We start from the raw sequence: 144179 nt of genomic DNA, 5'->3' as shown, positions 1-144179 counted from the left end.
CAGAGGCACTGAAATCTTTGTTTGTTTACTTTCTATGGAGAGCAGAATCTTATCCTACTAGTCCTCTAATGCAGTGGATCTAAACTGCAGTGCTCAAGTACCCCCAACAGGCCAGGTTTTCCTTTATCTTGCACAGATGTTTAAATTTAGAGTCCATGGCTTTGTATTTTGGACAGCTATTTTATCGAAGAGAAATTCCCTAAACATGGCGTGTTGGGGGTACTTGACTGAGGTTGAGTACCACTCCTCTAATATAAGCACCTGGTATGTGCTTACATAAAGAGGAACTGATTGGAACCTGACTTTACAGTAGAGTCTGGTTTTGATCTTTGGTGGTCTGTATACAGCTAGAGAAGTTGGTGATGATCACTTTTACTGCTCATTAAATACAGTGATATCTGTAGTCTGGATCCAGGAGCGTTTTTAAATTTCTGCTCATGGTTCATAACTGAACCATTCTGCGTTTGCGTTCAAATGTTATTGGTGATGTGTAGTTGATTTCTGCATGTAAAACAGTTTGGGTTTACTTTTCACTGGGTACAGTAATGGGCACCTTCTAATTACACTTTGAACATAATTAGGCTTTTATCTGTAGTTTGGTACTGTAAAGGAGGCTTAACGCGAAGTTCCGGCCACAATTTCACTTTTTAAATATAAATACCCCTGTAATACACAAGCTTAATGTATTCTAGTAAAGTTAGTCTGTAAACTAAGGTCCGTTTTGCTAGGTTGTTACAGCATTTAGACACTTTATAAAATAGAAATTGACTGGGGCCATCTTGAGTGTGGGCATCATGAAGCCAGACTGTATGACTTCCTGGATTTCAGCCTTGCAGATCTCGCACATGCTCAGTGCTGCACAAGCAGTGTCAGATCAGGTTTCAGCACCTGTGCTGTCCAAGTCACATGTTTCTTTGAGACTGGGGAGTGCACAGACTCCTGGAAAGTTACACCCACTACATTCCCAGGAGTCTGTGCGGTGTAGGTTAGGAAGCATTAAGCACCTAGGTGCAGGTAGTGGGAAGATTAACTATTCTGCCTAGCAACAACACTTTGAAGGCATCTAAAAAAAAAAAAAAAAATTCGTAAAGGACTAATGACATTTTTTTAAAACTACTGATGTAATGTTATATTTATGGGTGGAACTCCACTTTAACTAAGATGTCATAAAACAGGGATAGGCTTGGCTCTACATTATTAAATATGTTAGGCCAGCTAACCCTCTAAGGTTTTTATAGCCTAACATAATCAACAAAGGGCAAATATATTGCGCTAAGGAAATTGAAGTGTAAAAAGTAATAAATAAATGAAATCAATAAATAAAGCTGCACCTAAAAAACATGTGATATACATGTGAAAAATTAGAAAACAAAAGAAAAATAGGTGGTGCTAAAAAAATCGACACAACCTGACCATTGTGTATGTAGATAAATAAATGCAAAAATTGTCCTTCCAGATGTTGGACTAGTATCAAAAAAGCAAATGCAGACATCAAGTAGATGAAAAAAAGTGTCCAATTTCGAAATTAATCCAAAAAATGAATGAAACAAAAAAGAATCCACCACCGATTCAGATACAAATTGATTGAAAGAAGGAATTCCTCAAAATCACACCAGAAGACAAGTAAGTAGTTGCTCTTACCAGATTAGTGCTCTTACCAGATTAGTTGGACCCCCTGTTAGAGGGGGTCAAAAAGGCATATAATCCACCCGATCCAATGATGGAAAGTCGTGGGGACTATAAGCTGTTCCACTTCCAGCCGATCCTCACCAAATTCCCACAGGTGGCTATCTCTTCAGAGCAATCCGTTCTCGGTCTCCGCATCCCACATAGAATCAAAACCCAGATGCTCCAGATAGAGAAGTACCATAAAAACTCAGATTTATAATAAAAAAAAACTGTAACATATACACAGGTATGATATAAAATAGCCGGCAACATTTTTAAACTAAAAACAAACGTACACCTGTGCTTCCGGGGTCACGTTTAACGCGGTGACGTCAGTGCGTGGCTCCGCCCTGACATGTTTTGTCATATATGACGTTATCAAAGGGAAATAGCTGAATTGTACAAAAGAATATAAATGTGCATTTTGTTCTGACCTTACACCTTGTACATATGAGATTTAAATGGCAGAACACTTGGCATAAATGCCTTGTACCAGCCTGGAGTTGGAGGCACAGAATACAAGTCCTAAGTGTATTCTCCTTGATTTTGTGTTACTGACTAGTCATGGCAGGCAGGGTTCAGACTAAAATGATACGCTTTGCCCACTGAATTATAAGTCCCATAGAAGGGTGGTTTGTTTTTACAGGCAGTGTTCTGTTTTGTGGAATCCAAAGGGCAACACCAGGGGTAGGCAACCTGGGGTCCTCCACCTGTTGGGGGAACAACACTTCCCATGAGGCATTTCAAGGCTGGCAGTTACAATTACTCCCAGAGGCATGATGGGAATTTTAGCTCTGCAACAGCTTGAGGGCCCCCAGGTTGCCTACCCCTGGGCTACATGCTTGAAAATTGCATCCATTTTATTGACTTTTAAATGCCATATAAAGGGAAAAAATTTACACAGTGGGAGTGTGAAAACAGTCAACATGTTTTGTGCTGTTAGCACTTATTCATGAAGTCATAAATTTTCACTAACCGTGTGAAACATGGTGACTGGTTTTTCTTGCGCCCACTGTGTTTTTGCTATTGTTTCTGTATATGGTGCTTAGTGGTTACAGTTCAAGTATGCAGCCCATTGGATCCTATCGCAGTTGTTCCACATGGCTGGATGAATGGTGCTTGCACCTAAAAACACTGAAGGAAAGCAGATCCACCTGGAGCAGCATACACAATAATTGGATGGAGCCAAGCTAGACAAGTGAAAAACGTGATATGCAATTAGTCCATATAACACAGATAATTGTGCATAAAGCTTGAAATGTCTTTCAACACAAAAAAAAAATGTGATATGCAAATAGTCTAAATAACACAGGTGAATGTGCATGAATCTTGAAATAACGTTCAACACATAAAGTGCGTGCTTATGAAAGGCAAGCTACCGTAAGCTTGCGGCTATTACCCCCAGCCAGGGCTTTTATCCAGGAGGTATTGGGATAGAAACTTGGACTTAGAAACGTGGTATTATGGGGGGCAGGAACACACAGCAAATGACCAGAGAGACTCAACAATTCAATAGTCATGGATGTGGACCAGGCATTACCCAACATAGAAAGGAGCTCACCATAGTGTAAATCGTATCGTACAACTTTATTAACCTCCCTGGCGGTATGATGCTTTCTGGTTTTAGGTGGTGAAAGCGGTACAATTATTTTGCATGAAAATTTGGCGTTTTTACATTGTAGGCCTGTAATTCTGTCCAAACAAGAGTCTAGTAGACATCTCGGGTATGATAAAGTTTGAAAAACAAAATCATAAATTATAATATAATAAATAACTATAAATAATTAAATCAAATCAAAAACACTGAAATTTGTTAAGTTGCAGAATTGTCGCTGTCATTACTTTTATTTTTTTTATGACGAATTTCCCCACCATTCGCTATCGCTCAATTCTACAAGTGATTATAATTTATTATCGCTGTTTTCTAGCTGCTCTAAAATCACTTTTGACATAAAGGGACACTTTTGGTTGCTATGGACAATCTACAGTTTGCAGGCAGAAAGAACAGTTTTTATTTTATAAAAGTGCATGCAGAACACTGGGCAGACCACTAGGGACAAAGGGGTGTGTATTTATTCCATACAGTACTGTAATCTATAAGATTACAGTATACTGTATGTAATGTGTTTATTTGCTTTTTTGAATTTGGCACTGTTCTCTGCCCCCGTGCGTCATAATGTCACAGGGAACGGAGATTGGCGGCATACGGGCACTGTGTGAATCGAGCGAGGATGCATCGCAGGATTCAGGGACAAGGTAAGTAACTTGTGCCTGTGGATGCTACGAGGCGAGCCCGAGTCTGGCTCAGGGATACCGCTTTTGGTATTGAAATCTTACCCCGAGCCAGACTCGGGCATACCGCCAGGGGGGTTAAAACTAAAAGGTTGCATTTACAAGAAGTGAATGATAAAACATCAAGGTTTAAAAGCCGGTTGACTTGCGAACACCCGTCCACTCGGGATCACAACGCGATGACGTCAGCATGCCGCTCCTCCCGTTGTGCGTTTTGCCACACTGACTTCGTCCTGGGGCACAGGCAACACACTGACTCATTGCGTTTTGTAGTGTACAAAGAGAACCACACCTCAATTTGAGTCTCAGGTGGCGGAACCTAATCCTAATATTAGGACACTTACCTGTCCTGGAGTCCAGCGCCGTCCGCAGCAGAGGACGAGTGATAGCTCGTCACTCTGCTGCTCCCCCCCGCCATCCTCGGTGAGGGAACCAGGAAGTGAAGCGCTCCGGCTTCACTGCCCAGTTCCCTATGGCGCATGCGCGAGTCGCGCTACGCCTGCCGATTGGCTCCCACTGTGTACTGGGAGCCGAGTGTTCCCAGAACACAACTGTTATGTACCACGTACCTGGTAGCCAGAGCCCGGTTGTAGGAGGAGGCCTCTCTTACAGCTCCGGCTCGGGAGCTGCTGGATTGGGAACAGCAGACCAGCAGACTCAGGAGCCTGGCGGGGTAGGAGTGCCGGCGTGCTGAATAGATGAAGTTGGTGTAGATCCCTGCTGGAAGGTTAAGCCGGAACCGATGAAGCTGGAAGCGGGGGTCAGCGACCCTAACGGAAGGTTCGCGGCAGCAAGCTGAGAAGGTAAGCCGGTTTATAGACAGCAGACGAAAGCAGGGTCAGACAAGCCGGGTCACATCAGATAGTTCAGGTAATCAGGTAGGATAAGCAAGAGAGTGGTCGTGGTTCAGGCAGGAAGGTCTGGCAGCGGTGGATCAATCAAAGGATAAGTCAATGGTAGCCGAGGTCAGGATCGGAGAGGTGTGGAAGGTCAAACAAGCCGGGTCAGAAGGTTTCAACAGGTAATCAGGTTTACGAACGCTCAGAGACTGTAGATCAGACAGCAATGTGCTGGAGCTGTCAGTGTCCATTTAAAGCCGTTTTGGCGCCAAGGAATCAATGTGCACGTGCGCGCTCCCGCCGCGTGCGATCTTGACGTGCACGCGCGCCATTGACGCACGCGCACCGTAGGCGCGTGATGGCGCGCAAATGCGCGCCGTTGTGTTAACCCTCTGGAAGGGCCATCTTGTCAAGATGAGCAAGAGAAAATGTACGTACCAATCTTCTGGCATGGATATTGCCTTCGGGTTCCCAGGAATTATCTTCTGGTCCGTAACCTTTCCATTTAATCAGAAATTGGTTTTGTCCTTGCCGCTTTCTACAATCTAGGATGGCTTCTACCACAAATTCCTCGCAGCCGTCAACATGAACTGGTTCAGGAGTTCTGGTTCCTCTATTAGGAAAGGGATCAGGAGCTGCAGGCTTTAATAAAGAGACATGGAATACAGGGTGCACTTTAAGAGAATCAGGTAAGGATAGTTCATATGAAACTGCATTGATCTTCCTTTTGACCGGAAAAGGTCCCATAAATTTAGGTCCCAATTTCTTAGAAGGACAAGCTAACCTGAGATTGTTGGTAGAAAGCCATACCTGGTCTCCTGTTTTCAGATCCAGCTCTCCTCTCCTTTTCCTGTCAAAGAACCTCTTACTGTCACCCTGGGCCTTGGTCACAGCTTCCCATAATAATTGGTTGTTGTGGTTGAGGAACTCCACGGTACTCTGTACTGCCGGAACTGAAGACTCTGAAAGGAAATCTGGTAAAAAGGTTGAAACCATAATTGGCAAAAAAGGGAGATTGCCCCGTAGCAGAATGACTGGCGTTGTTGTACGCAAATTCTGCTAAGGGTAACAGAGAGACCCAATCATTTTGAGAAAAAGTTGTGAAGCACCTGATGTATTGTTCCAGAGTCTGATTAGTTCTTTCAGTTTGCCCATTGGTCTGGGGATGATAGGCCGAAGATAGAGCAAGTTCAATCTGTAACATTTCACAGAGGGCTCTCCAGAATCGAGAGGTAAATTGAACTCCCCTATCTGACACTATGTTGGAGGGTACACCATGCAGCCTGACGACTTCTTTAATAAAGACACGAGCAGTCTCAACGGCAATGGTAATGGTTCTTTAGAAGAAGAAAATGGGCCATTTTGGTCAAACGGTCCACGATCACAAAAATTGCAGTACAGCCTCCAGAGCAAGGAAGCTCTACAATAAAGTCCATGGCCACCATTTTCCACGGTCTATCGGGCACGGGTAGTGGTTTCAGTAAATCCCAGGCTTGGTTTCGAGGTGTTTTATTCCGATTACAGATAGGGCATGTATTGATATAAGACCTGCAGAAATTCTCCAGACCAGGCCACCAGAAGGTGCGACGCACCAATTCTAGTGTCTTACGAACCCCAAAATGTCCGGCCAATGGGTGGTCGTGGAGGTGTTTCAGAACTTCTACTCAAATGTCTTCTGGGCCAAAAATCTGGCTTCCTCTCCAAAATAATCCATCTCTGGATTCTAAGGAAATATTGGAAGGTTTGGAAGAATCCGAAGATGCTCCCCGGAGAAGAGAAAGCAGGTCAGTATGCAGTAGTAGAAAACTGTTTTCTGGTAGAATGGTGTCAGGAGTGGAGGTATCTTTCGTGTTGTCATACATTCTGGACAGAGCATCCGGCTTGACATTCTTTGATCCTGGACGGTAGGTGATATGGAAGCAAAAACGGGAGAAGAAGAGAGCCCAACGAGCCTGTCGGGGTTTCAATCGCTTGGCAGATTTTAAATATTCCAAGTTTTTATGGTCCGTATAAATTAACGCGGGATGTGCAGCACCTTCCAATAAATATCTCCACTCTTCTAAGGCGGTCTTGATGGCCAACAGCTCACGATCACCTACGTCATAGTTTTTCTCTGCAGGGGAGAGTTTTCGGGAAAAGAATCCCACCGGGTGTATTAAGTCCTTGTCTCCCATGCGTTGGGAGATAACAGCCCCCACTGCGACTTCGGAAGCGTCCACCTCAAGGAGGAAAGGTAGAGCCGGGTTTGGGTGACTGAGAATTGGGGCAGACGTGAACAGTCCCTTCAGGGTGTCGAAGGCTTTCTGAGCCTCAGGATTCCAACGGAAACGGAAGTTTTGTTTAGTGAGCTGTGTAATGGGGGCAACAATTGTAGAGAATCCTTTGATAAAACGTCTATAGAAATTTGCAAAGCCTATAAAACGTTGGACCCCCTTTTTATCCAGGGGTACTGGCCAGTCCAGAATAGAAGACACTTTCTTTGGGTCCATCTCAATTCCCGTCGGGGAGATCACTAGGCCCAGGAACTGGATGGTTTGCAACTCAAATTCACATTTCTCTGCTTTTGCGTATAGGCCATGTAAGCGAAGGCGGTTCAGAACTTTCCGGACATGCTCCCGATGTTTGTCTAATGAGCCAGAGAAGACCAGGATATCATCCAGGTAGACGATGACAAAGATATCTAAAAAGTCTCTAAACACATCATTAACAAAATGCTGAAAGGTAGCGGGAGCATTGCATAATCCGAATGGCATGACTAGATACTCGTAGTGGCCATACCGAGTACGAAACAACCAGTTTTCCACTCGTCGCCGTCCCTGATGCGAATTAGATTATAAGCCCCCCTCAGGTCCAGTTTTGTAAAAACAGTGGCGGATCTTAGTTTTTGGAACAGTTCGGGTATCAGCGGCAGCGGGTAATGATTTTTAATCGTGATGTTGTTGAGCTCTCGGTAGTCTATGCATGGGCGAAGGGTCTGATCCTTTTTGGCGCCAAAAAATATCCCAGCACCTGCTGGTGAGGTGGATGGACGAATGAACCCCTTATTTAGTAAAGTTCCAGAGGACCAATCAATCTGGGGGTTATGGACCCGGAGCCAGGGAATGCCGAGAATCACTGGAAACAAGGGTGAGGAGATCACGTCCAAAATTAATAATTCTCTATGGTTGGCGGAAGTAGAAGCAGGCAGAGGAAGGGTTTCTTGGGTTACTTGACCCGATTTAATGTGAGATCCATCGGCCAGGAAAACGGAGAGTCTGAAGTCCTTCTTTCGGAGAGGGATGTTGTGCAGATTGGCGAAGGTGGCATCAATAAAACAACTGCAGGCGCCAGAGTCAATAATTGCGTTGACCGGAATCGTTCTTTCTTGGAGCTGAAAAGACAGAGAAAGAGCAAGGTGTGTTGTATTGGCTAAGAGAGCAGAAGCGTTGACAGGAACAGAAAAACGACACTTACACATCTTGATGGGGCAGTTGGCGACGTAATGACCAGGCTCACCGCAGTAGAGGCACAGATTTAACTGACGACGACGTGCTCGTTCTTCAGGAGGTAAAGTAGGTCGCATGACCCCGAGTTGCATGGGCTCGGAAGTATCTGGAGGAGAGCTGGCAGAACTTGGACAGATAGGTGGTTGATAGCGAGAAGAAGGCATGGGTGCTTTAGTAGTGACCCATACTGGGCAGCTTAGATGAGAAGATCGCTCTGCTCGTCGCTCCCGTAGACGCCGATCAATCTGAATAGCCTTGTCGATCAAATCCTCCAGGGTGTCAGGGACCCCAATGCGAGCCAACTCATCTTTCAGGGCTTCTGAAAGTCCTAAGCGGAACTGATGTCGCAGAGCTGCGCTGTTCCACTGGGTGTCCGCACTCCAGCAGCGAAAGTCCGTAACATACTCCTCAACTGCTCGACGGCCTTGTTGAAGTGCAAGCAGGGCGGCCTCAGCAGTGGTAGTCCTCTGAGGGTCATCATATAGTTGTGCCATGGTCTGAAAGAAAGCAAGTAAAGTCTCTGTGTTGGTGCCATTTTCCTCCAATAATCGGTGTGCCCAGGTTAGGGGTTCCCCTTGAAGAAGAGAAACCACAAATCCCACTTTTGTGGCCTCTAAGGAAAAAGTCCTAGGTTGAAGGGCAAAATATAATTGACAGGCACTACGGAAATCCCGGAACTTGGAACGGTCCCCGGTGAACCGCTCTGGCATCGGAACCCTGGGTTCGAGTGGTAGCATCACTACGGCTGGAGCAGCGGCCGATGAAGATGGTCTGGCGGAAGGTCCAGGAGCTGCGTCTCCGGACAGATTCTGTACTTGACCTTCCAGTCGCAAGTAGCCGTCCTGTAGGTTTTTTACAGCTTGGGTGAGGGATGCGAAGTGTTTACAAATCTCCTCCATGGCTGGGGCCACTCCTGAAGGCTCTGTCATGGCTGTCTGATACTGTTATGTACCACGTACCTGGTAGCCAGAGCCCGGTTGTAGGAGGAGGCCTCTCTTACAGCTCCGGCTCGGGAGCTGCTGGATTGGGAACAGCAGACTCAGGAGCCTGGCGGGGTAGGAGTGCCGGCGTGCTGAATAGATAAAGTTGGTGTAGATCCCTGCTGGAAGGTTAAGCCGGAACCGATGAAGCTGGAAGCGGGGGTCAGCGACCCTAACGGAAGGTTTGCGGCAGCAAGCTGAGAAGGTAAGCCGGTTAATAGACAGCAGACGGAAGCAGGGTCAGACAAGCCGGGTCACATCAGATAGTTCAGGTAATCAGGTAGGATAAGCAAGAGAGTGGTCGTGGTTCAGGCAGGAAGGTCTGGCAGCGGTGGATCAATCAAAGGATAAGTCAATGGTAGCCGAGGTCAGGATCGGAGAGGTGCGGAAGGTCAAACAAGCCGGGTCAGAAGGTTTCAACAGGTAATCAGGTTTTTCAGGTTTACGAACGCTCAGAGACTGTAGATCAGACAGCAATGTGCTGGAGCTGTCAGTGTCCATTTAAAGCCGTTTTGGCGCCAAGGAATCAATGTGCACGTGCGCGCTCCCGCCGCGTGCCATCTTGACGTGCACGCGCGCGCCGTTGACGCACGCGCGCGCACCGTAGGCGCGCAAATGCGCGCCGTTGTGTTAACCCTCTGGAAGGCTGACGAGGCTGAGAGGTGAGTCCCTGACAACAACGGAGGGGCGACTGGAGGTGACGTCCTGCCCGCAGTCTGCCTGAGACTGTGTGGCCGGAAGTGGGTGCAAATACCTGTCTTTAGACAGGTATCTGCACCCCCCTCCCCACTGAAAGGTGTCAAATGTGACACCGGAGGGGGGGAGGGTTCCGATCAGCTGGAGTTCCACTTTAGGGTGGAGCTCCGCTTTAAAGGAGTTGTAAAGGAAAAAAAAAATTTGACTAAAATTAATGTCTGCAAGGTAGACAGACAGAATAGTGTAATGATTCTGTTAAAAAACGAGTAAATACCTATTAAATTCCTTCATCTATATCACCTCCGGCGTTCTGGTTTCTGTTCTCTCATTCACTTCCTGGTTTGCGGTGCTCGTTCATGTAAGAACTACATTTCCCAGTATGAACTGCGGCACGCCCAGTAATTCACACCTCCTTGAAATCTCTAACACGTAGAGAGCGTCCTGCCGCACAGATGTAGTTCCCAGGAAGGGGCGAGCACGTCACTGACCACCGCAGTAAAGCCTCCCTTCACGGTGGTCAGTAAAATCAGACAAGCAGGAAGTGAACAGAACAGAGAAGAAATAGAGCAACATCTGAGCAAAAACGAACAATGAGGAAGTGAAAAGAGGAATGTCTGCAGGTAAAGGATGCTTATTATGAAAAAAAAAAATGTTCCTTTACAACCCCTTTAAGCCTCGTACACACAAACTGATTTTCCGATGGGAATTGTGTGATGACAGGCTGTTGGCAGAAAATCTGACCATTTGTATGCTCCATCGGACAACTGTTGTCGGATTTTCCGCAGACAAATGTTGGCAGAGGCGTATCTAGTGAAAATAGCGCCTATGACAAGCACTATAACTGCGCCCTCTGTCGAAACATTTGAGACCCATCTTTCAGATAACCTTAACAAAAAAACAGCTAACAAAACTAGTGATATTTGTCATCCCTTGTAATACCTTGGGTAGTGACATATCCTCTTTATGGAGAAATCTGGGGTTTATTAGACCCCTGATCCCTCCACTGCCCTCCAAGGCCAGGTAAATGCAGAACCAATACTGGAAGTGATAACCTTCATCACTTAAGGCCTCAGTTTTCACAGAGGAGAGGGAGAAACTGATGTTTCTCTGTCTTCTTTGTGCGCTGCCAATCCAACCAGATGGAATGGGAGAGCCTGGGAGAACAGGGGAGGGCTGTGGATGAACACAGCAGGGATAGCGCTGTCATTGTCCATTACTAGCAAAAGTGCTGAAAAGGAGATCCTGCCTATGCTCGGGAGGAGGGAAGAAGAGACCCTCGGACCCTGGTAAGCGCCTTGCTGCCCAGCCACTCATCAGCGCCCCCTTCATATGGCGCCCATGGCACTTGCCATGGCTGCCATACCCTAGATACGCCACTGAATGTTGGATAGCATGCTTTCAAATTTTCCGCCAACAATTGTGTGTTGTCGGATTTTCCGATCATGTGTACACAAGTCATTCGGACAAAAGTACAAAGTACAAACATGCATTGTCGGAAGCAATGCTAACCATAACACAGCATTAGCAGAAGGTGCCCAAATGGTGGCGTTAAAGAGCTGAAAAAACAGGTAGTTTTGTGTTTGTTGGCTGTCAATTCTTTTCCGTTAGTACGCAAGACAAATTCCTGGCCAACGCCCTTCGGACAAAAGTCCTACACTTTGTGGAAAATACGTTCATGTGTACCAGGCTTTAGGCTGTCCATACATTTATAGAATTGTCTTGTTCAATTTCCTTTATATTTACCTTTAACTATGTAGTACAAGGTCCTGCCTGATTACATACAAATTGAAAGTGTTTAGATATAACCTCCATATTACAGAGGAACCTCGGATTACAAGCATAATCGGTTCTAGGAGAATGCTCGTAATCCAAAGTACTCGCATATCAAAGCGAGTTTCCCCATTGAAGTCAATGGAAACTAAAATAATTTGTTCCGCATTGACTTCAATGGCATGCAATACCACATGTGACCAGAGGTGGGGGGGCACCGGAGAGCCTCAGAAACAGCCGGAAAGGCCAGAGAACAGCTCGGCTGACCTCGGGAACTGAGTCTTTCTGAGCATTTCCAAACGGCACAGATCGGCTCCGGCGCCCCCCCACCTCAGGGTAGACGCCGTACTGCACACCACTTTGGCCTGAATCCTGCTCGTTTTGCGAGACAGCACTCACAAACCGAGTTAGGATTTTTAAAAATACTGTTTGGCCAGCCTAAAGATCTTGGGGTCTTCTCTAGAAAACTTTTTTTTTTCTGGTAAGTAAAACATTGTCTCTTGTTTTTGTCCTGATGAAAATGTTCAGAAATTTTATTAAAAAAATTCTATGTGGGAAGGTGTGGAATTTTGTTCTCTTCTATAGTCCTCTGTAGCTAAGTAAATATTTTACCGGTTCCGGTGTGATTTGCACAGGAGCCCTGTGCGTCTTTTGGTCCTTTTTAGGGAATCTAGCCCAAAATTTGGGCTGAAATCCGACCTGAAACGGTGAACAAGGACTCCTGCTGTGAGCCGCTGCGTTCTCCTTGAGGCTGTGAACCCAGCCTTAAACATCTCTCTGAGCTTAATGCCGCGTACACAAGAACGGTTTGCCTGATAAAAACGGTCTGATGGACCGTTTTCATCAGACGAACCGATCGTGTGTGGGCCCCATGGGTTTTTTATCCATCGGTGAAAAAACTAGGAACTTGTTTAACCACTTGGGATCCGCGCTATGGACGAAAGACGTCCACAGCGCGGCTCTCAAGTGCCGAGTGGACGTCTTTAGACGTCCTATTGTTGTCATTCCCTGTACGCGCCGCTGTGGGCGCGCAGCGGGGAAACAACGTGCCCAGCGCATCGCTCGGGAGCCGATGCGAGTGCCTGGTGGCTGTGATGTCCGCCAGACACCCGCGATCGTCGGTGACAGCAGGGACGTGGAACTCTGTGTGTAAACACAGAGCTCCACGTGCTGTCAGGGAGAGAGGAGACCGATCTGTGTCCCTTTACATAGGGACACAGATCGGTCACCTCCCCCAGTCAGTCCCCTCCCCCCACACAGTAAGAACACAATGAGGGAATACATTTAACCCCTTCCTCACCCCCTAGTGTTAACCCCTTCACTGCCAGTCACATTTATACAGTAATTAGTGCATTTGTGCACTGATCGCTGTAAAAATGTGAATGGTCCCAACATTGTGTCAAAAGTGTCCGATACGTCCGCCGCAATATCGCAGGCCTGACAAAAAAATCGCAGCCATTACTAAAAAAAAAAAAAATCATAAATCTATCCCCTATTTTGTAGGCGCTATAACTTTTGCGCAAACCAATCAATATACGCTTATTTCGATTTTTTTAACAAAAATATGTAGAAGAATACGTATCGGCCTAAACCAAGGGAAATTTTTATTTCAAAAAAAAAATTGGGATATTATTATAACAAAAAGTTAAAAATATTGTGTTTTTTTTCAAAATTTTCAGTTTTTTTATGTTTATAGCGCAAAAAAAAAAATCGCAGAAAAATAAAAAGAAAGCTCTATTTGTGGGAAAAAAAATTATAAAAATATAATTTGGGTACAGTGTTGTATGACCGCGCAATTGTCATTCAAAATGCGTCAGGGCTGAAAGCTGAAAATTGGTCTGGGCACGAAGGGGGTTTAAGTGCCCAGTAATGAAGTGGTTAAAATTATCTGATGGTTAAAAAACCGATGGAAAAAAACGATCGTCTGTGGGTACGTCAATCGGTTAAAAATCAACGCATGCTCAGAATCAAGTCGACGCATGCTCGGAAGCATTGAACTTCATTTTTCTCAGCACGTCGTTGTGTTTTACGTCACCGCGTTCTGAAACAATGTTTTTTTTTAACCGATGGTGTGTAGGCACGACTAATGAAAGTCAGCTTCATCGGATATCTGATGAAAAAATCCATCAGACTGTTGAACCAATCGAGTGTACAGGGCATAAGGAACCAAGTTAAACTATTTACAAAGCCTATTAGATGTACCCTATGAAATAATATTTGGTAGAGAAGTAGTGCTGCCTTTATCTATTGTCAAATAAGAACACCTGTGTGAAATGTGACTCATAGAAGCAGGTTTATGGACCACATCCAAGTTCCAATGTCTCGGCAAATATTTTCAGTTCACCCCACCAGTTAAGAGTGATGTAGCTTGAAAAGTAGTCGGGACAGCTGTGAGCAGTTGCCAGCCTTGTGGTGGTGAATGAGTCATAGACAGCTAGGAAATGCGTGCCAAATTTACTAAACAGGCTTTGGCTTTGGCGGAGTCCTCTGAGAAGTAGTGGCATTAAACAGTATACAGGTGAAACTCGAAAAATGTGAATATCGTGCAAAAGTTTATTTATTTCACTAATGCAACTTAAAAGGTGAAACTAATATATGAGAGAGACTTATTACATGCAAAGCAAGATAGTCCAAGCCGCGATTTGTCATAATTGTGATGATTATGGCTTACAGCTCGTGAAAACCCCAAATCCACAATCTCAGAAAATTTGAATATTGTGAAAACGTGCAATATTCTAGGCTCAAAGCGTCCCACTCTAATCAGCTATCCTAAGGAGATGCCGTCTTGGGTAGATGGCGTCCTGAGGAGATGGCGTCCTGAGGAGATGCCATCCTGAGGAGATGCCATCCTGAGGAAATTCCGTCCTGAGGAAATTCCATCCTAAGGAGATGCCGTGCTGAGGAGCTGCCGTCATGAGGAGCTGCCGTCCTGAAGAGATGCCTTCCTGAGGAGATACTATCGTGAAGCGATGCGGTCGTGAGGAAATGCTATCCAGAGGAGATGCTATCCTGAGGAGATGCCACATCCTGAGGAGATGCTATCATGAGGAAATTCTGTCCTGAGGAGATGCCATCCTGAGGAAATTGCGTCCTGAGGAAATTCCGTCCTGAGGAGATGCCGTGCTGAGGTGATGCTATCCTGAGGAGATGTGGTCGTGAGGAGATGCTATCCTGAGGAGATGCCATCCTGAGGAGATGCTATCCTGAGGAAATTCTGTCCTGAGCAGATGGCGTCCTGAGGAGATGCAATCCTGAGGAAATGCCGTCCTGAGGAGATGCTATCCTGAGGAGATCCCAGGAACGTAAAATAATGTTAAGTGTCTGATTACAATTTTCCATATGCCTGATTCTCCTCATGACAGCATACCTTAGGATGTAAGTAGCAATGCACAATTACAGTAAGCGGGGGGGGGGGGGGAATAATACAACATAGACCAAAATGCTGCCTAATAGTTTACTTTGGGAACTTTGAGAGGCTGACAACACATCAAGCTTGTAATGCTTAATAAATGTATTTGTTGATCTCCAGCTGACTTCCTTGCATATAACTTCCATCGACACCTCAAAGAGGAAGTAAACTTCCTCTGCAAACTTGTACCTATACAGTGCCTTGAAAAAATATCCCCCCCCCCCCCTGAAAATTTCCCCATGTTTGTCATGTTACAACTAAAAAGGTAAATGTATTTTATGTGATAGAACAACACAAAGTGGCACATAATTGTGAAGTGGAAGGAAAATTATAAATGTTTTTCAATTTTTTTTTTTTTAAATAAATATGTGAAAAGTGTGGCGTGCATTTGTATTTAGCCCCCTTTTCTCTGATACCTCTAACTAAAATCTAGTGGAACCAATTACCTTCACAAGTCACGTAATTAGTAAATAGAGTCCACCTGTGTGTAATTTTAATGTCGGTATAAATACAGCTGTTCTGTGAAGCCCTCAGAGGTTTGTTAGAGAACCTTCGTGAACAAACAGCATCATGAAGGCCAAAGAACACGTCAAAGACAGGTCAGGGATAAAGTTGTGGAGAAGTTTGAAGCAGGGTTAGGTTATAAATAAAATATATCAAACTTTGAACATCTCACGGAGCTCTGTTCAATCCATCACCCGAAAGTGGAAAAAGTATGGCATAACTGCAAACCTACCAAGAGAGCATTAATCAGAGAAGCAGCCAAGAAGCCCATGGTAACTCTGGAGGAGCTGAAGAGATCCACAGCTCAGGTGGGAGAATTTGTCCACCGGACAACTAACTATTAGTCGTTGTAACGGAACCCCAAATGGGACAGGGGTTAACGCCGTTTAAGATATTCCATTCTGAACCCAAGACAGCTATCGACACTCCACAATCCGACTAACACGACCCATACGAATTCCCCCAGTAACGGGACACAGCTCTGTTTGAGGTTCAAAACGAATAGACTGTTTATTAGGAAAATCAGGCTCTTATATACAGTTAGTAACCAAAATGAACAATGACTCAACTCCACCCACATCATCACACAATGAGCCCAATACACATCTTTTTTGGTAGACATTCTGGCACCATCTCTGACATAATTTACATGAGCTAATTAACTGATCATTTACCCAGACAAGGTGACTCAGAGATATGACCTTTTAAGGTAGACATCCGACTCCTCTCACCTGCTATACAATACACATTCTTTTAGTAGACATTCTGGCCTTTAGACTGTCTGTTAACTTGCAATACACACATTATCATCAATAGACCTTCACACAATACAGGGTCAATTAGCACAACACAATGGAAGACCCTTAGAAACCATACAGATGACATTAACACCTAACAGTATGTGTTCCCACATTGAATGAGTCACTCTTTCAATTAACCTGTTGAGTTCAGAATCAACAACCAGTAATAGTTCAAGATATCCTGGAATATATTGTGAATTACCGACCCATGTTAAAGCAATCCAAGATATGTCCATTATTTCCAGGCTCATACTTTGTAAGAGCTTCTGGATTCTACGGGCCCTCCCGTTACAGTCGTGCTCTCCACAAATCTGCCCTTTATGGGAGAGTGGCAAGAAGAAAGCTATTGTTGAAAAAAAGCCATAAGAAGTCCTGTTTTCAGTTTGGGAGAAGACATGTGGAAGAATGTACTCTGATCAGATAAGACCAAAATTGAACTTTTTGGCCTAAAAGCAAAACGCTATGTGTGGTGGAAAACTAACACTGCACATCACCCTGAACACACCATCCCCACTGTGAAACATGGTGGTGGCAGAATCATGTTGTGGGATGCTTTTCTTCAGTAGGGGCAGGGAAGCTGGTCAGAGTTGCTACCCCCCATGTTGAATGAGCTCTAATCTCTTGTGGTGGCAGCAAGATCTGAAAAATAGTCATCCTTCCCTTTTTTGCAGTATTGTAACGTAACGACCTGAACTTCAGGTGGCTCAACATACCTTTCTCCAGTCTTCAATGCCTCCTAACTGTGAGATGTTGGGACATGCAAATATTAACTTTTTTGGAGCAAGTCTAGCATTGGCTCACCACATTCTGTAGACTGTACAAGTAACGGATAACCTCATTGTCTGATAGGAAGCTGCAGCAAGAGATGGGCCAGTGTTTGATTTTCTCAGCAATGGTGAAGATAAGCTTATCAGGCTGTCCTGGGTTTAGGGGTTCCCAAGACACCGGGAAGGGATATGTGCAGGCACCTGCCTCATAAGGTGTTCAATATTGAGTTGGCCCGCCCTTTGCAGCTATAACAGTTTCAACTCTTCTGGGAAGGCTGCCCACAAGGTTTAGGAGTGTGTCTATGGGAATGTTTGACCATTCTTCCAGAAGCACATTTGTGAGGTCAGGCACTGATGTTGGACAAGAAGGCCTGGCTCAAAGTCTGCGCTCTAATTCATCCCAAAGGTGTTCTGTCGGGTTGAGGTCAGGACTCTGCGCAAGCCAATCAAGTTCCTCCACCCCAAACTCGCTCATCCTTATCTTTATAGACCTTGATTTGGTGGAGGGGGGATTATGGTGTGTTGTTTTTCAGTGTTTAGGCTTGGCCCCTTAGTTTTTAAGGTGTCCGCATACCAAGACATTTTGGACAATTTCATACTCCCAAGTTTGTGGGAACCGTTTGGGGATGACCCCTTCCTGTTCCAACATGACTGCACACAAAGCAAGGTCCATAAAGACATGGATGAGTGAGTTTGGGGTGAAGGAACTTTAATGGTCTTCACAGAGTCCTGACTTAAAGCAGAGTTCTGGCAAATGTTTTTTTTTTTAAAGTCAGCAGCTACAAATACTGCAGCTGCTGACTTTTAAAATAAGGACACTTACCTGTCCAGGGTGCCCGCGATGTCGGCACCCGAAGCCGATCTGTCTCTCGGGTGGAGGCGCCGACATCTTCGGTAAGGGAATCAGGAAGTGAAGCCATGCTGCTTCACAGCCTGGTTCCCTACTGCGCATGCGCGATTCGTGCTGCGCGATCCCACTGGTCCTTGTTGTCTTCTGGGACCTGTGCGTTTCCCAGAAGACAGCAGAGGAGGCATCGGACGTGGCGTAGATAGCCGTGGATGGCTCGGCTATCTATGCCCAGAAGTGGGAGCAAAATACCTGTATTACACAGGTATCTGCTCCCCCCCCCCTGAAAGGTGCCACATGTGAAAAGCGAAAAGTGGAAGTTCCATTTTTGGGTGTAACTCCAATTTAACCCGATAGAACACCTTGGAGATTAATTAGAGCGGAGACTGCAAGCCAGGCCTTCTCGTCCAACATCAGTGCCTGACCTCACAAATGCACTTCTGGAAGAATGGTCAAACATTCCCATAGACACACTCCTAAACCTTGTGGACAGCCTTCCCAGAAGAGTTGAAGCTGTTATAGTTGCAAAGAGTGGGCCAACTCATAATTGAACCCTACAGACTAAGACTGGGATGCCATTAAAGTTAAAGTGGAGTTCCACCCATAAATATAACATTACATCAGTAGTTTTAAAAAAATTACGATTTTTTTTTATTTTTTTAGATGCCTTCAAAGTGTTGTTGCTAGGTAGAATAGTTAATCTTCCCACTTCCTGCACCTAGGTGCTTAATGCTTCCTAACCTACACCGCACAGACTCCTGGGAATGTAGTGGGTGTAACTTTCCAGGAGTCTGTGCACTCCCCAGTCTCAAAGAATCATGTGACTTGGACAGCACAGGTGCTGAAACCTGATCTGACACTGCTTGTGCAGCACTGAGCATGTGCTAGATCTGCAAGGCTGAAATCCAGGAAGTCATACAGTCTGGCTTCATGACGCCCACACTTAAGATGGCCCCAGTCAATTTCTATTTTATAAAGTGTCTAAATGCTGTAACAACCTAACAAAACAGACCTTAGTTTACAGGCTAACTTTACTAGAATACATTAAGCTTGTGTATTACAGGGGAATTTATATTTAAAAAGTGAAATTGTGGCCGGAACTCCGCTTTAAGGTGACCAGATTTTTTAAATGAAATCTGGGGACATTTTTTTTTTTTTACTAGTAATGGCGGCAATCACCGACTCTCTGACCGTCGTCGCCGCCGCCCGCCTTACAGCCTGTCAAGTCTTACTCTCCGGGCCCAAAATACTACTGGGTGGGGAGCGGTGGAAGATCACTCCGCCAGGGAAGGCAAGGAGATAAGCAGGCGGGCGGCTGGCCGGGACTGAGCCAAGGCAGAAGAACATGCGAGCAGTGCGAAATGGGCATGCATCCGAAACTGAAGAAATATTCCCTCCGCTCCGACCAACACATGATCATCAGAAAGGGGGACAGATAATGGAAAAAAATACACCCCCCTAAGCTAGTAGGAGCACTGACAGTCTAAGAAATTGCCCCAGTCCCTGTTCAAATCCAATCCGGGGACAAAAACGGGGACAGACTTTGTCTGGGAACAGTGTCCTCAATCAGGGGACTGTCCCCTGAAATCGGGGATGTCTGGTCACCCTAATTAAAGTTAATGTGTGTGTAAAGGCAGGCGTCCCAATACTTTTGATAATATAGTGTAGATCCATATATATGAATCCTAAAATAAAAAGAGAAAATTACAGACAAAAAAGGGACAGTTATTTTAGAATAGCGCTTAACAGAGTTAGTCCTCCCATGGCTCACAATCAGGGCTTTTTTTCAGGGGGACCTTGGGGGAACTCGGTTCCACCACCTCTGGCTCAGACCCTTTGGTGCCTGATCACCACAATCACTTGTAAACACAAAAGTCTGGTTTCTGTGTTTACAAGCAACAGCTCTGCACTCTGTGTGTAACCCCCTGAACTCTGCACTCTGTATGTAATGCAATCCTGGTATTTAATGCCCCTTTAAAACCCTTCTACTGTTTATGAAATCTGAACGGGGTCGTGGTTGAGTTCCTGCACCTATTTTCTGAGAAAAAAAGCTCTGCTCACAATACTTACTATTCATTCTATTATATCGATAGTGTGTGAATTTATGACTGCGGCCCATGCTGCGGACATATTTGCCCTTTCCTGGGCTGCTGTGACAGGACATTCCTGAAGAGCTTGAGTCACCCAGACCGGCTGTGAACATTCCCAGAGAGAGACAGCTGCAAGCCGGGAACCCAAGTGAAGGGCCAACATCGGATCACAGCATAACTCAGAGGATGCAACGCGGAATTATAGGATGCCGCCATCCTCAGGAAACCTCCTAATGGTGAAATACAAAGCTAACATTGGTTGTGAACCTGTCAATAGAGACTTTTATTACTGTCATCTATTCTGAAAGTCCGACATGCAGTATTACACAGCAATCTAAATTGAAGTGTATGTATACCTGTGTAAGGGTGGGGTGCCATGTGTTGGCTTCCAAGATCAACACATGTATTTTTGAAGCCTTACTTCAACAGACTTGGATTCTCCCTTTTAGCGGTGATCTATCCACACTGCAAGAATGAACTGTTGCTTTAGGTCTAGGGAGCATTGGAAAGTAGATTTACTTACCCAATCTTGTGTGCTCCTAGACTAGGGTGACCAGACATCCCCGGTTTCAGGGGACAGTCTCCTGATTGAGGACACTGTCCCCAGTTTTGTCCCCAGATTGGATTTGAATAGGGGCTGTGGCAATTTCAAGAACAGTGGCCCAGATTCACGTAGATGGGCGCAAAATTGTGCGGGCGTGACGTATCTCATTTACGTTACGCCGCCGCAAGTTTTTCAGGCAAGTGCTTTATTCACAAAGCACTTGCCTGTAAAGTTGCGGCGGCGTAGCGTAAATCACCCAGGGGAATTCAAATTGGGCGGGTAGGGGGCGTGTTTCATTTAAATGAAGCGCGTCCCCGCGCTGAACGAACGGCGCATGCGCCGTCCCTAAAATATCCCAGTGTGCATTGCTCCAAATGACGTCGCAAGGACGTCATTGGTTTCGACGTGAACGTAAATGACGTCCAGCCCCATTCACGGACGACTTACGCAAACTACGTAAATTTTTACATTTTCGACGCAGGAACGAAGGCCATACTTAACATTGGCTGTGCCTCATAGACCCAGGGGCAACTTTACGATGGGAAAAGCCTAACGTAAACGTCGTAACTTTACTGCGTCGGCCGCGCGTACATTCGAGAATTCGCGTATCTAGCTAATTTGCATACTCAACGGGGAAATCGACGGAAGCGCCACCTAGCGGGCAAAAAAAAATTGCACTTAAGATCTGACGGCGTAAGAGACTTATGTCTGTCGGATCTAATGGATATCTATGCGTAACTGATTCTAAGAATCAGTCGCATAGATACAGCCGCTCCTACTAGCTTAGGGGGGTGTATTATCTGTGCCCCCTTCTGATGATCATGTGCTAGTCAGAATGGAGGGAATAATTCTTCAGTTTCGGGTGCATTCCCATTCAGCTCCGCTCGCATGTTCTTCTGCCTTGGCTCAAGTCCTGTCCAGCCCCCTGCCTGCTTATCTCCTTGCCCACCCAGTAGTAGCCGGGGCCCGGAGAGCGAGACTTGACAGGCTGTGAGGCGGGCGGCGGCCATGGGCAGAGATTTGCTGATTGCCGCCATTATTAGTAAAAAAAAAAAAAAAAAGTCCCCGGATTTAATTTTAAAAATCTGGTCACCTTATCCTAGACTGGTCCTCACAGCATCTTCTCCCCCATGTGCAGTAGAGGTGCGCATCCTCACTGGTCCCAAGATTCGATTTGATTATGATTATCTGGTCAACAATTCGATACGATTCCGCGGTGCATCACGATTACTTTTGAGCTTCCACTTGGGCCGGCTAGGCGGCCCTTCCTCCCTGCAATCTTCTGGGACACATCACAGGTCCCAGCAGAGTGCCCGGCTATGCAGGACAGCCCAGTGAAACATACACACCCGGCTGTGAAGCTGCAATCTGTCACAGCCGGATGCCCACAGTAGTATTGCCAGCGCCGTGGACAGGCGGGGGAGAGAATGGAGGGTTTTGATGGCCACGTCGCTGGATTGTGGGACAGGTGATTGTCTTTTTGCGCACACTCGTGGAATGGCGACAAAGTACGGTACCTTAAAATCTCAGACGGCGTTTTAATTTTTTTTTTATGGTTACCAGGTTAGAGTTACAGAGGAAGTCTAAGGCTAGAATTATTTCTCTCGCTCTGACGATCGCGGCGATACCTCACATGTGTGATTTGAACACCGTTTACATATGCGGGCGCGACTTGCGTATGCGTTTTCTTTGCTGCGTGAGCTCGCGGGGGCGATTTAAAAAAAAATCTATTTTATTTTTTATTTTTTTTACATTGTGTTTTTAAGAAAAAAAATAAAACAAGGAATGTAAACATCCATGGGGACAGTAATAGGTGGTGACAGGTACTCTTTATGGAGGGATCGGGGGTCTAAAAGACCCCAAATCCCTCCTTTGCACTTCAAAGTATTCCGATCGGCAAAAACGGTGATTCTGAATACTGGCATTTAAAAAAATAACTGGTGCCATTGGCAGCCGAGTAAACCGGAAGTGACGTTGTGACGTCGCTTCCATGTTTACATACAGACTGGAACGAAGCCGACGGTTCGTTCCAGTCTGTCTCTAGCCGCCAAAAAAAGCGGCTCGCGGATCGACATTACATTAAAGCCGCAAGCAGTCTTAAATTACTTTTTTCTTACAGTAATCTCATGTTGTGCAGGGACAGTTCTAAACACGTGCCACTACTATAGGCACCCAGCAGGTACCATATTAAAAGGAATTTTTCTTTTTTTTTTTTTCACTTTAAGCATCATTAAAATCACTGCTCCAGAAAAAAATACATTTTTTAAAACTTTTTTTTTTCTATTGATACATGTTCCCTGGGGCAAAACCCGGGTTCTCAAAGACGTTTTCCGACAATAACTTGCATATTGGGCTTTATAATGAACACTTTTGAATTCGTACGCTCGAGTCCCATTGACGTCAATGGGGTTCTAAATGTTCGCGCGAACGTTCGGTCCGTTCGAAGGTTCTGGTGCAAACCGAACGGGGGGGGGTGTTCGGCTCATCCCTAGTACTGTGACATACTGAAGCAGAGCATGATCCCCTTTCTTCAGAGACTGGGCCGCAGGGCGGTATTCCAACATGATAATGACCCCACCACTGCCTCGCTGAAGAAGCTAAGGGTAAAGGTGATGGACTGGCCAAGCATGTCTCCAGACCTAAACCCTATTAGCATCTGTGGGGCATCCTCAAATGGAGGGTGGAGGAGCGCAAAGTCTCTAACATTCACCAACTCTGTGATGTCATCTTGGAGGAGTGGAAGAGGACTCCAGTGGTAACCTGTGAAGCTCTGGTGAATTCCATGCCCAAGAGGGTTAAGGCAGTGCTGGAATATAATGGTGGCCACACAAAATCTTGACACTTTGTGCCCAATATGGACATTTTCACTTAGGGGTGTACTCACTTTTGTTGCCAGCGGTTTAGACATTTACAATGGTGGGGAATTGGGCACCTGCTGACAGATCTCATGCCCAGCCACCTCTGTCTCATCAGGTATGGCCTCTTAGGATTGTCCAGGGTGCGGATCGGTAAGTTTATATTCCCTGGATGTCAGTGAGTCCAGGGGATTGTGGGAAAAAGAATTCAAGGAGTCTGCTGCCGCCACTGAAAAAAATGGGTAAATGGGGAACTTTATTACACCAGCTGTCAGGGAAGTTAGTAGACCAGACTGTGTGACTGCACAGAGGAGACCAAAAACGCATGTAGGTGAAAATATAATAATTTATTAAGATAAATGAACAAACACACAACCACCTCCAACAAGACGCAGTGCAATACATCAACCAATAAACAGTGACCCAAAGATAACTATAGACAATATTTACAATAATGGGAGATACCAGAAACGTAGTAAAAGCCAGGCCGAGGTCATACACAAGGGAATATCAGCAGATGGGTAAGGACGGAAGACCAACAGGAAGAGGGCGGATGGATAGGCTACAGAGCAGGGATCCAAAGCAATCAGGTAACAGGCAGGGCCGGATTTGCTCTCCCTGCCGCCCCAAGGCCAGGTTCCGCAATTAGCCCCCCCCCCCCCCAATCAACAGGGAATGGTAACCGGATGGCAGGGGCAGGACGGTTAGTTCAAATATTTTTCGTTTCTTTTTTTTTTTTACTTTTTTATTACTTTTTTTTTTATTTGTAGCTTGTCGTTTACTTTTTTTTGTATACTTTTCTTTTTTATATATATATATATATATATATATATATATATATATATATATATATATATATATATATTATTTTTCTTATTCTTTACTTTTTAATTACTTTTTTATTTTATTAATTGAATTATTATTTCTTATTTTTTTTTTCCACCTAACTTTATTGCTATCACACAGGAGAAATCAATTCCCTGTGATAGCAATTGGAGGTGACAGGTTCTCTTTATTGACCCTGTCATCTCCAAAACAGGAGTCCTAGCACTGTGCTAGAACACCTGACACAGCTGAGATGGGAAGAGCACAGCTCACCCCTCTCACTGTGTACATCGGGGGAGGGACAGGAGACGGACTCAGCGGCTAGGGGGAGAACGGAGTCCCGAAGACAGAGCCAGCAGAGAGAGGTATGTGGGGGGGGGGGGAAGGGGAGGACGGACGGCAGCACACATTTTACAAGTGATTTTGGCGACATCGCCACAATGACTTGTTAACGAGCGAGCGGATTTGCCCACACTACATTTAGCCCTGCTAGAAAGCAACTTACCGCCCTTAACTGTATGTTCTGGCCGTCGGGGGACTCCATGCCACTGTCGCCCCTCTGTGCCCTGCCGCCCCCCGAGGCCTGGCCTCGATGGCCTTGTGGGAAATCTGGGTCAGGTACAGGATGGGCTCAGGATAGGGATCAGGTTGGGTCAGATGCAGGGTCAGGATAGCAGGCTCAAGGTCAGATGAGAGATGCCAAGGCGAGCATGTGAGGGCTCGCCAAGTATTTATAGGACTGCAGTGATTGTCCTCATGTGACAGCTGAGCGGAGGAAGTGCTGCCTGCCCCACACTGCCGTAATACACACGCTGGTGGACGCTGGTACTACGGCTCATGGATCAGGCATTACCATCAGCAGGTGAGATCCTCTATCAAAGATACTAGCTGTAAGGGGACACCTGCTGGTGGACACTAGTACTGCAATCCATAGGACGAACAGCGCCACCAGCGGGTGAAGCCTCTCCTGACACCAGCACTGGTTCAGATCCTGCTTCAGGTGTAGGGGGAGACTATTTTAATTCTTTCTTAGCTGTCCATTAGAGACTAGAAGGCTGACAAGCTGCCAAATCACTGCTGGAAGGGGCCGCAAGGAGAGCTGAGATATAGAAATGAAGTGAAAGTAAAACTGAGAAGATTGTGTGACAAACTTTGATAATTAATTACTCCAGAGTGCCTACATATTCAGAGGTCGGCGACGGCCTGTTTGGCAAATCATTTGTAAGAATATGTAAATATGTAATTGTACATAGCCTGGCCACATTTCTACTTGTAGCACTACCCCCGGAGGAGCTGCTGGTTATATTTTGGGTGGCACGTTACCTCTATGTTCTCGCTGTCCAGGGTAAAAGGAGAGTCTGAAGAATTTTAATGTCCACACAATGCACTTCTTTTTCTTGGATTTATTTTGCAGAACTTTAAAAAAGAAGGGTGAAGGGTGGAAGGGTAGGTAGGTTCCGGTGCGTAATCAAAAGTAGAGAACACTCCTGTTTCCAGCAAACAGTTTTTGTCGCCACTCTAGCCAGAGTGGGTATTGCTCAACCGGACAGGTCCCTCTGACTGGCCTAGCAGCCGGGATGGCCCACAAAGTAAAGTTTCCTTTCTTGATGAGACGCTTTGGTCCGGAATCCTCTGCCACAGGATTCAGCACCCGGATCTCTTTAGCTTTGTTTCTTTAGAGCTTTTAGATCCGACAGGCGACACTGTCAGGCCTCTCGGTGTAAGGTGCATCCTTCAATGAAGTTTCCAGGCCTTCTTCCAAGGTACCAGCCTCTTGCATGGCCCCCTCCAGCATAGGTCCTCCCCTGGCTTCCTTCATCAAGTGGCTTCTTCCCGCAGGATGGACAGCACAGGATCACCTTTCCAGTGCAGGCCCCAGCCAGACAACCGGGCCCATCAGATGAAGCCGCAGCCCCGGGCCAACGTGGTCCCAGGACCAGGATTCAGAGCACGCACCTCAGGCCAGGCGGGCCACGAGGTGCGAACAGACGGACTCCGCACTAATGGCATCTGTCACTTAAGAACCCCTCCCCAGCATGCACAGCGGGGCGACTACTCCCACTGATTCGTTGCTGAGGGGGACACTCAATACACCTTGACCTTGCTGCTGCCACCCTTGGTCTGGGGTGGTAATGACACCGCCAGGTGAGCAATGGTGGCTACTCTCAGCATAGCCATGGCTGGAACAGAGGCTAAATTGCCCTTAATCACTATGGTCTGAGCCAAATAACAGCTCATACCCCCACTAAATTTAGTATACAACATTTTATATACAACTACTGTATTTTCCAGCGTATAAGACGACCTTTTACACCGGAATTACACAGCCAAAAACCGGGGGTCGTCTTATACGCCGGGTGAAGCAGCTGCTCAATCGATATCAGCCCGCCGGGTGCTCTGTAAGGCTGTATGTGATCTGTATTCTGTATTCTGCGCCGCTCAGCCAATCCCGATGCACTCTGTTGATGACAGAGCATGCTAAGCCTGCTCGGATTGGAGTAATAACCTCTGCCAATCCGAGCAGGCTTAGCATGCTCTGTCATCAACACAGTGCATCGGGATTGGCTGAGCAGTGCATATACAGACTACATACAGCCTTACAAAGCACTCGGAGGTGGCGGTCTCTTTGTTTTAAAAGGCATTACTACCGCACAAGGGGGTCGTCTAATACGGTGAGCAGACCACAAAACCACCGTTTTCAGCAGAATATTAGGGGGTCGTCTTATATGCCGAGTCGTCCTATACGCCGGCAAATACGGTATATAGATCAAACATAAATGAGGGACAAATGAGGAGGAAAGAGGGACAGAGGGACATTGTTCCAAATCAGGGACAGTCCCTCCAAATCAGGGACAGTTGGGAGCTATGACCTACCATCCAATGTGAGGAAGGAGCAATTGGACCTCTTAGAAAACCTTGTTTGATTGCTAAGTCAGTTCTTCCCGCCGTCACCTTTCTCCATGGGCTAAGCACAAGCAGTCACACAATACCACCATTTGTGTTTAGGGACCTGACTGCAAGCATAGATGCCTGAGGGTAATCAGAGTAACCAATTATATATTTGTAGCGCTCACCCCCGAAGGAGCCGCTGGTTATTGAATGGGATGGCAGATTTACCTCATGGCTCTTTCCGAGTGTCTAGGGGTGAATGGTGCACACAGCAGCAGTAAAGGAATGTCCACGAAAAAATTTATTTTTATGTGCTCTTTATTACCGGGTAAAAACAGTAAACAGGTGATGGAAGGTATAGAGATGAGAAGGAGAACAGCAGATTCAGGCGTAGTATCTGGAACAGACCAGTTCCTATGCTTAGCGACTTTCCTTACACCACTCCTGCCTGAGTGGGCCTAGCGTGTCCGGATAGGCCTCTCTCACTGACCTAGCAGCCGGAACCCCACTTGAATCTCTTTAGAACAAAGCCTCTGCCACAGGCCCCTTTAGATAAATGTCAGAATGGAACCTCTGCCACAGGCCCTTTTAGATGAATGTCAGAATGGAGCCTCTGCCACAGGCCCCTTTAGATAAATGTCAGAATGGAACCTCTGCCACAGGCCCTTTTAGATGAATGTCAGAATGGAACCTCTGCCACAGGCCCTTTTAGATGAATGTCAGAATGGAACTTCTGCCACAGGCCCCTTTAGATGAATGTCAGATGGAACCTCTGCCACAGGCCCTTTTAGATGAATGTCAGAATGGAACCTCTGCCACAGGCCCTTTTAGATGAATGTCAGAATGGAACCTCTGCCACAGGCCCTTTTAGATGAATGTCAGAATGGAACCTCTGCCACAGGCCCTTTTAGATGAATGTCAGAATGGAACCTCTTTTCTTAACGTCGCCACAGGTACCGACTGAAAGAGGAGTCAATCCTTCAGTGTCCGATCACCTCGATCCCCCGTGGTTCGTCAGAATCCTGTTGGACCGCTAGTCTCTCATTGGCGCTCCTCAGATGGACCCCCCACCGAACAGCTAAACTGGCTTGGGATCTTCGAAGTGGGAACCCAGTCGACCACTGGGTCCCCGTCCTGCTCAAATGCTCCGGGCCAACATAAGCCCGAAACCAGGAACACTGCATAGTACGAACACTCCGGCCAGGTAGCCCATAACGCCGGAGCGCCGTGATGTGGCCACCCTAAAGGTGGGTGCCACACCGGATGAAGACCACACAAAATGGCGTCTGTTCCATAAGTACCCTCTCCCAGCATGCCCAGTGAGGCCCAAAACCTCCTGATTGGTCGCTGGGAGAGAACACCCATACCTCAGCTCCACTGCTGCCACCTACCGCACCGGGGTGGGAAACACCCCGGCACAACAGAATAAGCGCACAGCACAGCCAAGCTGAAACAGAGACCCAAATTTGAACCAACCAGCAATGGTCAGAGTCACTTAACTCTCTGACCCCCTCTAAATTTCAATAACACTGGTTCTGAAAATTAACCAGGCGCTACATATTGATGCCAGCAACTTTGGCTGCCCAATGCCTCTGCCTATATAGCCTTTGATTACATATAAAGGACAGATAGGATAAGATCAGTCTTTGTTGCTTTTCACAGAGGAAGAAGGAAGCTAAGACGATCTTGAGCTTATGCCTATTGAGAAATCGAGGGAGGAGCCCTATGTCCCACATCTAGTATGTACTCTCCGTTATAATATAAGTAGACCCTTTAGAACTATGCTGCAGGAAGACTCTCCTCAGAAGGGTGATTACCTTTCATGCATATATTTTATGAGGTATAACATGCACCTTTTCAGTCAGTGCTATGCGTAGGTCGGTACAGTTTTTAAGTATTCACAATTTTAATGTTGTGCCTCATAAGTTAACTTCCTCTCGAAAAACCACACAGGAAACCTTAGTAGCTAAGCTCACCATCACTGCTTGTCAGACACTCTGATCTGCAGACCTGGACTGTCAGACAAGACCCTTGGGTCTCTCCAATGACAGAGGTCCACGAGAAGACAGGAGGCCTACCAAGGACAGAAGGACAAGGTCAGGCACGGGGACGATGGCAAGACAGCTCTGAGAGTCAGAGGTCACACTCTTCAGGAAATCTTCCACCACCAACATGGGGTCCCGTATTAAGTAAGAAAATGTTGGTTTTATTTTATTATGCAATCATTCGTTCTTTGATGTCTCTATTTTACTTTCTCCTGCCTCTTTCTGTCTAGTATATCTTCCACGTCTTCATATGTTTTGAAGGTCATGAAAACTTCACTCAGTGAGCACAGCATATGTAATCTCAGCATTTGAGTGGGGCATGTTGCAGACATTATGGCCCAGATTCACGTAGCACTTATGCTGACGTATCTCGAGATACGCAGCGTAAGTGTAAATGTGCGCCGTCGTATCTGTGCACCGTGCCCACAGAACTAGATACGCCTGAAAATAGGCTTCTTCCGACCGACGTAAGTTTCCTACGCCGTCGTATCGTGGGCGCATATTTACGCTGGCCGCAAGGGGTGCTCCCATTGATTTACGGTTCGAATATGCAAATGAGTGAGATACGCCGATTCATGAACGTACTTGCGCCCGGCGCATTAATATATACGCGGTTTACGTAAGACGTACATCCAGCGTAAACGTATTCCCCATCTATGAGGCGCAACTCATGCAAAAGGGTATGGACCAGGGAACAGCCGTCGTATTTTACGTCGTTTACGTAGTAGTACGTGAATAGGGCTGGGCGTACGTTACGTTCACGTCGTAGGCAGTGATTCGACGTATCTTAGGGAGTATTTTCGACCTGTTTCTAAGCATGCGCACTGGGATGCGTCCACAGGACAGGGCATGCTCCGTTCGTTCGGCCCATCATTTGCATGTGGTCACGCTTTATTTAAATGGATCACGCCCACTTCCACCTACTTTAAATTAGGCTGGCTTACGCCTACAAATTTACGTTACGCCGGCGCAACGTTGGGAGCATTTGCTTTGTGAATTCCATGCTTGCCTCTCTGCGTTGCGTCGGCGTAGCGTAAAAGAGATACGCTACGGCGGCATATATATGCGCCGATGTATGAGAATCCGGGACTATTTGTCAAGCTTGTGTGTTCATTGACATGTCCTCCTCTCTTTGAGGTCAGTGCAGCCTCACTTGCACATGCAGTGTCAGAGGGAGGTTGCACAGCATTGGAATCAAGGGTCAGGAGGCTGCAGGCACTGTGAGAAATATAAATATTAAAATACTGATAGAACTGTATGACTCAATTCAGTTGCAGTGTTTCTTAGAAGCGGTTCCTCACAGGCTGACCTTACACATTGTCTGGGGCTGCGCTTTAAAGTGAAAGGATAGAGATATGACAGTTGCCATTACTGTCATAAGCAGGTTTCTGGGCTCTCATCTTGTTCCTGGTACTAGAGTCTTGGGCAGATATAGTATACTTGAGTGCTAATTACCGTATTTGCCGGCGTATAAGACGACTGGGCATATAAGACGACCCCCTAATTTTCCAGCCAAAATGTTGGTTTTGGGATATATTCACCGTATAAGACTACCCCCTTCCTACTAGTCATGCCTCGCCTCACGGTGCCACCATTACATGCCAGACTGTGCCACTACATGCCAGACTGTGCCCCATTACATGCCAGACTGTGCCCCATTACATGCCAGACTGTGCCCCATTACATGCCAGACTGTTCCCCATTACATGCCAGACTGTGCCCCATTACATGCCAGACTGTGCCCCATTACATGCCAGACTGTTCCCCATTACATGCCAGACTGTTCCCCATTACATGCCAGACTGTTCCCCATTACATGCCAGACTGTGCCCCATTACATGCCAGCTGTATGCCAGACTCGCTGTGCCCTTACCTTATCCTATGACATGCAGAATCGCGGACGTACTGTACGTTTTTTCAAAAGACGCGCCTCCTACGTCTTCTGTTCCGTGATAGGCGGAACAGTCAGCTTCCCAGGAGGCACTGTGTTCAGTGTCCGCCTATCACGGAGGCCCTCTCGTCCAGGGGGCCTCCGTGATAGGCGGACACTAAACACAGGACGAGAGGGCCTCCGTGATAGGCGGACACTAAACACAGTGTCTCCTGGGAAGCTGAGTGTTCCGCCTATCACGGAACAGAAGACGTAGGAGGCGTGGCTTTTTAGAAAAACCGTACGGCCGCGATTCTACATGTCATAGGATAAGGTAAGGATGTTAGGTTACCGGCGTATAAGACGACTCCTGGCTTTTAAGAAGATTTTAAGGGGTTAGAAAGTCGTCTTATACGCCGGAAAATACGGTAAATATTTGGCAAATATCTACTAGTGGTGTCTAGGGTGACCACGTGTTCCGGATTGCCCGGGATTTTGCAGGTCTATCCCGGGCACATTCATTCCGCTTTACTCACTGACAGTACATGTCCTGGCCGGGAATGCCTGGAGGAGCACAATCCCGCCCCCTGTGTGTGATTGGAGAAATCATAAATCCCGCATCTTGTGTCCAATCACTCTGCTGTGATTCGTTACGGCACAAGCTGATTTTTGGGGAGGGGGGGGGGGGGGGTGTGTCCCTGAATGGTAGTTTGGAATTGTGGTCACCCTAGTGGTGTCCCAATGGGGCATCTAGGCGATACCGTGTTTCCCTGAAAATAAGCCTGGGTTTTATAATAATTTGGCAACAAGAGACACAGTAGGGCTTATTTTCGGGGTAGGTCTTACCATGTAATGTGCTGTCTTCTCTCCCCCTCTCTCTCCCTTCCTGACAGGAATCCCCACTGCGAACTGAGTTAAAATGCTTGTAAAATCCTATAATCCACTCTATTACTGTAGTATATAATGTATAATGTGTGTGTGCTTCTGTAAAATAATTGTGCCACATACCTTCGTTATAGCGGCGCTCTGCGCTTCTGTGATCTGCCAGAGCTCTCTTTTCCCGCAATTATATCACAGAAACGCACACATTGTATATTATATACTACTGTAATAAAGTGGATTATAGAATTTAACAAGCGTTTTAAACTAGGGCTTATTTGCGGGGTAGGGCTTATATTGCAGCTCTCCTGGAAAATAATGCTAGGTCTTATTTTCGGGGTAGGTCTTATTTTCGGGGAAATACGGTAAATAGGCTGCCAAAGTCCAAAAAGAGTATTTATTCCAAACATATAAGTGCTACAGCCAATGTGTTTCTGAGACTACACATCGCCCCGCTCGTCTGGGTGTATTGCGTGCTCTTGGTAATGTTCAGCAACTGGTGGCAGGGGCACTATGTCATTGGACCAGTTGAGTGCAGTGAGGACCAGGATGGTGAGCAGGGTTTTCAGAGTTAGCTTACCTTTTCTATTTTTAACAATGCATTCCTGGTATGTATAATGCACAATAAAATATTATATATATTGGGCCAGATTCACAAAGAGTTACGTCGGCATATCAGTAGATACGCCGTCGTAAGTCAGAATCTGCGCAGTCGTATATTTAAGCGTATTCTGGAAAACAGATACGCTTAAATTAGGCTAAGATATGAGCGGCGTAAGTCTCCTACGCCGTCGTATCTTAGGGTGCATATTTACGCTGGCCGCTAGGTGGCGCTTTCGTTGTTTTCCGCGTCGAATATGTAAATGAGCAAGATACGCCGATTCACGAACGTACGTACGCCCGTCGCAATTAGTTACGCCGTTTACGTAAGACATACGCCGGCATAAAGATAAAGCTGGTCTCTAGGTGGCGCAGCCCATGCAAGGTATGGACGTCGGAACAGGCGTATCTTTTCACGTTGTTTACGTAAGTCGTATGCGAATAGGGCTGTGCGTAAGTTACATTCACGTCGTAGGCAGTGTTCGACGTATCCTAGGCATTCTATCCGACGCATGCGCACTGGGATACGTCCAGGGACGGCGCATGCGCCGTTCGTTCAAAACGTCAATCACGTCGGGTCACGATTCATTAGCATAAAACACGCCCACCTCTTCACAATTTGAATTACGCGCGCTTACGCCGGCACATTTACGCTACGCCACCGTAACTTAGGAGGCAAGTGCTTTGTGAGTACAGCACTTGCCTCTCTAACGTGCGGCGGTGTAGCGTAAATACAATACGCTAAGCCCGCACAGCGTAAAGCCGCCCTACGTAAATCCGGGCCATTATCTATATTTTATAATACAATAAATACTTTGAGAGACAGCTCCTGGAATTTTGATTCAATGAGGAATTAAAGTGGTTGTAAACCCTAAGGCCCCATACACACGATAGAATCCATCCGCTGAAAAATCCCAGCGAATGGGTTTCAGCGGATAGATCCTATGGTGTGTACACTCCAGCGGATCTGTTTCCGCGGATATTTCTCCCCTGGGATGGATTCCAGCAGATCAGATATTTGCTGACATGCTAAACAAATCTATCTGCTGGAATCCATTCCAACGGATGGATCCGTTGGTCTGTATAGACTCACCGGATCCATCCGTCCGAAGGGATCCCCCGCATGCGTCGTAATGATTCGACGCATGCGTGGAATTCCTTATATGACAGCGTCGCGCACGTCACCGCGTCATAATCGCGGCGACGGCGCGACACGTCATCGCCAGAGGATTTCGGCGCGGATTTCAATGCGATGGTGAGTACACTCCATCGCAGAGAAATCCGCTGAAATCCTCGAGAGGATTTATCCGCGGAAACGGTCCGCTGGACCGTATTCGCGGATAAATCCTCTCGTGTGTATGGGGCCTAACATATACTTAGTGACGTGACTGACCTCGGGTGATATGCAGAGATGAACAAATTCTCCTACATACACTATATTGTCAAAAGTATTAGGACGCCTGCCTTTACACACAAATAACAGCTTCAATTCTTCTGGGAAGGTTGTCCACAAGTTCCTCCACCCTAAACTCGCTCATCCATGTCTTTATGTGCACTGTGCACTGGTCCAAATCATTTGCTGTAGGGAGATTATGGTGTAGGGTTGTTTTTCAGGGGTAGTTCCAGTGAAGGGAACTCTTAAGGCATCAGCATACCAAGACAAAATGGACATATTCATATTCATTGATTGCAGGAACCAACAGAAGGGACACATTCTATTGTAAGTACAGCCGTGGCCAAAAGTTTTGAGAATGACACAAATATACGTTTTCACAAAGTCTGCTGCTTCAGTGTTGTTAGATCTTTTTGTTAGATGTTACTATGGTATACTGAAGTACAATTACAAGCATTTCATACGTGTCAAAGGATTTTACTGACAATGACATTAAGGCCCAGATTCTTGTACACTGGGCGTATCTCTGCAACGGCATAACGTATCCGATTTACGTTACGCCGCCGCAAGTTTTTCAGGCAAGTGCTTTATTCACAATGCACTTGCCTGTAAAGTTGCGGCGGCGTAGCGTAAATCACCCGGCGGAATTCAAATTCGGCGGGTAGGGGGCGTGTATCATTTAAATGAAGCGCGTCCCCGCGCCGAACGAACTGCGCCTGCGCCGTCCGTAAAATATCCCAGTGTGCATTGCTCCAAATGACGTCGCAAGGACGTCATTGGTTTCGACGTGAACGTAAATGACGTCCAGCCCCATTCACGGACGACTTACGCAAACGACGTAACTTTTTAAAAATTCGACGCGGGAACGACGGCCATACTTAACATTGGCTGCGCCTCATATAGCAGGGGCAACTTTACGCTGGGAAAAGCCTAACGTAAACGTCGTAACTTTACTGCGTTGGCCGCACGTACGTTCGGGAATTCGCGTATCTAGCTAATTTGCATACTCGACGCGGAATTCGACGGAAGCGCCATCTAGCGGGAAAAAATTGCAGTTTAGATCCGACGGCGTAAGAGACTTTTACGCCTGTCGGATCTAATGGATATCTATGCGTAACAGATTCTAAGAATCAGTCGCATAGATACGATGGCTCAGATTAGGACTTACGACGGCGTACATGGCGCTGCGCCGTCGTAAGTCCTATGAGAATCTGGGCCTAAGTTTATGCAAAGAGTCAATATTTGCAGCAATGACCCTTCTTTTTTAAGACTTCTGCAATTCTCCCCGGCATGCTGTCAATCAACGTCTGGGCCACATCCTGACTGATGGCAGCCCATTCATGCACAATCAATGCTTGGAGTTTGTGGGGGATTTTGTCCACCCGCCTCTTGAGGATTGACCACAAGTTCTCAATAGGATTAAGGTCTGGGGAGTTTCCTGGCCATGGACCCAAAAATTGGATGTTTTGTTCCCCAGTCCACTTATTTATCACTTTTGGCTTATGTCAAGGTGCTCCATCATGCTGGAAAAGGCATTGGGGTAGATTCAGGTAGGGGCGCGCAATGATACGGCGGCGCAGCGTATCGTCTTTACGCTACGCCGCCGTAACTTACAGGAGCAAGTGCTGTATTCACAAAGCACTTGCTCCGTAAGTTGCAGCGGCGTAGCGTAAAAGGGGCCGGCGTAAGCGCGCGTAATTCAAATGTGGAAGGGGGGGCGTGTTTTATGTAAATTTATGATGACCTGACATGATTGACGTTTTGTACGTGCGCCGTCCGTGTACATATCCCAGTGTGCATTGCTTCCAAGTACGGCGCAACGATGTATTGGTTTCGACGTGAACGTAAATTACATCCAGCCCTATTCGCGAACGACTTACGCAAACGACGTAAAAAATTCAAATTTCGAAGCGGGAACGACGTCCATACTTAACATTGGCTGCGCCTCCTAATAGCAGGAACAACGTTACGCCGAAAAAGCCTTAACGCAAACGACGTAAAAAACGAACGCCGGGGCGCACGTACGTTTGTGAATCGGCGTATCTAGGAAATTAGCATATTCTACGGCGACAACAACGGAAGCGCCAATAGCGGCCAGCGTCAGAATGCACCCTAAGATACGACGGCGTAAGAGACTTATGCCAGTCGTATCTTAGGCTACAGTCGGCGTATCGAGCTTTCTGAATACAGAAAGTAGATACGCCGGCGCAGATTTGAATTTACGCGGCGTATCTATGGATACGCCCGCGTAGATTTTCTCTGTGAATCTACCTCATTGTTTCTCACCAAACTGTTCTTGGATGGTTGGAAGAAGTTGCTCCCGGAGGATGTTTTTGTACCATTTTTTATTCATGGCTGTGTTCTTAGGCAAAGTTGTGAGTGAGCCCAATCCCTTGGCTGAGAAGAAACCCCACACATGAATGGTCTTAGGATGCTTTACTGTTGGCAACACAGGACTGATGGTATCGCTCACCAGGGGCGGACTGACAACTCATGGGGCCCCCAGGGCAATAGGAGATTATGGGGCACCCAGGGAAATAGGAGATTATGGGGCCCCCAGGGCAATAGGAGATTATGGGGCCCCCAGGGCAATAGGAGATTATGGGGCCCCCAGGCAATAGATTATGGGGCCACACAGTATACATACACACAGAATACACATACACACACACTGAGAAGGTACTGGAAAGGCGGGGCAGCTATAATCTTGGGATTTTTAGACCAAAAGGATGTCGGTAAGGGACATTTCAGGGACAAATGTAAAAAAAAAACACAGATTTTTACATACTGTCCCTGGTTTTACTGAGGCTGGCAACCCATGTGGCATGGGGCCCTCGGGCAGTGCCCGAATGAACAAATGGTCAGTCCGCCCCTGGCGCTCACCTATTCTTCTCTGGACAAGGTTTTTTCCGGATGCTCCAAACAATCAGAAAGGGGATTCATCAGAGAAATTGACTTTCCCCCAGTCCTCAGCAGTCCAATCCCTGTACCTGTGTATTCCTTACTCTAAATTCTGCTATGATCACTAATATCCAGTCAAAATCCAGAAAAGTAACCACATGACTTCAGAAAAGGAGTGGGAATTAAAAATAATGCCTGTCTCCAGGCTAGTGCATGACATATGTAAATAACCTGTCACTCACAGCAAGGGGGCGGAACGAACTAAGGTTTTTCTCTGTAAGTCCGTTTTATTTCACTGAACAATAAAAGAGGATTGCTCAGAGCTGGATTAACTCTGTGTGGCAAGACTGGGCACAGATGATAGGAAATCTTATACTGTTCATTGTGACATCAAAAAATAAAAATTGTAAGGTGAACTTACACAGGACCACCTCCTCACCCCCCACCCCCACCCCGCCAGTCTCGCTGACCTGGAACGCAGCGATCTCCCATTCTGATTCTGAGCCCTGCTCTAGCCACGTCACGGGTCCGGGGCTTGGAAATCTCCTCAGCCATCGATGTTCTTCTTCCCAGCTGACAAGTTGGGCTATGCAGGTTTTGATTGGTCAGCACCACCCATGTGATGGCACAGACCAATTAGAATGCTCCTAAACATATCTCCTGATGGGGTACGTTTTGGGGATTAAGCTGCATGGATTTCTAAGGTCCAGACCCATGATGTGGCTATAGCAAGGCTCAGAACGGGAGACCTGGGGGGGGGGGGGGGGGGGGGGGGTCCTGTGCAAGTCATCTTACAGATTTTTCTTTAAAGGTGAACTTACCCTTTAAGTTTTTTTTGGCTGTTGCTTGGCAACTCGAAGTTTCAGCTCCCTCCATAAATTTTCTATAGGATTAATGTTTGGAGACTCCATGACCTTAATGTGCATCTTCTTGAGCCACTCCTTTGTTGCCTTAGCGGTATGTTTTGGGTCATTGCCATGCTGGAAGACCCATCCACAACCCATCTATAGTGTTCTGGCTGAGGGAAGAAGGTTCTCATCCAAGATATACAATACATGGCACCGTTCATTGGACTCTCAATGTGGCAAAGTCGGCCTGTACCTTTAGCAGAGAAACAGCCCCAATGCATAATGTTTCCACCTCCGTAGCCAACACCATACAGAGCCATTAATTCTATCTGTGTAGAAATCAATGGCTACATTTATCTTTAATCGCTAACTATTTTAGTAATGCCACTGAGATACTAAAAATCACCAACATGGGTGATAAAAATCTCTTTTACCGAGAAATATGACCACTTGTTGATAATCATCTATTAAAAGTGCGGTCAGTGCTCTGCAGATGAGGTGACTAAAACCAATGCCTAATAGGATCCTGTACTCTCTGGGACGAATATGAATGCAGCAAGAGCAGACCCCACACTACTATTTTTGAATTGGTAATTTTAGGTTTAACCCCTTCCATACTGGGCACTTATACACCTTCCCGCCCAGACCAATTTTTAGCTTTCAGCGCTGTTGCACTTTGAATGACAATTGTGCGGTCGTTCTACACTGTACCCAAACTAAATTTTTATCATTTTGTTCCCACAAATAGAGCTTTCTTTTGGTGGTATTTGATTACCTCTGGGATTTTTATTTTCTGCAAAAAAAATAAAAAATGACCGAAAATTTAGAAAAAAAAATTATTTTTTTGTTTCTGTTATAAAACATTGTAAATAAGTACGTTTTCTCCTTCACTGATGGGCACTGATGGTACTGCACTGACGGGCACTGATGGGCACTGATGAGGTGGCACTGATGTGGTGGCATTGATGGGCACTGATGATGGGCACTAATATGCGGCACTGATGGGCGGCACGGATGGGCACTGATAGGCGGCATGGATGGGCATGGATAGGCGGCACAAATGGGCACGGATAGGTGGCACAGATGGGCACGGATAGGCAGCACAGATAGGCACGGATAGGCGGCACGGATGGGCACGGATAGGCGGCACGGATGGGCATGGATAGGCAGCACGGATGGGCACGAATAGGCGGCGTGGATGGGCACAGATAGGCAGCACGGATGGGCACGAATAGGCGGCACGGATGGGCACGGATAGGCGGCATGGATGGGCACTGATAGGTGGCACGGATGGGCATAGATGGGCACTGATAGGTGGCACTATCGTATGTGTTGTACTAATGAATACCAATCAGTGCCAAACAATGCCCTCCAATCAGTGATGCCCATTGTGGGCACTGATTGGCATCCATTGCGGGCACTGATTGGCATCCATTATTTGTGTCATTGTCATCCCTGGTGGTCTAGGGTGGCATATCTGTGTTTTTTGCATCCCTGGTGGTCCAGTGGGCATCCCTGGTGGTCCAGTGGGCATCCTCGGGGGGGCTGTGCTGATAATCGATCAGCATAAACCCCCCCTGTCAGAGGAGCAGCCGATCAGCTCTCCTCTACTCGCGTCTGACAGACGCGAGTGAGGAAAACCCGATTACCGGCTTTTCCTGTTTATATCGTGATCAGCCGTGATTGGACACGGCTGATCACGTGGTAAAGAGTCTCCGTGAGAGACTCTTTACCTAGATCGGTGTTGCGGGGTGTCAGACTGACACCCTGCAACAACGATCGCCGCGATGCGCGCCCCCGGGGGCGTGCAGCGGCTCAATATCCTGAGGACGTCTAGGCAGGATATTGAAACCACTTTGCCGACGTCAATCTGTCATTGGCGGGCGGCAAGTGGTTAAAGAGAGACTCCACTTTAGTTGAGGAAAATATTCCCCACTGGGTGATCAATGTATATTACAGGAATTTTACCAAACTTTGTTGCAGTTTTCTACCTGTTTTTACACTGACGAAAAAGCTGGTTGTTGTGTGAAGAATGAATCTGAATGGGAGTGACTTTTTCATTATTAATCAGCTGAAGCACTTGCACTGTTCTAATGCGGAAAGTGGCGGGGTCTGCATCCCTTTAGAAGTGATGCACCATACCTCCCAACTTTCTGAGAGGGGAATGAGGGACACCTATCAGCAAAAGTATGCAGGCATAAGACACACACCTGGACACACCCCCTTAAAGGAGAATTGTACAAAAAAAAGATTGGTTAAACCCACGATTGCTTTTTTTCCACTACTATTCCTTCATATTGGCTTTTGGAATTTACAAATGCAGCAATTTAGAAATCAGATGAAAGGTTTAGGGCCGGAAAACACTTTTGGATAGATAAAAAGTGCATTTTATATACAACTATATGGATCAGACCAAAATGAGGGACAAATGAGGGGGGAATGAGGGACAGAGGGACATTGCTCCAAATCAGGGACAATTCCTCGAAATCAGGGACAGTTGGGAGCTTTGGATGAACCCTTTAGCTGTAACTCACCAAAGTAAAATTCCTATTGCAGGGGATGCCTAAAATCTAACTTGTATCTTAGTGCAGACTTCTGGGAAAGTCAGTGAGCCAATAAAACATGCAGGAAATGACGTTTCTGGAGGCGTTCCATACACCAGCTATGTACAGATGGCCTCTAGGTTGCCATATTGTATTGAATTGTACAGAAAATTACAGCGTTTAAGACTGAAAAGGAAGGTCATTTTTTTTAACATCCAATTACAATATGGCTTACATAGGATTGTATAATATATATATATATATTTTTTTTTTAAATCTCTACAAAAGTGGAGTTGCCCTTTAAGGCTTAACTGTAATTAAAAATCTATTTAGTGTATTTTGTACTGAAAATGTGCTCTTTGTAAATACTCGTGCAAATATGTTGAAACATTAAATCATCATTTTATTCTACAGGCTGCTTTAAAAAAAAAACAAATAAAGTGTTTGGTGGTTTTATGTAATTTTCTGGAAAAAAAATGCAGCTCTTTTGTAATTTTTTCAACATTCCATCTATTAAATCTTCTGCCCTTGTTGTTGTTCTAACTTTGGATAGTCTTTTTTTTTTTCTGACAGTAAATACCTTATACAGCCCACTTCCTGTTTCCTGTCTGGTCATCAGCCTAGGCTTATGACATCATTCACAGCTCTCTCTCTCTCACTCTTGTGAGAGTTTGCTAGGAAGAGAGTGATGATGAGCCATATGAGGGCCAATTAGAGCTGCAGGGCTGGAGGTGTGCCTCTGCGTGTCTGTGTAAATCCACAAAGTGAACAGGCAGCAGCTTCAGCTGCCCACAGTTAAAATGGATGCAGCCAGACTCAGTGGAAGGAGATTTCACGCACACTGAACGTTTTTTGACGTTTTTACAGCAGCTGTTTTTGGCAGTAGATGTTTTTTCCTACAGTCATTAAACTCTCCATCATGTTATCCTTTCTGTCAATGCACACATAGGCTGTTATCAGCAGTTTTGGGCAGTAAAAAAATAAAAACTAGTGGGTTCTGAGAGATGTTTTTCAGTTGTAAAAACACTCCAACGCTGATAAACGTCGATAAACGCTCAAAAACATCGCTCGTCAGCGTTTTTTAACATTTTTGATCCATTAAAAAAAAACAATCTTAAAAAAAAAAAACACTAACGCGGAAAGCGCTAAAAATCGCTAATAAATGCAAAATCTAAGGTGCATATTTACGCTGGCCGCTAGGTGGCGCTTCCGTCGATTTCCACGTCGAGTATGCAAATTAGCTAGATACGCCAATCCACAAACGTACGTCAGGCCGGCGCATTTTTTTTACATCGTTTCCATAAGGCTTTTTTATGGCGTAATGTTACCCCTGCTATATGAGGCGTACTCAATGTTAAGTATGGACGTCGGGCCAGCGTCGAATTTTACGTTGTTTGCGTAAAACGTTCGCGAATAGGGCTTTGCGTAGAATTACGTTCACGTCGAAAGCATTGGCTTGTTGCGGGTTAATTTGGAGCATGCGCACTGGGATACCCCCACGGACGGCGAATGCGCCGTTCAAAAAAAATGTATTTTACGTCGGGTCAAGACGTATTAACGTAAAACACGCCCCCCATCTCATCCATTTGAATTGCGCACCCTTACGCCGACACAGTTACACTACCCCGCCGTAACTTACGGCGCAAATTCTTTCAGGATACGGAAAATACGCTGAAAGTTACGGCGGCGTAGTGTATCTGAGATACGCTACGCCGAACGGAAAAATGCGTGGAGGTATGTGGATCTGGCCCTTAATGTTTTGGCTAATATTACTCTATGTCATTATTCTTTTCATTGTTATACCGAATGAAGGAAATGTTTATCGCCCACTTTGTATTTTTATTGCAGGGAGAACCCAGAACGGATCTTTGAAGGATATTTCGAGGTTCTGTGCCCCATAAATTCAGATAAAGGTAATTTTCTACCCTGTCCCCTTTCTTTACCTTCCTATAGAGCCATTGATGATAAGTCCAGCTGTGCTGTTTATGTATATTGTAATTCTTACGCTCAGTTCAAACATAACGCTCAAAATGAAGATTTCCATTGCATCCTATGGTTCCTGTTCACACCTAATGCCGCGTACACACGATCGTTTTTCGGCATGAAAAAAAATGTCATTTTTCAGCATGTCCAAAAAACTAAGTTTTTCTAACTTCATCATTAAAAACGATGTTGCCCACACACCATCGTTTTTGAAAAATGATGAACAAAGCGCGGTGACGTACAACACGTACAACGGCACTCTAAAGAGGAAAGTTCCATTCGCCTTTGGGCTGCTTTTAGCTGATTCCATGTTAGGAAAAGACGGTTCGCGCTTTTTTGTCTGTTACAGCGTGATGAATGTGCTTACTCCATCATGAACGGTAGTTTTATCTGAACGAGCGCTCCCGTCTCATAACTTGCTTCTGGGCATGCGCGGGTTTACAACGTTGTTTTTGCCCACACGCGATCATTTTTTACTACCCGAAAAAATACATTTTTTAAAACGACGTTACAAAATGCAGCATGTTCAAATTTTTTTTTGTCGTTTTTCAGAAGCCGAAAAACGATGTGAAGCCCACACACCATCATTTTAAATGACGTTTTTAAAAACATCGTTTTTTTTTCATGACGAAAAATCATCGTGTGTACGCGGCATAAGTGTCGTGTGGCTTAAAGTTGGTAGCTCAAAGCTCGAAAAAGTACATACATTTCTCTAGGACAGACTACTGCATTCTATGTTCCTAAATACTTTCATGGGAGCCTCTGAAAAATACACTTAAAGTGGAGTTCCCCCCAAAAATGGAACTTCCACTTTTTGGATTCCTCCCCCCCTCCGGTGTCACATTAGGCAACTTTCAGGGGGAGGGGGGGAGCAGATACCTGTGTAATACAGGTATTTGCTCCCACTTCCTGGCATAGATAACCGCAGTGATCGCAGTGACCTATATCATGTCTGGGGCCTACACTGCCCCCCCCACTGTCTTCTGGGAAACACACAGGTCCCAGAAGATAGTGGGGACCAGTGAGTACTAGCGCGACTCACGACTCGTGCATGCGCAGTAGGGAATTGGGAAGTGAAGCCACAAGGCTTAATTTTCTGAATCCCTCACTGAGGATGGCGGCGGGGGCAGCTGAGAGCCAAGCGATTGATCAGCTTCGGCTGCCGACATCGCAGGCACCCTGGACAGGTAAGTGTCCATTTATTAAAAGTCAGCAGCTGCAATATTTGTAGCTGCTGGCATTTAATATATTTTTTTTTAGGCGGACCTCCGCTTTAAAGGGGTTGTAAAGGTACATTTATTTTTTCCTAAAAAGCTTCCTTTACCTTAGTGCAGTCCTCCTTCACTTGGACTACAGGAGAGTCAGGGTGCTCTCTACGTTGCAGATAGAGAAAGGAGCTGTGTGTTAGAGGGCGCCCTGACTCTCCTGTATTCCAGGGGAGGGGTTGAGCACAACACTCCACACCAGGGAGAAAGCCTTGCATTACTGTGTGGAGTTACAGACAGAAGAACAGGAAGTGAGGATTTCTCAGAAGAAATAAGGACATTTAAAAGCAAAATGGAAGGATGAGGTAAGTGAAGGAGGACTGCACTAAGGTAAAGGAAGCTATTTAGGGGGAAAAAATGTTTTACTTTACAACCCCTTTAACTTATATTCTTTACATAATTTCTTGCCTCTTCTCCTGCTAACTAAGTCTTCATTGGCCAAAACAAATACATTCAAGCCTAAAAACATCTAAAAACACTGTACAAGTGTAGCGCCTGTGTACTTATCAGTACAGGTGCTATTTAAAATCTAGTGGGAGGAGAGACTTACTTGCTCTCATCTGTGTTTGATTTGGTTAAAATTTGGCTATCGCCAACCCCGAGCTGTCCTGTGGGTCACTCTGTTCTCCAGAGATGCTATCTCATCTCTGGACGGTAGGTGGCGCCAGAGGGGTTCGAGCGGAGTCGCTTTTTCTCAGCAGCCAATTGGAGGAGTTTTCCCTAGCGGAGTATGCTGGGGAGGAGTATTTCTGTGGCGGAGGCCTTGGCTAGAGGTTCTTCGCGGGTTCCTGGTTCCAGGTGCGGCACCCACCTTTAGGGTGTGCGCACATCACAGGCCCCGGCGATATGGCCTACCAGGCCTGAGCGCACGTGCTATGCGGAGTTCCTGACTCTGGGCTCCTAAGGCCCGGAAGCAACTGATGCTACAAAGGGGCCCCAGTGACTTACTGGGTCCCCCCATCTCTATTGAGAAGATCCCAAGCTGGGTGATGTTCGGTGGGGGATCGGTCTGAGGAGAACCCGGAGGCAGGTGATCCAACAGGGCTTGAACGAACCATCGGGGATCTGGGTGACCGGACACTGACAGGTTGTATGCCGCAAACTGTCGGTCGGTGGCCCTAAAAATATATACTGGGAGGATTCGCTCTACTATCGAAGCTTTACACTAGGCCTGAGGCAGAGGTCTCATCTTTAAACCTTATACTCTATTAGAGCCAAGTCTGTGGCAGAGACTTGTTCCTTTCCCAGAAGTTTAAGTTGCGCTCTGGCTGCCAGGCCTGTGAGAGGGGTCTGTCCAGGGGCACTTCACCCACTCCCAGGGCCGGATTCCAGACAAGGCCATCAAGGCCAGGCCTCGGGCGGCAGTGGGTGCAGGGGCGGCACTGCGGCTGAGAGGAGAGGACACTTTCACTTTCATTTCATTTCCGGAGTTCCCCCTGTCATGTCACGGATGGTGAGAGGAGAGAAAACAGAGGGAAGAGGAGGTGAGATGGCTCTCAATGTAATTTTCGGCAGCAGCAACCCCCCCCCCCCCCTCCGGTTCTTAATGTCATTTTGTCAGACCCCCCAATGCTCAATGTCACCCCCCCCCCCCCCCCCGCTTCTCAATGCAATTTTCGTCAGCAGAACTCTCCCCCGCCTCTCAATGTCATATTCGGCAGCAAACCCCTCCCCCCTCCTTCTTCGTGTGTTGCCGAAAAAGTCCCCCGGCGGATAATGTCCCCCCTGTACTGCGCAGGCGGGGGGCGGCATTGAAGGACCCGGCCTTGGGGCGGCAAAGGGAGTAAATCCGGGCCTGCCCACTGGAGTGGGCACGTGAGAAAGTGTAACTATTGAAGGCAGGACTGCTTTCTTTATCCAAGGCCTGAATCTGTGAAGTTGTTCTCTTTTCACCAACCTATGCTGTCTACCTCAAGTTGACTGTTGGTCGTGTTGACCAGGATTAATGAAAGCATTGAAAACGTCAGTCAACCGTTTGGACATTCCGTCATTGCTCTCACTGCCGTCATAACCCCTAGACACATCACAGAGGTAACTTAAATACGCCGATCCCAAATCTAACCAGCGGCTCCTCCGGGGGTAAGCGCTACACAAGCATAAATTAAAAAATGCTTATAAAATGGTTGGAGAAGCTCAAATGTGAACCTAACCTCACTGTTACATTAAACACATTTCCATTTTATCATTTAGTCCATATATTGCTAAAAAGTAAAAACTTTTTAAAGCGTTTGTTTTTTATATTTGTAGGTAGGGGTTGCCATGTTTTCTTCAAGCCAAACACTTTGGCGGCACATATTGATATATTTTTTCTCTAAATAACATTTCTAATCATATGGAGTTAATCACAGGAATATCCGCCTAAATCTGAATAGGCAGAATTCCCTTTTACATCTGAATCCACAGGGTTCCTATTAACACCTGAATTATTATTATTATACAGGATTTATATAGCGCCAACAGTTTACGCAGCACTTTACAATATAAAAGGGAGACAATACAGTTATAATACAATAAAATACAAGAGGATTAAGAGGGCCCTGCTCAGAAGAGTTTACAATCTAATAATCCACCCAGCTGCCTTTATGTCTGAATCCACAGAGTTTTCAGGACAAGATAACTCCTCTGGATGAACTCCTGTGCATAGGCTACCCGTGGCATTTTTCTTTGTATCGCAAAAAAAGTTCCTGTGGCAGTTGTGGCTGAAATCTTTCTTGGTCTACCTGACCTTGGCTTGGTATCAAAAGAGCCCCTAATTTTCCACTTCTTCCGCTTCTTTAAGTGATTGGGCAGTACTAACTGGTATATTCAAGGCTTTGGATATCTTTCTATATCCTTTTCCAACTTTGTAAAGTTTCATTACCTTGTTATGCAGGTATTTTGACTGTTCTTTTCTACCTCATCATGGCTCAGTGTGTAGCCTGCTTAGTGCATCCATGTGAGAGCTAATAAACTCATTGACTATTTATACACGGACACTAATTGGGATTTAAATAGCCACAAATGTGGGAAATTAACCTTTAATTGCCAATTTAACCTGTGTGTGCCACCTTCTGTGTCTGTACCAAGGCCAAACATTCTAGGGTATGTAAACTTTTTATCAGGTATCAGATAATAAATGGATTTGTGTGATTACTATCCTTAACCACTTGCCGACCAGCCAATGTCATTATACTGCGGCAGGTTGGCATGATCCTGTGAGCCGTCGTAGCTGTACGGCAGCTCGTTTAAGTGGGATAGCAGGCGCGCACTGCGGGGGTGCCGATGCTCGTGGACGGTGGTCACGATGACTGCCAGCCATGCGCGATCGCGGGCACGAGAGCCAGAACAGGGACATGTGTGTGTGTGTAAACACACAAATCCCTGTTCTGAGAGGAGAGTCAGATTGTGAGTTCCTACTTGCTAATAACAACGATCTGTCATTTCCTCCAGTCACTCCCATCCCCCTACAGTTAGAACACACACTAGGGAACACATTTAACCCCTTGATTGCCCCTAGTGTTAACCCCTTTTCCTGCCAGTGACATTTATACAGTAATCAGTGCATTTTTATAGCACTGACTGCTGTATAAATGTCAATGGTCCCAAAAATGTGTCAAAAGTGTCAAATGTGTCCGCCACAATGTTGCAGTCCCAATAAAAATCGCTGATCGCCACCATTACTAGTAAAAAAAAAAAATAATAAAAATGCCATAAATCTTTCCCCTATTTTTTAGATGCTATAACTTTTGCGCAAACCAATCAATATATGCTTATTGCGATTTTTATTACCAAGAATATGTAGAAGAATACGTATCGGTCTAAACTGATGAAAAAATTTGCTTTTTTTTAAAAAAAAAATGGGGATATTTATTAAAGCAAAAAGTAAAAAATTATGGCCCAGATTCACAGAGAGCGGGCGCACATTACACCGCCGTAGCACAAACCAATGTACTCCACGCCGACGCAGTGCAGAGAGACAAGCATGGAATTCAGGAAGCCAGTGCTCCCCACGCTGCATCGGCGTGGCGTAGGTTTCGAAGGCGCAGGCCGGCGCAGGTGGACGTGGGCTTGACCCATGCAAACCCATGCAAATGAGGCGTGACCCCATGCAAATGATGGTCCGAGCGCCAGACAAGTACCTTTAACGAACTGCGCATGTGCCGTGACGTGGACGCATCCCCCTGCGCATGCTCACAACCACATCGGAAAAACTGCCTAAGATACGCCGGATCACTGCGTACGCCATGAACGTAACCTACGCCCAGCCAGACACACGTCCAACATAAAATTGTCCGGCTTGTGTTCCCTGGTGCAGACCTTTGCACGTCTGCTGCTGGGTTACACCTCCTTTATGGGGCTTAACTTTACGCCGGACGTACAACTTACGCGCACCTTTCGTAGCTTGCGTCGGGCACACGCAGGTTCGTGAATCGCCGTATTTCCCTCATTTGCATGTTTGAATGACTAATCAATGGGAGCAGCACCATGCTCCCAGCCTAAATGTGCGCCCACTCTACGCCGGCGTAAGCAAGTTACGTCGGCGGGGTGAAGCCTATTTTTAGGCGCATCTCTGTTCGTGGGTCTTGCGCACAGATACGACGGCGCACATTTGCACTTACGTCGGCGTAACTTGATATACGTCGGCGTAAGTGCTTTGTGAATCCGGGCCATTGTGTTTTTTTCTAAATCTACACTTTTTTTTGTTTATAGCACAAAAAATAAAAACCCGAAGAGGTGGTCAAATACCACCAAAAGAAAGCTCTATTTTCGGGGGAAAAAAGGACGCAAATTTTGTTTGGGTACAGCGTCACACGACCACGCAATTGTCAGTTAAAGCGACGCAGTGCCGTATTGCAAAAGAATGGCCCGGTCATTGAGCAGCCAAATCTTCCAGGGCTGAAGTGGTTAAACAAAAGACTGTTTTTTGGGCATGATTAGTCATATTTTCAATGTTAATGCCAAAATTTCACATTTTCTGCCAGGGTGTGCAAACTTTTCATCATGACTGTATATATAAAATATATGTAATGCATATTAAGGCATGTGTATGTGTGAATACCTGATTTCACTTTTATAACCCCCTGTTCCAGCAGCACTCAGACTGGGAGAGGGTGGGGCCAATCAGGTGAGCTGGAGGCAAATATGCTGACACAAATCTTGCTGACCTAAGAGAACAGAAAGTCTGATAATGTGTTTGTTCAGCGTCACTCCTGTTCCAGGAACTGAATCTTAAAGGTGGAAAGAATTGCAGATACTGCAAAGTTAATATTGATCTGACATAAGCCTACGCTGTGCATACATAGACTCCCTGCACTGTGTCATTGTGTGCTGTGATACTTGAAGACAGATTAGATAAGAGGAAGTACTTTACTCTATTTATTACACTGCATGTTCTCCCACATTCTACTGCTATTAAAAGGGAACTTGCATCATAACCTATTTTAGTAAGGAAATGGTTTTGCTTGCTTGAAAGTCCATATTTTTATAATGTTATTTCATATATATCCGCAGACTCCCCCTGCTGGGGGTTGTCTGTATTGCAGACTAGGCAATCAGAGTTCTTGCTGAACTGCTCTCTGCAGTAGCTGCCAATTATACTTGTAAGACCCTTGTAGAGTGTAAGCTCTAATGAGCAGGGTCCTCTGATGCCTCCTGTATTGAATTGTATTGTAATTGTATTGTCTGGCTGACGTTGTAAAGAGCTGCGCAAACTGTTGGTGCTATATAAATCCTGTATAATAATAATAATAATAATACTTACGCTGCATGGTCCTACCAGTAACTTCCTTCTGGGCTTCTGACTGCCCTGGTTTACTTCCATAACACTTATTTACTCTTGGAATGAGACAGCGGTAAAGTGACCAGTGGCGGTTCGTCCATAGAGGGCGCTGGAGCGCCGCCCCCTCTGGCTCTCACCGCCACTGAGTCAAATAACATAGATTCATGCATTGCACGAATCTATGTTATTATCGCCGCTGCCGCTGTTATTCAGATGGTCAGCGCTTATGTCCGGCCATCTGAATAACGCCAGCTGGTTGGCTGTACAGAAATGTCTATCAAAGCCAACGGCTCTGATAGGCTTTCCCAATACAGCCCTCGGGTCCCGGAAGCTTATTCTCGGAGCGCACAGACTGTACGCCCCTTGGATATGATGACAGGCGTCTCAGCCAATCAGGTTGTCCGGTTCTGGCTACCGTTAACCTGATTGGCTGAGACGCCTGTCAGTCATCGAGGGCGGGAGAAGACATCGTGGGACGTGGATGCCTGAGTCCAGTAAAGGTAAGTGCCGGGCGGGGGGGGGGGGGGAGAAAGCAATTTACAGGGCACAGTGGGGACAATTGGCACAGCGGCGACCATTGGCACAGCGGCGACCATTAAAGGGCACAGTGGTGACAATGGATGGCACAGTGGCTGCGTTTAATGGCATGGCACAGTGGTGACAATGGATGGCACAGTGGCTGCGTTTAATGGCATGGCACAGTGGTGACAATGGATGGCACAGTGGCTGTGTTTAATGGCATGGCACAGTGGTGACAATGGATGGCACAGTGGCTGCGTTTAATGGCTTGGCACAGTGGTGACAATGGATGGCACAGTGGCTGCGTTTAATGGCATGGCACAGTGGTGACAATGGATGGCACAGTGGCTGCGTTTAATGGCATGGCACACTGGTGACAATGGATGGCACAGTGGCTGCGTTTAATGGCATGGCACACTGGTGACAATGGATGGCACAGTGGCTGCGTTTAATGGCATGGCACAGTGGTGACAATGGATGGCACAGTGGCTGCGTTTAATGGCTTGGCACAGTGGTGACAATGGATGGCACAGTGGCTGCGTTTAATGGCATGGCACAGTGGTGACAATGGATGGCACAGTGGCTACGTTTAATGGCATGGCACAGTGGTGACAATGGATGGCACAGTGTCTGCGTTTAATGGCATGGCACAGTGGTGCGAATTGATGGCACAGTGGCTGCATTTGATGGCATGGCACAGTGGTGCAAATTGATGGCACAGTGGCTGCGTTTGATGGCATGGCACAGTGGTGCAAATTGATGGCACAGTGGCTGCGTTTGATGGCATGGAACAGTGGCTGCGTTTGGGCACAGTGAGACTGCAATTTTTTTTTTCCTTTGCGCCCCCCCAAAAATTTTGAGCACCAGCCGCCACTGAAAGTGACTGATGGTAAACTAGTCTTTGTGTATTTTTACTATTTACTAGACAGTGCTAAATGAGGTACTTGGTGTTTTATAGCCCTTTTTTTTTAGTGCAGTGGCTGCTAACCCTTTGCAGTCAGTAGTGGCCCATCCATTATATGTATCATGGATAGATTCATGCATTGCATAAATCTATCCATGGCCGCCGCAGCCACCCTCTATTTAGACGTCCGGCCCCATTAGGATGCCGGGCGCCTGAATTACGGCATTGTTTTTTTTTTTTTAAGCACCTGATTAGAGCCAGAGGCTCTAATAGGCTTCAAAATAGGGCGGATCAGAGCGCAGAGCATTGCTCTCGGAGTCCACCTAGATGTGTTAGAAAAGCAAATGAAAAGCCAATGAATATTCGCTTTTCTAACATTGAACCGCCTCCCCATCAATGAGGAAGCACGGGTCTAATACCAGTCACCTGATTAGCTGAAAAGACCGGCGCTCCTATTGGACGCATTGAGGACACAGCTCGCTGCTGCCTGACGTGCTACCCGTCCCACAACTCGCCAGTGTCACCCGCTGCCTGACCCGCCACCAAGATGGTGACTGTGGCTGCATTTGATGGGCACAGTGGCTGCACTTGATGGGCACAATGGCTGCATTTGATGGGCACAGTTGCTGCATTTGATGGCACAGTGGCTGAAATTGATGGCACAGTGGCTGCATTTGATGGGCAAAATGGCTGCAATTGATGGCACATTGGCTGAATTTCATGGGCACAGTGGCTGCAATTGATGGCACAGTAGCTGCATTTTGATGGGCATAGTGGCTGCAATTGATGGCACAGTGGCTAAAATTGATGGCACAGTGGCTGCATTTGATGTGCACAGTGGCTGCAATTGTTGGCACAGTGACTGCATTTGATGAGCACAGTGACTGCAATTGATGGCACAGTGGCTGCATTTGATGGGCACAGAGGCTGCATTTGATGGCACAGTGAGGCTGCAATCGATGTTTTTTTTTCAGTATTTTTCAAACTTTTTGCACTTTATGTGCACCCCCCCCCCCCCCAAACATACACCAAGATGGTGTAAGTGCCGTTCAGACAGCAAGCAGGCGGGCGGGGGTGACTGTGGCTGCATTTGATGGGCACAGTGGCTGCACTTGATGGCACAGTGGCTGCATTTCATGGGCACAATGGCTGCATTTGATGGGCACAGTTGCTGCATTTGATGGCACAGTGGCTGCAATTGATGGGCACAGTTGCTGCATTTGATGGCATAGTGGCTGCATTTCATGGGCACAGTGGCTGCATTTGATGGGCACAGTTGCTGCATTTGATGGCACAGTGGCTGCATTTGATGGGCACAATAGCTGCAATTGATGGCACATTGGCTGAATTTCATGGGCACAGTGACTGCAATTGATGGCACAGTGGCTGCATTTGATGGGCACAGTGGCTGCATTTGATGGCACAGTGAGGCTGCAATCGCTGTTTTTTTTCAGTATTTTTCAGACTTTTTCCAGTTTATGTGCCCCCCCCCCCCCCCAAACATTTTGAGCACCAGCCGCCACTGTTTAGAGTGCCCTCCAGCTCCGACCAGTACCTCCAACCTCCTTCCAGTGCCTTTGAAGCCCCTCCAATGCCCCCAGCCAAAACCAGTGCTAGAGTTTCCCAGTGCCCCCAGGTCCTTCAATGCCTCCAACTCTTTTAACAGCCTGATATACTGCCCCCTCCACATCTCACCAGCCCCCACCAGTACCCCAGTGTCCGCTTCAATCCTAGAGTTTCTGAGCCTCATAATGGCCTTAAAAAGCCCTTAAGACTACGTAACAATCTTTCTGGTATAAAAAAAAAAAAAACCTCTCTGTTGTCTCAGTAAAGGTCTCCTACCACTGCCGGGGGTTCTCATCTCAACCTCAGTGTTCCAGATTGGGGTGGTTTGCTGCTCCGATTAACAAGCTCTGCACCTAATTTACAGCATTTTCCATTCAAACACAATTTGGGTATTATTTATGCAGTTCATACAAAAGAGGTGCATGGATTTTCTCCAGGGCAGAAGCAGGCAGGATTTGGCAAATATGGCATGTTAAAATGTTTGCATTATGTATTTAGTAAAAGTTAAACTTTAAGTCCTTGGATTGTTCCTGATCTACAGAGTTTTCTGTCTGTCTTTCAGATCCAGAGCTTAAACGACAATTTCCTGATGTTTTTGATGACCAGGTAAGAGTATGCTATGTAACTGTCTTTTCATTGGCATGGAAGACCAGCAGGTTAGAGGGGATATTATATTGAAAGACCTGATGGACCTTTGCATTTTATATACACTATATTGCCAAAAGTAACACGCACATGAACTTTAATGGCATTCCAGTGTGAGGCCGCGTACACACGGTCGGTCAAAACCGATGGAAACGGTCCAAACCAATGGTGTGTGGGCCCCATCGGTCAGTTATCCTTCGGTCAAAAATTTTAAAACTTGCTTTAAAATTGAACCGATGGACGCCTAATTAAGCTCAAAAATCAATCAATCAATCAAAACCGACGGTTAGTATGCCAAAGCATCGGTTAAAAACCCGCGCATGCTCAGAATCAAGTCGACGCATGCTTAGAAGCATTGAACTTCATTTTTCTCAGCACGTCGTTCTGTTTTACGTCACCGCGTTGGACTCGATCGTTTTTTTAACCGATGGTGTGTAGGCACATCAGACCATCAGTCCGCTTCATCGGTTAACCGGTCCGGACCAGTCTTATTGGATGGACCGACCGTGTGTACGCGGCCTTAGTTCGTAGGGTTTATTATTGAGTTGGCATACCCTTTGCAGCTATAACAGCTTCAACTCTTCCACAAGGTTTAGGAGTGTGTCTATGGGAATGTTTGACCATTCTTCCAGAAGCGCATTTGTGAGGTCAGGCACTGATGTTGGACAGGAAGTCCTGGCTCGTAGTCTCCACACTAATTCATCCCAAAGGTGTTCTATCAAGGTCAGGTCAGTAAAAGTCTCCTACCTCTGCAGTTTGGAGCTATCCCAGAAGAGTCGAAGCTGTTATGGATGCTCCAACTCAATATTGAACCCTACGGACGAAGACTGGATTGGCAATAAAGTTTATGTGCGTGTAAAGGCAGGTGTCCAGTGGCGTATCTAGGGTATGGCAGCCATGGCAAGTGCCATGGGCGCCATATGAAGGGGGCGCTGTTGAGTGGCTGGCCAGCAAGGCACTTACCAGGGTCTGAGGGTATCTTCTTCCCTCCTCCCAAGCATAGGCAAGATCTCCTTTTCAGCACCTTTGCTAATGGACAATGGCAGCACTATCCCTGCTGCGTTCAGCCACAGACCTCCCCTGTTCTCCAAGGCTCTTCCATTCCATCTGGTCAGTGGCGTCTCCAGCTTTCATATTTAGGGGGGGCACATGGGGGGACAGGGACAAAAGTAGGGGGGCCAACTATAAAATGCAATTATATATATATATATATATATATATATATATATATATATATATATCCTGGGGCCCTTTACTACGATCCCACTATGGGCCCTTTCACATGTTCTGCAGTGAGCTCCCTTCCTACTATACTGGGGCCCCCCAGGGTGGCAGAAAACAAGAGATATATGTCACCAGCACAACAAGAAAACATAAGGGTCCAAAGCAGTGGAAGAACTATCAGGGTTGCAAAGGTTGTCTTGCCACCGGGCCCTGGTGTTCTGCCACAGTGGGGATCCCCAGCTGTCCTGTCCCTGCTATTTACAGAGCTGGTCTGGCATCTGTCTCCTTGGCAGCGGCGGCAGTCTATTAGGACCAAGTGCTGGTGACATTATGGGGGCATGCAGGGGAAGGCTGGCACTATTGGTTAAAGAGAGCCGAGCCCCCAGCTGGTCACCTAGCAGCAGTAATGCTGTATAACCTTCTCTGTTGACATGCTGATCGGGATGTGATCCAGGTGATGCTCCCAGTCAGATCTAATAAACACAATATTTATTAGTATCAAGAGTACAACCACATAAATATAATCAACCGTATAATCAGCAGCCAAGTGGGCTCTATGCCTGTAAAGTGTGGGCTTTGATCAATAAAATCACTGATATTTATGACTAGGATTTGACTAAGAGCATCACCTGGATTGCATCCCGATCAGCATGTCAGAGAAGGGTCCTCTGCTGCTAAGCAACCTGCAGGGAGCTCAACTGTCTACAACCAATAGAGATGGGCTCGGGTGTGTTTGAAATCCCACATGCCCGATCACGCCAGGAAGCCGACACTCCACTGTGCTAATCAATGTATGGGCTGCCTAAGAGCTAAGACCAGCCATAGACAGTTTAAATCTCAGCTGGTTCAGCATAAACTGGCTGAGATTTTAACCATTAATGAGCAGATTCTCTTATAATTATCACTAGTGGTTGCTGTATAGTCACTAGTGATAATCACTGTTTGTCGGGAGAATATAATTGCTGGGCAGGAGGGATATTCCCCTGTCACCACTGTCTGTTGATGGGGGAATCATGCAAGTTTCTTTCCTGCAATCTGTGGATGCAGGAAAGAAATTTGCACCATATATTATCTGCCTAACTGAAAGTGAAAGTAAATTGTGAATGTTTTGAAAGAACAGGAGAGGGGGAGGGAGACAGATCGGGGGGGACAGAAGGGATGGAGATAATGTAGTTCAGTGATTACAGTGTACTGCAGTCTGCAGTGCACACACTTTAACACGGCCCAGGCTAGAATATCTGGTTGTGTGAGCGCTCGCATTATGCAGTGTCGGCGAGCACAGGGAGGGGGAGGAATCCCCCGCAGAGCTGACTGGGGGCGCTCTCCCTCTCAGGGAGCAAAATACAAAAATTCCAAAAAAAAAAAAAAAAAAAACATTTTTTTTTTGGGGGGCACATGGTGGGGCACAGCATGATGTTGGGGGGGTCAGGGCCCCCTCTGGCCCCCCCTAGGGACGCCTCTGCATCTGGTCAGATTGGCAGCGCACAAAGAAGAAGGAGGAACATTAGTTTCTCCCTCTCCTCTGTGAAAATTAAGACCTTAAGTGATGAAGATTTCATCACTTCCAGTATTGGTTCTGCATTTACCTGGCCTTGGGGGGCAGAGGAGGGATCAGGGGTCTAATAAACCCCAGATTTCTCCATAAAGAGGATATGTCACTACCCAAGCTATCACAAGGGATGATAAATATCACAAGTTTTGTTAGCTGTTTTTTTTGTTAAGGTTATCTGAAAGATGGGTTTCAAATGTTTCGACAGGGGCGCAGTTTTAGTGCTTGCCATAGGCGCCATTTTCACTAGATACGCCTCTGCAGGTGTCCCAATACTTTTGGTAATATAGCGTATGTTACATATACAGTAAATGTGGAAAAAATTGAAAACAAACACCTGTAAATCAAAAAAAGGCACTAATATACTGAGTACTATCATTATATGTATTTATTCTGCATAGTTTTGAGTATGCATTATTCTTACAATGGTTGTTCAAAGTCAAATATGAAGGGTTTCATTAGATATAGTAGTTGCTATCTTGTCACCTGTCTGAATTCATACTGATAACTTGTGCTAGGAAGTGAGACTTCTTTAAACTCTTGGGAGTTGGGCTTAGAAATGCCCTGTACACGCGATCGGTTCGGCTGATGAAAATGGTCCCATAGACCGTTTTCATCGGACGAAACGATCGTGTGTGGACCCCATCGTTTTTTTTTTCCCATCGGTGAAAAAAAATAGAACCTGTTTTAAAATTTTCTGATGGTTAAAAAACCGATAGAAAAAAACGATCGTCTGTGGGGAAATCCATCGGTCAAAAATCCATGCTTGCTCAGAAATAAGTCGACGCATGCTCGGAAGTATTGAACTTAATTTTTCTCAGCACGTCCTTGTGTTTTACGTCACCGCGTTGGACACGATCTGATTTTTAACTGATGGTGTGTAGGCAAGACTGATGAAAGTCAGCTTCATCGGATATCTGATGAAAAAATCCTTGGTCCGTTTTCATCGGATGAATCGATCGTGTGTACGTGGCAATAGTGGGGTAGATTCAAAGAGCAATTGCGCCTGCGTAACCATAGTTACGCAGCGCAATTGCTTACTTGCCCCGTCGTATCGAATACTCCTGATTCAGGAACCTCGATACGCTGACTGCAGCCTAAGAAATGACTGGCATAAGGCTCCTTATGCCGTCATATCTTAGGCTGCATTCTTACGCAGGCCGCTAGGTGGCTTTCCCGTTGTGGTCAGCGTATAGTATGCAAATTGCATACTAACGCCGATTCACAACCCTACGCGAGCCCTGCGTACGCAGTTTACTTTGTTTGCGTACGTCGGATTTTGCGTAAGGCTGCCCCTGCTATTAGCAGGGGCAGCCAATGCTACGTATACCCGTCGTTCCCGCGTCGCGAAATTTGAAATTTACGTCGTTTGCGTAAGTGAATCGTGAATGGCGCTGGACGCCATTCACGTTCACTTTGAAGCAAATGACGTCCTTGCGACGTAATTTACCGCAATGCACGTCGGTAAAGTTTCCCGACGGAGCATGCGCACTACGCTCGGCGCAGGAACGCGCCTAATTTAAATGATCCACGCCCCCTACGGGATCATTTAAATTGCGCGCGCTTACGCCGGGCATTTTGCCGGAGCGCCCACGCAATTTACGGAGCTACTGCTCCGTGAATCAAGGGTAGCGCAGGTAATTTGCGGAGGCGCAGCGTCAAAACGGTGCGCTGCGCCTCCGTAAAAACTGCAAATCTACCTGAATCTACCCCAGTGTTCATATGGTGGTCCTATGATTGTCTGAGTTTTATCCAGGGAGTCTGTTATTGTCTGATAATCAAGACAAAATGTGAGGTTATTGGGCATAGTGTGTCATGTACAGTATATACCACTGTCTAATATATATATATATATATATATATATATATATATTTTTTTTTCTTTTTCTTTTTTTACAATAAAGTTATAAATAAAAATATATCTAATTTTTTTTTTCTAGGACTCGGTTACAACGCTTACAAAGTTTTGCTTCCCTTTTCATGTGAAAAGGTAAAAATCCTGCTGTCTAAATTCTTATGTCATTGTTAATTCAAAGCTCAGCCCAAACCTCAAACCTTTTGTAAATCCCAGACATAATAACATTTGTAAATAGTATATATTTTCAATGTTGTTTTCTTATGCCTGCTCCGGTTTCCATTTGCCCAATGCTTAGATTTTGTCATTATACTTTCTTCCTCGCAACAATAAAAAAATTCACATTGGGCAAAACATACTGAATTAAACTGTACAAGGCTTAGGGGGAGTTTTTATGTCACTGACCTGTACAATTTTGGATAATTTTTTGAGTATAGCCTCCAATTACATAGCCCAAAACTAGGCGTAAAGTAGTACCATTATCCAAAAAGTGATATAGAGAAGCAGCGTGAGGTAAGAGCGTAAGGGTAGTTGCTGGGACTCCCCGAACACAAACTCAAACCAACAATTTTTGTGGTGGACTATCTCAGTACTTATACAAAAAAATTCAATTATTTAGATAAAAATTTCATTTATTAGCCATAAAAAAGACAAAAATATACAAATAAAAAAAAATTGGTTAGGAAAGAAGCATTTTGCACACTCGAAGTCATGAACTGATGGCTATGAGTCTCATGATTAAGGCCCACAGGGGCTGAAGCACGTCAACATCATTACTGTTGGATTTTATCCCGTTTGTGTGGATGACCAAAAAAAATTTGAAACACTGCAGTCCACCATGTTGCCAGCTTTTTCAGAACTTCTACAGGGAGTGCAGAATTATTAGGCAAGTTGTATTTTTGAGGATTAATTTTATTATTGAACAACAACCATGTTCTCAATGAACCCAAAAAACTCATTAATATCAAAGCTGAATATTTTTGGAAGTAGTTTTTAGTTTGTTTTTAGTTTTAGCTATTTTAGGGGGATATCTGTGTGTGCAGGTGACTATTACTGTGCATAATTATTTGGCAACTTAACAAAAAAAAATATATACCCATTTCAATTATTTATTTTTACCAGTGAAACCAATATAACATCTCAACATTCACAAATATACATTTCTGACATTCAAAAACAAAACAAAAACAAATCAGTGACCAATATAGCCACCTTTCTTTGCAAGGACACTCAAAAGCCTGCCATCCATGGATTCTGTCAGTGTTTTGATCTGTTCACCATCAACATTGCGTGCAGCAGCAACCACAGCCTCCCAGACACTGTTCAGAGAGGTGTACTGTTTTCCCTCCTTGTAAATCTCACATTTGATGATGGACCACAGGTTCTCAATGGGGTTCAGATCAGGTGAACAAGGAGGCCATGTCATTAGTTTTTCTTCTTTTATACCCTTTCTTGCCAGCCACGCTGTGGAGTACTTGGACGCGTGTGATGGAGCATTGTCCTGCATGAAAATCATGTTTTTCTTGAAGGATGCAGACTTCTTCCTGTACCACTGCTTGAAGAAGGTGTCTTCCAGAAACTGGCAGTAGGACTGGGAGTTGAGCTTGACTCCATCCTCAACCCGAAAAGGCCCCACAAGCTCATCTTTGATGATACCAGCCCAAACCAGTACTCCACCTCCACCTTGCTGGCGTCTGAGTCGGACTGGAGCTCTCTGCCCTTTACCAATCCAGCCACGGGCCCATCCATCTGGCCCATCAAGACTCACTCTCATTTCAGCAGTCCATAAAACCTTAGAAAAATCAGTCTTGAGATATTTCTTGGCCCAGTCTTGACATTTCAGCTTGTGTGTCTTGTTCAGTGGTGGTCGTCTTTCAGCCTTTCTTACCTTGGCCATGTCTCTGAGTATTGCACACCTTGTGCTTTTAGGCACTCCAGTGATGTTGCAGCTCTGAAATATGGCCAAACTGGTGGCAAGTGGCATCTTGGCAGCTGCACGCTTGACTTTTCTCAGTTCATGGGCAGTTATTTTGCGCCTTGGTTTTTCCACACGCTTCTTGCGACCCTGTTGACTATTTTGAATGAAACACTTGATTGTTCGATGATCACGCTTCAGAAGCTTTGCAATTTTAAGAGTGCTGCATCCCTCTGCAAGATATCTCACTATTTTTGACTTTTCTGAGCCTGTCAAGTCCTTCTTTTGACCCATTTTGCCAAAGGAAAGGAAGTTGACTAATAATTATGCACACCTGATATAGGGTGTTGATGTCATTAGACCACACACCTTCTCATTACAGAGATGCACATCACCTAATATGCTTAATTGGTAGTAGGCTTTCGAGCCTATACAGCTTGGAGTAAGACAACATGCATAAAGAGGATGATGTGGTCAAAATACTCATGTGCCTAATAATTCTGCACTCCCTGTAATGTTGTAGAGTGGCTTGCAGAGGCTGAGTGCAAGGCACCTGTGCGTGGTTTTCCCTGTTAAGGTGAGCTGACTGGGTTGCAGCATTGTTTGTTTAGTTTTATTTCCCGATATGAACTGATGGTGTCTAGGCAGTTGTTTGATTTCTTGATCATGGTCAGCATGGTCCAACAAAATTTCTGAGGAAAGAATTGTCCAAAGCTGGCCATTGGCATTAGAAATCAGTCAGGCAGGCAACCACCAAACTCATGATGTTTGCTTACCAGATTCAGTCCTGAATAGGACTATTTGGGTTTCAGAAACATTCCTCCGTTTATGTTATGGAGGAGGAAGGTGCAACTTCACATCCAGGGCTCAAGTCCTGCGGCAACACGTGGGAACGGCGTCCCTGCACTTTTTTCACAGCAGGAACGCCGTTCCCTTTGCAGGACTAGAGCAGCCTCGAGCAGCCGAGCCGCCCGAGCCGATCCTTTATTAAGCATCGCCGCATAGTGAAGGACTCGACTCGAGTCATTGTCAGGGGCAGGCGAACTGAGCCGACCAAACTCGGAGCTCCTCTTCCAGGCTCAGACCTCGCCTGCCACCTGTCCTTCAGTACACGTCCGGTAGCGTGTGACATCACGCAGAGGCGGAGTCACACAGCAACGCTAGGGTGAGCCCACATCTCCTCTCCTCACACCGTGACACGCACTCTGCCCTGACACTGTGTGTGCAGTGAGCTGTAAAAAAAAGCCCTTTTTGTACCCTATATATATAGATTGACCAGCCAGCCAGCACCCTGAGGCCAGCCAGTCAGCCAGCACCCTGAGACCAGCCAGGCCCGCACTGAGACCAGCCAGGCCAGCACCCTAAGACCAGCCAGGCCAGTACCAAGTACATTGAGGCCAGCCAGCCAGCACCCTGAGACCAGCCAGGCCAGTACCGAGACCAGCCAGGCCAGTACCGAGACCAGCCAGGCCAGTACCGAGACCAGCCAGCACCAGTATTTTCTGTGAAATGTATATGCATATGAGCGTATCATTTTTATTTATTTTTTGGTGGGGGAGTGGATCTTGGGTGGGAGTTCCCACACTTTTTTCCCCAGGACTTGACCCCTGTTCACATCCCTGCAGACCAGCCATTCCCAACCAAAGTTTTTCCAGATATCGCTAGGAGGTCCTTAAGATGTGGACGATTGATCTCCCATCTGATGATGCCTACATAGTTCCAGGACCAACATCACTTGGCACAGCCAGAGGCATTCCGTCAGAGATATATTTAGTTGTCTGTAAGGATGATATTCTGACCACTACTCCAAGGGGGGCATTCTTCTTACATGCTTCCAATATGCATTGCATTCTTCCTGCTGACCACCAATGAATTGATTTTACAGGGGTTCCCTGAGACCTGAAAAATATTTCAAGGGTTCCTCTGGGGTAAAAAGGTTGAAAAGGGCTTCTGAAAAAATGGAGGGAGACACATATTTGGGGAGATGAAAAGGCTGCTCGCCCCGAAATTGCATGGAAGAGAGAGTTCCCCATTGGGGCTTTTAGGCAGCAAGAAAATTTTTGGGAATAACGTTGTTGTATAAATTATTGTTTATTGCCAAGGATTTCGAATATCACAAGGGTAAAAAAGTACAAAGAAGGTCACAAGGTGATAACAATATATAGGTTGAAAACATATGACATTGCTGGATGCAGTGAGCATGACATGATTGCATAACATGATTGCAACAAAACTTTGACAGTAGGAGGCTATATGTAATAAATAATCTGTAATAATGAAAACCCCATGAGCGGTGCTGTAGCCCCGACGCGTTTCGACCAGTTGGGTCTCTTCAGGGGGCTGGGATTTCTAAAAAATATATATAGAGAGAGTATAATAATTGCATATGATCAAAAATGAATGAGAGGACATAGGTCAACACACATCATAAAAAATTAGCCATAATAATTTCATAATTACCACTGATGCAAGACACTGGGCAATGTATAATACCATGGGGTGGACCATTGGGGCCCAGGCTGCCCCCACCTCCCAACAAGGGGCGGCCTGACCAGAACAGCTTTCAGGGAGCCACATGATGAACGCCCCCCCCCCCAGGGGCAGCGGAGGAGCAGTCCTACAAGAAAACACCCATAATGAACCATGATTAGATTAATTAATGTGGAAGAATGCATGAATTCCAAGGGGCTGTTAAGTAACAGCTGGCCCATATGTATGTATCGTAGTAGGTATGTACTACGATACATACATATGGGCCAGCTGTTACTTAACAGCCCCCTGGAATTCATGCATTCTTCCACATTAATTAATCTAATCATGGTTCATTATGGGTGTTTTCTTGTAGGACTGCTCTTCCGCTGCCCCTGGGGGGCGTTCATCATGCGGCTCCCTGAAAGCTGTTCTGGTCAGGCCGCCCGCTGTTGGGAGGTGGGGGCAGCCTGGGCCCCAATGGTCCACCCCATGGTATTATACATTGCCCAGTGTCTTGCATCAGTGGTAATTATGAAATTATTATGGCTAATTTTTTATGATGTGTGTTGACCTATGTCCTCTCATTCATTTTTGATCATATGCAATTATTATACTCTCTCTATATATATTTTTTAGAAATCCCAGCCCCCTGAAGAGACCCAACTGGTCGAAACGCGTCGGGGCTACAGCACCGCTCATGGGGTTTTCATTATTACAGATTATTTATTACATATAGCCTCCTACTGTCAAAGTTTTGTTGCAATCATGTTATGCAATCATGTCATGCTCACTGCATCCAGCAATGTCATATGTTTTCAACCTATATATTGTTATCACCTTGTGACCTTCTTTGTACTTTTGTACCCTTGTGATATTCGAAATCCTTGGCAATAAACAATAATTTATACAACAACGTTATCCCCAAAAATGTTCTTGCTGCCTAAAAGCCCCAATGGGGAACTCTCTCTTCCAGAAAAGGGCTTCTGTAGACAGCAGTGGCGGCCAGTGTTTTTTTGGGGGGGCAGCATACATCCACCCTCCGGCAGGCCACAACGCGCTATGGCGGGTTGCAGGCTCCGGTGGTAGTGGGCTTCAATGGATGGCGGGCGGGCTCCTGTGTCTGTTGTGCGGATCCTCACTTCTTCTCCTAGGCGTCCAATAGGTATCGGACCCACATACCGATTGGCCAGGAGGAGGATCAGTGTTGCAACAGCGAATATTCACTTACTGCAACACACCTGAGTGGACTCTAAAAGCAATGTTCTGCGCCCCGAGCCCACCCTATTTTTAAGCCTATTAGAGCATATGGCTCTAATCAGTGCTTCAAAAAATACACCTCCGCCCAGCCTCGCCATAGGAATTAGTTGCGCCCGTTATCCTGAAAGGGGCCAGCCACATTGGATTGGGAGGGCAGCGGCATGGATAGGGGGGCAGAGCCTGTGCACCCACAATGGACGGGCCGCCCCTGGTAGACAGACATTCCTGGCAGCAGCCTATGTCAAGGGGATCAATGGAGATTGTAGAAGTTTTTCTAACTTGTCTAATCACAAACTTCCCAGAGAACAGTCAGACTGGACTATCTATATCTATCACCTGGACGCTCTTGCTAAAAGTGGGAAATTGCCATTTAGTAAGAGCATCTTTATTCTGGATTTATGCCAGAAAGAAAAAAATGTATGTGCTAACACTAGGCATTGCAACACACCGACATGCATCGATGCATTTTAATTTAATGATTTTAGTCAATAGACTTGAATAACAAAAAAAAAAAAAAGGGTCAACATGCTTTCAATGAAGCATGGAGGAATTTTTTTACAATGGTTTGGTGTGAACCAGTCCTACCAAAACAATGCATTTGAAATGGACCCTCAGATACATGGCAATTGATCTGGTGTAAACAGGAATGTCTGGCCCAGATTCACAGCCGAGATACGACGGAGTATCTCAGATACTTTGTCGTATCTCTCAGAGTATCTATGCGACTGATCAGTTACACATAGTTTGCCCTTAGATCCGACAGGTGTAATTGTTTTACACTGTCGGATCTTAGGATGCAATACCGCGGCCGCCGTTGGGGGGAGTTTGCGTCGTAAACCAGCGTCGGGTATGCAAATTAGGAGTTGCGGCAATCCACAACGGTTTTTCGCGTCCGCTACGTCGCTGCTAGTCTAGTTTCCTGTCGCAAAGTTAGTCGTCGTTTTTGGTGCCATCGTATGTGCTGTATAAAGTATGGCCGTCGTTCCTGCGCCGAAATTTGAACATTTTTGCTTCTTGTGTAAGACGTCCGGGAATACGGAAGTACGCTACGCACGTCACCATTCGAAAAAATACGTCACTTCGCGCAAAGCACGGTGGGAAATTTAAAAGGGAGCATGCGCAGTAGGTCCGGCGTGGGAGCGCGCCTAATTTTAATGGCACACGCCCCTTTGAATTACGCGGGCTTACGCCGGAGGCCGCCGGCGGAAGTTTTCTCGCAAGTGCTTTGTGAATCAGGCACATGCGATGAAAACTTGCGGCGGTGTAACGTATCTACGATATACGTTACGCCGCCGCACTTCTACGTGAATCTGGGCCTCTGTTCTGTTCTGTTCAAATCAACCAATAAGATGCTTCATTCATTTTCCCAGTGTAGTACAGAAGAGTAAAACAATGGTGTGATTGGTTTGACTATCTATTATGGTACCGAAAATAAATTAGTGATACATTTACCAGTATATGTATCAAAAAATCTATCATCAATTGTCTGTTCGTACATACCCTGCTCAGCTTCTGTTTCACTGTATTACCATGTATTGCCCTTGTTGCCTGTTCTTCTGTATCATTTCTCAACTTTGTCTCCCGATAACAATGCCACCATAATATAGATGGCAGAACTCATCCGTCCAACACTTCAGCTTTACACTGACCGACCTCCAGGGCTACCAGCGGTTTGGTTTTTGTCGGCTGTCTGTAGAAGCAAAGAGTTGTACGTGTATCCTCAGGTGAGTGGCTCCTCCTGAAAGTTAGATCCCTAACTGTCTAAAACCAATTTGTATCAATTTTCTTTAGGTTGGACCTCGGGAATGAACATATGTTTTCTTTCTTTATTTACTATGGTTGTCAACATTCACATTTAAAAAATATGCATCTTATGTATGCTCATTTAGACGACATTCGCACCTGAATGATTTAAAGTGGGATTTGAAACAACTCAGTGCTTGACAGTAAAATTTCCATTATATTCATATAATATAGTGCTTATCCACTGCTCATCATTTGAAAAAGTAATTGGGCTTTTTTTGGGACACAGTCAAGCACTTTGGCCCAAATAGACATTAATGGCATCACCTAAAAAATGAGTGAAAAACAAACAAAAAGTGTGTTTTTGTCTTGCCTAAAAATGGGTAATCTTTACAATAAATGATTTAAATAAAAAAAAACGCATGCTTAAAGCGGAGTTCCACACAATTTTATAACTTTGCATTATGGGCCTGATTCCCAAAAGAGATACGCAGGCGGAACTGCTGTTCAGTCTGTGCCTAACTTTGGAAACGATCCTCAAAAGGCTTTTTCCAAAGTTAGGCAGAAAATCTGACATGTGTAAGACACTTACACGGTCAGATCTTAGGATGCAGTACCGCATCCGCCGCTGGGGGCATTTCTCATTGAAATGCAGCTTTGAGTATGCAAATGAGGACTTAAGCAGATCCACAACGCTTTTCATCATTGTGATTTCTGCGTAAGTTCCGATTTGCTTGCGCAAAACTAGGGCTGGTTTTACAATGTGGAAAATTAGTCACACCTTATAAAGGCCCATTCAAGCGACGGCATTTGGTATGCATTCCTGAGGGAGAACTCCACGGCAATTTGTAAATTCAAAACCGGCATGGGTTCCCCCCCCAGGAGCATACCAGGCCCTTAGGTCTGGTATGGGTTGTAAGGAGACCCCCCCTACGCCGAAAATTCGACGTAGGGGGTCCCCCTACAATCCATACCAGACCCGTATCCAAAGCACGCTACCCGGCCGGTCAGGAAAGGGAGTGGGGACGAGCGAGCGCCCCCCCCTCCTGAGCCGTGCCAGGCCGCATGCCCTCAACATGGGGGGGTTGGGTGCTCTGGGGCAGGGGGGCGCACTGCGGGCCCCCCCACCCCAGAGCACCCTGTCCCAATGTTGATGAGGACAGGACCTCTTGCCGACAACCCTTGCCGTTGGTTGTCGGGGTCTGCGGGCGGGGGCTTATCGGAATCTGGGAGTCCCCTTTAATAAGGGGGCCCCCAGATACCGGCCCCCCACCCTAAGTGAATGGATATGGGGTACATCGTACCCCTACCCATTCACCTGGAGGCAAAAAGTTAAAGTTATTAAACACACAACACAAGGGTTTTTAAAATAATTTATTAGTCTGCTCCAGAGGCCCCCCCTGTCTTCTTTATTAGCTCTAATACCAGGGGGGGCTTCTTCTTCCACTCTCCGGGGGTCTTCTCCGCTCTCCAGGGGGGGTTACTTCTTCCGCTCTCCGGGGGGGGGGTTTCTTCTTCCGCTCTCCGGGGGGGTTTCTTCTTCCGCTCTCCGGGGGGGGTCTTCTCCGCTCTCCGGGGGTCTTCTTCTATCTTCGCCGCTCTCCGCTGTTGACTCGGCGCACCCCGGTTCTTCTGCAGATGTCCGGTGCCTTCTTCTTCAGCGCTGGCTGCCTGCTATCTTCGTGTGTTAGCTCAATTACTAGCAGGCAGCCATCGCGGTCTTCTGTGACGTCACCTTCTTCTCTTCTGTTCTTTTCCCCTCTTCCGATGTTGACACTTCGCCTCTTGTCGCTGTAATGATGGAAGCGCGCCTTGCATCCCATTTATATAGGCCTCACCGTCCCATCATGCTCCGGCAGGTACCCACGTGGTGGGTGCCTACCCACGTGCACCCACCACGTGGGTACCTACCGGAGCATGATGGGACGGTGATGCCTATATAAATGGGATGCAAGGCGCGCTTCCATCATTGCAGTGACAAGAGGCGACGTGTCAACATCGGAAGAGGGGAGAAGAACAGAAGAGAAGAAGGTGACGTCACAGAAGACCGCGATGGCTGCCTGCTAGTAATTGAGCTAACACACGAAGGTAGCAGGCAGCCAGCGCTGAAGAAGAAGGCACCGGACATCTGCAGAAGAACCCGGGGTGCGCCGAGTCAACAGCGGAGAGCGGCGAAGATAGAAGAAGACCCCCGGAGAGCGGAGAAGACCCCCCCCCGGAGAGCGGAAGAAGAAACCCCCCCCGGAGAGCGGAGAAGACCCCCGGAGAGTGGAAGAAGAAGCCCCCCCTGGTATTAGAGCTAATAAAGAAGACAGGGGGGGCCTCCGGAGCAGACTAATAAATTATTTTAAAAACCCTTGTGTTGTGTGTTTAATAACTTTAACTTTTTGCCTCCAGGTGAATGGGTAGGGGTACGATGTACCCCATATCCATTCACTTAGGGTGGGGGGCCGGTATCTGGGGGCCCCCTTATTTGAGGGGACTCCCAGATTCCGATAAGCCCCCGCCCGCAGACCCCGACAACCAACGGCAAGGGTTGTCGGGAAGAGGTCCTGTCCTCATCAACATGGGGACAGGGTGCTCTGGGGTGGGGGGGCCCGCAGTGCGCCCCCCTGCCCCAGAGCACCCAACCCCCCCATGTTGAGGGCATGCGGCCTGGCACGGCTCAGGAGGGGGGGGGCGCTCGCTCGTCCCCACTCCCTTTCCTGACCGGCCGGGTAGCGTGCTTTGGATACGGGTCTGGTATGGATTGTAGGGGGACCCCCTACGTCGAATTTTCGGCGTAGGGGGGGTCTCCTTACAACCCATACCAGACCTAAGGGCCTGGTATGCTCCTGGGGGGGGGGACCCATGCCGGTTTTTTCTTTGAAAATTGGCATGGAGTTCTCCCTCTCAGGAATGCATGCCGAGCGACGCTGTCATTTTTTTTTATAATTATTTGTTTTCCCGGCGCGTATATTTTTTTTCACCCGTCGCAACTTTAGTGTCCCGTCGCAATCCACAAAGCCCGGCGTCAATTACGTTCGCGCGCTGCACGTCGGGAAAATTACGTCACACGCATGCGCAGTACGGCCGGCGCAGGAGCGCGCCTCATTTAAATTTTAAACGCCCCCCGGAGAGGAGGACCGACTTGCGACGGAGGCACTTAAGTTACACGGCGTGTAATTTCTAGGTAAGTGCTTTGTGGATCAGGCACTTAGGTAGAAATTTTAAGTCAGTGTAACTTAACTGCTGAAAGTTAAGTTAGGCAGCTTTTTTGAGAATCAGGCCCTATAAGCATAATCTTCTTGCAATTGAAATTATTTAAATTTTTTTTCCTAAGGCCCCGTACGCACGGACGGACTGTCCGATGAAAACGGTCCGCCGGACCGTTTTCATCGAACATGTCCGCTGCCGGATTTTGGTCTGATGGTTGTTCACACCATCAAACCAAAATCCCCACGGACAGGATACGTGGTGACGTGGCCGCGCCGTCGCAGCGACGATGACGCGGCGACGTGCGCGACCCTGGAAGGTCAATGCTTCCACGCATGCGTTGAATCACTTCGACGCATGCGAGGGCTTTCGGCCGAGCAGACATGTCCGGTGAGTCTGTACAGACGACCGAACATGTCCGACGGACAGGCTTCCAGCGGACATGTTTCTTAGCATGCTAAGAAACATTTGTCCGCTGGAAACTGTCCGATCCGCCAGAAAATTGTCCGGTCGACCGTACACAGGACCGTAACATGTCCGTTGAAACTGGTCCGCGGACCAGTTTCAGCGGACATGTTCAGTCGTGTGTACGGGGCCTTAAGGTTACCTGGATATTCCAGTTTCTAATGGAGTTTCCGGTCTCTGCCACACGCGGATATGCCCGTCATATCCGGTGGCGCACTGTCTCCTGAGATTTATGTGTCAGAATTTCCAGGAGTCAGTGTGGATGGCCACCGCTCATTATCGTGATATTCCAAAAACGAATTTGACACAAAGACGCCAGCAATTATCTTGGTTGCCATCACAATGGGGCGAGCACTTCCGACGATGCCGTCCGTAGTGATGGCAAAGTCAGAAGTGTACGGCGCTGCGAGCCGTACATGCTGCGCATGCGCAAGAACAGGCGGTGCATGCTTCACATGCCCACAAGCAATATGGAACATGCCATGGAGAGAAGAATCTAATATATCCTATGATCGGAAATCGGCAATCGAGCCTCGATCGATCCGTAATACGTGAGTCGCTTAACTAATAGTATTTAAAAAACGATATTTATCAAAATATATATATATAGTATATACAGTAGGAACTCCGCTTTAAGTGCAAAGGATAGAGCATTCTATGACTAAGCCCAATCAGGGTAAAATGTATCAGCAATTGTGGCTAGAGAATTGGGTATACTGTCACTGTTAATATTGTATGATTACTTATGTAGTGCTATGTGAGATGTTAAAAAAAAAAATGTGCCGTGAGAGGAACTGCCGCACCACTGTCAATAGCAAAACACCTATCACTCAAAGTCATTATATAGCAAGGTAAATGGTGCGCTGTTTAGACAAATACAAATAAAACATAAATACACAAAATAAATCTTATATCGTTCCGTATAACACTGTGCTCAGTGATATCATACACAATATATTGAGATATTAGTGAAAATGTCCAAAAGGAAGAATAAAATACTTTTATAGGCCACTATAAAGATGAAATATTTCAAGGTGAAAAAACAAACAAAAAATGTGATGTCCATGCGTATAACGATACCTGTGTACTATAAAGCCATCACCCAACACCTCTGGATGTAGTGCTTGCTCACCTTAAATTTAGACCCATTACAGGCTTAGAAAAACATATGTTGTTTGCTCAGTATGCCTCCAGCTAGGCAGCCTCCTCTTGCGCTATGCTTTCAAGCTAGACAAGCTCCGCTTAGGAGCAAATGCTCTGCGTATGTGAAAATATATATATATATATATATATATATATATATATATATATATATATATATATATATATATGCTCATAGCTTATTATGCCTTATATAAGACGTCTTTTTAATAGATTAAAAATCACTTACAGGAACGCTTCTCGTTTACAACACTTAAGTATATCAAATCCACAGCGGCAGATCGCCTCCTCCCCGTTGCTTCTGGAAAAACAAGAAAAAAGGAGAAAAGTGCCTCTGAGTGCAAGTTTTATTGTATACAATAACAAGTAATCCGACACTTACATAGAAGTAAGGGATGACATGCTCCTGGGAAACAATTGCTCCTGGATCAGACTCCAACATCTCTGGAGTGTCTTGTAAGAGTGGAATGTCCACCTGCCGTGAGCGCGATGTCCCGGGAGGAAGCCGGCTACTCCTCTCAGTGGCTGGAGGAGATGGAAGTGTTCTGCTCTGTGAGCAAGCCCATGAGCATGTGACCTCACCAGAGTGTAGGGGAAACCCAATGCGTTTCAGAGCATGCGCGAGACTCACACGCTCCTTTTTTTAAGTGTTGCTTCTGGGTCAAGGAGACACCGAAAGTGATGTCATTGGCTCCGCCCGATGCGTTGCGTCACTTGTCATGTGACTTCCTCAGGGTAGCAACTCACAGTTTACACCAGATTTCTCCTACCCTGAGAAAGTCCCATGACAAGTGATGCCACGTGTCGGGCGACGCCACATGTCACTTTCCGAGTCTCCTGGACCAAGAAGCAACGGTGAGGACGTGGTATACTTGGATTTTGCTAAAGCGTACAAATGCATGCGTCGAATCAGTACGACGCATTCGAGGGATGGCGGTCGGTCGGACGTGTCCGGTGAGTCTGTACAGACGACCGAACACGTCCGACGGACAGGTTTCCAGCGGACAGATTTCTTAGCATGCTAAGAAATTTTTGCCTGCTGGAAACTGTCCGATCCGCCGGACAATTGTCCGGTCGGACCTCCACACGACCGGATCTGTCCGCGGAAACTGGTCCGTCGGACCAGTTTCAGCGGACAGATCCGATCCTGTATACGGGGCCTTACACACATTCCCACACCCGCATATGTGTATAATTAGCTTTAATTGGTCTTTAAGTGCTTTGAGATACTCACAACATTCTACAGAGCTCCCAGGTCACAGATATAAACCTACAGTGTGTTTTAGTGCCTTTATACATGTGGATATATTCAATTCTACTTTTTACTTTACTTTTCAGCTGTTTACCATGGTTTGAGCTTTTCTATAAACTACTTAACCATATTGCTGAGCACCTAGTAAAGGACCAGGTAATATGTCCATCCTTTCTACACCTCTCGTCCTTTGTGTGCCCCTTCTTTTCTTTCTCAATCTCTCTCTTTTCCTTTTGTTAAATCCATACCATAAAATCACAGATTTTCTTTTCTTTAAAATCACAACATTAAAGGGGTTGTAAAGGTTTGTTTTAAATTTTCTAAATAGGTTCCTTTAACCACTTCCCATCCCGGCTATTGTAGAATGACGGCCACAAGGTGGCTCTACAATGCTGGGAGGACGTCATATGACGTCCTTGGGCCTCCAGGCCCCAGGGGGGTGCGCGCGTGCCTGCCGCGTCACTCAGATGCCGATGCGCGTGTCTGGCGGCCGCGATGTCCGCCAGGTACACGCAATCGGCATTTACAGAGCCAGGGACGTGGATCTCTGTGTGCAAACAAAGAGATCCACATCTTGTCAGGGAGAGGAGACCGATGGTGTGTCCCTTGTACATAGGGACACCGATTGGTCACCTCCCCCAGTCAGACCCCTCCACCTACAGTAAGAATCACTCCCAGGGAACACATTTAACCCCTTGATCGCCCCCTAGTGTTAACCCCTTCCCTGCCAGTCACATTTATACAGTAATCAGTGCAGTTCTATAGCACTGTTCGCTGTATAAATGTGAATGGTCCCAAAAATGTGTCAAAAGTGTCCGATGTGTCTGCCATAATATCGCAGTTCTGACAAAAATCACAGATAACCGCCATTACTATTAAAAAAAATATCTCATAATTCTATCCCCTATTTTGTAGGCGCTATATCTTTTGCGCAAACCAATCACTATACGCTTACATATCGGCCTAAACTGAGGAAAAAAATATTAAAAAAAAAAAAAATTGGGATATTTATTATAGCAAAAAGTAAAAAATATTGTGTTTTTTTCAAAATTGTCGCTCTCTTTATGTTTAAATAAAAACCGCAGAGGTGATCAAATACCACCAAAAGAAATCTCTATTTGTGGGGAAAAAAGGACGTCAATTTTGTTTGGGAGCCACGCCACACAACCACGCAATTGTCATTCAAAGCGTAACAGTGCTGAAATTTTATCTGGGCAGGAAGGGGGTCCAGTAAGCAAGTGGTTAAGCTAGTGCATTGTTGGTTCACTTACCCTTTCCTTCGATTTCCCTTCTAAATTTCTAAGGTTGTTTTCTTTGTCTGAATTTCTCACTTCCTGTTCCTCCTCAGTAAGCTTGCCCCCATCATCCGAGCCTTTCAGGCTGGGGGTTAGTCAACGTGCTCGCCCCCTCCCTTGAGACTACATCCCTGCGGGGAGACGCAGTGAAGTGGCCGCTGGTAATAACTATTTTTCCCCAGAAGTTCAGAGGCTGCCCACCACCATAAGCAGCAGTCCATTCAAAGCAGCTCCGATAACACAGTCTAGGGGATGTCTTTTTATGATTTATTGCTTGAAGAACTTAAAAACAGGGCATGGGATATTTAAAAACGTAAAAACAATTAACGCATAGAAATTCGAGGACAAGATTGTGAATGTTGGACAGTCTAGCCTCACAGCTGAAGACCATGAGGTAACTTTTTGAACATGCTAAGACCTCACAGCTGGGGAAAGTCTCTTTGGCTACCTTGCACCTATGCACAACTACTGGCAGCCAGTGCAATTTCGGGAACACTACACAGGGATCGATTTAGGGTCTTTACCTACAAGTCACCAGGATAGTTGCCAAATTCCAGTTGCCTCCAGACACAGTCCAGTGAGTCAGACAGTTCTTCCTCCAGACCAGATCACTTGTGGTGAGGTCCTGCAATAAGCTTCTAAGCAAATCCATCCAGGCCCTAAGCCCTGACACCGCTGAGGCCTCTAGAACAGCTGCACAGTCCATATGCTGCCTGAGGGCAACAGTCCCTCAGCCTCTAGAACCCGCCAGGAGAGAAGGAACCCAGCTCTCTGGTGCCCCAGACCTTCTAGCCCTCCTCTGGACACTCCTGTCTAGGGATTGGCTAAAGCATAATAAATATTCAGGCTGGTTATTTGAATCTTCTGTCCTGAGCTCTGGAAGCTTCTTCCAGATGCAGGGGAAGCAAACAAATGTCCAGCCTGTAAACCATAAACAGGTCAAAACAAACAAGTACTGCTCCCCAAATTACGGGAGCCAGAAACTAAATTTACATAGCATCCTGCGCATAGGTGTGCGCAGCCTATTGCATTAGGGTGTGCACACCAAAGCTCAAACACACATGCGTGTGTAATATACCATATATGGCAGTGGGCAAGTCAGTAGGGCTTTGTCAGCAGGGCAGAGATCGGTGTCAGTAGTTTATCTTTATTTGTATTATTATTATTATTATTTTTTTACAATTTTATTTTTATTATTAGTTTTTTATATTAGTTTTTTTATGAGCCCTGTTTGGGGGCTTGAGTGAAATATCAGTGGTCTAAACAGACCCCTGATGTCTAACTTTTGAGGCAGAGAAAGGGACTGAGGACAGAGATTCCCCAGTCCCACGCCTATGATCCTGCACTAGGAGGGTGCTACACATGTTTTTAGTTTGGAAAATGCACATTATTATTGGGGTTTCCATCAAAGTGATGGGCTAGTGATGAGCCAATAGTGAGGCACATACAGAGGGAAGGGGTTTGGATGGCATTTACCAAAAGTACACTCGATTTTTAAAGTCCCAGAGTACTATAGAGCAGATCCAAGGAAGCTAACCTATCTAACTGGCACTTTGTTCTCTGCCAACCCCTGACCCATGGGTCCATTAAAGAGTACCTGTCTTTTTTTTTCTTCTTTTTTTTAAGACAGGCAAGGAAAATACTGTCCTTATGTCTTTATTTTAAGGGTAAAGGAAGAGGATGGGTGTTTATACTTGGCTATGTCACCAATAGGCAGATTTCCCCTTGTGTCCTATAAGAAGAACAGGAAGTTATAAGAAATTTCTACAATGCAAAAAAAAACAATGGGCCAGATCCACAAAGATCTGCCTATCTTTAGGCAGGCGTAGTGTAAACTACGCTCTAAGTTACGGCGGCGTAGTGTATCTGAGATACACTACGCCGCCGTAACTTAGAGCGTAGTTTCCGTATCCAGAAAGAATTTGCGCCGTAAGTTACGTCGGCGTAGTGTAAATGTGTCGGCGTAAGGGCGCGAAATTCAAATGACTAAGATGTGGGCGTGTTTTGTGTTAATTCATCTTGACCCCACGTAAATGACGTTTTTTTTTAACGGCGCATGCGCCGTCCGTGGGGGTATCCCAGTGTGCATGCTCGAAAATCACGTCGCAAATAGTCAATGCTTTCGACGTGAACGGAATTTACGCAAAGCCCTATTCGCGAACGTTTTACGCAAACGACGTAAACGACGGAAAATTTGACGCTGTCCCGACGTCCATACTTAACATTGTGTACGCCTCATAGAGCCATGGGTAACGTTACGCCGAAAAAAGCCTTACGTAAACGACGTAAAACAATGCGCCGGGCGGACGTACGTTCTGAGAATCGGCGTATCTAGCTAATTTGCATACTCTACGTGGAAATCAATGGAAGCGCCACCTAGCGGCCAGCGTAAATATGCACCTAAGATCCGACGGCGTACTAAGACGTACGCCAGTCAGATCTAGCCCAGCTTCAGGCGTATCTTGTTGTGGATACAAAACAAAGATACGCCGGCGCATCCTCGAAGTTACGCGGCGTATCAATAGATACGCCAACGTAACTTCTTTGTGGATCTGACCCAATGTGTTTTTAGTAGAGAGGTGGAATGTACTAGAACCTCTGTTGGGCTTTTATTATTGTCTGCAACTTAGTTTGTATAATTTTTTATTTTCCTGGAGCTGACATTTAAGTCCTGCTGTCCTTTACGTAACCCTGCCTTTATTACTTTTTCAACTTAACCAATTTCCTCTCTTCTACCTGATAGTTCGATGAGGTTACTGACATTCTGCAGACTCTGTATGACCACCCAGTGCCGGAGGTGAACAAGTCTCTGAACCTAGAAATGGTGAGTTTTTTTGCAATTATTTAAAATGAGGCCAGGCGGGAGGCAAAGGCTTGGCCATTCTAGCCTGAATAAATACAGAATTCTAATACTATTGAAAGCTCTAAAACAAATCTATACCAGTAGCGGACCGCCCATAGAGGGCACACGGGCGTTGGCCCCCCTATCCATGCATCCGGCCCTCTGATCTACATACAGGGGCACCGAACCATGAATGAACCATGAATAATAGGTTTTAAAAAAGGGTCGGCTTGGAATGCAGAGCACTGCGCTCTGAGCCCACCCAGTTGTGTGACAACAGTGAATGAATATTCGCTATTCTCCCACTAATCCTCCTCTCGGCCATTCATGAAGCGGGTATGAGACCCACTTCCCGATTGGCCAAAACACCAGGCGATCCTATTGGATGCCTAGGAGGAGGGAGGAGGAGAGGAGAGCTAAGAGCAAGGCCGGAGGAGAAGACCTGCCGACCCACCAGCCGCCACTGAATTGGCTCCCCTGCAGAGGCGCTTCCCGGCTCGGACAGGGGAGGAAGGGCAGATCTGAGTGAGGAGGTAAGGTGGCCGTCCATCTTGCGCGTGAGGGGGAGAGCGGCGCATTCCCCGCATTTATTTCCCCCGGGAAGAGGGTGGACTGTCTTGTCTCCCGCCAGTTGGCTCCCATCACAAATTATCGAACACCATCCGCCACTGACCTATACTATTATTTTTTTATTCTTACTGTTGTGTTAGAGTACATCTAAAGGCGCCTGTTTGATAGTCAAAATCTTCCTTCGCCAACCGAGCCAACTTTTCTTCCATTTGTGTCTGGCATGTGGTTACCGAGCCTCTATGAAGTTATCATTAACACTGTGATTTGGGATCATCAAGTCGATTAGCCATTTGAAATCGACTTGAAACAAATGGAAATAAGGGTGACTTCACCACAGGAAAGTGCATGAAGTTACTAGAGTCCAAATAAATGTGGATAAAGATGGCTTCACCATAAGGAGATCTTGAAGATGGAACAACAGCTTGACAGAAGTGCCACCACCAGCGTAGGGTCTAACAATGGCTCCAAGGATTTCATCCCGATATCTAATGGCAGTCAGGGTGCCATTGTGTAGCCTGTAGAGGTCTGTGCTTCCCTCCATGGATATGCCTCCCCAGACCATCACTGACCCACCACCAAACCGGTCATGCTGAACGATGTTACAGGCAGCATAACATTCTCCACAGCTTCTCCAGACCCTTTCACATCTGTCCCATGTGCTCAGTGTGAACCTGTTCTCATCTGTGAAAAGCACAGGGCACCAGTGGTGGAGCTGCCAATTCTGGTGTTCAATGGCAAATGCCAATCGAGCTCCACAGTGCAGGGCAGTTAGCAGAGGGCCCCCTAGAGGACATCGGGCAAGTCAGATTTTGAGCATTCCCTGCAACAATTTTTTTTTTTTTTTTTAGCGAGATACTCCCAAAGGAAAATCACATCTAAGGGGATGCAGACATTGCCACTTTCCTCATTTGAACCCTGCAGGTGCAGCAGCTGACTGATAATTATTAAATCACTGCCATTCACATTCACTTTGTGCATGGACACAAACAAACAGCTAATTCTTCCGAATAGCAAAAGGTAGGAATCTGCAACAAAGTTTGTAAAGTTCTTGCAATGAACATAGAATAACACAGAGGGGAATGTTTTATCTCAGCAAAAGTGGAGTTACTCTTTAAATCCCTATAATTTTCTATTGTAGTTGTTTTCAGTTCTCAGGTTCACTATGACTAGCGATTGATATTGAAGCCCATGATACCTTATTTCTTCACAGTTTTCCTATTTTGTGGTTCCGGACCCTGTGAAACTGCCATCAATTCCAGAAAATGTGAGTTGTTTGCCTAAAATGTTTAATTCACAATAGAAAAAAAAATACGAGTTTTCAGTTACACACAATTGACATGTTCACCTGTGTCCATAAAGGGGTTGATTTACTAAAGGCAAATAAACTGTGTACTCTGCAAAGTGCAGTTGCTCCAGAGCTTATTAAATGAGATGAACCTTTACGTTGCAAGAATGCCCAATCGCGTGCAAGAAAAAAAAAAACGCATTTTTGCTTGCACATGATTGGATGATGAAAGTCAGCAGAACTTCTGCCCATTTACTAAGCTCTGGAGCAACTGCACAGTCTATTTGCCTTTAGTAAATCAACCCCAAAGTATTTGCATACTCTTAAAGAGAACACTGTCCTCCTTAAAACAACTGCCAATGCTCTCTAATCTAATCTCATCTAATGTGACATACAAGTACACTTACATACAGTATATTATTGCCCCTTTGTTGTCAGATCTTGCCATCCTCAGGGCAGGGAAATGTCCCTCATGTCCCACATTCCTGCACCATCATTTTCAAAAATAGCAACGTTTTTTCTTCCTGGTTTCCCGGACTGGTTTACATTTGTTGTTATTGGTGGGCTACCGCCCCCCTATCCATGCTGAATATACTAGTGGGTCCATGCCCCCTATCTAAGCCTAATCTACATGTGGGGCGCCGGACGCTTGGATTCCAATTAGTTTTTTTTCTTTTTTAAGCACATGATTAGAGCCTGAGGCTCTAATAGGCATCAAAAAAGGGGTCCTTACCTAAGATGCCCGGCGCCTGCACCCAAAGCTGATTGAATAATTGGCTGGGGTGAGGACATTGCTGGGTCCCTGGACAGTGATTCATCCCCATATGAATATACTTGATCTCTGATGGTCACTCTCTACAATTTCATCACCCGTTACATTGTTGCTACCGGCCTGAGGAGCTCGTATATGCCTGATTGACACACCGTCGCTGACGAGTGTGTCCACCTTATCTGGTAAGAGTACCCATTTCTTACGTTTACCAATGATCCCTGGATGTCTTTGTTGATTTCGAAAGAGTGATACTTTGATGCGATTTCTTATTCCTGTGCAAGTCATCTTTGGATTATATGGTGGATTATACAAATGATTCCTGCCTTGAGACCACTCACCTCACATGTTTGTAAACTTAGTTGATCTCAAGGACGTTTCCCCTTCCATTGTTCTAATTTGGACTTTTTAGAGACGTCCCACATGTTAATATCATTTGTTTTGGACATTTTCACCTATATCACTCACGCGGTTTATTATGTTATTTATATGTATTATATATACTTTGTAATATCACTTGGTATTGTCACCTTTTGTTCACTGTAACCAGTGTCCAGAGTACACTTACTTTTTTTTATATATAGTTTTCACTATATTCATTCTAGCGCTGCACTTTTTCCTTTTCATTTTCAAAAAAGGGTGGGCTCGGGGCACAGAGCACTGAGCCCTGAGCCCAATCAGTTGTGTGACAATAGAAAATGAAGAAGCCATCCTATTGGCCTAGGAGGAGGAGGGAGGAGAAGGGAGGAGGAGCCACCATGATGCAGAGGAGACGCAGAGGAAGCCCCACAGGCGGAGGGGGGACAATGGAGGCCGGGACACGGAGGAAACTGAAGGGGGCAGCTGCCACAGCCTTCACATGTCAGTCCAGTCAGAGCAGCACAGGGTGAAGGGGGGTAAGGTTTGTGTTCAGGTCCATTAAAGACCCCCCCCCCCCAACTACGATGGAGCACCCAGCCGCCACTGCAAAAGCTGCTGGATCACTTTTACAGGTAGTGAAAGGGGGTCCTCCCCCTACTGCCTTCCGCTGTCCTCCCAGGCTCTCCCTTCCTGCTGGGGAGTCCGGGACTGCAGCCGGTAAACCATAGAGATTCTTGAGAACCAAAATGTCTCCGATCTTCTCTATGGTCTAAGAAACCGGAAGTGCCACTTCTAGTTTAACTGGATGTAAACAAACCATTATTTGGCTTGGGAAAGCAACAAATCAAACCAATCTGGTGTTGATCTGATTCTTTTAAAGGCAGAGATGGGATCTGGGGTCTAATAGACTCCAGATCTCTCAGTAAAGAGTAATATATAAGCAGTGCTCAAAAATCATATAAAGTGCAAAAAAAAACTCAGAAAAAGGCATCATGTACTTCATTGAAAAACAACCAGGTGTACAATAAAGTGTCAACGTGACCATGTGCAAATAATCAATAAGCAGCATAATGATAATAATAACAATCAATAACAAAACAGCAAAAATCAGACCATAATAAGTGAAAAGTCGATAGGTGGAGTAAATCAATCCATCCAGAAAGTGCACCGTGTATCATCGCTCCCAACTGTCCTTGATTTCTAGGGACTGTCACTGATTTGGAACAAAGGGCCAGATTCACAAAAGAGATACGACGGCGTATCTACTGATATGCCGTCGTATCTCTGTTTCTAACTATGCGGCTGATTCATAGAATCAGTTACGCATAGCTAGTCCTAAGATCCGACAGGTGTAATAGTTTTACACTGTCGGATCTTAGGATGCAGTACCGCGGCCGCCTCTGGGGACATTTCTCGTCGTAATCCAGCGTCGGGTATGCAAATTAGCACTTACGGAGATCCACAAAGCTTTTTCCCTTCATTAAGTCGCCGTAAGTGTTAGTTTGCCGTCGCAAAGATAGGGTACCTTTACAAAAGTGTAAAGGTACGCTACCATGCAAAAGTATACCCGTCGTTCCCGCGTCGGTTTTGAAATTTTTTCAAATCTTTTATTTTTCCCGCCGCAACGCTTTTTTACCCGTCGCGATTCACAAAACTCGTCGCAACGTAAAATCGCGCAAAGCACGTCGGGAAAATAGCGTCGGGAGCATGCGCAGTACGTCCAGGGCGGGAGCGCGCCTTATTTAAATGGGACTCGCCCCATTCGATTGGGCCCGCCTTGCGCCGGACGGATTTAAGTTTAAATCAGAAAAGTTAAGTTGCGCCCGCTGGCTGTGGATCTGGCCCAAATTCCCTCCGCCCCTCTTTCCTCCTCATTTGTCCCTCATTTTGGTCTGATCTATATAGTTGTATATAAAAAAAAACTTTTTTATCTTTCAAAAATTGTTTGCCTGTGCTAAACCAAATTCTAAATTACCGCATTTATAATATTTTAAAAGCCACTTTAAAGGACAAATAGTGGTTAAAAAAAACACTTGTGGGTTTAACTAATCTTTTTTTTTGGTTATAAATCTCCTTTAAGGTGGCGTGGCAAGGGGTGTGTGTCTTTTGCTAATAGGTGCCCCTCGTTCCCATCTCAAAAGTTGGGAGGTATGCGTTCATGTAAAGGGATCCGTCACCAGTAGCACCCTCAGGCCTCGTACACACGGCCGAGGAACTCGACGTGCCAAACACGTCGAGTTCCTCGGCCAGTTCAGCCCTGAAGCCGCCGAGGACCTCGGCGGGAGGAGAGCTCCCATAGAACAACGAGGAAATAGAGAACATGTTCTCTATTTCCTCGCCGAGGTCCTCGTCGGCTTCCTCGGCCGAAAGTGTACACACGGCCAGTTTCCTCGGCAGAATTCAGCCAGAAACTCGGTCGGAAGCTGAATTCTGCCGAGGAAACTGGTCGTGTGTACGGGGCCTCACAGGCAAGCCTCTTACAAGATTTGCAGGACCACAAGTTGTAATGGTCAAACAGGCAAAAGCAGATGGACATCCAAAGGAGAGAGCGGCCGTCAATGGATCCCATAAGGCAGTGATGACGAACCTTGGCATCCCAGAGGTTTTGGAACTACATTTCCAATGATGCCTAACTACACAGCAGAGTGCATGAGCATCTTGGGAAATGTAGTTCCCAAACATCTGGGGTGGCAAGGTGCGCCATCACTGCCATAAGGTGACTCAAAATTTTTAGGAAAAGAAAACTACCATAGTGAAGCCCATCAAAAATTCTAAGGCCAAGATTCAGGCCAGAGTCTGAGGCGTCGTATCTTGGCGCCTGATTCAAAGAATCAGATACGCCAGAATTTGTATAAGATACGACCAGCGTAAGTCTCCTACGCCGTCATATCTTAACTGCATATTTACGCTGGCCGCTAGGGGCGTGTACGCTGATTTACGCCTAGAAATATGTAAATCAGCTAGATACGCCTATTCACGAACGTACGCCCGGCCGTCGCAGTACAGATACGCCGTTTACATAAGGCTTTTTCCGGCGTAAAGTTACCCCTGCTCTATGAGGCGTAGATGAGGCGTACCAATGTTAGGTATGGACGTCGGAACAGCGTAACATTTTTCACGTTTTACGTCGTTTGCGTAAGTTGTTCGCGAATAGGGATGGGTGTCATTTACGTTCACGTCGAAAGCATTGGCTTCTTGCGGGTTCATTTGGAGCATGCGCACTGGGATACTTTCACGGACGGCGCATGCGCCGTTCGTAAAAAGCGTAATTTACGTGGGGTCACAATAAATTTACATAACACACGCCCACATCTTCCACATAGGCTTACGCCGGCCTATTTACGCTACGCCGCCGCAACTTTGGTTTGTGAATACTGCACTTGCCTGTTAAAGTTGTGGAGGCGTAACGTAAATAGGATACGTTACGCCCGCACAAAGATACGCTCTTCTACGTGAATCCGGGCCTAAGTGTTTTATTCTAAAGTAGCAACAATTACCTCAATACAGAAGATAAACAGCATATATAGTACAGATGATAAAAGCAGCATGCTGTGGGCTTGGGTAGTGGTTAGGCGCCATCACTGCCATAAGGTGACTCAAAATTTTTAGGAAAAGAAAACTACCATAGTGAAGCCCATCAAAAATTCTAAGGCCCGGATTCACAAAGCACTTGTGCCGACGTATCTCCAGATACGCCGCATAAGTGCAAATATGCACCGTCGTATCTGTGCGGCGTACCCACAAACTAAGATACGCCTAAAAACAGCCTTAATCCCGCCGACGTAACTTGCCTACGCCGGCGCAGGGTGGGCGCACATTTACGCTGGCCGCATGGTGGCGCTGCCATTGATTAGCCATTCAAATATGCAAATGAGGAAAATACGGCGATTCACGAACCTGCGCCCGCCCGACGCAGGCTACGAGAGGTGCGCGTAAGTTGTACATCCGGCGTAAAGTTAAGCCCCATAAAGGAGGTGTAACTCAGCACCAGACATGTAAAGATCTGCATCAGGGAACAGAAGCCGGCGGTTTTCACGTAGTTTACGTTGGACGTGTGTCTGGATGGGCGTAGATTACGTTCATGGCGCATGCAGTGATCCGGCGTATCTTAGGTAGTTGTTCCGACGTGGTTATGAGAATGCGCGCGGGGATGCGTCCACGACACGACGCATGCGCAGTTCGTTCAACGTACTTGTCTGGCTCTCAAACCATCATTTGCACGGGGTCACGCCTCATTTGCATGGCTTTGCATGGGGCAAGCCCACTTCCACATACGCCGGCCTGCGCCTTCGAAATCTACGCCACGCCGACGCAGCTTTGGGAGCACTGGCTTCCTGAATTCCATGCTTGCCTCTCTGCGCTGCGTCAGCGTAGCGTACATTGAGATGCGCTACGGCGGCATGAATGTGCACACTGTCTGTGAATCCGGGCCTAAGTGTTTTATTCTAAAGTAGCAACAATTACCTCAATACAGAAGATAAACAGCATGTATAGTACCGATGAAAAAAGCAGCATGCTGTGGGCTTGTGCAATACTGGTAGGTAGTGGTTAGGCATGTGTAATGTCGTCACTTCTAAGTCACTCCCTTAAAGGGGTTGTAAAGGTTTGTTTTTTATTTTCTAAATAGGTTCCTTTAAGCTAGTGCATTGTTGGTTCACTTACCTTTTCCTTCAATTTCCCTTCTAAATGTTTTTTTCTTTGTCTGAATTTCTGACTTCCTGTTTCTCCTCAGTAAGCTTTATTTAGAGAATAAAAAACAAACCTTTACAACCCCTTTACGGTGCAAAGCACATGGAGTATATTTTAAAGCGGGAGTTCACCCATTTATTAAATTTTTTTTTTTCTCCCCTTAGATTCCTGCTCGTTCGGTCTAGGGGAATCGGCTATTTATATTAAAATATGTGCAGTACTTACCCGTTTTCGAGCTGCATCTTCTTCCGTCGCTTCCGGGTATGGGTCTTCGGGAGCGGGCGTTCCTTCTTGATTGACAGTCTTCCGAGAGGCTTCCGACGGTCGCATCCATCGCGTCACTCGTTGCCGAAAGAAGCCGAACGTCGGTGCGGCTCTATACTGCGCCTGCGCACCGACGTTCGGCTTCTTTCGGAAAATCGTGACGCGATGGATGCGACCGTCGGAAGCCTCTCCGAAGACTGTCAATCAAGAAGGAACGCCCAGTCCCGCAGCCCATACCCGGAAGCGGCGGAGAGGATGCATCTCGTAAACGGGTAAGTACTGCACATATTTTAAAACAAATAGCCGATTCCCCTAGAGAAAACGAGCAGGAATCTAAGGGGGAAAAGTGCCCTCTAAGGGTGAACCCCCGCTTTAAGCTACTTTACATGTTTGTTTGTTTTTTGTATTTACCTGTCACCAGTACCAGGGTGGTAAAACCATGGCTCAATTGCCTATTTTTATCCCTCCAAGTACCCCCCAGCTCCAGGTGGGAGAAAGGGGTCCTACATGGTCCCTGAAAAGTCAAATTGTTTGCAATGTCATAATGATTTCATAAAGTCATTTTGTTGATGTGTTTTTGAGAATTGTTAATTGCTTTGATTTGATTTCTGCCTCTCAAGGAATACTAACAGACAATTCTTTCTTCTTTGATTTATCGTCGCCTATCAGAGAAATCTCACAGAATTCCTTGTTGCGGTCCAAGTGGACACAATGTTGCAGTTATACTCCAGCCTGTTATGTGAGAGGAGGATCCTGATTACATCCAGCAAACTCAGTACAGTAAGTCTTGCCAACTCCACCACCCCCTCAAATTCTCCTCACCTTTGACACCTGACTTCTCTGTATATCTGGATTTATGGCCAAATAGGCTTAAAGGGGTTGTAAACGACCGCCGCATGTACATATACGTCTGCAAAATGGCACGGACAGGCAGAACGACGTGCCCGCGCGTCGCTGCCTAGACGTGGGTCGGGGGTCCCGATCCCCCCCCCCCCCCCCCCCAGTACATGCGGCGGTCGGAAATCGTCGGGGAGCGATCCGGGATGAGGGGGCGGCTATTCGTTTCTAGCCGCCCCCTCGCGATCGCTCCCCGGAGCTGAAGAACGGGGAGAGCCGTATGTAAACACGGCTTCCCCATGCTTCACTGTGGCGGCTGCATTGACCGTGTCATCCCTTTTATAGGAAGACACAATCGATGAAGTCAGACCTACAGCCACACCCCCCTACAGTTGTAAACACACACTAGGTGAACCCTAACTCCTACAGCGCCCCCTGTGGTTAACTCCCAAACTGCAACTGTCATTTTCACAATAAACAATGCAATTTAAATGCATTTTTTGCTGTGAAAATGACAATGGTCCCAAAAAATGTGTCAAAATTGTCCGAAGTGTCCGCCATAATTTCGCAGTCACGAAAAAAATCGCTGATCGCCGCCATTAGTAGTAAAAAAAAAAAAATTTATAAAAATGCAATAAAACTATCCCCTATTTTGTAAACGCTATACATTTTGCGCAAACCAACCGATAAACGCTTGTTGCGATTTTTTTTACCAAAAATATGTAGAAGAATACGTATCGGCCTAAACTGAGGAAAAAAATGTTTTTTTATATATTTTTGGGGGATATTTATTATAGAAAAAAGTAGAAAATATAGCATTTTTTTCAAAATTGTCGCTCTATTTTTGTTTATAGCACAAAAAATAAAAACCGCAGAGGTGATCAAATACCACCAAAAGAAAGCTCTTTTTGTGGGAAGAAAAGGACGCAGATTTTGTTTCGGTACAACATTGCATGACCGCGCAATTACCAGTTAAAGCAGCGCAGTGCCAAATTGTAAAAATACCTCTGGGCATTTAGCTGCATATTGGTCCGGGGCTTAAGTGGTTAAATAACAAACATGTCATACTTACCTCCACTGTGCAGTTCGTTTTGCACAGAGTGGCCCCGACCTACCTCTTCTGGGGTCCCTCAGCGGCTCTGGTGGCTCCTCCCCGCATCGAGTGTCCGTGTTGGAGAAGCGCTCTCCTTGGTGAACACCCATGCGCAGTGCCGATCCTGACCTCCCTGGGGCCCTAAGCAAAATTACATGTCACATTAAAGTTGAAAAGTGGGGGGGGGGGGGGTCTGAAGAAAATGACATCTTACATTAAAGTGAGAAGCAGGGGGTGCTGATTTCTTCCCTTTTCTCCCATGTAGCCAGCGAGTTGAGAAGTGGGGCGAGGAGCTGATAATGACTTCTCACCAGGCGGGGCCTCTAGTAATTTGGGGGGCCCTCCGCAGCTTTACGGGGCCCTAAGCGGCTTGCATAGTGAGCCTATAGGGCGGATAGGCCCTGCCTGCATCTGTGTCCATTCACACATAATGCAGGACTCGGTCCTCCCCCCTGACGCTGTGTCATTGGATTTGATTGACAGCATACATTTAAAAAATACATTTAAAAAATGCTAATTGTGGTTGGAACCCCACTTTAATCTATAGCATTTGTATCAGGGCTCAAGTTCTGCGGGAACGCGTGGGAACGGAGTTCCTGCACTTTTTTCCCAGCGGGAACTCAGTTCCCTTTGCATGCCTAGAGCAGCCTCAAGCAGCTGAGCCGCCCAAGCCAATTCTTCACTAAGCGGTGATGCCCAGCTCGAGTCACTGTCAGGGGCAGGCGAACCTTAGTAATCCTTTATGTTACTGGCCACTTCCTGAATATGGATTCATCAGGTAGTGTGCGGGTATTCTGTCACTTCCTCGATGCCGCAATGTCTCCTGGGAGCTTTTGTCATTGTTCCCAGGAGACATTGCGGAGGTCTGCCGCGAGTTATCTCGGGATTTAGAAAGAACTTGCGGTTTAGTAATTATGCATATGAGCGTATCATTTTTGTTTTTTTTGGTGGGGGAGTGGATCTTGGGTGGGAGTTCCCACACTTTTTTCCCCAGGACTTGACCCCTGATTTGTATCATGTGTTTTTTCTTGTTTTTTTTTTTTATTGACATTCTGTCTCTATCATTTAAAATGCACCTATGATAAAAAAAATTATAGACCCTTCATTCCTTTGTAAGTGGGCAAACCTACAAAATCTGCAGGGGAGCAAATAATTATTTTCCACACTGTAGAAACTCTCTGTAGACTTTCAGACCCTAGGTGATGCCTGAACAAAGATGGCTTAATACCTCTAAAGAGCTAAAGGCAGATGACAGCATTGTGAAGGGGAGTGCTGTGATCTCTGTGTAATACCGGGAGGTGTTAAATGTCTACAGTACTTAGCACCCATGTATGTGTAGCATGAACAAGCCATCAGATGATAGATCCACCTTAATCTGTGTGTTCTTCTCTCTCCCTGACAGCTGACAGCCTGTGTCCACGCCTCTGCAGCCCTCCTGTATCCCATGTACTGGCAGCACATCTATATCCCTACACTACCTCCACATCTACTGGACTACTGCGGGTCTGTCATTCTGTCTGTCACACTGTCCATCCGTCTGTCTATGGTTAAGATTAAAGTGATATTAGGCACTTCCAGAAGCTGATTTAATCACTTACTGAGTATGCAGCTTGTTTATCTTTAAATCCTTGCCTATGTTTCAGTTAAAGTGGTTCTTATGCCGCGTACACACAACGTTTTTAATGTCATGGAAAAAACGAAGTTTTTCTCAATGTGATTCTAGTCAAGCCTGCCTTGCACACACACAATCGTGAAAAAAATTATCTAGCAAACGCGGTGACGTACAACACGTACGACGGCACTACTGTATAAAGGGGAAGTTCCATTTGAATGGCGCCACTCTTTGGGCTTGATTATGCAAATTTCCCTTCTCATAACTTGCTTCTGCGCATGCGCGTTTTTTTCCTTGTCATTAAAGCCTACACACGACCATTTTTCACGACGTGAAAAACGTAGAGAAAAAATAGAGCATGTTCTAAATTTTTAATTCACATTTTTCACGTCGTAAAAAAAATGCTCTGGAGCCCACACACGATAATTTTCAATGACCAATTAAAAAAATTGCATTTTTCTCATCATGAAAAACAGTCGTGTGTACGCGGCATTAGGCTTTATGCATTTTTAGTGCTTTTTGCATTTTTCAGATTTGCACTAAAGCCCATTTATCATGGTTTCCTATAGAACATGTAAATCTGCAAAAAGCATTAAAAATGCATAGGTGTTGTGACAGATCTAGCCGGGACAGAGGCTTTTGGAGAGGACTGAATGCTAGCCTCTTTCCTTCTGATTATGGGCCCTGGATTTTAAGGGAATAGTACTCTTTGCAAGGTGTATGACTTGGGACCTTGAAGTAATGTTACTTTGGATTCAAGTCCATGTCCTCCCAAAACACAAAAATATGCCATATTATAAATAGTGATTGCTTCATAATGTTGGGGCTCATAGAAGACGCTGATGTCATCTACTCCAGCCACCTGTCTGTCTGTTGTCTGCTATAATGTGTTTATTGTAAATAAGGCTAGTGTGGGCTCTAAGAGTATTTCACCCATTGTTGTTTGTGTTAATTAACTCTGCTATTGTGTGAAGGTTTTCTGTGTTCCTATTCATGATAATGTTGTGTCTTCTGAGCTAAAAGACGGCAAGTCTGTCCTAAAGGTCATGTCTCTGAGTCGCCTAGGCTGTCTAAAGGATTAGATAATTAGCTCATGTTAATTAGGTTTCTGGTTACAGTTTGCATTGTCATCCCTGTGTATATATTTTTGTGAGATCTCAAATAAAAGGCTATTCCTGATGTACTCCAAGACTGGTGTTGTCTGGTGACTGGGTGGGTTAAAGAGTCTTGGATATTGCTGGTTCTGGACAACGGAAGCATTGACGGCGGACTTAGTCTTGGGTTTGTCCCAGGTGTGAATCCAGCCTTATGCAGGTTTCAGTTTGCATATTCCAGGTGCATTTTACATTTTTCAATACACGCTTTTGATCCATTGCAGTCTATGGAGCCATAAAAAAACTGAAAAAAGTCCCTAGACCTTTCCATAAAATGCACATATGTGAACTACATCCATAGGAAACCATGTTAAATGGACTGTAGTCAGGGATGAGCCCCCCCCCCCGTTCGGTTCGCACCAGAACCTGCGAACAGACCAAAAGTTTGTGTGAACTTTAGAACCCCATTGAAGTCTATGGGACTCGAACGTTTGAAATCTAAAGTGCTAATTTTAAAGGCTAATATGCAAGTTATTGTCCTAAAAAGTGTTTGTGGGCCTGGGTCCTGCCCCAGGGGACATGTATCAATGCAAAAAAAAGTTTTAAAAACGTCAGTTTTTTCGGGAGCAGTGATTTTAAATGACTTTTTGCCCTGGTTCACACTGGGTACGATTTGGAACGATTTGAGATGAGATTTGATATGTCAAATCGCATCTCAAATCGGCGGCAATTGTCGGCAATGGCACTGTCCTAATCAGTGCGACGCCGCATCTGCGATTTAAAAAAGTAGTTCCTGTACTACTTTTTGCGATTTCGGGCCGCGATTTACATTAAATTGCAGCCGAAATCGCGGCAAAATCGCGGCAAAATCGTGGCCGCGAAATTGCGGTAAAATCGCGCATTTTACCGCGATTTTGAATTCGCAGCAGTGTGAACCTAGGCTAAATCCTTCAGAAATGACACTTTGTGCAGGGACAGTTCTAAGCACGGGAAACAAGCGCTGCTTCACAGACATACTTTACACAACCCCTAGGTACGAAATTTAAAGGAATATTTCACTTTTATTGTTTCACTTTAAGCATTATTAAAATCACTGCTCCCGAAAAAACGGACATATTTTTAAAACTTTTTTTGCATTGATACATGTCCCCTGGGGCAGGACCCAGGTCCCCAAACACTTTTTATGACAATAACTTGCATATAAGCCTTTAAAATTAGCACTTTAGATTTCTCCCATAGACTTTTCCAGGGTGTTCTGCGGCTTTTCGAATTTGCCGCGAACACCACAAATTGTTCGCTGTTCGGCGAACAGGCAATGTTCGAGTCGAACATAAGTTCGACTCAAACTCAAAACTCATCCCTAACTGTAGTGTGTTCAGCAAAATTGAAAAATGCACTAAAAAATGCATAGGTGTGAACCAGACCTAAAGCCTCAAGGTTTTTGGCATTCTATGCATTAAGGTAAAAAACCTCCTCTGTCAGTGTCACAGAATCCCCCTCTCATCCCCCTTATATGTACCTGAACCCCACTGAGATCAAATACTGTGCATGAGAGCCATTGGCTCAACTCCAGTGACGCGGGAGCAGGGAAAGGGGCAGATTCCCGCTGTCTGCGTCAATTGGGGACACCAGCAGGAGAGGAGGGGCCACCCTGTGCAATTCTATTCTATTGCTCAGAGCAGGTAAGTATAGACATGTTTGTTATTCTTAAAAGAAAAAAAAATCCTTTAACAACCACTTTAAGCTGGTGCCATGACTGATGCACCAGGATTCCTGTTTCAGGGTAGCTCCTCTCTCTTGCAGCGTCTTATGGAGCCACCCTTGCATGCAGGGACTAGAGTTTTTTCTCTGTACACTGTGTGCCTGAATAGAAACACACAGCCCTGTAGCCTAGGGTGGCAAGGCACCCCCCTGCTCCCTCTTTATCCTCTTTTCTCCAAGTTAACAGAGTAGCTGGAGACTGCACTGTTCACCAAAAAACGTCACTGCCGGTTTTTAACTTACAATGCCGGCGCCTGCACCCAAAGCCAATTGCTGGATCCCTGGAAAGGTAAATGTCCTTTAATTAAGAGTGAGACCATACAGTCATAAATATTGGGACATCAACACAATTCTAATCTTTTTGGCTTTATACACCACCACAATGGATTTGAAATTAAACAAACAAGATGTGCTTTAACTGCAGATTTTCGGGGGCGTGGCCAGGCAGCCGATGTAACCGGACGCACTCTCAGCTCTCTCCGTCGAATCTCCTGACATCCATCCTGCACGTTGCCCGTCCTGCCTGGTCTTGGTGCCCAAGTGCTGCGGAACAGTGCCCTGATCATCCCGGTGCCCTCCGTTCCTAGATCCGAAGAGGATGTCGGCAGCTAGGAAGCAAAACGCAAACCGAGCTGCAGACAGCATGGCAAGCCAAGATGGCGCGCAGGCCTCCCGCACAGCCAAGGAGAAGCACAGGGATGGAGCGGAGAGACTCTTCTCCAGAGTACTGGCTGCAGATCCCAGCGCTCTCCCGGAGAGACAGAGCGAGCTGGCCGGGGGAACATCTGATACGGACGATACTGTCCCTCTGGAGGATGGCGGAGGCCCGGAATTCCTATGGAGCGCCGTGAGTACTCCTAATAGCAACCCCACTAGGCCGCAGTCTCTCCCCAGCCCTGCTTCTGATAGTGAGCCCTCACTTAGAGACATTTTTGCGGCCATTACCACGTGCAATACCTCCCTAGCTGCCCTGACTGCTGACATTAAAGGGGTTAAGGCGGAAATAACATTTTTGAGGCAAGATGCACAAAAATTGAGGGAGAGAACCTCTGCTGCAGAGGGCAGGATAAGCTCCATTGAGGATGACATGGCCCCCATGCAAAGAGATCTCTCATATAATAACCATCTCCTCACTCAACACTCATCCCGATTAGAGGAATTAGAGAACAGAATGAGAAGGAATAACGTGAGATTGGTTGGTCTGCCTGAAAGAGCTGAAGGAAAGGACCCTGTTGAGTTTATTGAAAATTGGCTGGTGACTGCTTTTGGCAAAGAAGCTTTCACTCCATTATTCTCAGTTGAGAGAGCACACAGAGTGCCTTCCCGGCCTCTGCCACCGGGGGCCCCTCCAAGACCCTTTCTATTTAAACTGCTCCATTATAAAGATAGGGATGCTATACTGCGCAATGCCAGGCTTAAACCTGAAGCCATGAAGATTGATAATGCTAAAATCTCCTGCTTTCCTGATTTCTCTGCTGAGCTACAAAAGCAACGTGCAAAGTTTATAGACATTAAACGTCGCCTCAGAGCTCTAGATGTAAAGTATGCTATGCTGTACCCCTCTAAGCTAAGGGTGGAAGCTCTAGGCTCCGTTCACTTTTTTGACCTTCCGTCTTCGGCTGCACAGTGGCTGGACAGAGAGGAACGCTCAATCCGTGATGGTCGCATCCAACGCCGCGCTCAACAGGACGGGTAATACACTGATTTAATTATCGCTGACAACTACCTGTTTGTTCCTATTCCAAGGCGGAGAAGCTGCTGATGTTTAATCCACATTTTACCAATTGGGCTACTTTGTTTTAGCTGCTGAGAAGTTTGAACGCTTTGGTGCACTTCCACTGTTGCCCCCATGTGGATCTGGCTGCGGCCCCACCTTGCCTACGAGCACATAAGTTTGGCCATGTTGGCCTGTGGTTATATGACTTTGTTTTTTCTTCTACTATCCCTTCATCTTCTGAGCAACCTCGCTGGAGGACCACCTCGATTCGTCGTGTTCCACTCACGTCCTGAACTTGCCCCCCCTCCTGTAACTACCTCAACTGTGTATTGCACATTGCTCTTTGTCTCATCCCTACTACTGATGTCGCACCTTCCTACCCCGATACATATCTCTTGCGTCTGCCGGAGATCGGATGCCTATTTCCTCCTTGCCGGTCTGATCTACCATCCTTATACTCAATATGATAGTATTGTTATTACCATGCATGTTTTACCTGTTTCTAAACTACAATGGCTGCACTGACTAGATTTGTGTCTTGGAATGTGAGGGGTTTAAACAACCCGGTTAAGCGCCTGGCCGTGCTCCGTACGGTCAAGCGGATAGCTGCTGATATTATTTGTCTGCAGGAGACTCACCTCCCCCCGACCTCCACGCCCCAATTTGCGGTAAGGCAATTTAGCCACCAATTTCATTCTACCTTCTCAGTGTACTCGAGGGGGGTGAGTATCCTGGTCAAGCAGGGCGCGCAATTTACGGTCCTGAAAACACAAATTGACCCCGATGGGAGGTATATCTTTATTTTATGCTGTATACACGGTACTAAATGCATTTTGGCTGGAATATATATTCCTCCTCCTTTTTCATCTAGTGTATTGAAGGTATTGACAGATTTCATGGCCCGCTTTACGGGAATACCTGTATTAGTGATCGGTGATTTTAATAACTGTCTAGACAATACTAGGGATAGAATGTCTGCACAAGGAGAAGTGGGAGTACGGGGAGGGAGCGGGCCTACTTCGTTTGCCCGCTTACTAACGGAAATGGGCCTCACAGATGTCTGGAGGGCTCATAACCCGGAGGCCAGGGTTTACTCATGTCAATCGGCCTCTATTGGATGCCTGTCCAGAATTGACCTTGGTTTAGGGAATGATCTGCTCCTACCAATGTTAGAGTCCTCCCAGTACCACCCCAGGCAGGTCTCGGACCACTCCCCATTGTCAATAGACATCAGGTGTGGAGCCCGCAGGGGTAATACCCTTTGGAAGCTCAACCCCTTCTGGCTATCGCTTATTCCAGATCCAGACCCTATCCCGGAACTACTCACAAATTTCCTTGAACGAAATTTGAACACGGCAACATTGGACGTGATATGGGACACGATTAAAGCCTTCCTCAGAGGCCAATTTATTAGGGAAATTTCCAAGGTTAAAACGTCCACAAAGAAGTGGGAGATGTCGGTGCTGGAGGAGGTGGGATCCTCTGAAGCCAGATACATAGCTGACCCCACGGACGATAATAGACGTTCGTGGCTAGCGACACAAACCTTACTTAAAGACCTATCCATGCAGTTAGCTGAAAATAAACGTTTCTTCCTACAGCAGAGCCACTTTGAAGAGGGTGAAAACACAGGTCACATGTTAGCACTACTAGCTAGATCACAACAATCCTCCTCTCACATTACGTCGATCACGAATCACGCGGGGACTCCGTGTCACTCAACTAAGGAAGTTATAGAGGCCTTCAAACTTTTTTTTCAGGAAGTATATTCTTCCAAAGTTAACCCCACCCAGGCCGAGATTCACTCGTTTTTGGACAAATACCCCATTCCATCTTTGTCTGCTTCGGATGTTGCCCTGCTCAATGCTCCTTTAACTGAGGAGGAATTGCTAGAAGCACTGGCACACTCGAAAAATGGTCGAGCCCCGGGGGCTGACGGGTTACCATCTGAAGTGTACAAAAGATATGCTACCCAACTCCTCCCTACTCTTCTTAAAGTCTATAACCATGCACTTGAAACGGGTTTCCTCCCCCCATCTATGAATGAGGCCCTTGTGGTGGTCCTGTTGAAACCCGGTAAGGAACCCTTGTCACCGGATTCCTATAGGCCGATCTCACTTCTGACATGTGATGTCAAGCTGTTGGCCAGGGCTCTGGCTAGCAGGTTGGCTAAATGCATACAAAAAGTGATTCACAGAGATCAGTCGGGGTTTATCCCGACGAGGTCAACTTCGCAGAACTTGCGCAGACTCTTCTTAAACTTGCAAATCCCCCCGGACAATGTAGGAAATAGGGCGGTCCTATCGTTGGACGCCGCCAAGGCGTTCGACAGTGTAGAATGGCCCTATCTCTGGGAAGTCCTGAGTCGATTTGGGGTGGGCTCCACGTTTTTGAAGTGGGTTCAGCTGTTGTATAGTTCCCCGTCGGCGAGAATGCGCGTCAACGGGGAAGTATCGGAACCCTTCCATCTTGCTAGGGGCACCCGGCAGGGGTGCCCTCTGTCGCCCCTGTTGTTCGCCCTGGCTCTCGAACCACTGGCCATACATATCAGGCATATGCAGGAAATAGTGGGGTTTCAGAGAGGACCTAGGAAAGATGTGGTTTCCCTTTATGCGGATGACACTCTAATATACTTGGGAGATACAGACAGCTCTTTAAAAAATGTTATGAACCTAATTGCTGGCTTCGGTCGGCTCTCGGGTTTCTCTATTAATTGGAATAAATCGGTTCTTATGCCCTTAGATCCCCTGCCGGGTCCATTGCCTGACTGCGCAAGGGACATTGCTGTGGTGGATGAATTTCGTTATTTGGGCATACAGGTCACACCACTCCCGCTTCAATACCTAGACAGGAATCTATCTCCATTGCTACAAAAACTCCGCCTAAAATGCTCAGCCTGGAGGAAATTGCCACTGTCCGTGACTGGTAGAGTCAATCTAATTAAGATGGTTTGGGCGCCTCAACTCCTGTACATCTTTCACAACTCTCCAATTTGGATTGCCCATAGATGGTTTACTCGGATAGACTCTCAGTTTAGGGAACTAATCTGGGGGGGAAAAGTGGCTCGTATTAGTCTACACTCACTGCAGCTTACAAAAGATCAGGGGGGCCTAGCGGTCCCACACTCGAGGTCCTATTTTATAGCCTCACAGCTCCAGCATCTTGGTAATTGGGCTGTGGTTGATGACTCGGATCCGATTAGGTCATTGATAGTCCCAATAGATTCGGCACTCCCGGCACTGGTGTATCTGGAGGCTGGTCTTACCCAGTTCCCTGATACTCTTCCCACGATATCTCTATTGAACACTCTATGGAAATATGTGAGAAACACTTTTAAACTTAAAGCGATCTGCCAGTTCACTCCAATTTGGAGAAATAAATATTTAGGGGAGCTCTTTACACTGAAGGGCTTCGGCCCATGGGAGAGGCTCGGGATACATTATGTTATCCAGTTGTTCTCTGGCACTGTCTTTAAAACTTTTGCGGCCATGAAAGAGGACTTTGGGTTACATAACACCCAATTCTATCAATACCTACAGTTGAGACACGCAGTACAGTGTGAGGGTAGACTCTCCCCACTGGTTGTGGCAGCGCACCCTCTGATGAGAGATGTGCTCTCCACGGAGGACAGGGCAGGTATGATTTCACGGGTATATGCAAGACTGCTCCAACACACTCATGATGCCAGTAAACTTCCCTGCAGACGTGGGTGGGAGCGTGACTTGGGACCTATAGATGGGGAAATCTGGGAGTTGTGTCTGACATCCGCCCCCTTAGTCTCAGTCTCTGCATCTCAAAGACTATCACATTTATATTTACTACATAGGGTGTACAGGACCCCAGCCAGGCTACACAAATGGGGCTTTAGGGACACCCCCTTGTGCCCAAAATGCACTGCACAAACTGGTGATCTGCTACACATGATGTGGAAGTGCCCCAAGTTATTCCGGTATTGGAAATTCGTTCTGGATACTATAGCTCAGGTGTTTCAGATACCAGTTATTACTGATCCAGTGGTTTGCCTCCTTGGTGCCTTGGAACTACCTGACCTTCCCCCAAATGGCCATACCGCAGTGCTACGATTGCTTTATCTCGCCCGCAAAGAGATAGCTAAACTATGGATAACCCCTAGGGTACCGACAGGCACACAATGGGTGACACAGGTCAACAGTATTTTAATACGCGAAAAGTTAACATACCAACATCGGGGTGCATTAAAGAAATTTTATTCAATGTGGCAGCCATGGCTAGATGTACCGGGACTAGGCCCCTTGCAGTTGGTGAGGGACAGATTATTGCAGGGATAAAATGCCTTTGTTTCAGGGTGTGGGAATGCGACTGCGCTGTGAATGAGAGAGAGAGTGGGGCATGCTACACCACTCATTGGTGAACCCAAAAAGATGTTGAGAACTTAATGGTGGTCCACAGTTCTTTTTTCTTTTTCTTTTCCCTTCTTCTTTCTTATCTTTTTCTTCCCTTTTCTTTCTTTCTCACTCTTTTTCACTACCTGTCTCCCCTCCTCCCTTTTCTCTCAACCTTAGTTTGTGAAACTTTCTCTCACCTCCTGAGATTGCAGTCGGATGCTTCTGTGCACAGTCAGACTACATTTACCAGGGTAATAATGCATACTGCATGTAGTATTGTAAAGTGTAACACTTTCTTATAACTGCCTTGTTTACGTTTATGTTGGCAGGCATGCCATTAGAGTACATTGGTGTTAGACCGAAACTTGATATACGCTGATATAAGATTGTATCCTGACCCTTGTTTTTTCCCCTGTATACTGCAAATGATACTTACCTGCCTGTGTGCAACCATGTGATTGTATCTCTATTTTTTCTATAATAAACTTGTTTTTGATTTAACTGCAGATTTTCAGCTTTAATTTCAGGGTATTTACATCAACATCAGGTGAACGGTGTAGGAATTACAACAGTTTGTATATGTGCCTCCCACTTTTTAAGGGACCAAAAGTAATGGGACAGATTAACAATCATAAATCAAACTTTCACTTTTTAATACTTGGTTGCAAATCCTTTGCAGTTACTTACAGCCTGAAGTCTGGAATGCATAGACATCACCAGACGCTGGGTTTCATCCCTGGTGATGCTCTGCCAGGCCTCTACTGCAACTGTCTTCCATTCCTGCTTGTTCTTGGGGCATTTTCCCTTCCGTTTTGTGTTCAGCAAGTGAAATGCATGCTCAATCAGATTCAGGTCAGGTGATTGACTTGGCCATTGCATAACATTCCACTTCTTTCCCTTAAAAAACTCTTTGGTTGCTTTCGCAGTATGCTTCGGGTCATTGTCCATCTGCACTGTGAAGTGCCGTCCAATGAGTTCTGAAGCATTTGGCTGATTCTGAGCAGATAATAATATTGCCCGAAACACTTCAGAATTCATCCTGCTGCTTTTGTCAGCAGTCACATCATCAATAAATATAAGAGAACCAGTTCCATTGGCAGCCGTACATGCCCACGCCATGACACTACCACCACCATGCTTTACTGATGAGGTGGTATGCTTTGGATCATGAGCAGTTCCTTTCCTTCTCCATACTCTTCTCTTCCCATCACTCTGGTGCAAGTTGATCTTGGTCTCATCTGTCCATAGGATGTTGTTCCAGAACTATGAAGGCTTTTTTAGATGTTGTTTGGCAAACTCTAATCTGGCCTTTCTGTTTTTGAGGCTCACCAATGGTTTACATCTTGTGGTGAACCCTCTGTATTCACTCTGGTGAAGTCTTCTCTTGGTTGTTGACTTTGACACACATACACCTACCTCCTGGAGAGTGTTCTTGATCTGGCCAACTGTTGTGAAGGGTTTTTTCTTCACCAGGAAAATAATTCTTCGTTCATTCACCACAGTTGTTTTCTGTGGTCTTCCGGGTCTTTTGGCGTTGCTGAGCTCACCGATGCATTCTTTCTTTTTAAGGATGTTCCAAACAGTTGATTTGGTTACACCTAATGTTTTTGCCATGTCTCTGATGGGTTTTTTTTTTCAGCCTAATGATGGCTTGCTTCACTGATAGTGATAGCTCTTCAGATCTCATATTGAGGGTTGACAGCAACAGATTCCAAATGCAAATAGCACACTTGAAATGAACTCTGGACCTTTTATCTGCTACTTGTAAATGGTATAATTAGGGAATAACACACACCAAGCCATGTAACAGCTGAGCAGCCAATTGTCCCATTACTTTTGGTCCCTTAAAAAGTAGGAGGCACATATACAAACTGTTGTAATTGCTACACAGTTCACTTGATTTGTATGTAAATACTCTGAATTTAATGCTGAAAGTCTGCAGTTAAAGCACATATTGTTTGTTTAATTTCAAATTGTGGTGGTGTATAGAGCCAAAGATATTAGAATTGTGTTGATGTCCCAATATTTATGGACTTGACTGTATGTCTCTACTATGATAGAATGGTGGGTAAAGTCTGAAATAAATGTAATTCAATTTTCTTTTCACTTTAAAGTGGAAGTAAACCCATTGATTTAACAGTTTAAAAAAACAGTTAAATTTCCGGCACATGCCAGGAATGTAACGGTCACATTGGCTGTTCTGTCAACCAAATTGTCAAGCCATCCAAATGTGTCATAACTGATCACATGTGCAGCATCATGGCAGTTGAAGATCAAACAAAGGCCAAGATGGCCGCTTCCTTAGCTGAAAACGATAGGAGGGTTTAGTTCCACTTTAAGTTGAGCTGCAATACCATTTATCACATGCAGGGGTGCTGTTGGCATGAAAACACAAAAGTCAGACTGAAAGCAGAATTAGACTCTGATGTTTCTCTTTAACAATAACAGTTTGCATGCTTTGTCAGTACAAGTTTCTTTTAAAATGTCTCAAAATATAATAGCTATATATCTCTTGTTCTATCTTAGGGCACCAATGCCTTATCTGATCGGTGTACACAGCAGTCTGATGGAGGTCAGTGGATCTAAATTGCCTTAAAAACTGTTAACTTGGAAGTGGTATTTGTTAAACAAAAGTGAGATTTAAAGTGCCAGTTTAACCAAAAAATATATTTTAGTCATAGGTGGAGCCTGTTTGAGTAAATCAGCATCTGACTTGCTGTATTTTCCAACAGTGTGCTCTCCCATCCATAATTCTCAAGTCTCTTCTTGTCTACCTGGGCGTTTTTTGTGTCTGAGCTCCTCCTGTTACATTATTCTTAAAGCGGGGGTTCACCCTAAAAAAAAATTCTAACATTACATTCAAAAACTACCCACCCCGTCGCATAAGGAGCGCCACGAGTTGCCGAAAGAAGCCGAACGTCGAGTCGGCGATATACGACGCCTGCGCACCGACGTTCGCTGAAAGATGGAAGAAAGTAAATAGAAGATAATAGTCAATACGACAATAGTAAAACCAGATAATAGAATTTACTAAGTCCTATATCAGCAGAACATATACACGGGTTATCATCTGGATTTACTACTGGCAAGCTGGCTTTTCGCTTCTATAGACTTTTATTGCAACACCATTTAGGAAGTCTGGGCTGTATGGTTTGATACATTGCTAAATAGAAGAAAGTGTCAAGTGGGCTAACTCTCCGTTATCTAGCAAACTCTGAAATAACAGATTTGTCAGAACTGCTCTTCTGTGTGACACTCTTGAGGTATGTAATATGAAAGCCTTGATCAGTGATGGCGAACCTTAGCACCTCAGATGTTTTGGAACTACATTTCCCATGATGCTCATACACTCTGCGGTGTAGTTGAGTCTCATGGGAAATGTAGTTCCAAAACATCTGGGGTGCCAAGGTTCGCCATTACTGGCCTAGATTAAAGAACCATGTCAGACTGGTAATTCAGGTAGAGGTGGAATCTGGTGGGTTACATCATGTAAGGCCATCTTACACCTGTGATGGACTCAAAAAAAATGAGATCTTCCACCCATCACACTTGGTAGTTGTATAATTGAAAATATATTTGCCATACTTCACCAAGAAAATGTCCCTGGATTAGGTAGAGACAGAGTTGTTCCTATTGTTTGTGGCAGTTGGGAAGTTCAAAAGCTATTGGGAGGCAGTGGGGGAGATTTAATAAAACTGGTGCAGCTCTGCATAGAAACCAATCAGCTTCCAGTTTTTATTGTCTAATCATAATTGAACAAGCTGAAGTTAGAAGCTGATTGGCTACCATGCACAGCTCCACCAGATTCTGAGTGCTTCTGTTTTAGTAAATCTCCCCCAGTGAGTGGGTAATATAATAAGCAGGTATTTGTTTTATTTGGTGGACTAGCCATCAAATTTGTATATTTCCTAACCTGTCTTTGCTCTACAGCAAGTCAATGTCGGAGCTTTGGAAGATGTAGTCATATTTAATATGGACACAAACTGCCTAGAGACTCCATTCCAAGACCTGGACATTCTGCCGTCACACGTGGTAGGAACAGAAATTAATCAAAAGAAATTCTTTAGCTTGAAAATAAACTTAAATTTGAATGAAAAAAAAAAAGAAATTCTTTAGCTATATTCAAAAGTTAAAACGCTGTCCTCCTCAAAAAGAAAGTGGTTAAGACTCACTTATTCCAATGGTCCCACCACCAAACTCTTTTGTGTTGAACAACAAAGCTGTCAGAAACCTACCAGGGCTACTGTATGATTGCCATGTCCACCTTGTGCACTTGCTGTTCCTTCTGTCTTCCCAGGTCCTGATTTCCACCTGTTTCTGCGTTTGTACCCTTTCCTTTGTCCTCTCTGTCTGTTATTCCTAGTCAAGTTGCCCATTTAAACATTTAGTTAGCTAGTCTTAATCCTGATTTCTTGTATCTTGTTTTCACTTGCTATCTTGTTCCTCGACTTCCTAGTTTCCTAGTTATAGTCTAGTTCTTTTTCACATATTTTTCATTCTGATCCATATTCTGTTTCGCTCCTGGTCTGTTCTCATTTTGTCTTGATCCTGTTACCTGCCTTTGACTGTCATATAACTGATCTTGCTATTCAGACTTCTGACCTGTTGGATTCTTGGATTTGACCTCTTGCTTCACCTGACTTTGCTAGAACACTCCCTGCCCTGACCTTTGTATTGTTTTTGACCTTGGTCAACCCTTGAGATTTGGCCCCCGACAACGAACTTAGCTACTCACTTTGACAACTCCACAGTCCTGAGCTCACATTTGCTAGGGAATGTCCTCCTATGAGGGTCTGATTATCTATCACCCAAGTACCAGCATTGCATTTAAAACATTCTTGAACATTGGCTGCTAAAGGTTGAACCTGCCACAACTATGACCTTAACAGAGACCTGACCCTCAAAGAAGCTTACACAAACTCCTTCTGCATCTCAAGATCTCATCTCTGGCCAACTCCAGGCCCACAAAATCTTTCCGGTTGCAGAATTGTTTCTATAATACAACATTTATGAAATAGTTACTCATGATAATTAGGCCACCATTGCAAAAGCCGGTGCTTAGAACTAAACAGGTGCAGTTAAGTTGGCAAATCAATATTTTATCATCTATACAAAGTAAAATGTATTTGTTTGAGTGATTTTTTAAAGAGAAACATTCTATTAAAAATATTATTTAGGACACTAGTGATGGAAAAAATAGGCATTACCATGTGCCAGGTGCACAGATGTAGTTTCTAATGTCCTTTTCAGGACCCTGGGGCAGAAACCTATGGCAGTTTAATATGCAAAGCGTAACTGGGAAACAGAGTCAAGAACTGGCCCACACAGAACTGCCTCCTGCTCCTGTTGGTTGTTTAGCCTGCCTATCATTTCTGAAGACCAATAGTTAGGTTGGAAGAGGTGAATCTGTGCTTATATAGTTATATACAGCCCTCAAAATTTCCACTCGCCTACTAGCATTTGGCGAGTGGATTTAAGCTGGGGGCGAGTGATGACAGGGCTGCATGACCAATCTCCCTCCAATCTGTGCCTACACTTGGAGTCCCGATGAGATTGGCGGCCGAAGAGGAAAGGTGCATGCTCAGGAAAAATAGTCTGGTGAGCCGCGCACAGGCAGAGTAGTACACAGGTGCTCTACTTACAATTCTCATTAAGCCATGGGACCTCTCTGAGCCTGCCCCCCTCCCCCGGGCCCCGAGCAATGTAGCTGGAGAGCAGAAAGTAATGAGTGAGGTGGAGGATTGCAAAAATTACCACTCCGGTGCAGCGCTCACTGAAAGTTGCCCTGACATGAGAGTGGCAGCCTTCTAGTTTGTGCAGTTTTCTTCTCCTTGTGCTCTATGTAAGTGTCCAACAGTTTAGCCTGAGCACTGTGAGCAGACTGGTCTCAATGTGTGCTGTGCGCTGTCAGTGTGCGCTGTGCTATGGTGTCAATGGCTGTGCAGTTGTGTGGATCTCAGCGCTGGATTGTACTCCCTCCCGCTGTGCTGCAGCTCCTCTCCTCTCTGCCAGCCTGAATAAAAGGGGGAAGTGGGGACATGCAATCGTGGAGCCGCACACACAGGCTCCTGATGATGAGATGAATGGGAGAGAGAGAGAGAGAGAGAGAGAGAGGATGGATGTGAGTTGCAGAGGAGACAGCAAGAGAATGGGGAAGAGGCCCAGTTCTAGTGCCCTGTCCCTCTGGTCTGCCCCCAGTGCCCTGTCCCTCTGGTCTGCACCCAGTGCCCTGTCCCATTTTGTTAAAGTTGTTGTTGTTGGTAATATTTAATTTTGTAACTTGATTCTGCATAAAACATTGTCATTCCATGAGATAATCTACGAGGGCGTGTTTACGAGTGCAATTAGGCACAGGGCAGTGTATGAATTAGGTGGGGCTACTGGTGGCGAGTAACTCTTGAGGCCTGGCTAGTAGCTCAGGACTTGAAATTTTGAGCCCTGGTTATATAGTTAGGTCAGATTGAAAAAAGACACATAACTATCAAGTTTTACCAAAAGGCAAAATAAATAAATAAAAATTGGCATCCACAGAACCCTAAACCTGAATTTGATATAGATGAGGGCAAACAACTCCTACAAAGCATGGTCCAATATGCTCCATTAAAAAAATCTTTCCTAATACCAAAAGGCGGTAGGATAATCCTGTGTAGGGATGAGAAAATCTGACTGTGTTCGATTCACCTAGTGGTCTTTGTACTCAGCAAACCCAAATTTAGCAGCAAATTCTATTCAGCCTGTAGGGGGAGCAAATTGTGTTAGCAAAGAATTAGCTTGGCTTACATACAACAGCCCCCCAGTCTAATTCATGCCAGTTAGGTATATCAGATTTCAGTTTTTCAGGTAACAGCTTTTTCGTCAAGCAGCAATAAGTCTGGTTTGATTTGGCTGGTGATTTGCTAAGGCTGTCCCTGTTCTTGCTGATGCAAAACCTCTGCTGGCCAATTTCAATCAAGTTCTTGTTAAGGATTAGGGGAACCCAGATGATACAGCAACGTAAAACTGGACAGCAACAGCACAGTTCTATTGAGCGAGACTAGGCCAAAATATACTATAGATACAGCGCATCTCCAGGTGTTTTACTACAGATGTTTGTGTCTGCTCTCAACGGGACTATGGGTTTGGGAAAATCAAATTTGTTTGTATTACCACCAGAACTGGAGTAGAGTAGAAATCTTCCTGTAACAACTGTCTAACAGAGGAATCGCATCTCTTTGGGGAGATTTCTTCTTTTTGCTCTGTTTACAGGACAATTTCTCGAATAGGGCACAGATGAGAAAAAAAAATTTAAGTGGTTTACCATTCCCTATTCTATTAAAAAAAAACAGGGCACTCAAATACTTCACCAGCATTGACACCCCAAAATTGTGTATGTTTATAGCCATCAAGTACATAACTTACATTTGTCAACATTAAATCTCATTTGACTCGTAGTTGCCCAATCACATGCATTCAGTTCTGATGATAAGCAAGAGACATAATGTAAGGACTTCATTCTACTACATAGCTTGATGTTATATGCAAAAACAGAAATGGAATTTATTTTTACATTAAAATTGAAAACACCCTAAAATATTAATTGACTGAGAAAACTGGGCTTTTGCCACACTTTTAATAGATCCACATTCTTCTCTGCTGCACTGTACTGTATATTGTTTACTATAAAACTTCCTGTGCACCTTTAGTTTTTATAAAGGGGACTTCCTACATTTTAACACTAACCCCCAGGAATCTTTATTTTCCTCCTCAGGTCTCTCTGCTGAAGCTGCAACTGACTAAACAATCGGCCTTTATGGGTGATGGGGTGTCACGGGCCTTCCTCCAAGCCCAAGCTCTGCTGTTTGGCAGCTATAGAGAAGCTCTCATCTACAACCTGGTATGTTTGACGTAGGGTTCCTTCAATGATCTCTAGAGTTTTTATCTTCATCGGTTGTCAAAGTATAGCGCAAAACATGGTAAAAGTAATAACAGCATAGTAAAATCCAGTGCTCCCCAATATTGAATAAACAAATGACCCTTTAGTCTGTTTGAAAAACAAATGACCCTTTAGTCTGTTTGAATTAGAACAAAAATATATAGAGTTTATTCCCCGGATTCAGTGTAGGTTTGATTCTTCTTATATACTAGAGGAGTGCAATGACTCTAGATAGGCAGCTTACATACACAAAGAAATAGGTAGATTCAGGTACGGCCGTGCAATGTTAAGACGGCGTAGCCTAGCGTGTTTACAATACGCCGCCTTAAGTAAGAGAGGCAAGTACATGATTCTCAAAGCACTTACCTCCTTACTTAGGGCGGCGTAGTGTAATCGCGGCGGGCGTAAGGGCGCCTAATTCAAATTGGTTGGAGGGGGGCGTGTTGTATGGTAATGAGGCTTGACCTCACGTTTGTTGACGTTTCTTGCTACTGCGCATGCGCCGGGCGCATACATTTCCCAGTGCGCATTGCGGCTAAGTACGCCGTACGGGCCTATTGATTTAGACGTGGATGTAAACTACGAAACTCCCGATTCGCAGACGACTTACGCAAACAACGCAAAAAATTAGAACCTCGCGGCGGGAACGGCGGCCATACTTTAACATTGTTATTCCACCTCATAGGTGGAATAACTTTAGGCCACCTAAGGCCTTACGGAAACAACGTAATTCGACTGCGGCGGCCGGGCGTACGTTTGTGAATCGGCGTACAAGCTCATTTACATAATCTACGCCGGCCCCAATGGAAGCGCCACCTAGCGGCCATCCGAAAAATTGCAATCTAAGATAGGACGGCGCAAGCCGGCCTATCTTAGATATGTTTAAGAGTATCTCTGTTTGAGCATACGCTTAAACATACGACGGCGTAGATTCGGAGTTAGGTCGGCTTATCTACTGATAAGCCGGCCTAACTCTTTCTGAATCTACCTAAAAGTCTCTAGAGATGCTTCAGATGGAATACAAGTGATTGCAAAGAAAGGAGTCCCACACCAATCATGAAAGGTATGAGTGATGTATTGTTTTTTTCAATACAGTATATTAAAATAAAAAAATACAGTATATTCAGCATAAGCAAGCCTACATATTTTGGGGGTTTCCTGACACCCTTAATCGGGGCTCTGTGTACCGTAAGCCATTGGTATGGAGGATATTTGATGTGAAAAAGTAAAGATATTCAGAAGTATCACTGCAGATTGCTTCAGACAAAGTGAGCTTCAGCATCCAATTTTACCATTTACATTTGTTAAGTGATGGAGCCTCTTGAAATTAATTGGAACTAAGCTCAACAGTGAGGGATCTATCTGCGAGAAGACCATGCACCATGTAATTTTAATGGAAACGGTCAGGTTTCTTCTGTCTCAGGAGGGAGGTGGTATTCAAGGCTCTTAAAATATGTGAAAATAGGTTGTTCGGTAATTTTAAAGTGAATCCTAACCTTGCAAAGACAAGGAAAAGCAACAGGTTCACTTTGACAGTACAGGCAGTCCCCGACTTACGAACACCCGACTTACGAACGACTTCTACTTACGAACGGCCTCAATGCCGGCTGCTTGTGCTCCACGCTGGTCCTGGATACCTCCGAACAGCTATCTTGGCACATTCCACACTGCAGTACTGCATGTACTGCATGGCCAGAAGAGCCCCAGAAGCGCCCAGATCATCCCGCATCCCTGCACAGGCGGACGCCGGAACATCACACATCCCTGCACAGGCGGAAGCCGGAACATCCTACATCCCTGCACAGGCGTACGCCGGAACATCCTACATCCCTGCACAGGCGTACGCCGGAACATCACACATCCCTGCACAGGCGGAAGTCGGAACATCCTACATCCCTGCACAGGCGTACGCCGGAACATCACAAATCCCTGCACAGGCGGACGCCATAACATCCCACATTCCTGCACAGGTGAAGGGACACTTACAAGCAGTGTTCCGACTTACGAACAAATTCCACTTACGAACAAACCTACAGTCCTTATTGTGTTTGTAACTCAGGGACTGCCCGTAGTGGCACAACACGCCTATACAAATCTGTTCTTTACTTCTCAAGTATTTACTTTTCTCCATATTTTCAGATATGAGGATCATAGCCTAACTTCAAGCAAAATACTTTTTTTCCCCATCCATCCAGGTGTCTATTTTTCCTTATCTGGTGAAGTCAGTTATATTTGACATCCCTTGCTGACTTTTTTTTTTCCTGGGGAAGGCTAGTAAAATGGCACATATTAACTCTCCCAGGCTGGTCCCTTTCACTCACCTCGGTCTGACATTGATCTTCTTCTAAATCCCGAGAGAACCCCTCCTGGAGTTGGGTTTTAAGTTGGCCATATGACCATACGCCAGTAAAATTATGTAGAAAAAAAAATATTTTTTGAACATCCTTTGGATTTACTAATGGTTAGTGGGTTTAAATTGACGTTTGTTGTCAACCTTAGTGAAGAGAAAATTCGAAGGTGCAGGTTGGAATGTGTTTCTCGACTGGAAGAATTTCAAACAGTGAATGTAGTTTTTCTTCTGGAAAATCATACATATTGTAATGAAACCTGTTTAACACAGTATGTGTTGGATTCCATTCAAGGTCTGGACAATAGCAAGTAAAGCCTCGTACACAAGACCGAGTTTCTCGGCAAAAACCAGCAAGAAACATTGCCGAGGAAACCGGTCGTGTGTACATTTTCGTAGAGGAAACTGCCGAGAAACTCGACGAGCCAAAAAGAGAGCAAGTTCTCTATTTCATCGACGGGAATGGAGAAACTTGCCTTGTCGAGTTCCCCGACAGCCTGACAAGGAACTCGACGAGGAAAACGATGCGTTTCGCCCGTCAAGTTCCTCGGTCGTGTGTACGAGGCTTAAGAGTGTTCTGAATAATGATTTTTCTACGAACATTAAAACAAAAATATAACCATGTGTGGCCAGCTTTGTTGTACTTCCTCACATGATAATACTGGTATATTAGGCATCCAACATCGTCACATGGGGGAAAGAGAGAATCCTCATTTCCATGTGAACTCCATGCCATGATTTGGCACCACCAAAACCCACTCCTTTATCAAAAATCCCTGTCCCCAGAGATGTTGCTGGAAGTGTCTTAAGAACAGGACACACAACCAGAAGTTAAAGGGGTTGTAAAGGTTTCTTTTTTATTTTCTAATTAGGTTCCTTTAAGCTAGTGCATTGTTGGTTCACTAACCTTTTTCTTCGATTTCCCTTCTAAATGTTTTTTTTCTTTGTTTTCTTTGTCTGAATTTCTCACTTCCTAATTCAGCAATCAAGGACTCATCAAAGACTTATGCTTATTGTGTTTGCACAGGGGGAACCAATCTCTTTCTGCCAGGAGACCTTCCTCAACCACAAGTGCAGCTCAATGAGATCCTTCCTGCAGAACGCCGTCCACCTCCAGCTCTTCTCACAGGTCTGAGCAGGGGCTTTGGTAGAGGGAGGGTCAGTTTTTCCATATCTTGCTGAGAAATACACAAATTAAATTTATTATATACTGTTAGTATATTTCCCAATGCCACTGTGTACCTGCCTGTGCATATAAAACCAATGTACATCCACATGAAACTGCTTTCCTGACAAAATATTTGTAATTCTGGAGTCTGGGCTCTTTCGTGAATCAGCCCAATATTTCATGTACTGGGAGTGATTGGGAGGTGTTTAAGCAGTCTCATGACCTACATGTCTCATGAGTCTGATGAGTACAAATGACCGTTTTTCGGGATGTAAAAAATTTTTTTTTTTTTTATGTCATTAAAAACGATCGTCTGTGGGCTCCAGAGCATTTTTCACGACGCAAAAAATGGCTATTAAAAATTTAGAACATGCTCTAAATTTTCACGTCGTTTTTAATGTAGTAAAAAATGGTCGTGTGTGGGCTTTAACGACGTGAAAAAATGCGCATGCTGAGAAGCAAGTTTTGAGATGGAAGCGCTCGTTCTGGTAAAACTAGCGTTCGTACTGGAGATAGCACATTCATCACGCTGTAACAGACTGAAAAGCACGAATCGTCTTTTACTAACACGAAATCAGCAAAAGCAGCCCCAAGGGTGGCGCCATCCGAATGGAACTTCCCCTTTATAGTGCCGAAGTACCTGTTGTACGTCACCACGCTTTGCTAGAGCATTTTTTTTTCCCGATTGTGTGTAGGCAAGGCCGGTTTAACAATACTCGGGTTGAAAAAAACGTCGTTTTTTTTCTAGACCATTAAAAATGGACGTGTGTACACGGCATTAGAGTTCAGGCACTGGTTGCAGGGTTTGGGGCAATTGAAGAAGTTTTTGTGGCTTTAGAAAAGTATACATTTGCTATTGGTGTGAACAACAAATGGTAAATAAGCAATTGGGATAAGCTAAATTGAGAGTTTTTGCTTTTGTGAATTTTGGTGAAAAATCCAGACATTTTGGAAAACTTCACTCCATGTTCAAGATTCTTTGGAGCCATCACAGACAGCAAAATAAAGTGCTTTTTGGTAGTTTTTAACAATATAATTGACTTAAAATGCCATCTGAAGAATAGGGAGGCTCCTTTCAGCTATCTTATGCCGCATACACACCATCACTTTATGTGATGTAAAAAAACGACATTTTCTGTGAAGTAAAAAACGATGTTTTTGAAACTTCAATTTTCAAAGACGAAGTTGCATACACACCATCGTTTTCTCACAATGTTCTAGCAAAGCGAGGTTACGTTCACCACGTTTTTCCTTCATAAGTAGCTTCTGGGCATGCGCGGATGAAAAAACGTCGTTTTAAACGACGTTTTTGCTACACACGGTCAATTTCTGTGAAGTAAAAGTTGACGTTTTGAAAAACGACACATAAAATTGAAGCATGCTTCAATTTTTTTTGGTCGTTTTTTAGAAGACATAAAACTACGTTTTCCCCCACACACGGTCAATTAAAGTGACGTTTTTAAAAACGTCATTTTTTTTCATCACATAAAACGACCGTGTGTACGCGGCATTAGACCTGTTCTGTGCCAAACAATGGACCTTATTGACTGAGGACAACACATTAGATACCGAGGCATAGATAATGCCTAAACCAGGGACAAAAGTTGATCGCTAGAGTGACTGAAAACTGACTGATAAATTGAAAAACTTTTGTTGATCAATGGCTGCAGGCAATCAGCTGCAGCTGCTGATCACTGTATTCTGACAGCATTGGGTCCCACTGTCAGAATACAATGTCCTGGTGGGAGGGATTCCTCCATCAATTTTGTTTGTGTGGTTGGCAGAATCTGTTAGTTGGCCACCAATGTATGGCCAGACTAATGCTAACCTAGTTGTTAACACTAGCCCTAATACTAACCCTAGCCTTGGTCATCAAAGCCATCTAATCATCATGTCAATGCTGATATAGTGACCACATAGCTTTTTTAAGTAAGCACATTTTATCTTGGCACTCCATATGGCAAAATCTGAAACAAATTTTCAACAAAATTTGGGCAAAATTGTCAGTTTTATGGCAAAATCTATTTCAGCAAATTCAATCCCTACTAGAAAATCAGTTCTGGCAGAAGTACCGACTTACTGTATTTGGCATTTACAATGGAAATACATTAATTGCCTTTAATGGAAGATGAAATATATCAGTTTTACGAGTCTGTGATTTACAGTATACAGTAACTTCTTACAAAGATACAGTGATCACCTAATAAAGTTCCCTAGCTGTAAGCTTGGCTGAGATCTATGGAAACCCTTAACAGATATTGACAGTAGACACAGCTCCCAGGCCACCGAGCGTTGCCAGACATTCAGCCTAATTTGCCGTTATCTCGTTTCAGAGAGCTCATTAGAGACAACCGCCAGGGGCAGAGCAGAATGTGTTATTATAGTTTAATCTATTAATGATTGGCTGCGGGAGAACGGACTGGATTATTTATAAAGACATCAGTTAACGTACATTTTGCCTTCCAGTTCATTGACAGTCGGTTGGAGAAGCTGAATTCCGGAGATGAATTCACAGATGTATTTGAGCAAGAAGTCACCAAATGTGGACTATCAGGTACTGAGCCCATCGGTATGCCCTCGGGTTTGAGGTCTACGTTAATTAAAGTGTCTTACAGAAGAATAGTTGTAATCAATCAAAATCCTGTTGCCTTTATGGCTAAAAGGGGATAGTTGGCAGGTGTTTCTGGTCCCCAACAGGTGTAAAAGAGTACATTGAGCTAAAAGGCTCATTATAGCATGGTTACTTCACTGTTACATGCTGAGTTTGGACTGAAGCGGCTTATATAAGGAGTAATAGGTAGGGTGAGAAATTTACCTGTGTGTACAAATTGTTAACCTGCACTACCGAGGTTTGAAAACAGGGGATTTTTTCAACAGAACAGCTAAGAAAAGACAGGTAAACATGAAAAATGGCCCTAGTGCTCCACCTGCTGGCATAGCTGAAAATAAAAAGTATTTAATGTAATTTTAATTTTTTTTGCCTTTACCTGACAAAAAAAAAAGAAATATAAAATGTCTAGGCCTGACTGTAATAAATAAGGAAAATATGCTGAAAGCCGCTATATATTTCCTGTACGAGCTACACTGAATCCCACTTTTCTATGGGACTACACTCAAGCTTGAAAGAGCATTCAGAAAACACAAACCACTTTTTCCAATTAGAGATTTGTCCTTTAACTGAAACTATAATATAGAATTGATAGTCTCTGGTACAGTAAATATTGAAAATGTCATAACTACCGCATAATGTATAACTTTTTGTCTATCTTTTAGCCCAGGTTCACACTGGGCTACGGGAGTGAAGCCATGCGAGTTCAGCTGAACTGGCACGATTTCACTCCCGCTGGCAGTCCCGATTTCGGCCGCGATTACAGGTAAATCTGTGCCGGTTTCTGCACAGATGTCAATGTAAATTGCGGCCCGAAATTGAAAAAAGTAGTACAGAAACTACTTTTTGAAATCGGTGCAGCGCTGCAGACGCGTATTGGGACGCCTGCCTTTACACACACATGAACTTCAATGGCATCCCAGTCTTAGTCTATAGGGTTCAATGTTCAGTTGGCCTACTCTTTGCAGCTAAACTCTTCTGGGAAGGCTGTTGACAAGGTTTAGCAGTGTGTCTATGGGAATGTTTGACCATTCTTCTAGAATCGCATTTTGTGGTCAGGCACTGATGTTGGACGATGAGGCCTGGCTCACAGTCTCCGCTATAATTCATCCCAAAGTTTTCTATCAGGTTGAGGTCAGGACTCTGTGCAGGCCAGTCAAGCTCCTACACCCCGAACTCGCTTATCCATGTCTTTATCGCAAACATTTATTTATTTATAGCCATGGACAACTTGGTTACAAGATGCTTCATTTGTAGGGTGTCACATAGTTGGTACTTTCCATGAGTAATGTCCGAAGGTCTTTCCCAATGAATTTCAAAGCCATTTGTTTTAGGAATTGTAAGAAGCAGTGGCAGTGCTTTGTGGAAGAGGATCTGAGTGTAAAGGCCTCTGTGACATTACAACCTGGATAATCTAGGATGCATCTTGTAGCCCAAAGAGTTGGAACCCTGTATTTCCCATGTGTCTGACACCAAATGAATAAAATATGTAACTAGAACATTTCCTCCTTACATTTTAGCTGTGCATTTAGCTGTTTAGTAAGACTTGTGCTTTCAATGCTGCTTGTGTTTAGTATATGATAAAGTTCCCTCCTAACCAGTCTGCAGAATATTATATTATGAGAAATATCTTTTAATTCTCCACAGGGGCCTCCCGGTCTTACCAGCTGTGGCTAGAAAACCTCAAGGTAAAATAAGACATATGAGCACATAATAATGGTGTATTTGCGGTCTAGTGCCATGCCAGAAGAGCTTTGTCCTTATGCATTATTAATAAACTCACCAAAAATAAAATATCCATCAGTGAGAACACAGCCTATCCAGTCACTAGAGACCAGTGACATCACAAACCCTTCATAGTCACCAGTGACACCACTGAGACCCTTCATATCCATGAGAACACAGCCTACCCATTCACTAGAGACCAGTGACATCACTGAAACCCTTCATATCCATGAGAACACAGCCTACCCATTCACTAGAGACCAGAGACATCACTGAGACCCTTCATATCCATGAGAACACAGCCTACCCATTCACTAGAGACCAGAGACATCACTGAAACCCTTCATATCCATGAGAACACAGCCTATCCATTCACTAGAAACCAGTGATATCACTGAAACCCTTTATATTCATGAGATGACAGCCTATCCATTCACTAGAGACCGGTGGCATCACCAACTCTTCATATTCATGAAAACACACCCTATCCATTCACTAGAGACCAGTGACATCACTGAGACTCTTCATATTCATGAGAACACAGCCTATCCAATCATAATTGATTTAAAGACTGACTCATCACTCATGACATACTATGCACTATAACAATAGCCAATATATATATATATATATATATATATATATATATATATATATATATATATATTGAGAATGCAGTTATCTGACATTATACAGCTCTTTGTTATGCTCTAAATCAGGGGTGGCCAACCAGTGGCCCGGGGGCCACATGTGGCCCGCGGAGCCCTCTGATGTGGCCCGTGACCTCCTGCTCTGGAATGGTGGGTTGACAAGCCCAAATCGCAGGTTGCCAACCCGCCATACTGCAGCATCAGTGTTGTGAATGGTGGTGATAGAGGAAGAAAGCGGCTGCGGAGCAGAGCCCCATAGGCCGATGCTTTCTCTACAGCTAGTCTATGGCAAAGTTAAGCTAACCCGCAGGATAGACACAGGTGCATTATGCTGCACCCACGTTGTGGGTAAACCGCAGCACATCAGGGTGAAAGCAGTCTTAGGCCCTTTTCACACGATCAGCCCAACCAAATAGGACCCTCAATTAACCTCTACATAGCGACAGATTGACGTTTACGCTCGCCTACCTCCAATCCAAAATAACAAAAGGGAATTCGTCCCATTCCATCTGGGCGGATCGGAGGACCTATAGAGTAGCCGTGACCTGTCATCCGTCCGCTCCACTCAATGTGGCCCGCGACTGGTTACCAAGTTGCTTAAGTGGCCCTCGCTCTTCAAAAGTTTGGGCACCCCTGCTCTAAATAATAGTCTAACGTATATACTGTATGCATGAATGTATCTGTCTCAAATCTTTGATTCTGTCACCCAGAAAGGAGGAGGCACGTTGATCAATAATATGAAGAACAGAACACATCCTACTGTCAGGAACATGCTAAAATATGTAAGAAACTTCCTGATTTATTTGGTGTTCATTTCAATCCTGGGCTTAGTATAGGATCATTTAGCCTTTTCTGCATGTAGAACAATAATCTGTCAAGCCATGTTCTTTAAATACTTCATGCATGCACCCTTTAGTGAATTTTGACCAGACCAATAAATCAGGGCTATTTTAATAGCATCATGGGCCCCTGGGCAAAGTAATGCTCTGGGGCCCCCTACCAGCCTGTCCCAATTTACACACCTACTTTCAAGATATAAAGTATAAATAGTTGTTAGAATTAAACATACCGTGTATTTGCTAGTACTTTCAACAAAATCAATGTAAAAAAAAAATAAGAATACATGCCAAAAAATCAAGACAAATCAATACCCAGAGCACAGCACAGGGGAAGCAGAAGGTAACAGTACATGAGGAGTCAGGAGGGCACAATACTGGATCAGGAGGGCACATTGCAGGTTTCGGGATGCTGTCTGGGACATGGCCACCCTGGGACATCTTAGTAAAAGTGTGACTGTCCTGTCAAGTCCGGGACAATTGGCAAGTATGATGTAATGCAAGATTATGATGGGGCCCCCATGCATCGGGGGCCCCTGGGCACTGCCCAGAGGTGTCCATGCATTAAGAGAGCCCTGCAATGAATTAACAGCAACTTTCTGCTTTGAAGTAGTTTAAATATAACAAATTAACAGTTCTCAAAGACATCTTCAATACATATTCCTGTACATGATCTTCTAAGTGCCCCTAAGTTCTGCCCCTGGTTCTCCCTTTTGCCCCATTAGATAGTCATACCTTAAACAGGTGAGGAAGTCTTTAGTCCATTAGTCCATTTCAGCAGCACAATTTCATATCCCTGGAACCCCAACTGGGCTCCTGCAAGGGATAGTTAATCAGCAGAGTGGTCATTACACCCCAGTTTAGCTCCTGTTCCCTTCCCATGCATAGAGCAATGTTCCCCTTTTAACTGTCTTCCCCAGCAGAGGTCAGTCCCTATTAAAAAGCCTGGAAAAATCTGGCCAGCAGAGTTAACCCTTACCACTTAGGTACCACCACCTCTGCTGAGCATTAAAAGGTTCTCCAGTTTTCTGTGTGAACATTAAAAGTCAGCAGCTACAAAAACTATAGCTGCTGGCTTTTAACAAACAGTTTCTCACCTGTCCCATGATCCAGCACAATCTTCACCTGGGCTAGTTCTTCACTAGCCTGCGGGTTCCTGGTCCCGACATCTTAACTGTGGGCACCCAGCTGTGACAGCTTGCGGTTGCGGATTGTGAATGGTCCTGAAGTCTTCTGGGACCTGTGACAACTTCCAGAAGACTGTGAGTAGGGAGGGGGGAGCCTAGGCAATCGGAGCGGAAGTGGGAGCAGGTACCTGTCAAAACTAGGTACCCATTACCCACCCCCACCCCCAAAGGTGCCATTCTTGAAAAAAGAGGAGGGGGGAAGCCTTAAAGCAGAGTTCCACTTTAATTAAGTAGTGCAGGCAGCACAGCAGTTTAAATAGCACATACAACCCAACCAAAAAAAGCAATTAACACAACAATACCTTATTAAGCGCTCCTGTTAGCTCAGCATACTACCCTGACTCAGTGGGGTCAGTTTTCTCCACCACATCTGTGGAAACTCATATTTTCACTCCTTTGTATTCGTATCAAATTAAATATATAACCAGGGCAAATGTTAGGAATAAGGGGAAAATCAGGTGCCTACTTACTTCAAACCTTCTGACTATGCTATTTTTCAGACGAGAGTTGCAAGAAATGAGTGCAAATTTGTCTTAATATGTGTCGTGGGCAGAATTTCGATGGGCCAGAGGCGGCGCCTACACTACCCCTCTTTCTTTTACTTGGCTTTGGTGTGTTTGGAGGTGTCATTTTTGGTTTGATTTTATTCTAGGCAAAGGGTCAAGCCAAGACTGGTCTTCAGGGAATGAAGAAACGCATTAAACACAAGGTAAGAATTCAGGGGTCAGTTGGTCAGGGATCAGCCTTTAAGCTCCCTATGCCTTCCAACCCTTGTGTGCTTTTTCTTTCTCTATTTGGTAGGTTCTGAAGGTTATGAATATAATGACACAGCAGAGTTAGTGGAAATCCTCTCCTTGGGCAGGAATGGCACACAATAGCCTCTTAAACCTTTTATTGGGTCACTTTATCTTTTTTTTTTTTTTTGCTTTGTATGTCCCTTTGGGGGGGTTTCCTCTCCTGTTAATGCAACACAATGTCAATGGAAATTTCTAAAAATTTTAAGGAAATGTGCACTATTACTTTTTCTCTTGGTAACAATGATCACCAGGATACGTAACGAGAGGAAATGTCCCCTGTAGGGACACAAGCAGAATTAAAAACTTGGTAGAGGCTTCAACCATTCCACATGCTATCCAAAAAAAGATGGTGAAACACATATAATGTGATAAAATAGCAAAACAAGGCCATGCTGCCCCTAGCATCTATGAACTTACTGCAAATCCTGATGCCTGCATCCTTTTAAATGCAGAGCTTATACCAAGGTGTTGTACACTAAGGCATATTTATAATGCAATCAATCTGATGAGCATTTAATTCATTTACACTGTCAAAAGCTTTTTTTTGCGTATATAAATTCGCCCCCATTTTCTGTTGTTTGACTCACTGTTGGTGCCCCTGGCAGTTAATGCGGGCTCACCCATGGTGTGGGGTCTAAGTGACGGAGATGATGGGCTGGAGACCCTAGTGACCGCCTTATTTTATTTTTTTCAAACTGGCACCAGGTTGTGTCCCAAAGAATTTCCCCAACAAGTGGAGGCTGGAATAAGAAGGCTACAATGTGGAAACTTTTCGCAAGACATCGGGCAGGAGAGTAGTCCGATGCGGGCAGAGATCTTGGCATGTAGAAAGCAAGAGAGTAGTCAGGTCCAGGAAAGGGTCTTAGTAGTTGGCAAGCAAGAGAGTAATCAGATGAAAATCCGGGTGGGCAACAAATAGGCAGCTGGCAGGTAAATATTATAGCGCTGTAGCTGGGGATAGGACCCAGTACTGGCTATTTCAGTGGCTGGTGCTTTAATACCCTTCTGGTCAGAGGAAAGGCCTAGCATCATTAGTGTGTGCTGTTGCACACTCTCTGAGACTTCTGGAAGTCTTGGAGGTCCTTGGAATCCTGGAAATCCTTGAAAGACCCAGCAGGGATCCTGTAAGTATTGTAATTACCAACACCTGTTGGTTCTTCAGCTGAAAATCCTATCACACGAACATCAGTGAATATATTCAAGAAATCAATGTTACATTTACCAACATGTGGTAAAAAAAGGGGTGATGGTAATTGCGCAGGTGACAGTGTGAATGAGTGATCAAAAAAGCAGCTGGCAATCACACAACAGAACTATTTGTGTAAAATACATATAAAACAACAATTGCCACACTGTGTGAGTGATGATAGATGTAAATATAAGTGACAATGGTCAGTCCATGAAGGAGTCCATATAAAGATAAATAAATAGATGTGATGAAATCCTTGTGATCGTATCCAAAGATGATGGACAACCATACACCCAAGTGCACCTTGCACCGTGATAATACAAGATGTGCCCTTACCGGATATCTAGACTCCATGGTATAGGAGCCTAGTCAAACATGGATTCACACATCATGAAGGATCCATCCACTGGGTATGAAGGATTATAACAACAAATATAAGAATCCGCGCTTAGGATGTGATGGTGCTGCTGCCTCCCTGGATGATCTCAGTGAAGGGATCAGTGATAAAGTGCATAAGAGAAGGGATGGTGGCGCTGCAAAGTAGACTGGATCACCAGCTGATGATCAAAGTCCCTGTATACAAAACAGGTGTTGGGTAATCTGGATAAGGGGTAGGTCCAATGAACTGAATCCCCCTTGGTATACCACACAGTGGGCGATGTAAGACCTTCAGATTACCCGTTAATAATGCCAATAGGTTTTAATTGCCACATAGATGGTGGTTGACAAATGTGTGACAGTGAGAGTGCGTGTCACATATGTGATGATCCAGAGCACTAAAATTAAAGTGTATATGTAACAAAATACGTGAAAAAAAGGAAAAACTGAGGCGCATGCGCGGAGGCGTCCAAGATGGCCGCGTAAGCTAGGAGCTCCGCTCTGCCTCGGCCCCACGTCAGCCCTAGCACCGGTTTCACGGCGGTGCCAAGACCCCGGAGGGTCGGTTTAGATTGGGGAACGCTCGGTCGAGCCCCCCATGTACAGCGGAGCGGTCCGGAGGGGCCTGGAGGCGAGCTACACGGCGCTAGAAACCCAGGCCGATTCCAAGATGGCGGCCGCGCCTCAGCTACAAACACCTCACGCAGGAGGAAATAGTGACCTGAGGCAAGTGATCGCCCCTGCTATTCTAAACTTCCCTTCTTTACTGGTCCAAGACTCCCCAAGCTCCCTGGCACCCTCAGCAGCCGCCTTAGGTCCCCAGTCAGACCCCACACTGCTCCACTACACGGGCCAGGCTCAAGGGGTAATACAGGCCTCACCAGTCTCCAGGGCTGCTGGTCATTCAGAATCAGAAATACCTCAGAATGCAGGGGAGCTCTTTTTGAAGTTCTCTGAACTACTTGAACGAGGGTTAGCCCAAACAGCAGTTAACATTACTAAGGAAATACATGCTGACTTCCAGAATCTGGGCTCCAGGATGGAGATCATAGAAAATAAATTGGACATCACTATATCCAGAACTAACCAGAACACTGACCAAATACAATCACTTCAGGAGCAACTAGACGTGGCCCTTACTAGAATCGACGACCTCGAGAATCGTTCCAGAAGGGACAATTTTAGGGTGAGGGGCCTCCCTGAATCTGTTACAGACATTCCCAAAACTATCCAGGACCTCATCAAAAGCATGATTCCCGCCATTACACCCCACAAGCTGGAGCTGGACAGGGCCCATAGGTCCCTGGGCCCCCTGAGAAAGGATGGATCTCCCAGAGATATCATAGTAAAACCCCATTACTTCTCGGTGAAGGAGGAGGTCATGAGGGCATCCCGTCAGCAACCCCGCATATCCTTCATGGGTCAGGAAATTCAAATTTTTGCTGACATTTCTGCAGCTACTATACAAAGACGCAGATCGCTGAAACCCTTATTGCTGATTTTGTCTCAAAAGGACATCAAATATTGGTGGGGTTTTCCGTTTGCCTTAAAATTTGCCTTCAAGGGCAAAACTCACGCCTTTACCACGCTATCTGAAGGAGAAAAAATCTTGCTAGCCTTAAAATTGATCTCGCTGGACTCAGCAATGGACACGTCAAATCTTCCACCGGGTCCATCCAAACGGCCCACCCCGGCAAGTCCTTTATCCCCCACTTGGCACACGAGCAAAAGCAGACGCACCAAAGACACCACAAAGACCTGAACTAATCATCACAGCGGTTCCGCTCACTGTTCTGGAGTTTTCCTCCGCTTGGTGTTTTCTAACGGAGGATATTATACCTGTTCGGTATAATGGTTCTGGGTACCCTATCCGTGGCTGGGGACCCATGAAATCCCCATACAGTTTTTTCTCTTTTTTTGAGACTGTTTTGTTTCCTAGTTATATGTTCTCCGCACTGACCGTGATCCGTATATTTTTCTCATGTGTCGTGATAGTATACTTTTAGAGTGTTACATGATATGCTTCCGTTTCCTGGTTGACTCTAAAGGGTTGATAGGGGCCGAGGCAGTTGCCTTGCGCCTCAGATCATTCCTGGACGGGGACTTTGTCGCTGTCAGGGTTTGGTCCTGTAGTCCGAGTTAAGGGCTACGTTACTGGTTCGCCTGACGAAGGTGGAATGGATCTTTATCCCTTCCACGTTCGTTGTGAAGACATACTTTATATTTTGAAATGTATTATCTCTATTTTTGTTTGCTCTTATATCTTTCTTCCCACTAACCTTTTTTCCTTGATTGCCAGTCTGTGCATACGTCATTCTATCCATAGTATTCCAGGCCTCGGCTCCGCTCCTGCTCCGCTTTGCTGTCTCCCATGCCTCCATGTCGATGGGGTAAGTTCCAAATTGCACCCACTTTGTTCTCCCAATGACTTCACCACATAACTTGACCTTGCCGAACTTGGTTAGAGTTGCCTCACACAATGTTCAGGGCTTGAATTCGCCCGTCAAGAGAGGGAAGGTGTTTCAGTCTTACCATTCCCGGAGGATGTCAGTTGTCTTATTACAAGAGACACACTTCCCGGTCACTTACACACCATCCTTTCTTCATGCGCAATACCCACAATTTTTTCTGGCTAATGCCGAGGATAAAACGAGAGGGGTGGCTATCCTTTTCGCGAAATCCTGCAAGTTCAATCCGCTCCTGACTCACAGAGACCCTAATGGCAGATTTCTGTTGGTTAAGGGGGAATTGGATGGACTTCTAGTGTCATTTATTTCATACTACGCCCCCAACAGAGGACAGACCGAATTTTTTAAAACTATGTTTGATACCTTAGTTCCTCTCTTGGAGGGAATGATAGTGTGTGGAGGAGACTCCAACGTTGCATTTGACTTAAGCTTGGACAAATCCAGACCCATAGCTACAGCGTTGACACGCCCAACTAGAGCTAGCTCACACATAGCAAAACTGATATATCAGCATAACCTGGTAGACATTTGGAGGGAACTCAATCCAAACAAAAAGGACTACTCCCACTATTCTCATCCGCAGCGATCGTACTCTAGGATTGACCATATATTTATATCTGCTAGACATATTCCCCTGATTACGAAAGCTAACATAACGGACACAGCCCTATCGGACCACTCCATGGTGGTTTGCTCGCTACAAACTCAAAACTCAGATCCTCACAAATCACACTGGAAATTAAACGAAACTTTACTACATGACCCTAATGTGGTTTTAGAGATTGAAGGGGCCATCAGGGAATATTTTGGGTTTAACAGCGTTGAAGGGACCTCGGCCGAGATATTGTGGGCAGCTCATAAAGCTACCATTCGTGGCAGGATCATCCAGATAGCCTCTAAAAAAAAGAAGGAAAAGTCTGCGGAGGTGATGAAGCTTGAGAAAGATTTTTTAACCCTGCGCAGACAACATAAGAAGGACCAGACGACGGTTCAGGTCCCACAGCTTGATGCCGCTCGACTAGCTTTAAATTTAGCTTTGACGGTTAGGGCGGAACGATCGTTAAATTGGTCCAGCGCTAGATTTTATTTATACAGGAACAAAATGAACACGATGTTAGCCACCAAGCTCTCGCCGAGGTTCCGTACGTTTGCTCTGCCCAAGATTAAGACCAGGGACGGGACAACAACCCTTAATCCTAAACGCATACTGCAAGAATTTGAATCCTTTTATACCTCTCTTTATCGGGGGTCGGGGATGGCCAGTCATTCCGAGATCAATTCCTTTTTGGACCGGTTAGTGATCCCGAACCTACAGGAGAGTCATGTAGACTTGATGGAGGCACCGATCTCCACAGAAGAAACTTTAGAGGTAATTAGGGGACTTAAGGATGGTTCGGCCCCTGGACCAGATGGTTTCTCAGTCCCATACTACAAGACTTTCTGCGAAACCTTAGCCCCTCACCTCACTAAATTTTTTAATTCAAAACGGGGGAGGGAGGGCGGATCCATGCACCCAAATTTAAATGAGGCGTTCATCTCAGTCATCCCCAAACCGGATAAGGATTCGGAGCTCGTTGAGAATTACAGACCCATTTCACTAATCAATAATGATTTAAAAATATTGACCAAGATACTAGCCAACAGGTTAAATTCTTTTATAAAAATATATATCCACAAGGACCAGGTTGGATTCGTCCCTGGTAGACAGGGCCCTGACCAGGTTAGGCGAGCAATCGATATTATCTCTCTGCTTCAGTCGGGCTGGGATGGGAACCCGCGGCAGGAAGGACTGCTCCTTTCTTTAGACCTACGAAAGGCGTTCGACTCTCTTTCATGGGATTACCTCTTCGAGATTTTGCGGCGCTGGGGCTTTGGTGAACAATTCCGGGGTTTGTTGAAATCTCTGTACTCTGAACCCAGTGCACGGGTCAAACTGCAGGGATTTTTTTCGGGCTTCATTAGCATTGCTAGAGGTACTAGACAGGGCTGCCCCTTGTCCCCCTTGATTTTCGCAATAGCGTTTGAGACACTTGCTATTGCGATCAGGTCGGACCCTGATATTAGGGGGGTATCATGCGGTTCCCAAATCCATAAATGCGCTCTCTTTGCAGACGACCTGCTTCTGTATGTCTCCTCCCCGATCACCTCTCTTCCAATCCTTTGCAGCTTACTTGAGTCTTTCGGGAAGATTTCGGGTTTGCGGGTGAATTGGATTAAATCCCAAGCTTTAAACATCTCCACCCCCATCTCAGTGATCAATCACTTGAAACCCTATTTTGAATTCCAGTGGGCCGAATCATCCATTCGTTACTTAGGTATAAACCTCACAACCAAAATTGAACATCTATACCAGGCTAATTATCCCCCTATATTTCGGAAACTAGAACTAGATCTACAGACGTGGGCTCGACACAAACTTTCTTGGACAGGTAGGGTTAACGCAGTCAAAATGACCCTCCTACCAAGGTTACTCTACTTGTTCAGATCTCTACCAATAGCGGTTAAAAAAAGACCAACTCAGATCATTACAGAGTAAAATTCTGAAATTCGTTTGGGAGGGCAAAGGTTATAGAGTGGCACAAAATGTCCTTTATGGGCTCAGAACACAAGGAGGTCTTGGACTACCAAATCTGTTTAAATACTACCAAGCTGCCAGACTAGCACAATTTTCTGCTATTTTTGCGGAATGTGAAAAACCAGAATGGATAGATATGGAGGGTTTGGCGATCCCTAATCTTTCAATAGAGAGCCTTTTTTGGTCTCCTCAAAAATCTAGACCCTCAATACTATCCCCCACATTGTCGCAATCTTTTAGACTCTGGGATGGTCTGAGACACCTTCCTTCTTTAGTCTCGGAGACTAGGCCCTTGACAAGGATCTTTCTCAACCCTCAGTTTCCTATAGGGATGGACATTTCAGCTTTCCAATGGTGGCTGGACAAAGGGATCTATAGAATAGGCGACTTTTTGACAGCCACGGGCCCACTTTCACTGGAACATTGTGTGAGGACACTTGACTTACCTCTTTCGGAAAGAGCCCGATACACCCAAATTTTCAACTTCGTGTCACCCCTCTGGTCTGACAATTTCAGGCACGCAACTCTTACTAGTTACGAAAGTTGGTGTAAACAAATGACGGAACACAAGGGGGGAATATCTATAATATATATAGCACTATCTGAGGTTTCCACAAAATTTTCATACATGGAGGCATGGGAGAGAGACCTGCGGATGAACTGGGACCTGAATAGATGGCACAGGGTAGGTTTGAAAACTTTCAAAGGTCTAGTGAATACTTCATTAGCTGAAGCTAACATAAAGGTTCTGATGCGGTGGTACCTGGTTCCCAGTAGGTTGGCTGCTATGTTTCCTACGTCTTCCCCGTTATGCTTTCGCAACTGCCAAACACAAGGCACGATGCTTCACGTCTGGTGGGAGTGCCCTAGAATCAGAGGGTTTTGGAATAGAATCTTCTGCCTTATCAGAAAAGTCACGGGGGTACCGGTGGCGAAATCTCCGCATATCGCTCTGCTAGGCTCTGAAATTCCTCGGGTCTCCAAACCCATACAAAAACTGATAGCTTTCATGCTCATAGGAGCTAAAACCACTTTGGCGGCGGCCTGGAAGCAACCTAGGGTTTCGTTCTTAGCAGCTAAGGGGAAGATTTCATGGATCATGACACAGGAAAAAATGGTCAGCTCTATCTCTAATACAAGGGATATATTTGAGGCTATATGGGAGCCTTGGGCCAGACACGTTGGTGTATCCCTATCGCCGGGTCATGCACCGTCCCCTTCAGGTACTTAACTGGCCTACTGGCAATCAACTCTTTTCTCATTTGTTCTATCTTTCTGTTCTTTTTTTTCTTTTCTTTCTCCCTTTCTCTCTTTATATCCCCTCCTTTTCTGTTATCTTTGGTACAATCTCCTCGTCGAGATGTATGATTTAGTTATTAGACCAGTCTGTTAATAGACAACACTTTCAGGGAAGCGCCCTGGGGGAGGGGGAGAGTTTGGTGGGGAGTGGGAGGTCTTTATATTCACACATCCCGTGGGATGGGACGGGAGGCCTAGCGTTCTTCTCCACACTTCGGGCGGGGTCCTAGGTTATCTAGGGTCACAGAAGTCTCTCATCATTATTAAGTCGTGCTACCCCTTTATCCGACACAGTATGTTCCCTTTATGGGGTGTCGGATGAGACTCTGTACGTTAAGTGTTGATTTGGATCCCCGCCCCTCTTCAGCTCAGTTTACACATAGTTGGGCAGGAGATCTCCTACGGGGATATTGATATTTATTTTTATTACTCTCTCTTTATGGTGCTAGATTAACTTAAGATGTATATTGAAGTTTGGATTGTATCTTCATTATTTATTGATCGCTGATTTTTTTTCAATAGTATGTACTGAGTACTTCTTGATGTACATTGTATTATTTTACTTCTTCATCAATAAAATAAAATATTAAATCAGAAAAAAAGGAAAAACCACAAAGGCTTTTAAAAATGAAAAAAAGGGTCAGGACCCTGTGCAGGCAACAAGGGTCACAATGCTGCAGGAGTCAGCAAGTGGTGGGTGAAGAACATGAGTGTACTCCTGTGTGATTGAGTGAAAGTGTCACAGATGTACTAATATACAAAAAATAATAAATAATAAATAGACAACCCGGAATAGCACAATACCACAATACTAATGGTGTCCCAACGACTAAGTTGGTAGTGTTAGGAAGTGTGAAAGGATACCTAAAAAAGGTTTCCTGAAATCAGTGCAATAAAAGTATATTAATAATTATAATGTCTCATAACCAACGATGGACAGGATCCTGTGCAGGTAGCAATATATAGAGTGCAGTGTTGTGGTTGTTCAAACCTACAACAATACGTTCACGGCGTGGGATTTTCGAGGGGTCAGGTAAGTAAACGGGGGGGCTGGGGGGCTGCTAATCCTCGGATGTTTTTCACCTTAATGTATAGAATGCATTAAGGTGAAAAACATGTATCTTTACAACCCCTGTAATAAGAATTCTGAGCAGGGCATTTATTTAAAGTAGCTTACATAAATGTAATGCAATGGAATTTTACTTCTATATGCCATACAGATGTCTACACACGTATAAGCGTGAACCCTTTATGGACCAATTCATGCATCTTTATGCAGGATCTTTGCGCAAATATCTGCCAGAAAGATTTGCATCTGCATTCGGCATCAATGATCAGGATTTCATTATGGGCATGTGCATGAGCCCTAATGGTGCAGCCATGTTTGATCTGACAGTTATATTGATCTCTATCCCCCAGGACCAGCACCAGATCCAACGTATGGGCTCCTTCAAAGCGGATGGCTCTCCAACGCAAAACCACGACAGACTGCAGCACCGGCTGCCAATCACACAGCACTTTGGACAGGTTAAAAAAAGTCTTGTTCTTTTTGAGGTTTGATATTCCTCCTAATGCATGTCTTCTCATTCACCAATTTAACACTTCAGATAAAGATATTTAGAGCTGGCCCTTCAGTCTTGCACAGTTGTACAGCCTCCTCTCAAGTACTGAAATGGCTTTCTCTGATTTTACTGCACACTGCGAGTTTCTCGCAATGTGCATTATAAGCTTCAGCAAGACAAATAGAGCCCGCCATATTTCCTGGCAAAAGGACTTCCAAGACCATAAAGTCCTTTTTCCACCAGCCTGACTGTCCCTGGCTCATTGTATTTTGGTTCATTCAATCATGGAGTCTCAGCATTTTGTGAGTTATCTAGAGTGGTCTGCATGCAAATACATTCTGTGTAGCAATGCCCACTCCTTCAGACACCCATCAAGTGGCCATTTTTAGGCAATGATGTACCCTGCTCCATTCTTCGTGGCCAAGGATTCCTAGCCATGTAAAGTAAATGGGTCAGGTGATGTCAGTGGTTGGTAAGGACATGGCGGGTGGATGCACCCGCTGCTTCCCTAGCAACCATTGACAGTCGGAAGCTGTCATGTTCGTCTACGCCAGGGGTCTCAAACTCAAATTACCTGAGGGCCACAAGACAAGTTTCCATATCCCATGGGGGGCCGCATACAAACTTTCAAACTTCAAAAACAGTACTGGTGTCAGCGAACGCATTATTAACCCTGACCACTACACTGCACACTGACCACTACACTACACTACACACTGACCACTCACCATCAGGGTACAGCACACCAGGGCACAGCACACATGAGTGCACAGTGCACATCAGGGTACAAAGCCCAGCACATCAGGGTACAAAGCCCAGCACATCAGGGTACAGGGCACATCAGAGCACAGCACATAGGGGTGCACGGCACATCAGGACAGGGCACATGGCACATCAGGGCACAGCACATCGGGACAGGGCACATGGCACATCAGGGTACAGGGCACATGAAACAGCACATCAGGGTACAAAGCCCAGCACATCAGGGTACATGGGGCACAAGGCACATCAGGGTACATGGGCCACATCAGGGTACATGGGGCACAATCAGAGCACATCAGGGCACATGGGGCATATCAGGGCACATGGGGCACATACAAGCACACCAGGGCACATGCCCTGTACCCTGTCCTGATGTGATTTGCCCTGATGTGGCATGTCCTGTACCCTGATGTGCCATGTTCCCTGTCCTGATGTGCTGTGCCCCATGTGCCCTGATGTGCTCTCATGTGCCCCATGTTCCCTGGTGTGCCCCATGTTTCCTGATTGTGCCCTGATGTGCTCTCATGTGCCCCATGGCACATCAGGGTACATGGGCCACATCAGGGCACAATCAGAGCACATGGGGAATATCAGGGCACATACGAGCACACCAGGGCACAATCAGGGCACAATCAGGGAACATGGGGCACATGAGAGCACATCAGGGCACATGGGGCACAGCACATCAGGACAGGGCACATGGCACATCAGGGTACAGGGCACAGGGTACCCTGATGTACAGAGCCCAGCACATCAGGGTACATGAGGGTACATGGGGCACATGAGGGCACATGGCACATTGGGGCACATGGGGCACAATCAGGGCACATGAGAGCACATCATGGCACATGAGAGCACATCGGGGCACAATCAGGGCACATGAGAGCACACCAGGGCACATGGGAGCACATCAGGGCACATGAGAGCACATCAGGGCACATGAGAGCACATCAGGGCACATGAGAGCACATGAGGGCACATGAGGGCACATGAGGGCACATGAGAGCACATCAGGGCACATGAGAGCACATCAGGGCACATGAGGGCACATGAGAGCACATCAGGGCACAATCAGGGCACATGAGAGCACATTAGGGCACAATCAGGGCACATGAGAGCACATCAGGGCACATGAGAGCACACCAGGGCACAGGTCAGCATTTACTTGTTTTCTTCAAAGGCAGAGTAGCGCAGGAAGCGTCTGTCATAAGTTCACTTGTTTCTCATGTCACACTGCTACTCCCCGGCAGCCCCCCCCCCCTCTCTTCTCGTCCATCTCAGATGATGTCACAAGCAAATGGGGATGGACGAGAAGAGAGGAGGGGCCGCCGGGGAGTAGCAGTGTGACATGAGAGACAAGTGAACTTATGACAGACGCTTCCTGCGCTACTCTTCATGCACCTCGATCTACACTTCCGCGGCACCCGCCCTGCCTGCGGGCCATTTAAAACCGGTCCGCGGGCCGGTACTTTGAGACCCCTGGTCTACGCCCTTAATGTTCAGCATTCATATTAACATATAGTCAGTGTTGATCCAAACTTACTTTGGGACCAAACAATGAACAAATTCCTAGTAGGTATAGAAAGAGCAGATCTTCCCACTGAACGTTCAAAAAAAAAGTTAGTTCTATTGAGAAAAGTAGTGTCTTCTATTGTATATATAAGGATTTGGGATGAGCTAAACCTACCTGGGTTCAGTCTTAGGTCGGTTCGGTGAACATGACTACAGTTCAGATGCTGAATCCAAACCCTATTGAAATCAATTGGAGCTAAATGTTAAAAAACGGTAATGGCCATTTTCTAGGCTAACAGACAAGAAATTGCCAAACAAATGGCATGGAGGGGCACTGCTTTTTAAAATGTGGGAGAAACCATCAGGTCTGGTATAGATTTTAAAAGGGAACCCCGCACAAAAATTAAGAATATAGTACAGGGTCCCCCCAGAATTCCAGACCAGACCCTTATCCAAGCATGCAGCCTGACAGGCCAGGAAAGGTGACAGGACCGGCATATGCCCCCTCACCTTATGAACCATATGAAACCACATGCCCTCAACATGGCGGGGTGGGTAGCTCGCCAAGAGGAATCCCTGTGATGTCATTGACCATATGTGATCATGTTCATATTTGGTCAATGACGTCACCAGGAAAATCCCACACTTTTTTTTTTAACTCAGCTGTCAATCGTCGAATCTGCCGCTAGGTGAGCAGTCATCGGGAGCAGATCGGGTCAGCAGGCAGCGTTCGCTGTGATTGGCCTGGATCTGCATCGCTTGATGGCATAATTGAAAGTGGACATATTTATTTAGTTTTTTTGTGTTTTTATTTACTTTTCACTTTTTTGAATGAGTAGGGGTACTATATACCCCTACTCATTCACATGGGTGGCATAAGAGTGCTATTGTTAAGGTCCCCCCATGTTGAGGGATGTGGTCTGGTATGGTTCACCAACCCCCTTCTTTACTTGCCAGGCTACATTTTTGAATAAGGGTCTGGTGTGGAATTCTGAAAGACTTTACACTTTTTTTTTCTTTCTTTTTTTTTTTTCATGGGGTTACCTCTTAAATCCATACGAGACCCAAAGGCTGAATTTTTTTTTTTGTTTGTTTTGGGGGGGGGGGGGCACACTTTTTTCTTGATTTTTGCATGGACGTTGGGAGGACCATGTAAACACAACAGACACGGGTCTGATATAGATGTTAAAAGCAAAAGTCTGTGGTTCCCCCTATAAATACATACCAGACCCTTATCCTTGATGAGGGTCTGGTATGGATGTCAAGATGGACAAAGAAAACAGAAACAAATAAAACAGGGTGGGCTTGCCAACATCTATACAAATCATACCTGTCTTTGCCCTATATGTGTTGATGTAGGCTTTGCAGGCACTCTAATAATGACTGCTAAGTGGGTAGACCTGTCTACATGACTAAGCTCCCGGGGGTGGAGCGAAACACGTTGGGGGCGTGGCCTGGTTGGAGCCAGGCTGAGATTGACACTCTGACATTCTGATACTACTGCGGAACGGGACGGATGTGCGGCTTACCTCCTCCCTTTCCCTTGCACCTGATCAGGCCCAGTGTTGTAATAAGAGAAGCTGCAATCGAAGAAGGTTTTTGTGCATGTATTTAAAGTAGAACCCCAGATATACATAAAATACCTATTAATGTCCTCCTTTCCCAGCTAATGTAGCAAAATGCTTGCAATACAGAAGATGACTTACCAAAATTCATAGTCCCCAGTCCCCTGGTGGCCAAAAATCTGTTGCTCTGCTCTCCAATAGTGGGACTTGTATGGACAATCTTACATCATCACATAAAATGCAGAATCCCTCTGGTCTCCATATTATTTCATTATTTTCTGCACCATAATAAAGTAATTTGGGGACTGGTCAAGGTCATTAAAAAAAATGTGTCAATTTAACCTCCCCAAATGCTTATACAGTATTGGCACAAAAATCCCCATTGGTGCAATACCGTCCCAATACATTCATTAACACAAATTTATATAAAATAAAATAAAAAAGCTTAAAATATAATTTCATTAAAAAAACATTTATTATTAATTAAATTGATTAATATTTTATTAAGACACAAAAAATTAAAACCTCTAATAAAAAGTACTAAAACACTTATGTGAACCCCGTACACATTTTTGAGAAATGACAAAATGATTCACTTTTTTAAAAGTTAATATTACTTTAAGAGTCACGTTTTGAAAAAAAAAAGTTAATCATTTGACTTTTAAAAACCATCATTTTAGGAATAAATGCCATAATTTTGAGTCACCAGAAAAAAAAAAGATGAAATGTTAATATTATATGCTGACAAGCATGGCACGTTCATCAAGATTTTCAATGACTCATAAATGAGGTATCAAAGATAGGAAAGTACAAAAAGGAAATACAGGGGCAAGACATACAGATTTTGGGGGGGTGCGGGCAGGCCCCCTTGAGGTCCACACTCACCCTACAGGCGGAACCCTCCAGCTGTCACGGCTACCCTGGTGCCTGGTGTTGCGACTTCTGTCTTGACCCGGTCTTCTTTCCGGGTTCTGGGTCTTCGGCCTCCTGTCCTGATTGGCCGGGAAGCCAATGCCAATTTGCTGGTATCGCAGGGTGGGAGGGTTTTGGGCGCCGTGCTCTGCGCCCCGAGGACAATATAAAACTGGCCAATTGGGGCCTCGGGATGTGGTCACGTGCTTGTGAGGGGGTGACGTATATGGAAGAGACCTGTTGGTCCGGCGCCCCGGACAGTTCAATGATTGTTTTATAAATAGACCCCTTGGTGTGCTTTGTGTATTTCTTCCAGATCTGTGGATTAATCCAGTGTGAGACTTTCCCTCTGTGCATGAGCTCCTGTAATAAAGACCGCTCAACCCATGCTCTCTCCCTTTGTGCAAGGTGACTGGTCTTGTCTCCGCCCCCTCCTCGATTTAAGCCAACAGCCTAAGGTGGGTGGGGCCTGTTGGGTCCCTCCCACAGCTCTGCCCTCTGCCCATGTTATATACAGCACACCGATGAGGTCATCACTACTTTTACTAGGCAATATCTGAGCTTGTAAAGGAATTTGGTGCACTCAAACTGAATTTATATTGTTTGCAAGGAATAAAATTAAAGTTTTTGTGCCTGGAGCTTAAAGCGGTGGTTCACCCTCCTTAACAACAATGCAGCATAAAATCCGGCATAGTAGCGCGAGCTACACTATGCCGGTCTTAATTTTTTTATCCCCGTACTCACGGTTATATCGTACATAGACGATTCCGTCTGCCGCGGGGAATGGGCGTTCCTAGCAAGAGGGAGGGTGATTGACGGCCGGCTCTGGCACGTCACGCTCCCCGAAGACAGCCGGAGTAGGTCTCGGCTCTTCACGGCGCCTGCGCACAGGCTATGCGCAGGCGCCGTGAAGAGCCAAGCCTATTTCGGCTATTTCCGGAGAAGCGTGACGTGCCACGGCCGGCCGTCAATGACCTTCCCTGTCCATAGGAACGCCCATTCCCCGGAATCTTCTATGTACGCTATAACAGTGAGTACGGGGGAAAAAAAAATTAAGACCGGCATAGTGTAGCTCGCGCTACTATGCCGGATTTAATGCTAGAGGGAAATTTTTTTTTTTTTTTTTTTTATATAGGGTGAACCCCCGCTTTAACAAAAAAGTATTTGACAATACAATTAGGGGAACACTGGGCAATTCAGAGTTCAAACACACTCTAGCCAGACAATACAGCCAGGTTGTTCGCATCCAGAACACATCCTTAAGCCTCATACACACGATCGGATTATCCAACGGGAATTGTGTGATGACAGGCTGTTGTCCGACCGTTTGTATGCTCCATCGGACAATTGTTCGGATTTTCCATGGACAATGTTGGATAGCATGCTTTAAAATTGTTCGCCAACAAATGTGTTTTGGCAGATAATCCGATTGTGTGTACACAAGTCCTTCGGACAAAACTCCAAAGTACAAACATGCATGCTCAGAAGCAATGCTCGCCATAACACAACATTAGCAGAAGTTGCCCAAAGGGTGGCGCTAAAGAGCTGAAAAAACACGTAGTTTCGTGTTTGTTGGCCGTAAATTATTTGCAGTTTGTATGCAATATAAGTTCATGGCCAATGCCCTTCAAACAAAAGTCCTACGCTTTATCCAATGAAAATCCAATTTTGGGCTAGATTCATAGAGAGTTACGCCGGCGTATCAGTAGATACGCCATCGTAACTCTGAATCTACGCCATCGTAAATGTAAGCGTATTCTGGAAACCAGATACGCTTAAATTAGGCTAAGATTTGAGCGGCGTACGTCTCCTGCGCCGTCGTATCTTAGGGTGCATATCCGCCCGGCGGATTTTTTTACGTCGTTTACGTACGGCTTTTTCCGGCGTAAGGTTACTCATGCTATATGAGGCGTGTTCAATGTTAAGTATGGAAGTCGGGACAGCGTCCAATTTTGCGTCATTTACGTTGTTTGCGTAAGTCGTTTGCGAATAGGGCTTTGCGTCAATTACGTTCACGTCAAAAGCATTGACTATTTGCGACGTGATTAGGAGCATGCGCACTGGGATACGTTCATGGACGGCGCATGCGCCGTTCGTTAGAGACGTCATTTACGTGGGGTCATGTTTCATTTGCATAAAACACGTCCACCTCTTCAGAATTTGAATTTGGCGTAATTTATGCGGCAGATTTATGCTACACCGCCGTAACTTAGGGCGCAGGTTCTTTGTGAATCCAGCCCCAGCCTCACTAAGTTACGGCGGCGTAGCATATCTGAGATACGCTACGCCCGCACAAACTTACTGCGGGCCATCTGAATCTAGCCCTATGTGTATGAGGCTTTAGACTGCTGTTTGTGAAGGAGCAAAATAACAAAAATAATTATGTATTAAAAATAATAAAAAAAAGTAAAAAATATATACAGAAATAAAAAAAATAAAAAACACAAATGTTACAAAAATAAATGCAAATGCAAATAATTTGTTTAGTCCTTTAGGATGCACAATATTAGGTCCATGAATACATCTTGTTCTGTTGCCACTTTATACATTGACATACCAACTTGGACCCAGTCTGTCCAAACAGTATGGTAACCTGCAGGGCTGGGACAAGGGGTGGGCAGAAGGGCAGACTGCCCTGGGCACTGAATGATTTCATTCCGGCTCTGGTCACCTGCTGACTTGGTGCCATCCACAGGAAGCTTAATTCTTCAGTAAGACAAAGAAGTTGAATCCAACACAATTTTACTTCAGCTTATTGCAGTATGAAGGATGTTGTTCTAGCCTATTGCAGTGTAAAGCATTCTGATTGCCTTCACAGTCCCGTCCCAGAAGACCGGGGAAGAAATATTCGGAGAGCGACTCTTGGGAATGTCAGAGGTGAGTGGCAATAATAAACAACCCAATACCAGCAATGAATGCCCCATCAACATAATGATAACAAGGATTACATGACAGCACCTCACTCCCCATGCAAGCATAAGCAAATGTGTGCTTTACCTTTTCATACAATAACAATTAAAAATGTGCAGTGCATCCGGAAAGTATTCACACTGTTTTACTTTTTCCACATTTTGTTGTTACAGCCTTATTCCAAAATGCATTCAATTCAATATTTTTCCTCAAAATGCTACAAAAAATGCCCCATAATGACAACGTGAAAGAAGTTTGTTTGAAATCTCTGCAAATTTATTAAAAATAAAAAAATCACATGTACATCACAGCCTTTGCCATGACACTCAAAATTGAGGTCAGATGCATCCTGTTTCCACTGATCATCCTTGAGATGTTTCTACAATTTGATTGGAGTCCACCTGGGGTAAATTCAGATGATTGGACATGATTTGGAAAGACACCTGTCTATATAAGACACCACAGTTAACAGTGCATGTCAGAGCACAAACCAAGCCATGAGGAATTGTCTGTAGACCTCCGAGACAAGATTGTATGGAGGCACAGATCTGGGGAAGGGTACAGAAATATTTCTGCAGTATTGAAGGTCCCAATGAGCTCAGTGTCCTTCATCATCCTTAAATGGAAGAAGTTTGGGACCACCATGACTCTTCTTAGAGCGGGCCGCCTGGCCAAACTGAGCAATCGGGGGAGATGGGCCTCAGGCAGAGAGGTGACCAAGACAGGGTGACAGAGTTCCAGTGTTTCTCTGTGAAGAAAGGAGAACATTCCATAAGGGGGCGTGGCCTGGACATGGCAAAGTAAGGCTGTCTTTTTTGAGAGCTCCCGGTCCTGACCCGTCCTTGCCGGCTTAGACCTGTGGATTAACGTCATGCAATCAGCGAAAAAACTCAGACCGAGAGCAGCAACCAGGGTGACCCGTTCCAGCACTGCAAACAGAGATAAACACCGCTACTTCCAGCAGAAACAGCATCCCTCCCCCGGCGCCAGAGCAACTGCACCACAAGGCTCCCCACGTGGCGACACCGAGGAGGCCCAAGGCTGCAGTGCATGGGATACTATCCCGGCTACCCCGACGAGCTCGCCGGAGCGTACCGGTTCGCCGCTGACTACCATGGAGGCACCTGCACACTACCCTGAGGAGAACTAGATGGATGCCGACATTCGTGCGCTGCTCCAGGCCCTCTCCACCAGGTCGAATATCGAGGTGCTGATCCTCCGCCTGGAGGAGACGCATAGGAGGGACTTCCAGGAGGTGAAGGCTGAGGTTTCCACCCTTTCAGACAGGGTGACATCGGGAGATTCTTCATTTGCGGCCCTGGAGCAGCGCGTGGGAGATCTGGAGAGGGCCTGTGATCATCATCGAGATGCCGCCATTAACATGCAACTACACCTAGAAGAACATTCCAGAAGAACAACCATCTCTGCATCACTCCACCAATTAGGCCTGTATGGTAGAGTGGCCAGAGGAAGCCACTCCTCAGTAAAAGGCACAATACAGCCCATCTGGAGTTTGCTAAAAGGCCCATGAAGGACTCTCTGACCATGAGAAACAAAATTCCCTGGTCTGATGAAACAAAGATTGAACTCTTTGGCCTGAGTGGCGTCATGTCTAGAGGAAACCAGGCACTGCTCATCACCTGGCCTATATCATATCTACAGTGAGGCATGGTGGTGGCAGCATCATGCTGTAGGGATGTTTTTCAGCTGCAGGAACTGGGAGACTAGTCAGGATTGAGGGAAAGATGAATGCAGCAATGTACAGAGACATGCTCAATGAAAACCTGTTCCAAAGCCCTCTGGACCTCAGACTGGGACGAAGGTTCATCTTCCAACAGAACAAACGACCCTAAGCACACAGCCAAGGTAACAAAGAAGTGGCTATGAGACAACTCTGTGAATGTCCTTGAGTGGCCCCGTCAGAGCCCGGACTTGAACCCAATTAAACAACAACTGTGCACCGATGCTCCCCATGCAACCTGATGGAGCTTGAGAGGTCCTGCAAGAAGAATGGGAGAACACTGCCCAAAAATAGGTGTGCCGAGCTTGTAGTATCATACTCGGAAAGACTTGAGGCTGTAATTGGAGCCAAAGGTTCTTCAACAAAGTATTGAGCAAAGGCTGTGATACTTATGTACATGGGATTTTTTTCATTACCGTATGGTACAGTGAGGCATGTAATAATTGCACAGTGAGGCATGTAATAATGGCACAGTGAGGCATGTGTAATGGCACAGTGAGGCATTTAATAATGGCACAGTGAGGCATGTATAATGGCACAATGAGGCATGTATAATGGCACAATGAGGCATGTATAATGGCACAGTGAGGCATGTATAATGGCACCGTGAGGCATGTATAATGGCACCGTGAGGCATGTATAATGGCACAGTGAGGCATGTATAATGGCACAGTGAGGCATGTATAATGGCACAGTGAGACATGTAATAATGGCACAGTGAGGCATGTATAATAGCACAGTGAGGCATGTATAATGGCACAATGAGGCATGTATAATGGCACAGTGAGGCATGTATAATGGCACCGTGAGGCATGTATAATGGCACCGTGAGGCATGTATAATGGCACAGTGAGGCATGTATAATGGCACAGTGAGGCATGTATAATGGCACAGTGAGACATGTAATAATGGCACAGTGAGGCATGTATAATGGCACAGTGAGGCATGTATAATGGCACAGTGAGGCATGTATAATGGCACAGTGAGGCATGTGTAATGGCACAGTGAGGCATGTATAATGGCACAGTGAGGCATGTATAATGGCACAGTGAGGCATGTATAATGGCACAGTGAGGCATGTATAATGGCACAGTGAGACATGTAATAATGGCACAGTGAGGCATGTATAATAGCACAGTGAGACATGTAATAATGGCACAGTGAGGCATGTATAATAGCACAGTGAGGCATGTATAATGGCACAATGAGGCATGTATAATGGCACAGTGAGCCATGTATAATGGCACCGTGAGGCATGTATAATGGCACCGTGAGGCATGTATAATGGCACAGTGAGACATGTAATAATGGCACAGTGAGGGGTCGTCTTATACAGTGAGTATATCCCAAAACCAACATTTTAGCTGGAAAATTAGGGGGTCGTCTTATACGCCGTCAAATACGGTATTTATTTTTAATAAATTTGCAAAGATTTCAAACAAACTTCGTTAACATTGTCATTATGGGGTATTGTTTGTAGAATTTTGAGGAAAATAATGAATTTAATCCATTTTGGAATAAGGCTGTAACAAAATGTGGAAAAAGTGAAGCGCTGTGAATACTTTTCAGATGCACTGTATCCTTTTACAGTAACCCGGCTCCTGAGTGTCTTATTCCCCCTGTAATATCTTATTACAGTATCCCAGCCCCTGCGTACTTTAATACCACCCAAATATTTGAATGCAAGTTAGCGCCAATCAGATGGTCCTTTTACACTTGTAGTCACGTAATGTTTTGTCTGTGTCAGATATGGAGAAGATGGTACAAGTGAAGACGTGGACTCGAGTCCTGCTGAAGAGAATGATTTTCCTCTTCTTGATGACGGCATGGATCTTCTCAATGAAATATTTGAAACCCTGAACACAAGAGCACCTGGAAGGGAGCGCGCTCTGTATGGGGCTCACAGCCTGGACTGCTTTAGCCTGGATGACAGTCAGTACTTTGGACAGGTGAGCGTCACAGAATCAGTCCTCCCACCTAACCTATGAACATATAAAAAGATGTATAACAAGCAACCAATCAGATTAAATGCTTTTCTTTTTTAAAGCGGGATAGAAAGTTGAAACTTGATTGGTTTGCACGACAAAATTTACTTTTTTTGCTTCTTTTCTGCTTTTGTAAATCAGCCTAAACTAGTGGCATGGATTTTTTTTTAATTTACAGCTACATTGGATATACAAAGTCTACACACCCCTGTTAAAATGTCAGGTTTCTGTGATGTAAAAAAATTAGACAAAGATAAATAATTTCAGAACTTTTTCCACCTTTAATGTGACCCATGAACTGTACAACTCAGTTAACCACTTGCTTACTGGGCACATATACCCCCTTCCAGCCCAGGCGAAATTTCAGCTTTCAGCACTGTTACGCTTTGAATGACAATTGCGAGGTCGTGCGACGTGGCTCCCAAGATGCTTTCCCCGACTTGTTCATTCCCCGACTTGTTCATTCCCCGACTTGTTCATTCCCCAACTTAGTTGGGGTAGGCGGTACACTTTGGTGGGGGTGGGTCAGCCACGACCTTTGACCTCTGGGAACCCTCCTTCTGACCTTTGGTGGAGGTCCCTGTTCCAATTCCTGAGTCCTAGCCATATTCTTCAATGGCAAACGCTAACCCTAACCCCTAACCCTAACACTAACCCAAGAGTTTTCTTTTGGTGGTATTTGATCATCCCTGCGGTTTTTATTTTTTGTGATATAAACAAAAAAAGAGCGACAATTTTGAAAAAAACACTTTACTTTTTGCTATAATAAATATCCCATTTTTTTTTTATAATTTTTTCCTCAGTATAGGCCGATACGTATTCTTTTACATATTTTTGGTAGAAAAAAAAACGCAATAAGCGTATAGTGATAGTTAAAAAAGGAAAATGTTACTGCGCTGATCTAATTATCCAGAGGGTTTGATCTCTGGAGGTGTGGACTGTGGACTGATATAATACACAATCAACCATATGTGAAAAAATATATATATCAGGGACACAATGTACCCAATATTGGGTGTAGATAACCTAAATACAAACAATCTATAAAAATATAATTTATGCAAGTGTGACACAGTAATTTTAAACTTGAATCACAGATATGAATTAGTGTGTCGGCATACACATCAATATGCCACAGTGCTCCTGTGAAGGAAAAAATGGCTACTGTTGCTACTACTAGCCGGCTAAATGGTGAAAACAAACAATACAAAAAATATATATATATAAAAATATTCAAAAAACAAACACACAATGTGCAATGTGCCAACTGCACCGTGAATTGTCCAATAGCTGATATTGGAAACAAATAATACCAAAAAATGTCAAAGAATAAAATAATTATCAAACAACCAGTGGAATGTGCAATGTGCTAGCTGCACTGAAAATAGTCCAATGACAGACAATCTTGCTCTTATACAATGGGTTCCAGTATAACAAAAGGTTCAATGTTGGTAGTGCTGTATACAGAAAAGTGCCGCTATCTCTTCCACCCGACAAAGATGTGCAACCATCACCAATGGTTAAACTCAACACTCACCAGACCCCAGATAATATTAGGCCCCAAAGTGGTGTCTTTTCTTTGTCCGTCAGTGGGTGTTGCCTCCTTTTCCCTTTTACAAGATATCAATATAAAGTGCCTCTGACCGGCACTGAGTGTCTTTGGTAGTGTCAAGCGTTAAAAGCCGCTGACCAGCATTTAAATGGCGTCCTGGAAGGTGTGCGTACCCCGCTTTTCTCCACATGTGTTGCTGCAAGGGATCCTTGCGTGCTGGTATGCTTCACCCTCCGTGTGTGTGTCCAGACAGCCTCTACGCGTTTCGCTATTGCGTCGTCAGGAGAGCCCAGACAGCCTCTACGCGTTTCGCTATTGCGTCGTCAGGAGAGCCGTGATAGTGATATAGTGATAGTTATAGCGCCTACAAAATAGGGGATAGGATTATGACATTTTTTTTTTTTTTTTACTAGTAATGGCGGTTATCTGCAATTTTTGTCAGGACTGCGATATTACGGCGGACACATCGGACACTTTTGACACATTTTTGGGACCATTCATATGCGTGTATGACTGTGTGTCTCAAGCGTGTCGAGATCCTATGGGGTAAATGACCGCACCAGCCAGGAAGACACTGGCTGCAAAAAGCGCCTAGACTAGAGGCTATATAAGTCTGATTCAATCATTCACATTCATACAGGGAACAGTGCTATAAAACTGATTACTGTATAAAGGTGACTGGCAGGGAAGGGGTTAACACTAGGGGGCGATCAAGGGGTTAAATGTGTGCCCTGCTAGGTGAATCTTGTTGTGGGGGAGGGGACTGACTGGGTGAGGTGACCGATGGGTGTCCCTATGTACAAGGGACACAACATCGGTCTCCTCGCCCTGACAGGACGTGGATCTGTGTGTTTACACACACAGATCTACGTCCCTGGCTCTGTGACTGCCGATCGCGGGCACCTGGCGGACACCTGGCCGCCAGGCACGCGCATCAGCACCTGAGTGACGCAGCAGGGCCCCCCAGCGGCCGGAGGCCCGAGGACATCATATGACGTCCTCCCGGCATTGTAGAGCCACCTTGTAGCCATCATTCTACAATTGCCCGGGTCCAAAGTGGTTAAACAACAAACTGAAATCTTTTAGGTGGAGGGAAGTAAAAATAAAAAATAAAATAATAATATGGTTGCATAAGTGTGCACAGCCTTATACTAACACTTTGTTGAAGCACCTTTTGATTTTATTACAGCACTCAGTCTTTTTGGGTATGAGTCTTATCAGCTTGGCACATCTTGGCTTGGCAATGTTTGCCCTCTCTTCTCTGAAAAAACACTCCAAATCTGTCAGATTGCTACCTTTACCTACTTTGGTTATGTCCTTGTATGTCTTGTGCCAGCTGTTTACTTATGTACTGATACATACTGATTTATAATTTATGACTTCTCCCCTTTCCAATACCAGTCTAGTGAAGAAGATCTGCGGCTCAGCATGAGCCATCCAAGACATTCAGACCTGTGGTACCTTCCAGAAGTTGATGAAGGAACTGGAGACAACTTGGAATCTCCAGATGACAATTCTTCTACTCCAGACAACATATCAAATGCCTCAGATTATGCTTCACAGATTACGGATGTGGCCGCATCAGATACTGTATCAACCACTCCAGACACCACTCTAGACACAACTTCAATGACCAAAGAGGACATCTCTTCATCATCATCTGTAGACGCAACTTCCCAGAAGCCTGATGTCTCTTCCTTCATCACAGAAAAATCTGTATTCTCTCCAGAGGTCGCATCTCCTGCTCCCAAAGTCATTTCAAAGACTTCTTCAATCACAAGTGAGCTCAAAATAATTCCGCCATACCCAGAGCCTGAAATTTGTCCTACCCTGAAAGATGAAAACGAAAAACTGAAGACTGTTTTGCCATTGGTGCCTCAAGAAGTTACACCAGTAAGAAAAGCTTCAAGTGAACCTTCACGTATCGTAACTGGGCCCTGTGTTAGATCGGTGATATCTCGTTTTCAGGCTGGGACTCTTGACCCCAGAATGGTCTGGACAGGGACTAAGAAAGACTCTGAACAAGCAGAGACAGTCGTACCCAGGTTTCACTCATTTAATACCCAGAGACCTAAATCTCAGGTATACAGCAGCCCAAAACCCAACAGTTCAATACATCGTGTTGGCCCCATATTTCTTAGGACGCAGAGTACACCTAAATTAGAAATACCCAAAAGCCCAATATCTGATACCACCATACCCCTTACTTGGGCACAGGATGGCTTAACCCCAGTAAGTCCTAAAGGTAGTATGAGTGATATGAAACACGAAATGGCTTCTTCTCCAGTGTCTTCAGAGTTGAAGGCATCACCTCTGCCTAAAGTCTCTGAACTAAAGAAAAAGTTTGAGGTTGACTCTTTACAGTAAATATTATATGCTTTGTTAATAATACGATACATGATATACTTCCCTAGTGACTTATACTAAACATATAGCCTAACTATATTACATATAAGAAGCAGTTTTGTTAATGAAATGAATGTTAACTGTAAATAAAAATTTAATATACGGCAATGCTGCAATATTATAAAAACATTGACCACTCTGATATTTTAACACAATGATGGTAAAATTAGGCATTTTCCCACCCCCATGGGACGTCATTATTATTGCAATAATATTCATTCCGTTTTTCACGAAGAAAGGCAAATTGGTGGTGAAAATTACAGGAGAAAAAAGAAAAGAAGCCTGAGAGTGTGCTCAGTAGTAGAACGGTGTACAGCATACAACTGCATATGCTATATTTCCTACCAGAAATGAGGTAACACCGTGATAAACATAGTCATACAAGCGTTTTGCCATTAATTACTTTGTGCATCCAGGTAGGTTACACCGTGTTTATTTCAGGACAAATTGGGCTTTCTTTTGGTTGTAAATGGTAATGTATATCTCCTGATTTTATCATTATTATTAACCACTTAAGACCCGGACCAAAATGCAGCTAAAGGACCAGGCCAGGTTTTGCGATTCGGGACTGCGTCGCTTTAACAGACAATTGCGCGGTTGTGCGAAGTGACTCCCAAACAAAATTGGCGTCCTTTTTTTCCAACAAATAGAGCTTTCTTTTGGTGGTATTTGATCACCGCTGCGGTTTTAATTTTTTGCGCTATAAACAAAAATAAAGCGACAATTTTGAAAAAAATGCAACATTTTTTACTTTTTGCTATAATAAATATTCCCCAAAAAAATACAAAAAAACATTTTTTTTCCTCAGTTTAGGCCCATACGTATTCTTCTACCTATTTTTGGTAAAAAAAAATGCAAAATTTGCGCAAAATTTATAGCGTTTACAAAATAGGGGATAGTTTTATTGCATTTTTATAAAAAAAATTTTTTTTACTACTAATGGCGGCGATCAGCGATTTTTTTTTTTCGTGACTGTGACATTATGGCGGACACTTCGCACAAATTTTGACACATTTTTGGGACCATTGTCATTTTCACAGCAAAAAATGCAATGTTTACTGTGGAAATGACAGTTGCAGTTTGGGAGTTAACCACAGGGGGCGCTGAAGGGGTTATGTGTCACCTAATGTGTGTTTACAACTGTAGGGGGGTGTGGCTGTAGGTGTGACGTCATTGATTGTGTATCCCTATAAAAGAGATCACACGATCGATGACACCGCCACAGTGAAGAACGGGGAAGCCGTGTTTACACACGGCTCTCCCCGTTTTTCAGCTCCGGGGACCGATCGCGGGACTCCCGCGACGATCGGGTCCGCTGGTCCCGCTGTCCCGGTCACGGAGCTTCGGACCAGGTCTGGGCTGAAAGATCAACGTTGATACGTTGATGTGCCCAGCCGTGCCATTCTGCTGACGTATATGTGCAGGAGGCGGTCCTTAAGTGGTTAAAGGAAAACTGGCCCAAAATAGAAAAAAAAAAAAACACTGCTCAAATAAATTAAAGGAGCACTTTTGAATCAGAACTCCTGGGATATTGATCTGGTCAGTTAAGTAGCAGAGGGGGAGGGGTGTATACAGAGGGGGAGGGGTGTATACAGAGGGGGTTGTTAATCAGTTTCAGCTGCTTTGCTGTTAATTGAAATTAACAACAGTTGCACTAGATGGGCAACAATGAGACGACCTCCAAAACAGGAATGTTTTTTCAGGTGGAGGTGTCTGACATTTTTTTCCCTACTCATCTTTTCTGAATGTTTTTCACTAGTTTTGCATTTGGCTAGCGTCAGTGTCACTACTGGTAACACAAGGCGATACTTGGACCCTATAAAGGTTGCACAGGCAGTCCAACTCCTCCAGGATGGCACATCAATACATGTCATTGAAGAAGGTTTGCAGTGTCTCCCAGCACAGTCTCAAGAGCATGGAGGAGATTCCAGGAGACAGGCAGTTACTCTAGAAGAGCTGGACAGAGCCGTAGAAGGTCCTTAACCCATGAGCAGGGCCGGTATCTGCTCCTTTGTGCAAGGAGGAACAGGATGAGCACTGCCAGAGCCCTACAAAATGACCTCCAGCAGGCCACTGGTGTGAATGTCTCTGACCAAACAATCAGAAACAGACTTCATGGGGGTGGCCTGAGGGCCCGACGTCCTCTAGTGTGCTCTGTGTTCACTGCTGGACACTGTGGAGCTCGATTTTCATTTTCCATTGAACACAAGAATTGGCAGGTCCACCACTAGTGCCCCATGCTTTTCACAGATGAGAGCAGGTTCACCCTGAGCATATGTGACAGACGTGAAAGGGTCTGGAGAAGCCGCGGAGAACTTTATTTTGCCTGTAACATTGTTCAGCATGACCGGTTTGGTGGTGGGTCAGTCATGGTCTGGGGAGGCATATCCATGGAGGGACGCTCAGACCTCTACAGCAGCGGTTCTCAACCTTCTAGTGCCGTGACCCCTTGATAAAATTTCCCAAGTTGTGGGGACCCCTAACAGTAAAATTATTTTGTAGCGCGGGTTGTCAGCACCCAAGGCAAGACAAGTAATTTGTGCCCCTAACCCACGGATATTTAACACTCCCTGAGTCCCTTCCACTCATACGGTATTAAATCCCATTATGGTACATTTTAGGATGTACCACTCTTTCTCTTTGTTCTTGTTTCTTTCCCTTTTATCTCTCTATCCTAATTTTTTTTTCCCCATCACTCTCTCTAGCCGGTTTTCTTGTTGTTTAATGGCAACTATAATCACAGGTAGTGTTACTCTCCGACTTTGTGGTGTCCCGCAGCAGTGACACCTATGCCTAAATCAGGAGATAGGGTCTCCTCCAGCCCCTCCCACTTCATTCTTTACCAGTCAGTTGACCTCTAGTCTCTGCCCCCCAGCCATGCCGTGAACTAAGTGGGTGGCTGTGAAGAAGCTGAGTAGGTGGCCTCAGGCTCCAGGGACAGCCCTGCTGGGCGGCTGCAAAAAGGCTAAGAGAGCGGTGCAGGCTTCAGGAACAGCCCAGGATTCTGTGACGGGATGAAATCCTTGTACCCATTGTCAGACCCTACGTTGGTGCAGTGGGTCCTGGGTTCCTCCTGGTGCACGACAATGCCCAGCCTCATGTGGCGAGAGCATGCAGCCACTTCCTGGAGGATGAAGAAATTGATACCATTGAATGGCCCCCACGCTCACCTGACCTAAATCCAAAAGAACACATCTGGGACATTATGTTTCGGTCCTTCCGGTGCTGCCAGGATGCACCTCAGTCTGTTCAGGAGCTCAGTGATGCCATTGTTCAGATCTGGGAGGAAATACCCCAGGACACCATCCACCGTCTCATTAGGAGCATGCCCTCATGTGGTCAGGCATGCATACAAGCACTTGGGGGCCATACAAACTACCGAGGACCATTTTGAGTTGTTGCAATGAAATTTCGGCAAAATGGACTAGCTTGTTGCATAATTTTTTTTACTTTGATTTTCAGGGTGTCTTTGAATTGAGCCCTCTGTAGGTGGATAATTTTAATGATGTGCCAGAGATCTGATATGTTTTCAAAGTGTTCCTTTCATTTTTTTGAGCAGTGTACATTATATATATATATATATATATATATATATATATATATATATATATATATATATATATATATATATAATTTTTTTTTTATTATTTAGCTGTATATTTCTTGCTATTTTCATAATTTACCACCAAACAACCCAAAATAAATTCTCCTGCTCCTGATGATTCCAATGACACCAGATGTGTATGGTAGTTGTTGTTTGTACTCATAGTACAACCCAGAAACAATAGTGCACATTTTGCATTCCTTTTTTTTATCCTGCCTACACACACTGGGCTAGATTCAGCAAGCATTTACGGCGGCGTATCTCCAGATACGCCACCGTAATTTCAAATCTGCGTCGACGTATCGTTACGCCGATTCTCCAAGGCAGATACGTCTGAAAAATAGGCTTCCTCCGCTGACGTAACTTGAATGCGGCGGCGTATAATTGTGTGCAATATTACGTTGGCCGCTAGGGGCGTTTCCGTTGTTTTCGGCGTAGAATATGCAAATTACCTAGTTACGTCAATTCACGAACGTACGTGCGCCCGGCGGTAGTTTTTTACGTTTGCGTAAGGCTTTTTCGGCATAACGTTGCTCCTGCTATTAGGTGGCGCAGTCAATGTTAAGTATGAACGTTGTTCCCGCTTCGAAATTTGAATTTTTTACGTCGTTTGCGTAAGTCGTTCGCGAATGGGGCTGGACCTAATTTACGTTCACTGTGAAACCAATACGTCGTTGTGGCGTACTTGGGAGCAATGCACACTGGGATATGTACACGGACGGCGCATGCGCCGTTCGTAAAACACGTCAGGTCATCACACATTAGCATAAAACACTCCCCCCCTTCCACATTTGAATTACGCGGGCTTACGCCGGCCCCATTTACGCTACGCCGCCGCAACTTACGGAGCAAGTGCTTTGTGAATACTGCACTTGCTCCTGTAAGTTGCGTCGGGGTAGCGTAAATACAA

The 144179-nt window shown here is 45.4% G+C and overlaps 1 protein-coding gene across 2 annotated transcripts; it reads left to right on the top strand.

Moving 5' to 3' along the window:
* The first annotated feature begins 28831 nt into the window (after positions 1–28831).
* DENND1C (DENN domain containing 1C) lies at positions 28832–139794 on the top strand. 2 transcript variants are annotated; one of them, XM_040346650.1, is made up of 22 exons: positions 28832–29449; positions 42188–42252; positions 52897–52940; positions 57693–57742; positions 64859–64975; positions 71154–71223; positions 75106–75186; positions 76985–77038; positions 83811–83921; positions 86474–86574; positions 98146–98191; positions 99550–99651; positions 103367–103492; positions 106906–107007; positions 109513–109600; positions 111302–111342; positions 112740–112811; positions 114705–114761; positions 124178–124285; positions 131890–131948; positions 135470–135671; positions 138661–139794. In XM_040346650.1, exons 1-22 carry the CDS (start codon positions 29433–29435, stop codon positions 139624–139626), a joined length of 2679 nt encoding a protein of 892 aa, XP_040202584.1. In that variant the 5' UTR covers positions 28832–29432; the 3' UTR covers positions 139627–139794. The 2 variants fall into 2 exon arrangements, with proteins under 2 accessions (XP_040202584.1, XP_040202583.1); XM_040346649.1 differs by having other exon boundaries at positions 124178–124312.
* Positions 139795–144179: the final 4385 nt, after the last annotated feature.

The sequence above is a fragment of the Rana temporaria genome, chromosome 3 (assembly GCF_905171775.1).
Source record: "Rana temporaria chromosome 3, aRanTem1.1, whole genome shotgun sequence".
NCBI classification, from domain to species: domain Eukaryota; kingdom Metazoa; phylum Chordata; class Amphibia; order Anura; family Ranidae; genus Rana; species Rana temporaria.
The sequence above is the reverse complement of the archived record's forward strand: the minus strand, read 5'-3'. Positions and strand labels throughout refer to the sequence as shown.

What these genes read in the sequence shown, in the direction of transcription:
- DENND1C (XM_040346649.1), top strand. An exon ending in AGTTGTACGTGTATCCTCAG is followed by an intron (nt 64,976 to 71,153) that starts GTGAGTGGCTCC and finishes TTTACTTTTCAG; the next exon opens with CTGTTTACCATGGTTTGAGC. An exon ending in CACCAAATGTGGACTATCAG is followed by an intron (nt 109,601 to 111,301) that starts GTACTGAGCCCA and finishes AATTCTCCACAG; the next exon opens with GGGCCTCCCGGTCTTACCAG.